Here is a 120,244-nt window from a genome sequence, read left to right on the forward strand (position 1 = left end):
CGGTGACGCGCTGGCGGCCACCGCGGGGCCCGGCGCCCCCAGGAGCCGCGGGGCCGCGGCCGGGCTGGCGGGGACCCCAGCGAGGGTCGGGGTGGCCGCGGTGGCGGTGGCGGTGCCAGGACGGCGCCGTGGCGGTGGCGGTGCCATTGCGTGTGTCATGGCGGTGGCGGTGCCAGGACGGCGCCGTGGCGGTGGCGGTGCCATTGCGGTGTCATGGCGGTGGACGGTGCCAGGACGGCGCCGTGGCAGGTGGCGGTTGCCGTTGCCGGTGTCATGGCGGTGGTGCGGCGGTGCCGTAGGCCTGGCCGGGGGGAGCCGGGCTGTGCCCCCCTGGGGCCGATTCACGGCACAAACAGCCCCCACCGTCCCCGTCACCGGCCCCCCGACCCCCCGCTCCGGCCGCGGTGCCCACGCCGACCCCGAGCTGCCGGCTCTGCAGCCGCCCCGGCTCCCCCGCCGTGGGTCGCACCCCGTGCCGTGGGTCGCGCCCTGCGCCGTGGGTCGCGCCCCGCGCCGTGGGGCCAGCGCTGCGGGCTGGGGGGCGGGGGCCGGCCTGGCTCCCGCCGTGGGTGCGGGGTGGCGCGGTGCCCGGCCGGACGCGGGCCAGCTCTGCCGTGGCGCCGGTGGCTGCGGCGCTGCTGACTCGGCGTTTCCCGGCGGGCGCGGCCGTGACCCGGCTGTGGGGCCCGGGCGCCGTGGGGCGCGGTGTCCGGGGGCTGCGCTGGCCGGGCTGCGTGGGTGGCCGAGGGGCGCGATGTCCCCCGTGGGGCGGCGTGGGGCGGGCGCGGGGCAGCTGCGTCCCCTCGGGTGCCGGCCGGGGTGGGACGCGCGTCCCCGGCCCCTCGCTGCCCTCGGGCCCCGGCTGTGGGGCAGGGAGGGAGACGGGCGTCTGGGGTGACTCGGGGCGTCACCGGCCCCGCCACCGCCACCGTCCCGCTGACATCAATGTCACAGTCACCACCGCTGCGCCTGTCACCGTCCCATCGCTGCCGCCAGCCCTGTCGCCGTCACCATCCCATCGCCATCGCTGTCCCTGTCCCATTCGCTGTCCCCATCGTTGCCACTGTCACTGTCCCCGTCACCACCCTCGTCCCCATCGCCATCCGCATCGCCATCGCCGCCACTGTCCCCATCGCTGTCACCGACACTGTTACTGTCCCCATCGCCATCGCCATCGCCGTCACTGTCCCCATCGCTGTCACCATCACTTACTGTCCCCATCGCCATCGCCATCGCCGTCACTGTCCCCATCACCGTCACCATCACTTACTGTCCCCATCGCCATTGCCATCACCGTCACTGTCACCGTCACTTACTGTCCCCATCACCATCACCATCGCCGTCACTGTCACTGTCACTTATTGTCCCCATCGCCATCACCATCGCCGTCACTGTCCCCATCACCGTCACCATCACTTACTGTCCCCATCTCCATCGCCATCCGCCGTCACTGTCCCCATCGCTGTTACCGTCACTTACTGTCCCCATCGCCATCGCCATCACCGTCACTGTCCCCATCACCGTCACCATCACTTACTGTCCCCATTGCCATCACCATCGCCGTCACTGTCCCCATCACCGTCACCATCACTTACTGTCCCATCGCCATTGCCATCGCCGTCACTGTCCCCATTGCTGTCACTGTTACTGTCCCCATCTCCATCGCCATCGCCGTCACTGTCCGCATCGCTGTCACCGTCACTTACTGTCCCCATCGCCATCACCATTGCCGTCACTGTCCCCATCGCTGTCACCTGTCACTTACTGTCCCCATTGCCATCACCATCGCCGTCACTGTCCCCATTGCTGTCACTGTTGCTGTCCCCATCGCCATCGCCATTGCCGTCACTGTCCCCATCACCGTCACCGTCCCCATCACTGTTGCTGTCCCCATCGCCATCGCTGTCACCGTCCCCATTCCCATCGCCGTCCCCGTCACTGTCACTGTCGATGTCACCATCCCCACCACTGTCCTCATCATGATCCCCATCCCTCATCGTCGTCGCCTGTGGCCATCGCCATCCCCTTCCCATCGCTGTCCCTGGCCCCCCATCACCGTCACCGTCACCGTCACCGTCGCTGTCCCCATCGCCATCCTCCTCCCCGTCACTGCCCCCCATCGCCGTCTCCATCGTTGTCACCGTCCCCGCCGCCATCCTATCGCTGCCACCATCGCCGTGCCCATCGCCGGTGCTGTCCCTGTCCCTGTCCCTGTCCCTGTCCCGTCCCCGTCCCGCCGCCGCCCGTGGGTCCCTCGGGTGCCGGGGGGTTGTGCAGGCCGAGGGGTGGGCGGGGCGAAGCTGCGAGCCCCCCTCGCGTGACACCACCCCCCGCATGATTCCCCGGGACTTGGGGATGTGGGACCCCCTCCTGTGACATGGGGGTGTGGGACAGCCCCTCCCGGCACGTGGGGGATGCGTGACCCCGCGGGATTTGGGGACACGTGACCACCCCCCGCGGGACGTGGGTACGGGTGACCCCCCCCTCGGGACGTGGGGATGCGTGACCCCCGCGGGATTTGGGGACGGATGACTCCCCCGCGGGACGTGGGTACGGTGACCCCTCCCCCGGGACGTGGGGTCGGGTGACCCCCCCCCCCCGGATTTGGGGACGTGGGACCCCCCCGGGACATAGGGATGCGTGACCCCCCCGCGACGTGGGGATGTGGGACGCCCCCCCCAGGATTTGGGAACGCGTGTCCCCCCCGGGCCGCGGGGGGAGGCGGGGCGGGGCCCGCGGGGTTCCCACGCGAGAACCGGCCGGGTGGGTCGGGGCGGGCGGGCGCGGCCCCGCCCCGGAGCTGGAGGAAGGGGGGGGGGAGGGGCCGTGAGTCAGGGCTGGGCCCCCCCGCGCCCCCCCCCGGCCCCCCCGCCCCGGCCCGGGGGTGGAGCTGCCGCCCGTCTGCAGCCAGCGCCGTGCCCGGACGTGCCGGGCTGTACTGGACGGTACTGGGCCATACTGGGCTGTGCCGGACCCTGCCGAGGCGTGCTGGGCTGTATTGGACCGCACCGGACTGTACTGGGCCATACTGGGCCATACTGGTCTGTGCCAGGCTATATCGGACCGTACTGGACCGGGCTGGACCATACTGGACCGGGTCATACCGGGCTGCGCCGGGCCATACTGGGCTGTGCTGGACCATCCTGGGCCATACCGTGCTGTGTGGACTGTGCCGCGCCGTGCCGAGCCGTGCTGCACTGTACTGCGCCGTGGTGAGCTGTGGTGAGCTGTGCCGTTCCGAGCTGTGCCAGACCATCCTGAGCCGTGCCGAGCTGTGGTGAGCCGTGCCAGACTGTATTGAGCTGTACCGGGCCGTGCCGGACCGTACTGGGCCATACTGAGCTGTGCCAGACGCACCAGGCTGTGCCAGACTGTACCGAGCCGTGCCAGACTGCACTGGGCCATACCAGGCCATATCGAGCTGTGCCAGACCACGCTGAGCCGTGCCGAACCGCACCGGGCCGTAGCGGGCCGTAGCGGGCCGTAGCGGGCCACGCCGGGCAGTGCCGAGGCGCGAGGGCGTGGGGCGCGTCGAGCGGCGCCATGGTGGCGGGGATGCTGATGCCGCTGGAGCGGCTGCTGCGCGCCATCCTGGAGCTGCTGTTCCGCGAGGGCGTGCTGGTGGCCGAGAAGGACCGGCGCCCGCGGCGCGCCCACCCGCAGCTGCCCGGCGTGCCCAACCTGGAGGTGCTGCGCGCCATGGCCTCGCTGCGCTCCCGCCACCTGGTGCGCGAGACCTTCGCCTGGCGCCACTTCTACTGGTACCTGACGGACGCCTGGCGTCGCCCACCTGCGCCGCTACCTGCGCCTGCCGCCCGACGTCGTCCCGCGCTCCCTGCAGCTGCGCCCGACGCCCCGCCGACGCCCGCGCCGACGCCCGCGCGCCCGCCCTGACGCCGACGCCGGCACCGGTTCCGGCGCCGGCAGGGCCACGCGGCGGCGGCGGCGAGCGGCTCTACCGCCGGAAGGAGGAGGGCGAGCGGCACGTGGAGAGCGTCGCCAGCGTCACCGCCGCGGGGGGAGCGGCACGGCCGCCCCCCCAGCCCCGCCCGGCCACAGGTACCCGCCAGCACCCTCGGGACAGGGCATGCGGGACGCGCCGGGGTGTGGGGGGGGCGTGGGGGCGCCTTGACCCCCACCACGGCCCCCCCGGGGCAGCACCCCCCACTCTGTGCCCCACGGCCGAGGGCGGGGGGCTCCTGCACCCCCGGGGGGCCGTGCTGTGGGGGGCTGTGCCGTGCGGGGTTCTCTCCGTGGGTCGGAGGGACGGCGGCAGCTGGTGGGGGAGGGGGCTGCCCTGCGCACGCCCCCCTCCCTCCCCCGCGACACGCGATCCCCGCGGTCGGCGGCAGCTGGGACCGGGGGGGGGGCTGCGAGGTGTCCGGTGTCCCCGCCCCACCCCCCCCCCACCCGTGACTCCGAGTTTCCAGCACGAAGGCGCCGGGCCCTGAGTCACCGCCCCGGGGAGGGGAGGGGAGGGGGGGTCCAGGCCCCGCAGCCCCGCCCCACGCCCCCCGCCCCGCGTGGGCTCCCCTCCCCCCCGAGCTCTGCCCCGGGAGCGCGGGGCTGCGTGGGTGCTGCGGCGCGGGGAGAGCGGCCCGGGGCTGGAGAATGAAGGGGGCGGGGGGGGGCTTCCCGGCCCCGCGTGGGGGGCAGTCCCCGTGGGGCGCGGCCGCGGAGCGCCCCCCCCACGCCGGCAGCCAGCCGTTCCGCCGGCGCGGGCCGCTCCAGGTCCGGGTTTTCCGTGCGCTGCGGGGCGCCGGTGCGGCAAAACCCGGCCCGGAGCCCCGGCGGGCGCGGACGGGGGCGCGCGGGGGGTCCCGGCGGGGGCCAACCGGTCCCACCGCTCCCCCCAACCTCCCACCTGCCCCCAGGGCCCCTTCCCACCGCTGTCAGCGCCGCTGTAGCGGCCCCCCCCTCACCCCCCCCCGACGTGGCGGCCGGTTTCACCCCGCACCGGCGCCGTTAAGGGGGGGCGGGGGGTCGCGGGGGGTGGGGGTTCCCGCCCCCACGCGTGTCATGTTCTAAGTCGGGCTGGGTGACGGGCGCCGGTTATTTATAACGGCGCCTGCTCCCTCCCCGCCCCTCCCCCCCGCCGCCCCCCCCCGTGCCCCCGATACCGGTGGAGCCGCCGCACCCGCACCCGTCCCGCACCCTCCCCGCACCCATGAAGGGTCGTGCCGGGTAGGTGAGACCCCCCTCCGCCCAAAACGGGGCTGGGGGGGGGTCCGGAGTGGGGAGGGGGCTGGGGGCCGCCCGGACGGGGCGTCCCGGGGTGTAAAAAACCCGCGACGTGCGTGATTTTTTTGGGTTTTTTTTTTTGCGGGGGGGGGGCCCGATCCTGCCGGCCCACGGGAGGCGTCTCCCGTCTCCCCCCCCACCCCCCCCGGCGGCGCGGAACGGGAGGGGTTAAGGGGGTGGGGTGGTGTTGTGGGGGGGGGTGTGGAGGAGGGGGGGGCGGGGGCTGGAGGAGCCGCGCGCCGTGTCCCCATGGAGGACACCGGTTCCCTTTTCCCGTCGCTCGTGGCCGTGGGACACGCCGCCTCCCTCGCCTTCGTCTGGTACTGGCGGCGGCGAGCCCACGCGGGGGGTGCAGGTGGGTCCGGGATCGGGCCCCCCCCCCCCCCTCGCACCCCCCACCCCACCCCCCCCCTCCCCCGTCCTCCTTCGCCCCGCCCCGCGGGGAGGGACCCGAACTTGGATTGGGGGGGGGGGGGGCGGGCAGGGATGCAGCGCATCCTGGTACCCACGCTGACTCATCGCCGCGACCCCCTCCCCATTCGGACACTTTCACGAGTGGGGTCCCCACAGCAGCCCCCCCGCCCGCGTGGGTGCGGCCCAAATCCCCCCCGCCCCCCATCATTTTCGGGCACCCCACGGGCTGACGCCGCGCCGCCAAATATTTTCTTGGGTGGGCGCGGGGTGAGGCGTCGTGGCCGAACGTGGCGTTCCCCCCACCCCCCCCCACGCCCCCGCCCCACTCTCCGGCACTTTCCAGGGCGGCGGCCGCGGTTTTTCGACGCCCTTGGCGGCGCGGGGCCGCTCTCCGCCATGGCGCCGAAACGCAAGGGCGGCCCCAAGGTCGCACCTGGCGGGACCGGAGTGGGGGTGGCGGGGGGGGGATTATTTTTATTTTTGAGTGGCGCGCTGGAAAAAAAAAAAAAAAAAATTGCGGCCCGCGGCGGCTGCGCGCTCCCGGCCGCGGCGGCGAGGAGCCGGCGTTTCACCGCGCGATGCTCGCGTCCGTTTCTCCCGCTGGAGATCCCGGGTGTGGGGGGGGGGGGGGTGGCGGGGGGGTCGCGGCGCGGCCCACCCGGTTTGCGCGACGGCAGGGCCGGCGGCTGCGTGGGCGGCGGCAGAGCCGGCCGGTTTCGGCAGCGGGACGCCGGTTGTTTGTTTGGCTCCGCTCCGGTTTCCAAGGCTGCCGAGGGACGTGGCAGCGGGCGCGGGGGGGCCCCAAGGGATTTAGGAACCCCCCCGTATCCGCTCCACTCAGTTTTTCCACCGCGCTGGCGCTGCCGGCCGTGCCAGGCCGGGGGGGGGTCGGAAGCCGCTTGCCAGCTGCGCCGGGCCCGTGACTCACCGGCTGGCGGAAACGGCGCGGGCCCGGCTTGGCAGCGCCCGCCCGCCTTTGGCGGCGCACCCCGGCCCCCGGCACGGCCCCCGCCGGCGTGGGGGGGTCTTCCCGGTGCTGCCCCACGGCCGCCGCCATCCTGCCCGCGGGGCGAGGGGCTCCGCTGCGGCGCGGCAGCTGGCGTGGGAAACGTGCCGTGGCCGTGGCAAACGTGGCACAGTCATGGCAAACACGAGCGAGGGTCCTGGGAAACGTGGGGGGGGCGTGGGAAACGTGGGGGGGTCCTGGGAAAACGTGGGGGGGGGGCGTGGGAAACGTGGTGTGGCCACGGCAAACACGGCAGGGCCGTGGCGAGCGTGGCGTGGCCGTGGCGAGTGGCGCACGCGTCCGGCGGGCATCGCGTCCCGGTGCCGCGCGGTGTTTCTATCGCCCCGGCCGGGCCCCCCCGTCCCCCCCAGCCCCTTATCTCTGCGGCGCAGCCGGGACGCGCCGTGGGGCAGAGCCGAGGGGTGGCACCGTGCCCAGCCCCCACGCCCCGGGCGCTGCCGGCCGCTCTGGTTGCGCCGCAGCCGGGTTTTGGCACGGGACCCCCACCCCTGCCCCCCGGGACCGGGCCGTGCCCAGCTCCGGTGCCCCGCAGGGGGGGCTGCGGCAGAGCCCGAACCGCTGCGGGGGTCCCCTGCCACACCCGTGCCGTTACCGTGCCGTTACCGTGCCGTACCCGTGCCATAACCACGTCATACCCGTGCCGTACCCCTGCCCGTGCATGGTGGTCCGTGCCGTACCCGTGCCGTACCCGTGCCGTACCCACGCCGCACCCCTGCCATGCCTGTGCCCGGTGGTCCGAGCCCCCTCCCCGGCGCGGCTGGGCTGGGTGCCGCGCTCTGCCTGCGGCCGCTCCGGCACGGAGGGGGTCCAAGCGCCCCGGGACGGGGGCAGGAAGAGCCGGGCCTGGCAGCGGCTGCGGCCCGGCTGAGTCACCGGCCACCGCACGGCTCCTGGCCAGACGCGGCCCAACGCCGAGCGGGACGGCGGGGGCCGAAGCCGGGGTCTCGCCGCGGCACTGGGAGCCGAAACGGGGGCTGCGCCGGGGCGGCGGGAGCCGAAATCAAAGCCGGGGCCGTGGGAGCCGAAGCCAAGGCTGCAGCGGGGCGGCGGGGGCCGAAGCCGGAGCCGAGGCCGGAGCCGCAGCCGCAGCGGGGCGGTGGGATCCGAAGCCGGAGCCGAGGCCGGAGCCGCAGCCGCAGCGGGGCGGCGGGATCCGAAGCCAGAGCCGAAGCCGGAGCCGAGGCTGGAGCCGCAGCCGCAGCGGGGCGGCGGGATCCGAAGCCGGAGCCGAGGCCGGAGCCGCAGCCGCAGCGGGGCGGCGGGATCCGAAGCCGGAGCCGAGGCCGGAGCCGAGGCCTCGCCGGGCGGCGCGATGCCGTGGGGGCTGTGCCGCTGCTGCTGCGGGGCGCGCAGGCAGGTGTCCCGTGTCCCGCGCGTGCCGGGGGGACGGCGTGGGGTGACCCCCGCCGTGGCACCCACCCGGGACCCCCGTCCCGCAGGCGGCCCCCTCCCCGGTGTGGCCTCGCTCGCTCCGCGCCTGCCGGGACCCCCGAGCGACGCCGGGGTGCGGGGTGCTGGCGGCTCCCGGGGGTTGGGGGGACCCGTGGGTGCCCCCCGCCGGGGCTGCGGCACCCGTGGGCGGGGGGCAGGAGGTGTGGGGTGCCCCGTGGCTGCAGTAACTTGGGGGGGAGCTCCTGGGGGCGGGGGGGCAGGGGGAATTGGGGTGCACTGGGAGAAGGGGGGAGCTGGGGCTGTTTGGGGGGTGTGGAGGGAAGGGGACGGGGTGCTCAGAGTTGGGGTGCGGGGGGTGCAGGACTGGGGGCAGGGGTGCAGGATGGGGCGTGCACAGAACTAGGAGTGCACAGGATGGGGGGTGCGGGGGATTTGGGGGGTCTGGGTGCGGGATTAGGGATGCAGGTTTGGGGTGCACAGAACTGGGGGTGCACAGGGTCAGGGATGCAGGATTGGGGTGCGGGGGTGCTGAGGGTCGGGGTGCAGGATTGGGATCCACAGGACAGGGGGTGCAGGATTGGGGTGCAGGATTGGGGTGCGGGGGTGCTGAGGGTCGGGGTGCAGGGCTGCAGGACTGGGGTGCAAGGGAGGGGGCGCGCAGGATTGGGGGTGCCTGGGTGCAGGGCGAGAGGTGCTGAGGGTCGGGGTGCTCACGAGTGGGGTGCAGGGGTGCGGGGGTGCAGGTTTGGAGTGCTGAGGGCCGGGGTGCTCACGAGTGGGGTGCAGGGGTGCAGGTTTGGAGTGCTGAGGGTCGGGGTGCTCACGAGTGGGGTGCGGGGGTGCAGGTTTGGAGTGCTGAGGGCCGGGGTGCTCACGAGTGGGGTGCGGGGGTGCAGGGTTCGGGGTGCGGAGGTTTGCGGTTCCGGTACCGCTTCCCAGCGCGGGGCCGCGGCCCGGGGGGGGCGGGGCCGGGCCCGGGGGGGCGGGGCGGCGGCGGGGCGGGTCCCCCCGTGTCCGTGTCCCGTGTCCGTGTCCGTGTCTGCGTCCCGTGTCCGCGTCCCGTGTCTGTGTGCGTGTCCGTGCCCGCCGTGTCCGTGCCCCCCGTGTCCGTGCCCCCCGTGTCCGTGCCCGTGTCCCCGCGCGGTGCGGGATGGCCGGCGGCCCCGGGCCCGAGCAGAACCGGATCCTCAGCGCGCGGCTGTGCTGCACCGGTGCGTGGGGGGGGGGAGGGGCGTGGGGGGGACCGGGACGCGCGCGGGGGGGGGGGGAGCGGGGCCGGGCGGGGCCGCGCAGGAGGCACCGGGAGCCCCGCCCACGGCAGCCGGGCTGGGGGTGCACGGGTGCGCGTGCCCCACGCGTGTGCCGGTGGGTGTCCGTGTGCCCCACGCGTGTCCCCATCCCCGTGTGCGCGCACATGCGTGTGCGTGCGTGCGCGCCCCCCGTGTGCCCCCACGTGCCTGCGCGTGCCCTGCGCGTGTGCCTGCCCTGCTGCTGTCCGCGTGCGCACGCGTCTGCGTGCGTGTGTGCAACAACCCGTGTGCCCGTGCCTGCGCGTGTGTGCGTGTGCCTCACGTGTGCGTCCGTCCCTGTACACGCTGGGGGTGCATGTCCACACGTGCACACGCGTGTGTGTGTACATGTACAGGCGTGCCGCTGCCTGCTTGTGTGCGTGTGCCCCATGCATGTGCCTGCCCGTGTGCGTGCCAGTGTCTGTGTGTGTGCACATGCATGCGCGTGCACGTGCACCTACCTGTGTGCCCCGTCTGCATGTGTGCCCCATGTGCATGCACGCTGCTCTATGTGTGTGCACATGTGTAGGCGTGGGCGTGTGTGCCCACCTGTGTGCTCCCACCTGCACGTGTGTGCGCGTGCCCCATGCGTGTGCATGTCCGTGTGCGTGCCAGTGCCTGCGTGTGCGCACGCCTGCGTGTGCTGGTCCGCACACACATGTGCAGGGCCGCACGCGTGCCGTGGCGCCTGTGAGCGACTACATGTGTGCGTGTGTGGCCGCCCGGGCCCCGTCCACGCGCTGAGGGGCTCCTGTGCCGCCGACTCTGCCCCCCGTGCCCCACCGTGACCCCCGTCGCCTCGCGGTACTGTCCTGCCACCACACGCGTGTCGCCGCAGGGCGACCCACCCGGTGCCGCACCCGGACCCCCCTGGCGCTGCGTGGCGCCGGCGCCGGCACCGCGGGGCCCAGGGCTGAGGCAGCTCCGGTTCGTCCGGCCCGGCCGCCACCTGTGCCGGGAGCGCTGCCTGGCCCGGCGCCCGCGCCGCTCCGCGCCCTCGAGCGTTCCCGGCGCGGCCCTGCCCGCGCCGCCCGGCCCCGTGCCGCCAGCGGTGCCCGGCCCCGGCTCTGCCGGCTCTGCCGGTGTGGCGCTGGAGGGGACGCTGCCGCGAGCAGCGCTGGCGACCGCCGTGGCCCCCGGCGTCTGCCGCTGCCGCGGGGAGAGCGCTCGGCCACGCTCTCGGCCGCGCCGCGCGGATCCTTCCAGAACCGGCACCGGTACCGGCGCGGCTGGCGGCGCGTGAGCGCGGAGAGGAGGGTGAGGGAGCGCGAGGCGCCGTCGCCCGTTGTCGCGGTGAGCCGCGCTCCGCAGCGTCCCCGCCCCTCTGACGCACGCCGGGCTGCGGCCGCGGCTCCGTGTGCCAGATGTGCTGTGCGCTGCGCCAGCTGTGCCGCGGCCTGAGCCTCTGCGCGCGCAGCCGGGCGCCGCCCGCATTCCGCGGTGCCGCCCGCGCCGCCTCCTCCCCGGCCGCGCCCCGACACCGTCCCCGCGCAGCCGACGCCGTCGCGGCAGGCCGGGGCGGGGCGGTGAGTCACGCCGCGCCCATGTGCCGCGGCCCTTGGACCCCGGGCGAGGGTCGTGCCGCGCCCGCGCCGTCGGCGCTGCCGTGTGCGGGGCGCGGGCGCCGCTCTCTGTGCCGTCGCCGCGCCGGCCCCGCGGCCCCCTTTTCCCCCGCGCCCCTGCGGCCCCGGCGTGGGTGCGGCGGGCGCCGCGGCCCGGAGTCGCCGGGTGCGGGGTGCGGGGTGGCGGCGTGGGGCTGGCGCGCGGCGCAGAAGCGCCCGGAATGCGGCGCCGGAGGGGCCTGGCCCCGCGCCCCGAGCCCGCGTGGGTGTGGGGCCGGCGCCGCCCCCCCGGGGGGCCCCCGGGTCTGGGCCTGGGGGTCCTGCGGCCCCCGGGGAGGGGCACTGGGGCGCAGAGCCCCCCAAGTGTGGGGCCGGGGGCCAGGGTGTGCAGAGCTGGGGGTCCTGAGCCCCCCGGGGTGTGGGGGCCGTGGGTCCTGCTGCTGTGGGGCTGGGGGTCCCAGACCCCCTGGGGTGGCCGACCTGGGGGTCTGCAGGCGCTGGGGTGTGCGGCGGGGGGTCCCAAATGCCCCAAGCTTGCAGAGCTGGGGGTCCTGAGCCCCCCGGGGTGTGGGGGCCATGGGTCCTGCTGCTGGGGGCTGTGGGGCTGGGGGTCCTGAGGAGCCCGGGCATCAGAACCGGGGGTCCCAGACCTCCGGCCTTGCAGACCTGGGGGTCTCCGGGCCCTGGGGTGTGCGCCTGAGGGTCCCAAACCCCCTGGGGCTGCAGAGCTGGGGGTCCTGAGCCCCCCCGGGTGTGGGGGCCGCGGGTGTGGCAGCTCCGGGCTGTGGGGCTGGGGGTCCCGGACCCCTGGGAGTGCCGAGCTGGGGGGTCCCCAGCCCGCGGGCTGCGGGGCCGGGGTGCGGCTGTCCCGGGTGCCCCGCGGCCCCCCCCGGGCGGGCAGGGAGGGGTTAATCCGCCCGCGGGCCGGGGCGGTTTCCTGTGGGCAGGGTCGGCGCGGGGGGAGGAGGGGAGCCCCGCTCTCCTCCCCGGGGCCGCCCCACAGCGCGGCTGGCAGCGGGCGGCGGCGGAGCTGCGTCAGCGCCGGGCGCGGGCGGCGGCCATTCCCGGCGTGAGCTGCGTCCGGTCTCAGCGCGGGGTCCGGCATGGCGCGGGCCCCCCCCGCGGCGCGGCAGCGGCGGCGCAGCCAGGAGGAGCCCCCGGCCGCGGGGCCGCGCTCGGGCTCGGAGGACAACCTGTACCTGGCCGTGCTGCGCGCCTCCGAGGGCAGGAAAGGTACCGGGGGCTGCGCCCGCGCCGGGCTGGGACCCCCGGGCGGACCCCGCGCTGGGGCGGTGCCCCTAGGCAGGCTGTGGGGCAGAGCCCCGCGCTGGGGCAGTGGGCTGGGGACAGGCTGTGGGGCAGAGCCCCGCGCTGGGGCAGTGGGCTGGGGACAGGCTGTGGGGCAGAGCCCCGCGCTGGGGCGGTGGGCTGTGGGCTGGGGACAGGCTGTGGGGCAGAGCCCCGCGCTGGGGCGGTGGGCTGTGGGCTGGGGACAGGCTGTGGGGCAGAGCCCCGCGCTGGGGCAGTGGGCTGTGGGCTGGGGACAGGCTGTGGGGCAGAGCCCCGCGCTGGGGCAGTGGGCTGTGGGCTGGGGACAGGCTGTGGGGCAGAGCCCCGCGCTGGGGCAGTGGGCTGGGGACAGGCTGTGGGGCAGAGCCCCGCGCTGGGGCAGTGGGCTGGGGACAGGCTGTGGGGCAGAGCCCCGCGCTGGGGCTGTGGGCTGGGGACAGGCTGTGGGGCAGTGCCCCGCGCTGGGGCAGTGGGCTGGGGACAGGCTGTGGGGCAGAGCCCCGCGCTGGGGCTGTGGGCTGTGGGCTGGGGACGGGCAGTGGGCTGTGGGCTGGGGACAGGCTGTGGGGCAGAGCCCCCCGCTGGGGCAGTGGGCTGGGGACAGGCTGTGGGGCAGACCCCTGCACTGGGGCAGTGTCATGGGGACAGGCTGTGGGGCAGAGCCCCGCGCTGGGGCAGTGGGCTGGGGACAGGTTATGGGGCAGTGCCCCCAGGCAGGTCATGGGGCAGACCCACACGCTGGGGACAGGCTGTGGGGCAGACCCCCATGCTGGGGCGGTGCCCCTAGGCAGGCTGTGGGGCAGACCCCCGTGCTGGGGCGGTGCCCCAGGTGAGTTATGGGGCAGACCCCCGCGCTGGGACGGTGTCCTGGGGACAGGCTGTGGGGCAGACCCCGATGCTGGGGCGGTGTCCGGGGCAGGTTGTGGGGCAGCGCTGTGGGGCAGCGCCGTGGGGCGGGAGCTGGTCCCTGGGACACTTCCTACCCCGGCCTCAGCCCGACCCCTGCTCTCGCCGTGGGGTGGGCGCCGCCGTCCGGGCCGCGCCTGGGGGTCGCGGGTGTTTTGGGTCCCGCCGGGGTGTGGGGCGTGGCAGCCACCCCTCGCTGCCCGCACGCCCCACGTTTCCTTCCTCCCGCTCCCCGGCCGTGGGGCCCGTGGGTGCCGTGGGGCCGCGCCCGGGACAGGCGGGTGCCGGCCGTGGGGCGCTGGCCGCTGCGTGGGCAGATCCCGGCACGCGCCGGCCTGGCCCCGCCGAACGCGCCGCGGCGTGGGGTGGGGCGCGAGCCTTGCAGTGGGGCGGCTGTGGGGCCAGCGGTGTCGCCCCGTGTGCCCGGGGCATCCCCGGCTGCCCCCAAACCCCGGGTCCGGGCGTGTCACCCGTCCCCGTCCCGCTTGCGGCGAGCGTGCAGCGTCTGGCGCTGCGTGGGCGCGGACGCCCCGCGGGCTCCGTGGGGCTCCGTGGGGCAGCCTCCCGGGCTCCTCCCCGCCCCAAGCGCGGGGCGAACGTGGGGCGCCGGGGGCTGCGGTGTGCCAGACGCCCCGCGGCCTCGTCCCGGTCCCCGTCCCGCCCGTGGCGCTCGCCGGGCGCGGTGCGGGCGTGGAAGGGCCGCGGCGGGGCGGGGGTGCGGGGTGCCCGCTCCGTGTTCGCCGTTTCCTTCCCCTCGCGCCCGTGACTCAGCGCCGCTCCCCACGGCGGTTGGCGCACGGCTTCCGCCGCCGGCCACGGCACCGCGCGGCCCGCGCCGCGCCGGGACCCCCGCGCTCACCCTGCCCCCCGCTCTCTTGCAGACGAGCGCGACCGCGTCCAGAAGAAAACCTTCACCAAATGGGTCAACAAGCACCTCATCAAGGTACGGCGCGCGCCCGCCGCGAGCCCCGCCCGCCCCGGCGGGACGTCCCGGTGCCGGCGGCAGCACCCAGCCCCACGGCGTCCCCGGCCGCGTCCCCGCGCGCCAGCGCGCCAGGGCGTCGTGTGACCCCGTGCCGGCGCGGCCTCTCCCGGCTGCCCGCGTGCCGGCGCTCCCGCTGTGCCGACGGCGCTCGGTGCCGCTCGGCGCTGGGGACGCCGCACCGGTACCCTGCCCCCAGTTCCCGTGCCGGGGGGCTGTGCCGTCCCGTGGCCGCGCCGGGCGTAGAGCCCCGTCCCGCGAGCGCCGGGCCGGCGCAGGAGACCTTGCGCGGGCTTCGGCGCCGCGGAGCCTCCCGCCCCGTCACCCTCTCCCCGGCCGGCCGAGCCCCGCCGGCGTGCCGCCGCCTGTCCGTACCGCGCGGCGGGCAGGGCCCCGCGCCAGCGCCTGGCACGCGCCGAGGCCTGTCCCCGGCCCCCGCGCGCCGACGTGTCCCCGCACGCCGGGCAGCCGGCCCCGCGGCGTCGCTGCCGTGGCACGCGGTGCCCGTGCGCGGTGCCGCGCCGCGCCGCCTCTCCTAACCTCTCTCTTCTCTCTGCCTCTCCCGCGCAGCACTGGCGAGCGGAGGTAGGTCTGCCCGCCCGCCTGCGCTTTCTCTTCTCACGCTCTCGCCGCGCCTGCCGGCACGACGCCGCACGGGGGGCAGCTGCCCGCGCGCGTCGCGGGGGGGGGACGCGGGGACGGGGCGCCAGGCCGCGCTGGGGGCCGCGGGGCGGGCGGGGGGCCGGGGGCTCGGCCGCCCCCCGCGCCCCGGTGACGCCGTCCCGGTCCCCGCAGGCGCAGCGCCACGTCAACGACCTCTACGAGGACCTGCGGGACGGGCACAACCTCATCTCGCTGCTGGAGGTGCTCTCGGGGGACACGCTGGTAGGTGCCGCGCCACGCCGCGCCGCCGCCCCGGCCTCCGCTTCCCACCTCCGCCTCTCTCCGCTCCTCTCCCGCTCCTGTCCCGCTCGGCCTCTCCTCCGCCCGCCGCCCCCGTCCCGTCCCGGAGAGCTGCCCGGCGCCGCGCCGCACGCCCCGAGCCCCGCCGGCGCGGCCGCCCCCTCTCCGTCCCGCAGCCCCCTCCGGCCCCGCCGCGGCCTCTAACGCCGGACGTCTCTTCGCTTTGGTGACCTCTCTGCTTCTCCGCGCTGGGCTCCCGCCGGCGGCTCTGCCCTCGCCGTCCCCCTCCGGCCTTTGCCGCCTTCCTCTCTCTTTGCGCCGCCGCGCCGGGGCAGCCGAGGGAGCGCGACGTGATCAGGAGCTTGCGCCTGGTGAGTGGCTCTGCCCGTCGCTCCGCGCGCGGCCCCGCACGGCGAGCGCCGGCCGCGGGCGCGGAGGGCAGGCGGCACCGCCGCGGCGCTGGGGCGGGAGCGGGGGAAGGCGTGACGGCACCTCGGGGCGCCGAGGCCGAGCGCCGCCCGGGATGGGTTTCCGTCAGCCGGGCCTCGCCTGCGCCGGTGCGATGGGAGCGCGGCGTCACCGCGAGCCATGCCGCGGGGCTGCGGTTCCCGGCGCCTGGCAAGGGATACGGCGCCGCGGCCGCCCACCCCCCCCGGCTCTGCTGCCGGGGCCGCACGCTGCCCTGACCCGCGGCCGTAGGGCTGGAGAGACCCGGGCCTGGCGCTGCGTGACGTGTGGGGGGCGGGGGCTGCGGCGGCCGGCGTTGGGCGCGGGTGCCACCAGCGGAGCGATGCTGTCGCCGCGGGCCGGTGGGCGCGGGGGCTCTGTCCGGGCAGGAGCCGCCGGGGGGACCCTGGCCCAGGGGGGTGCTGGGGGCTCACAGCATGCGGCTGGGGGCTCATGTCCCTGCGGCGGCGCAAGACTGGAGCGCGCTGGGGGGCCGCGTGCCGCCACCAGCGCAGCCCCGACGCCGGGCTGTGCCCGCGCCGTGGGTGTGGCGTTGCCGTGGCTGAGGAAGCGCGGGGTCCGGCGGCCGCGCTGGCCGCGCTCGCCATCGTTCGGCCCGGCGGCGCTTCCCGCCCGCAGCCGCGCCGGACGGGCGGAGGATTTCCTGGCGGGTCCGTGCTGCGGTCCTGGCACCGGCTCGCCACAGCCGTGGGACGCCCGGTGCCTGCATGCGCCGCTGCCCGGCACTCGGCCTCCCTGGGCACGGCGGCCCCGGCGCTGCGGCCGTGCCGGTTGGGGCCGCGCCGGCGCCGGCTCGCGGCTTGGCGAGGCCGGAGCGTCCCTTCCGCGGTGGCGTCGAAGCGCGGAGGGCGTCGGCGCGGCGCGGGGTGGCGGGAGGGCTGGCATGCAGCACGGTGATGGCGGCTCACGGCCCCCCGCTCCCCGCAGCCCCGCGAGAAGGGCCGGATGCGCTTCCACAAGCTGCAGAACGTGCAGATCGCGCTGGACTACCTGAGGCACCGGCAGGTGAGCGGCGGCCGCGCGGCGGGCAGGACCCCGGGAGCCTGCCGCCCCCGGCGCGGGGTGCGCTCCCCGCCGCCCTGCGACCGCCCCGTGCCTCGCCCGCAGGTGAAGCTGGTGAACATCCGCAACGATGACATCGCCGACGGCAACCCCAAGCTGACGCTGGGGCTCATCTGGACCATCATCCTCCACTTCCAGGTGAGCGCGTCGCGGCGGGGTCGCGGCGGCGATGGTGGTGCGGTGTGGGGCCGGGGGTCTGCGGTGCCGGTTTGGTCCCCGCGTGGGGCCGGATCGGGGGTGGCGGCGGGGCCGGGGCGGCGGCGGGGGCGGCGGCAGGCGACGCGGAGCGCCCCGGCGTAACGCGCCGTGCGGCGGCAGATCTCGGACATCCAGGTGACGGGGCAGTCGGAGGACATGACGGCCAAGGAGAAGCTGCTGCTGTGGTCGCAGCGGATGGTGGAGGACTACCAGGGCCTGCGCTGCGACAACTTCACCACCAGCTGGCGGGACGGGCGCCTCTTCAACGCCATCATCCACCGGCACAAGTAGGCCGCCCCCGGCCCCGCGCCCTGCAGCCCCCCACAGCGGCCGGCGGCGATGCCGCGCGCTCGCCGGCACCGGCCGGCCACACTTTGCGGGGATGCCGGCACGCGCTCCCGACGAGCGCTGACACGGCGAGCCGCGCCGTCCGGCGCCTTCCCTCGCTCCCGCACGCCTGTGCCTGCGTGGGCAGGCGGGCGCCGAACCCCCCGGGCGGCGGGCACTGTGCCCTCCGCGGCGTGCCGGGGCGCGGGCGGGCCGTGCCGGGGCCGCCGCGTGCCTTCGGGGAGCGCAAGTACGTGCAGGTGTGCCACGCCTGCGCCGCACTCCGCACCGAGCCGCCGCCGCGGCAGGAGCTCGCCCGGCGCCGCGCCGAGCTCGGCACCGCCATGGAGCGGAGCGGGTGGCAGAGGGCCGGGAAGCGGCCGCGGCGCCGGGGCGCGGGGAGCTCGGCGCGGGCCGCGCCGGCGGTGGGCGACGGGGCGGTGATGGTCTGCGAGGATTTCCCCGAGCGCCCGGCCGCCGTCGCCGGCGCCTTCTACGTGGTGCAGCGCAGCCTGCGCCTCCGGGAGCTGTAGGCACCGGGCGGGGACCCCCGGGGCTGGGGCGGGGGCGGCCCGCGCCTGCCGAGAGCTGCGCCGTGCCGGGGGCGAGGCGGGTGCGCGCGCAGCGCCCCGGCGCCGCCCTCACGCCGTCGCCGCTGCCCGCAGGCCCATGCTGATCGACATGAACCGCGTCTACCGGCAGAGCAACCTGGAGAACCTGGACCAGGCCTTCACCGTGGCCGAGCGCGACCTGGGCGTCACGCGGCTGCTGGACCCCGAAGGTACGGCCCGGGGACGCCGCGCCCCCCCCTCGCCCCCAGCCCGCGGCGCCGCGGCCCCCGCCCCACCGCGCTGCCTCCCCCCCGCAGACGTGGACGTGCCGCAGCCGGACGAGAAGTCCATCATCACCTACGTCTCCTCGCTCTACGACGCCATGCCCCGTGTGCCTGAGGTGCAGGACGGCGTCAAGGCCAACGTGAGTCCGGGGGCCGCGGCTGGGGGGGCGTCGGCGCCGTGCCGAACGCCGGGCCCACGCCTGCCCCCCTGCGCAGGAGCTGCAGCTGCGCTGGCAGGAGTACTACGAGCTGGTGACGCTGCTGCTGCAGTGGATGCGGCAGCACGCCGCGCTCTTCGAGGAGCGCCGCTTCCCCGCCAGCTACGAGGAGGTGGAGGTGAGCGAGCCGCGGCGGTGTGCCGCGCCGGGACGCCGCGGGGTGGGGGCGTGCGGGGCTGGGGCGCGGTTGGCGGCGGGGCCGGCATCGGTTGCACCGGCGCGGGCGACCCCGTGCTGCGCGCTCGTGCCGGCGTCGAGGCCGCGTGGCTGGCTGGGAGCGGCGGCGGCGGGGGGGCCGGGGGGGCCCCGCTGAGTCAGCCTTTCCCGGCCGCGGTGAGTCACCGCGGCAAACCCCCCCTCCGCGCCCGGCCCCTTCCTTCCCGCGGCTCCGCACGCACGGAAAATACCGGGGGGGGCCGGGGGGGTTGCCCGGGGCGGGGTCCCGCTGGCCGGGGGTCGCGGTGCCGGGGGTCCGCAGCCGCCGCCTCAGCGCCCCCGCCCCGCAGATCCTGTGGCGCCAGTTCCTGAAGTTCAAGGAGACGGAGCTGCCGGCCAAGGAGGCCGACAAGAACCGCTCCAAGGCCATCTTCCAGGCCCTGGAGGTGCGAGGGCCGGGGGTCCGGGGGTCCGGGGGGTCCCGGGGTCTGGGGGGGGCTGGGGGCCCTGAAGAGCTGGGGCTCTGGGGGTCCTGGGCGGTGGGGATCCCAAAGAGGTGGGGGTTCTGGGGTCCCGGGGGGCTGGGGGTCCCGGGGGACTGGGAGTCTGGGGGTTCGAGGGGTCCTGAGGGGCTTGGGGGTCCTGGGGGTGGAGGGTCCCAAGGTGCCGGGGGGTCCTGGGGCTCTGGGAGTGGGACTGGGGTCCCGTGGTGGGGCTGTGACGTGCAGGGCGGGGGGTCCCGTGGCCGGGGTCCCGGTGGGGCTGTGATGGGGGGGGTCCCATGGGGGGGGTCCCATGGCGGGGCTGTGGCTGGGGGTGCCGTGGCCGGAGGCTGTGATGCAGGCGGGGGTCGCGCTGAGGGGGTCCCGTGGCCGGGGCCGTGACGCGGGGGGGTCCGCAGGGCGCGGTGCAGTCGGGGCAGCTGAAGGTGCCCCCCGGGTACGCGCCGCTGGAGGTGGAGAAGGAATGGGGGCGGCTGCACGCGGCCGTGCTGGAGCGGGAGCGGCTGCTGCGCGCCGAGTGCGAGAGGCGAGTGCCGGACCGCGCCGGGCCGGGCTGGGCTGGGTGGGGTGGGGTGGGGTGTCCCGGCCCCCCCGGCCCGGCCCTGGAACCGCGCCACGTGAGTCATCGCCTGCCGCGGGGAAGCCAGCGCGGCCGCTCGCCTTGAGCGCAGAACACCACGGCACGGCGGGACACGGCACGGCACGGCGGGACACGGCACGGCACGGCTCAGCACGGCTCGGCGGGACGCGGCACGGCACAACGTGGCAGCTGGGCTCTGCCGTGCCCCCCGCTCTGCGCCCCGTCCCACCGCGGGGGCTGCCAGCGCAGCCGGGACACCGGGCCACGGCGGGGGCCGGCAGCGCGGGCGGGAGCGGGGCCAGCTGCACGCGGGACGAGATGGGATCAGATGGGATGGGGATGGGAATGGGACGGGATGGGGACGGGATGGGACGGGTGCCACGCAGGGCGGGATGGGTGCCGTGCGGGGCCGGTTTGGTGCCCGCGCGCCGACCCCGGCCCCCCGCGTGCCGCGCAGGCTGGAGCGGCTGCAGCGCGTGGTGACCAAGCTGCAGATGGAGTCGGGGCTCTGCGAGGAGCAGCTCAACCAGGCTGACGCGCTGCTGCAGGCGGTGAGTTGGCGGCGCCGGGGAGCGGGGCCGTGGCCGTGGCCGTGGCCGCGGCGCTGAGCGAGCCCCCCCGCAGGACGTGCGGCTGCTGGGCGCGGGGAAGGCCCCGCAGAAGGCGGCGGAGGTGGAGCGGGAGCTGGACAAGGCGGACGCCATGATCCGGCTGCTCTTCGCCGACGTGCAGGCGCTGAAGGACGGCCGGCACCCGCAGGGCGAGCAGATGTACCGCAGGTGCCTGCCCCGCGGCGTGCCCCATGCAGCGCGTGCCCCACGGCGCGTGCCCCGCCGCATGCCCCACGCCGGCCGCCTGGCGCTCGCCTGGCTGCAGGGGCAGCCCACGACCGTGCCCCCCGCGGCCCCCGTGCCCCCCGTGTCCCTCGTGTCGCCCCCGTGCCCCTCATCCTCCCCGTGCCCCCTATGTCCCCCATCCCCTCCATGCCCCCCGTGTCTCCCACGGCCCCCCTGAGCCCCCCATATCCCCCCCATGCCCCCCGTGTCTTTCTTGTCTTCCATGTGCCCTTTGCCTTCCACACCCCCCGAGCCCCTCATGCCCCCCGTGTGCCCCACTGCCCCCATTTCCCCCCACGCCCCCCATGGTTCCTCGTGCCCCCCGTGTGCTCCATACCCCCCTGTGACCCCCGTGCCCCATGTCCCCCCTGCTTCTATTTCCCCCCATGTCTCCCATGCCCCCTGCATCCCTGTGTCCCCATGCCCCCCATGACCCCCATAGCCCCCCATACCCTCCATGTCCCCCCGCCCCCATTTCCCCCCATGGCCCCCACGCTCCCCCGTGCCCCCATATCCCCCCGTGCCCCCCAGCCCCTCTGTAGCCCCCCGCGCCCCCTCGCCGACGCGCGGGCTGCCCGCAGGGTGTACCGGCTGCACGAGCGGCTGGTGGCCATCCGCACCGAGTACAACCTGCGGCTGAAGGCGGGCGCGGCAGCGGCGGCGGCGCTGGGGGCGCGGGTGCGGGCCGAGCCGGAGGAGGCCGCGCTGCGGTACCTGCAGGAGCTGCTGGCCTGGCTGGAGGAGAACCGCCGGCGGCTGGCGGCGGCCGAGTGGGGCGCGGACCTGCCCGCGCTGGAGGCGCAGCTGGGCGCCCACCGCGGCCTGCACCGCTCCGTCGAGGAGTTCCGCGCCAAGATCGAGCGGGCGCGGGCCGACGAGGTGAGCCCCCGCCGCAGGGTCCGCTCGACCCCCGGCTTTGGGGGTCCCTGGGCATCTGGGGCTGCCCCGTCCCTGCTCCTGGGGATCCCAAAGCCCCCGGGTGCTCCCTCACCCCGCTCCCAGGGGTCCCCAAAACCCCCAGCACTGCCTCTGCCCCTGCTCCAGGGGACCCCAAGGTGTCTGGGGCTGCCCCCGTCCCTGCTCCTGGGGGTCCCAAAACTCCTGGGTGCCACCGCACCCAACTCCTGGGGGCCCAGAGCTTCTGGGGCTGCCCCCGACCCCTCTCCCAGGGGTCCCAAAGCCCCCAGGTGCCCCCACTCCTGCTTCTGGGGTCCCAAAATCCCTGGAGTTGCCGTGTCCCTGCTCCAGGGGTCCTAAAGTCCTGGTGCCCCCCCCTCCACTCCCAGGGGTCCCCAAAGCCCGCAGCGCTGTCCTTGTCCCTGCTCGTGGGGATCCCAAAGCCCCGGGTGCCCCCGCTCCTGCCCCTGGGGGTCCCTGAGATGCCATGGGGCTGCCCCCTGCCCCCGAGGGTCCCCAAAGCCCCCGGGTTCCCCCCCGGCTCTGAGGGTCCCGAGGGCGCAGCCGTGCTCAGGCGGGCAGGGGGCTGTGGGGAGGGCAGCCCGTGCCGGCCCCGTCGTGCTGCCCACCTTGGACCCCCCCGCGCCCCGGGACCCCCCGCTTCCCCCCGCCCCGCGCCCCGCTGCCCTCCCACCCCACCCTCAGCCCTGGCACCGCAGGTGGGGGGTCGCCGTGCGCCCCGTGTCCCCCATACCCCCCCCGCCTCGTGGTCCCCCCGCTGACGGCAGCGATCCGGCAGGCGCAGCTGCCCCCCGGCCCCCGCAGCGCCTACCGGGAGTGCCTGGGCAAACTGGACCTGCAGTACGGCCAGCTGCTGGTGAGGGCGGGGCTGGGGGGTGTGGGGGTGTGGGGGGGGAGATGTGTGGGGAGAGTGCAGTAGGGCAGCGTGTGGGGCGGAGGATGCTGTGGGGGGATGTGTGGGGCAGAGGATGCTGTGGGGGGATGTGGGGGGATGTGTGGGGCGGAGGATGCTGTGGGGGGATGTGGGGGGACGTGTGGGGCAGAGGATGCTTTGGGGGGACATGTGGGGCGGAGGATGCTTTGGGGGGACGTGTGGGGCAGAGGATGCTGTGGGGGGATGTGGGGGGACGTGTGGGGCGGAGGATGCTGTGGGGGGATGTGGGGGGACGTGTGGGGCAGAGGATGCTGTGGGGGGACGTGTGGGGCGGAGGATGCTTTGGGGGGACATGTGGGGCGGAGGATGCTTTGGGGGGACGTGTGGGGCAGAGGATGCTGTGGGGGGATGTGGGGGGACGTGTGGGGCGGAGGATGCTGTGGGGGGACGTGTGGGGCGGAGGATGCTGTGGGGGGATGTGGGGGGACGTGTGGGGCAGAGGATGCTGTGGGGGGACGTGTGGGGCGGAGGATGCTTTGGGGGGACATGTGGGGCGGAGGATGCTTTGGGGGGACGTGTGGGGCAGAGGATGCTGTGGGGGGATGTGGGGGGACGTGTGGGGCGGAGGATGCTGTGGGGGGATGTGGGGGGACGTGTGGGGCAGAGGATGCTGTGGGGGGACGTGTGGGGCGGAGGATGCTTTGGGGGGACGTGTGGGGTGGAGGATGCTTTGGGGGGACGTGTGGGGCGGAGGATGCTGTGGGGGGACGTGCGGGGCAGAGGATGCTGTGGGGGATGTGCGGGGCAGAGGATGCTGTGGGGGGATGTGCGGGGCAGAGGATGCTGTGGGGGGACATGGGGGGCAGAGGATGCTGTGGGGGGACATGGGGGGCAGAGGATGCTGTGGGGGGACATGTGGGGCGGAGGATGCTGTGGGGGGACGTGTGGGGCGGAGGAGGTGCCGCAGCCCACCCACCCCACCCCCCGTGCCCCCCCAGAGCGCGTCGGAGGCGCGGCTGCGGCACCTGGAGAGCCTGCACGGCTTCGTCAGCGCGGCGGCGGCCGAGCTGCGGTGGCTGGGCCAGCGCGAGGAGGAGGAGGTGGCCTTCGACTGGAGCCACCGCAACCCCGCCGTGGCGGCCAAGGAGCGCAGCTACTCGGTACGGCGCCCGCGCTCCGGGCCGGGGTCCCCGCCGCTCGCCCCCCCTCGCTGTCACCAAAACCCCGGCGGGGTCCCGGGGTGGGGGGCTGCGCCCCGCGCCCCCCGCCCTGAGCACCCCCCCCGGCCTGCGGCGCGCGCCCACGTGCGGGAACGGGCCCGGCCGTGGCGGGGGTCCGGCGCTCACCCCCTGCCCCGCCCCGCGCCAGGCGCTGATGCGGGAGCTGGAGCTGCGGGAGCGGCGCATCAAGGAGCTGCAGAGCGCGGGGGAGCGGCTGCTGCGCGAGGAGCACCCGGGCAGGCAGACCCTGGAGGTGGGGGCCGGGGCGTGGGGCCGGGGTCTGGGGCGTGGGGCGCGCTGTGGGGCGCTGTGGGTCGCTGGCGTGGGGCGCGGTGTGGGGCAGTGCGCGGGGGGGCCGTGGCGGCGCAGACAGCTGCCTGGGCTGGGTGGTGCTGGCACGGCCGGTGCCGGTGCTGGTCGTGGTGGTGATGCTGGCTGCGATGGTGCCGGTGCCGGTGCTGGTCGTGGTGGTGCTGGTCGCAGTGCCGACACCAGTTGCGGTACCAGTTGCGGTGCCAGTGTTGGTGCTGGCACTGGTGCCGGTTGTACCGGTTGTGTTGGTGTCAGTGCTGGTTGTGCTGGTGCCGGTTGCAATGCTGGTGCCAGCTGTGCCAGTGGTGCCGGTGTCGGCTGTGCCGGTGCTGGTTGTGCTGGTGTCACTGACGGCTGCGCCGGCGTTGGTGTCGGCTGTGCCGGTGCTGGTTGTGCCGGCGTTGGTGTCGGCTGTGCCGGTGCTGGTTGTGCCGGTGTTGGTTGTGCCGGTGTCGGTGCTGGGTGTGCCGGCGTTGGTGTCGGCTGTGCCGGTGCTGGTTGTGCCGGCGTTGGTGTCGGCTGTGCCGGTGCTGGTTGTGCCGGCGTTGGTGTCGGCTGTGCCGGTGCTGGGTGTGCCGGTGTCGGTGACGGCTGTGCCGGTGCTGGTTGTGCCGGCGTTGGTGTCGGCTGTGCCGGTGCTGGGTGTGCTGGTGTCGCTGACGGCTGTGCCGGTGCTGGGTGTGCCGGTGTCGGTGACGGCTGTGCCGGTGCAGGCCTTCCTGGCGGCGCTGCAGACGCAGTGGAGCTGGATGCTGCAGCTGTGCTGCTGCGTGGAGACGCACCTGAAGGAGAACGGCGCCTACTTCCAGGTACAGGGGGACGCGGGGGGAACGCGGGGGGACACGGGGAGGGGTCGGGGTCCCGCTGAGCCCCCTCGGCCCCCAGTTCTTCGCCGAGGTGGCCGAGGCGGAGGAGCTGCTGCGGAAGACGGAGGATAGCATGCAGAGGAAATTCCGCTGCGACCGCGGCACCACCGCCACGCGCCTGGAGGACCTGCTGCAGGACTGCGCGGTGAGCGCCGCCCCCCCCGGGGGGGACCCCAGCCCCACTGCACCCCGAGGGGGGACCTCGGCCCCAGTGCGGCTCCTGGAGTGACCCCCAGCCCCGCTGCGGCCCCAGGGTCACCCCCAGCCCCGCGGGAGTGACCCCCCCCCCCCCCACAGTGACCCCCCCCATTCCGCACCCCAGGGCCCGTGTGGGAGCGGGCGAGCCCCCACCCAGCCCCCCGACCCCCCGACTCCCTTGGCGCCCCGACCCCCTCACACCCCTCTCACCCCCTGCCCCCCACCGCAGGAGCAGAAGGAGCAGCTGGCGGAGCTGGGGGCGCAGCTGGGGGGGCTGGCTCGCCGCGCCCAGGCCATCGTCCAGCTGAAGCCGCGCAGCCCCGGCGCCGCGCTGCAGGGCCGCACGCCCGTCCGCGCCGTCTGCGACTACAAGCAAATGGAGGTGCGAGGGGCGGGCGGCGGGGCGCGGGGGAGACCCCCGGCTGACACCACCCCGGCTGACGCCGCCGCGGCCCCCCCCGCAGATCACGGTGCACAAGAACGACGAGTGCGTCCTGCTCAGCAACGCGCAGCCCCACAAGTGGAGGGTGCAGAGCGCCGCCGGCAGCGAGGCCGTCGTCCCCTCCGTCTGCTTCCTCCTGCCGCCCCCCAACCCCGAGGCGCTGGACGCCGTGCGCAGGTGAGCGCCGGACCCCTGCCACCCACCGCCCGCGGCCTCGGCTCCCCGAGTCGGCCGCTCTCCGCGCTGGCCCCCGACGCACGCCGCTCCCCACGCTCATGCTGGACGTGCCGCTCCCCATGCTCACGCTGGACGTGCTGCTCTCTGCGCTGGCCCCCCGACGTGTGCCGCTCCCCGCGCTCATGCCGCCGTGCCGCTCTCCGCGCTGGCCCCCGACGCGCACCGCTCCCTGCGCTCACACTGGACGTGCCGCTCCCCATGCTCACGCTGGACGTGCCGCTCTCTGCGCTGGCCCCCCGACGCGTGCCGCTCCCCATGCTCACGCTGGACGTGCCGCTCTCCGCGCTGGCCCCCCGACGCGTGCTGCTCCCCACGCTCACGCTGGACGTGCTGCTCTCCGCGCTGGCCCCCCGACGCGTGCCGCTCCCCACGCTCACGCTGGACGTGCCGCTCCCCACGCTCATGCTGGAAGCGCTGCTCTCCGCGCTGGCCCCCCGATGCGCGCCGCTCCCTGTGCTCACGCCGGAGTGCCGCTCTCCTCTCCGCAGGCTGGAGGCCGCGCACCAGGAGCTGCTGGCGCTGTGGCAGCGGCTGCAGCTGGAGCTGCGCAGCCTCCTCTCCTGGCAGTACCTGACCCGCGACATCCAGCACATCCAGGCCTGGACCCACCTGACGGTGAGCGTCCCCCCGCGAGGGCGAGGGGGAGGGCGAGGGCCGCCCCGCTGCGGCGGCGCTGGCGGCGGGGGGCTGACGGCGCCGTTGTTTCCCCCGGCCCAGTTCCGCACGGTGCCGCCGGAGGAGTGCCGGCAGGCGCTGCGCAGCCTGGAGACGCACTACCAGGCCTTCCTGCGGGACAGCCAGGACGCGCAGAGCTTCCAGCCCGATGACCGGCTGCAGCTGGAGCGCGACTACAACGCCTGCGCGCAGAAGTACGAGCTGCTGCTGCGCAGCCAGGAGCAAGGTGAGCCCCGCGCCGGCCCCGCCACCCCCGGCCCCCGGCGACGCGGTGCGGGACGGCGCTGACGCGTGGCCGGCCGCCCTGCAGGAGAGCGGGACGAGTCGCTGTGCAGGAGCTACATCTCGCAGCTGAAGGACATCCGCCTGCAGCTGGAGGCCTGCGAGACGCGCACCGTGCACCGCATCCGCCTGCCCCTCGACAAGGAGCCGGCCAAGGAGTGTGCCCAGCGCCTCGCCGAGCAGCAGGCACGCTGGCAGGGTGGCTCGAACGCCGCAGAGCCCTTCCCCGCTCTGCTCTGGGGCGGGGCGCGGCGTTTTGGGTGGCGGGGTCAGCAGCGGGCGGGGGAGTGACGGACCCCGCCGTCCCTGCAGCAAACGCATCTGGAGCTGGAGAGCATCAGGAAGAACCTGGGCGAGGTCAGCGAGAAGACGGCGACGGTGCTGGCGCAGCCGGAAGAGGCCAGCTCGGCCCCCGTCCTGCGCTCGGAGCTGGAGGTCACGCTGCAGAAGATGGAGCGGGTGTACAGCCTCTCCAGCATCTACCTGGAGAAGTGAGCGCGTGCGCCGCCCCGCGCCGGGGAACGCTGCCGCCGCGGCCGGGCACAGCCAGCTCTGCCCGGGGCTGTGCCGACGTGGCCGCCCGGCCGCGGCTGAGCGCGTCCCCGCTCTCTCTCTCTGCGCAGGCTGAAGACCATCAACCTGGTGATCCGCAGCACGCAGGGCGCGGAGGAGCTGGTGAAGAAGTACGAGGACCAGCTGAAGGACGTGCAGACCGTGCCGGCTGACCTGCGTGAGCTGGAGGCCAGCAAGGCCGAGCTGAAGGTGAGGAGGCGCCGAGCCGGGGGGCCGGGGCGGGCTGGCGCCGGGGTCTGACCCGCGCCCCGTCTGCCGCAGCGGCTGCGGGCGCAGGCGGAGGGGCACCAGCCCTTCTTCGGCACGCTGGAGAGTGACCTGAGCAAGGCCAAGGAGGTCAACGAGCGGATGGTCAGGGGCCACAACGAGCGCGACGTGGACCTGGAGCGCTACCGCGAGAGGGTGCAGCAGCTGCTGGAGCGCTGGCAGGCCGTGCTCAGCCAGGCCGACCTGCGCCAGCGCGAGCTGGAGCAGCTGGGCCGGCAGCTCCGCTACTACCGCGAGAGCTGCGACGCGCTGCGCCGCTGGATCCAGGACGCCCGGGAGCGGCAGGAGAGGATCCAGGCTGTGCCCGTCGCTGACAGCAGGGCCGTGCGGGAGCAGCTGCAGCAGGAGAAGGTAGCGCCGGCGGCGGGGGCGGGCGGGCTGCGGCTCTGGGCCCAGCGCGGCGGCGGCGGGGCGGCCCAAGCTCACCCCGGCGTGTCCCCGCAGAAACTGCTGGAGGAGTGCGACCGCAACAAGGAGAAGGTGGAGGAGTGCCAGCGCTACGCCAAGCAGTACATCGACGCCATCAAGGTGCGCCCGCCGGACGCTCCCGCCCGTGACGGGGCCGGTGCCGGGGCTGGCGCGGGGCTGCGGGCGCAGGTGGGGGTCGGGGGGCCCGCTGGGGCTGGCCTGCTGAGCGCCGCTCCGCCCGGCAGGATTACGAGCTGCAGCTGGTGAGCTTCAAGGCGCAGGTGGAGCCGATGGCGTCGCCGGCCAAGAAGCCCAAGGTGCAGTCGGCGTCCGACAGCATCATCCAGGAGGTGAGGGGGGCACGGCGACGCCCCGCCGCGCGGCTCAGCCCGGGGGGCGGGCGCGGGGCGGGGGGGGGGGGCTGGCGCGCGGGCTCGCCTCTCCGCCCCTGACCCCCGCCGTCCGCCGCAGTACGTGGACCTGCGGACGCAGTACAGCGAGCTGACCACGCTGACGAGCCAGTACATCAAGTTCATCACGGAGACGCTGCGGCGGCTGGAGGAGGAGGAGGTAGGGGCACCGCGTGCGGGCGCGGGGGAGGCGTGAGGCGGCTGCATCCTCCTCTTCTGCCTACGAGCGGGAGCGTGGCTGGCGCGGCCCCCCCACTCACTAACGCTGCCCGTGGGCTCTAACCCCCTCGCACCCGGGCTCCCGGGGCCGAAGCCGCCGGCGCGGGCGCAGCCGGTCTCCGAGCCGGGCTCTGGTGTGACTGGCGGTAGGAGGCACTTCCCAGATACACGGCGCGGGCGCGGCGCTGGGCGCCGGGGCGCTGTCTGCGCGCGCTCTCTAACTCTTGGTTTCCGCCCTCGGACGCCGGGCCGCTTTGCCGGTGCTTTGTCTTGGGGGCTGTGTGTGGTGGGGAGCTAATGGAGGGTAAAACCCAGGACTGGCACCCCGCACCAGGTACTCACTGCGCATGTCCCCCTCCCCGTGACGCCGCAGCCCGCGCGCCCTCCTGCCCGCCGCATGCTCGCCCGCCTCTGCTTCTGCCACCGCCGTCCTCGGGCCCTCGCTGCGCCTCCTGGGGTGGGCGAGGGGACTCGGCCCCGTGGCGCGGGGGTCCGGCTCGCCCGCCTGACGCTGGAGCGCAGCGCCTGCCTTGCTCGCCCTGCATGCAGCACAGCCTCTGCCACACACGAGCCGCCTCGGCCCTTGGCTGGCCCGGTTGCCCAGCGCGGGCTAGCCAGGGGGGATGCGGACGCGCTGGGGCAGCACGGGGCTCGGCTCGCTTTCCACGTCGTCGAGGCTTTCCCGGCGGGGAAAGCTCCACTGGCACCTCCCCTTGCACCCGCTCCCCGCTCTCCTGCTCGCGCCGGGGGCTGGCTGGGCCCGGCGTTTCCCTGCGTGATCGCTGTCTGCGCCGGCCCCTCTCGTGCGGAATGCGGTGTTGGGGTCCCCTCTGCCAGGAGCCGAATCAGGGCGGGCACGGTGGTGGCGCGCAGGCTGCTCGCATCCGTCTCCATCGCCCGCGGCTTTGCTCGCGCTCTGTTACTTCTCCGCGGTGTGTGGGCCATCCCGCTTGCTGCGCCGCTGTCTTGGTCCCGCCGCCCGCGCCGCGCTCAGCCAGAGGCGGTAGCCGGCCATCTGCCGTACGTCTTCCGGAAGCCGGCGTCACCGCCTCCAGCTGGCGGGGAGGCCCGGGGAGCCGAAGCCGTTCCACGCGCAGCCTGCGCCCCGGCACCGTCCCGTCTCTCGGTGGCGCGTGGCCGTGGCCGGCGCCGCGCAGCTGGGTCGCATCCCCTGTGATTTCTCTCTCCCCCTCTCTGTTTTCTCTGCATCCCTCTTTCCCCTCCAGAAAGCTGCCGAGAAGCTGAAGGAGGAGGAGAGGAAGCGGCTGGCGGAGGTGGAGGCGCAGCTGGAGGCGCAGCGGCAGCTGGCCGAGGCCCATGCCGAGGCCAAGGCGCAGGCGGAGGCGGAGGCGCGGGAGCTGCAGCTCCGCATGCAGGAGGAGGTGACGCGGCGGGAGGTGGTGGCGGTGGACGCCGAGCAGCAGAAGCAGAACATCCAGCAGGAGCTGCTGCAGCTGCGGCAGAACTCCGACCAGCAGATCAAGTCCAAGGTGAAGCTGATCGAGGAGGCCGAGTACAACCGCAAGAAGGTGGAGGAGGAGATCCGCCTGATCCGCCTGCAGCTGGAGAGCACCGAGAGGCAGCGGGCGGGCGCCGAGAGCGAGCTGCAGGAGCTGCGGGCCCGCGCCGAGGACGCCGAGCGGCAGAAGAGGCAGGCGCAGGAGGAGGCCGAGCGCCTGCGCCGGCAGGTGAAGGAGGAGAGCCAGAAGAAGCGGGAGGCGGAGGAGGAGCTGAAGCGCAAGGTGCAGGCGGAGCGGGACGCGGCGCGGGAGAAGCAGAAGGCGCTGGCCGACCTGGAGGCGCTGCGGCTGCAGGCGGAGGAGGCCGAGCGGCGCATGCGGCAGGCGGAGGCCGAGAAGGAGCGGCAGATCCAGGTGGCCCAGGAGGTGGCCCAGCGCAGCGCCGAGGCCGAGCTGCAGAGCAAGCGGCTGTCCTTCGCCGAGAAGACGGCGCAGCTGGAGCTGTCGCTGCAGCAGGAGCACATCACCGTGGCCCATCTGCAGGAGGAGGCCGAGCGGCTGAAGAAGCAGCAGCTGGAGGCCGAGCGGTCGCGGGAGGAGGCCGAGAAGGAGCTGGAGCGCTGGCGGCAGAAGGCCAACGAGGCGCTGCGGCTGCGGCTGCAGGCGGAGGAGGTGGCCCACAAGAAGGCCCTGGCGCAGGAGGAGGCGGAGAAGCAGAAGGAGGACGCGGAGCGGGAGGCCCGCAAGCGCGCCAAGGCGGAGGAGTCGGCCCTGCGGCAGAAGGCGCTGGCGGAGGAGGAGCTGGAGAAGCAGCGGGAGCTGGCGGAGGGCACGGCCCAGCAGAAGCTGGCGGCCGAGCAGGAGCTGATCCGGCTGAAGGCAGAGATGGAGAACGGGGAGCAGCAGCGCCTGCTCCTGGAGGAGGAGCTCTTCCGGCTGAAGGCGGAGGTGAGCGAGGCCATCCAGAAGAGGACGGAGCTGGAGGAGGAGCTGGCCAAGCTGCGGGCCGAGATGGAGATCCTGCTGGAGAGCAAGGCCAGGACGGAGGAGGAGTCGCGCTCCACCAGCGAGAAGTCCAAGCAGCGGCTGGAGGCCGAGGCCAGCAAGCTGCGGGCGCTGGCCGAGGAGGCCGCCCGGCTGCGGGCCCTGTCTGAGGAGGCCAAGCGGCAGCGGCAGCTGGCGGAGGAGGAGGCCGGCCGGCAGCGGGCCGAGGCCGAGCGCATCCTGAAGGAGAAGCTGGCGGCCATCAACGAGGCCTCGCGGCTGAAGGCGGAGGCGGAGATCGCCCTGAAGGAGAAGGAGGCGGAGAACGAGCGGCTGCGGCGGCTGGCGGAGGACGAGGCCTACCAGCGCAAGCTGCTGGAGGAGCAGGCGGCGCAGCACAAGCAGGACATCGAGGAGAAGATCGCCCTGCTGAAGCGCTCCTCGGAGAGCGAGCTGGAGCGGCAGAAGGGGCTGGTGGAGGACACGCTGCGGCAGCGACGGCAGGTGGAGGAGGAGATCCGCGCCCTGAAGGCCAGCTTCGAGAAGGCCTCGGCCGGCAAGGCCGACCTGGAGCGCGAGCTGAGCCGCATCCGCGGGGAGGCGGAGGGCGTGCAGCGCAGCCGGGAGCAGGCGGAGCGCGAGGCGGAGCGGCAGCGGGCGCTGGCGCTGGAGGAGGAGGGCCGCCGGCGGGAGGCGGAGGAGAAGGTGCAGGCCATCCTGGCGGCTGAGGAGGAGGCCGGGCGGCAGCGGCGGCTGGCGCTGGAGGAGGTGGAGCGGCTGAGGGCCATGGTGGAGGAGGCCAGGCGGCAGAAGGAGCTGGCGGAGAAGGAGTCGGAGCGGCAGATCCAGCTGGCGCGGGAGGCGGCGCAGAAGCGCATCGCGGCGGAGGAGAAGGCCCACCTGGCCGCCGTGCAGCAGAAGGAGCAGGAGCTGCTGCAGACACGGCAGCAGGAGCAGAGCCTCCTGGAGCGGCTGCGGGAGGAGGCCGAGCGGGCCAGGCGGGCGGCCGAGGAGGCCGAGTTCGCCCGCAGCAGGGCCGAGCAGGAGGCCACCCTCTCCCGGCAGCGGGTGGAGGAGGCCGAGCGGCTGAAGCAGCGGGCGGAGGAGGAGGCGCAGGCCAAGGCGCAGGCGCAGGCGGACGCCGAGAAGCTGCGGAAGGAGGCCGAGCTGGAGGCAGCCAAGCGGGCGCAGGCGGAGCAGGCGGCCCTGCGTCAGAAGCAGCTGGCGGACGCCGAGATGGAGAAGCACAAGAAGTTCGCTGAGCAGACGCTGCGGCAGAAGGCGCAGGTGGAGCAGGAGCTGACCAAGGTGAAGCTGCAGCTGGAGGAGACGGACCACCAGAAGGGCATTCTGGACGAGGAGCTGCAGCGGCTGAAGGAGGAGGTGGGCGACGCCGTCCGGCAGAAGGCCCAGGTGGAGGAGGAGCTCTTCCGCGTGCGGGTGCAGATGGAGGAGCTGGCGAAGCTGAAGAGCCGGATCGAGGAGGAGAACAAGGCGCTGATCCTCAGGGACAAGGACAACACGCAGAAGTTCCTGGCGGAGGAGGCCGAGAAGATGAAGCAGGTGGCGGAGGAGGTCGCCCGGCTCAGCGTGGAGGCCCAGGAGGCCGCCCGCATGCGGCAGCTGGCCGAGGACGACCTGGCACAGCAGCGGGCGCTGGCGGAGAAGATGCTGAAGGAGAAGATGCAGGCGGTGCAGGAGGCCACGCGGCTGAAGGCCGAGGCGGAGGTGCTGCAGCGGCAGAAGGACCTGGCGCAGGAGCACGCCAAGCGGCTGCAGGAGGACAAGGAGCAGATGCAGCAGCGCCTGGCCGAGGAGACCGAGGGCTTCCAGAAGACGCTGGAAGCCGAGCGCCGGCGGCAGCTGGAGATCACGGCCGAGGCCGAGCGCCTCAAGCTGCACGTGGCCGAGATGAGCGTGGCCCAGGCCAAGGCTGAGGAGGAAGCCAAGCGCTTCAAGAAGCAGGCGGAGGAGATCAGCGAAAGGCTGCACGAGACCGAGCTGGCCACGCGTGAGAAGATGACGCTGGTGCAGACGCTGGAGATCCAGCGGCACCAGAGTGACCAGGACGCCGAGAAGCTGCGGCAGGCCATCGCCGACCTGGAGCAGGAGAAGGAGAGGCTGAAGCAGGAGGCGGCGTTGCTGCAGCAGAAGGCGGAGGAGGTACTGGGCTGCGGGTCCCCCTTGGTGGTGGTGATGGTGGTGGTGGTACGCAGGGAGGCCTGCCCTCTCCCCGGCCGCCCCGCGCCGTGTCCCAGGACAGCGGGCAGCTGGCTGGGCACCGGGAGCCGCGCCGGCCGGGCCCCCAGGACCCTCGCTGCGGGTCTCTGTCTTGTTCCGTCCCGTCTTGGTCCTCTCCGTAGACCGGAGCCGTCCCCTGCTCCCCGCTCCCCGAGCCCCACGGAAGAGCCCCCGTCCTCTCCCCGCTCCTTGCCCCCGCGCGCGCTGCGGCTCCCTAACCCCGGCTCTGCTCCCTTAGCTCTTAACCGACCCCGCAGAGTGGCTGGGTGACTCTGCGCCCCTCCCTGGCCCGCTGCCGCCCGTCCTGCCCCAGCCCGCCCCCGCCGGCGCTGCCGGCGCCGTCTGACCGCGCTCTCCTCTCTCCCGCCCCAGATGCAGGTGGCCCAGCAGGCGCAGCTCCGCCAGGAGACGCAGCTGCTCCAGCAGACCTTCCTGACGGAGAAGGACGCTCTGCTGCAGAAGGAGAAGTTCATCGAGGAGGAGAAGATGAAGCTGGAGAAGCTCTTCAAAGAGGAGGTGGACAAAGCCCAGAACCTGAAGGCAGAGCAGGAGCGGCAGCAGAAGGAGATGGAGCAGGAGAAGCAGCAGCTGAAAGCCATGCTGGACGAGGCCAAGAAGCATCAGCAGGAGGCGGAGGAGAACGTCCGGCACAAGCAGGAGGAGCTGCAGCAGCTGGAGAGGCAGCGGCAGCAGCAGGAGAAGCTGCTGGAGGAGGAGAACAAGAAGCTCAGGGAGAGGCTCGAGCAGATGCAGGAAGAGTACAAGGCCGCCCTGGCCCAGACGCGAGAGATCATGATCCAGACGGACGAGCTGCCCCAGGAGGCCGCGGTTAGCACGGCGCAGCTGCCCGACGTCAAAGCCTTGCCCAACGGCAGAGACGCGGTGGATGGCTTAGCGCAGAACGGGGAGCCTGAGTTTGCGTTTGACGGCATCCGCCAGAAGGTCTCCGCAGAGAAGCTGGCCGACGCCGGCATCTTGAGCAAGGAGAGCTTGGACAAGTTGGCGACGGGCGCCGTGAGCGTCGGCGAGCTCTCGCAGCGGGAAGACGTCAAGAGGTACCTGCAGGGCAAGAGCAGCATCGCCGGCTTGCTGATCAAACCCACCAATCAGAAGATGAGCATCTACGAGGCCATGAAGCAGAAGCTGCTCAGCCCGGGCACCGCCCTGGTCCTCCTGGAAGCGCAGGCTGCCTCCGGCTTCATCATCGACCCCGTGCGCAACGCCAGGCTCTCGGTGAACGAGGCGGTGCGAGAGGGCGTGATCGGGCCAGAGCTGCACAATAAGATGCTGTCCGCTGAGCGGGCGGTGACCGGCTACAAGGACCCCTACACCGGCGAGCAGATCTCCCTCTTCCAGGCCATGAAGAAGGAGCTCATCGTCAAGGAGCACGGCATCCGCCTGCTCGAGGCCCAGATCGCCACCGGCGGCATCATCGACCCCATCAACAGCCACCGCCTGCCCGTAGAAGCTGCCTACAAGCGCGGCTACTTTGACCAGGAGATGAACCAGACCCTCTCCGACCCCACCGACGACACCAAGGGCTTCTTCAACCCCAACACGCAAGAGAACCTCACCTACCTGCAGCTGATGGAGTGCTGCGTGACTGACCCGGAGACGGGGCTCTGCCTCCTGCCGCTCACTGACCAGGCAGCCAAGGCGAGAGACCTGGTCTACACCGACAAAGAGGCCAAGGACGTCTTTAAGAAGGCCACGGTGACGGCGCCGTTCGGCAAGTTCCAGGGGAAGACGGTGACCATCTGGGAGATCATCAACTCCGAGTACTTCACTGAGGACCAAAGGCGGGACCTGATCCAGCAGTACAGGACCGGCAAGATCACGGTGGAGAAGATCATCAAGATCATCATCACGGTCGTGGAGGAAAGCGAGAAGAAGCGGCAGATGTGCTTCGAGGGCCTCCGGGCCCCCGTCCCCGCCGCTGAGCTGCTGGAGAGCAAAATCATCAACAAGGACCTCTACAACCAGCTGCACCAGGGCAAGGTGTCCGTGCAGGACGTGGCGGAGATGCCATCCGTGCGGCAGTACCTGAAGGGCACGGACGCCATTGCCGGCGTCCTAGTGGAGTCCACTGGCCAGAAGCTCACCTTCTACGACGCCCTGAAGAGAAACCTGCTGAAGCCGGAGATCGCCCTGTCCCTGCTGGAGGCGCAGGCCGCCGCCGGCTACATCATCGACCCCGTGAGGAACAAGCTGTTCTCCGTCGACGAGGCGGTGAAGGCCGAGGTGGTGGGGCCGGAGTTCCACGAGAAGCTGCTCTCCGCAGAGAGGGCGGTGACTGGCTACAAGGACCCCTACACGGGCCAGACGGTTTCCCTCTTCCAAGCGCTCAAGAAGGGCCTCATCCCCAGCGACACCGGGGTCCGACTGCTGGACGTCCAGCTGGCCACCGGCGGCATCATCGATCCTGTGAACAGCCACCGCCTCCCGCTCGAGGTGGCCTACAAGCGGGGCTACTTGAGCCCCGAGACGCACGAGGCTTTGTCTGAACTCCGAGGGGACGCCCCGGCTTTCTACTGTCCCAACACCCAAGAGCACCTCCCCTACGCCCAGCTGCAGAAGAGCTGCCACCGTGACAAGCAGACCGGCTTCTGCCTGCTGCCCCTGTCGGACAAAGCCATCCAGTCGCAGCAGGAGGAGGTCTACACGGACAGCCAGGCGAAGGAGAGCTTTGACAAGGCCACCGTGGAGGTGCCGGTGGGCAGCATGAAGGGCCAGACGGTGACCGTCTGGGAGCTGATCCACTCCGAGTACTTCACGGAGGAGCACCGGCGGGAGCTGCTCCGACAGTTCAAGACCGGCAAGGTGACCATCGAGAAGATCATCAAGATCGTCATCACCATCATCGAGGAGGCGGAGACCAAGAAGCAGGAGAAGCTGACGTTCAGCGGCCTGCGGGCGCCCGTCCCCGCCAGCGAGCTGGTGGAGTCCCGCATCATCAGCAAAGAGCAGTACGAGCAGCTGAAGGAGGGCAAGAAATCGGTGAAGGACCTCTCCGAGACGGAGGCGGTGAGGAGATTCCTGCGGGGCAGCGACTGCATCGCCGGCGTCTACGTGGAGGAGACCAAGGAGAAGCTGAACATCTACGAGGCCATGAAGAGGAACCTGCTGAGGCCCAGCACCGCCGTGGTCCTCCTGGAGGCCCAGGCAGCGACCGGGTTCTTGATTGACCCTGTGAAGAACCGGAAACTGTACGTCAACGAGGCCGTGAAGGCTGGCGTTGTCGGGCCTGAACTGCACGAGAAGCTGCTGTCCGCGGAGAAGGCTGTCACCGGCTACAAGGACCCCTACACCGGCGAGCAGATCTCCCTCTTCCAGGCCATGAAGAAGGGGCTCATCGTCAAGGAGCACGGCATCCGCCTGCTCGAGGCCCAGATCGCCACCGGCGGCATCATCGACCCCGTGCACAGCCACCGCCTCCCCGTCGAGGTGGCCTACCGGCGCGGCTACTTTGACGAGGAGATGAACCGGACCCTCTCTGACCCCACCGACGACACCAAGGGCTTCTTCGACCCCAACACCCACGAGAACCTCACCTACCTGCAGCTGAAGGAGCGGTGCATCGAGGATCCCGAGACCGGCCTTTATCTGCTGCCCCTGCGGGAGCCCGAGAAGCTGACGGTGGTGGAGACCACCCAGGTGTACACCGAGGCGGAGACCCGGAAGGTGTTTGAGGAGACGCAGGTGGACATCCCCGTGGGCAGCAGGGCGGGCTCCTCCATGTCGCTGTGGGAGATCATGCACTCGGACCTGCTGCCTGAGGAGCAGCGGAAGCATCTGATGGAGGAGTTCCAGTCGGGCCGCGTGTCCAAGGAGCGCATGATCATCATCATCATCGAGATCATCGAGAAGACTGAGATCATCAGGCAGCAGAATCTCACGTCCTACGACTATGTCCGGCGCCGCATCACGGCCGAGGACCTCTACGAGGCCAAGATCATCTCTCTGGACATCTACAACCTGCTGAAGCAGGGCTCCAAAACCTTCCGGGAGCTCCTGGACGTGGAGACTGTCTGGAAGTACCTCTACGGGTCGGGCTGCGTGGCTGGCATCTACATCCCCTCTTCCAAGCAGAAGCTCAGTATCTACCAGGCCCTGAAGAAGGGGCTGATCAACTCCGAAGTGGCCCGCTCCCTCCTGGAGGCCCAGGCTGCCACCGGTTTCATGATCGACCCCACGAAGAACGAGATGCTGACCGTCGACGAAGCTGTCAGGAAAGGCCTGGTGGGGCCCGAGATCCACGACCGGCTCCTGTCCGCAGAGAGGGCCGTGACCGGTTACAGGGACCCCTACAGCGAGCAGAAGATCTCCATCTTCCAGGCCATGAAGAAAGACCTCATTCCCAGCGAAGAGGCCCTCAAGCTCCTGGACGCCCAGATCGCCACCGGCGGTGTCATCGACCCGCGCCTGGGCTTCCACCTGCCCCTGGAGGTGGCCTGCCAGCGGGGCTTCATCAACAAGGAGACCTACGACATGCTCTCCGAGCCCAGCGAGGTGCGAAGCTACGTGGACCCATCCACGGACGAGAAGCTCAGCTACACGCAGCTGCTGAAGCGGTGCCGGAAGGACGAGAACAGCGGGCTCCTCCTGCTCCCGCTCTGCGACACGAGGAAGCTCACCTTCCGGGGGCTGCGCAAGCAGATCACCGTGGAGGAGCTGGTCCGCTCGCAGGTGATGGATGAAGCCACCGCCCAGCGCCTCCAGGAGGGCCTCACCTCCGTCGAGGAGGTCTCGAAGAACCTGAAGAAGTTCCTGGAGGGCACCAGCTGCATCGCCGGCGTCTTCGTGGACTCCACGAAGGAGCGGCTCTCCGTCTACCAGGCCATGAAGAAGGGCATCATCCGGCCAGGCACGGCATTCGAGCTGCTGGAGGCACAGGCCGCCACGGGCTACGTGATCGACCCCATCAAGGGCCTCAAGCTGACGGTGGAGGAAGCTGTGCGGATGGGCATCGTGGGCCCCGAGTTCAAGGACAAGCTGCTTTCCGCCGAGCGGGCGGTCACCGGCTACCGGGACCCCTACTCCGGGAAGCTCATCTCCCTCTTCCAGGCCATGAAGAAGGGGCTGATCCTGAAGGACCACGGCATCCGCCTGCTCGAGGCCCAGATCGCCACCGGCGGCATCATCGACCCCGAGGAGAGCCACCGCCTCCCCGTGGAGATGGCCTACAAGAGGGGCCTCTTCGACGAGGAGATGAACGCCATCCTGCTGGATCCCAGCGACGACACCAAGGGCTTCTTCGACCCCAACACAGAGGAGAACCTCACCTACCTGCAGCTGATGGAGCGCTGCGTCACTGACCCGGAGACCGGCCTCTGCCTCCTGCCGCTCAAGGAGAAGAAGCGGGAGAGGAAGACTTCCTCCAAGTCCTCCGTCCGCAAGCGCAGGGTGGTGATCGTCGACCCGGAGACGGGCAAGGAGATGTCCGTGTATGAAGCCTACCGCAAGGGCCTCATCGACCACCAGACCTACCTGGAGCTGTCGGAGCAGGAGTGTGAGTGGGAGGAGATCACCACCTCCTCCTCCGACGGCGTGGTGAAGTCCATGATCATTGACAGGCGCTCGGGGCGCCAGTACGACATCGACGATGCCATCGGTAAGGGCCTGATCGACCAGTCGGCCCTGGACCAGTACCGCTCGGGCACCCTCTCCATCACCGAGTTCGCGGACATGCTCTCCGGCAACATGAGCGGCTTCCGGTCGCGGTCGTCCTCCGTGGGATCCTCCTCCTCCTACACCGTCAGCCCGGCCCCCGTGCGAGCGCAGATATCCACCTGGAGCGACCCGACGGAGGAGACGGGGCCGGTGGCGGGCATCCTGGACACGGACACGCTGGAGAAGGTGTCCATCACCGAGGCGATGCGCCGCAACCTCGTGGACAACATCACGGGGCAGAGGCTGCTGGAAGCCCAGGCCTGCACCGGGGGCATCATCGACCCCAACACCGGGGACAAGTGCTCCGTCGCCGACGCGGTGAACAAGGGCCTGGTGGACAAGATCATGGTGGACCGCATCAACCTGGCGCAGAAGGCCTTCTACGGCTTCGAGGACCCGCGGACCAAGACGAAGATGTCGGCGGCGCAGGCGCTGAAGAAGGGCTGGCTGTACTACGAGGCCGGGCAGCGCTTCCTGGAGGTGCAGTACCTGACGGGGGGCCTGATCGAGCCCGAGGCGGAGGGCCGCGTCTCCCTGGACGAGGCGCTGCAGAAGGGCACCATCGACACGCGCACGGCGCAGAAGCTGCGGGACGTGAACACCTACTCCAAGTACCTCACCTGCCCCAAAACCAAGCTGAAGATCTCCTACAAGGATGCCATGGACCGCAGCATGATCGAGGATGGCACAGGCCTGCGGCTGCTGGAGGCCTCCTCCCAGTCCAGCAAGGGCTACTACAGCCCCTACAACGTCAGCAGCGCCGGCTCCGCCTCCGGCTCGCGCTCCGGCTCCCGCACCGGCTCCCGCTCGGGCTCCCGCCGGGGCAGCTTCGACGCCACCGGCTCCGGCTTCTCCATGACCTTCTCCTCCTCCTCCTACTCCTCCTCGAGCTTCGGGCGCAGATACGCCGTGGGTCCCCTCGGCGCCGCGGCCGCACCCGCCCTCGCCCTCGCCCCGGCCGTCCCGAGCGGGAGCTGCGGGCGGGAGGCGAGCGGGGAGCGCCCGGTGCCTTGCGGACCCCCGCTCCGCGTGGCCTGAGACCGGCCGGGCCCTGCCCGCCGCCCCGCCTGCTCCGCATGTGCCGATGCTGCTGGCTAATCACTAGTATATATATATTTTTTTTTAATTTTTAAACGCATTCTTCCAAAGCAGTGCCTAAAGTTTAACCAAAAAGACGAGACTAATATATTAACGTACGCGATCCTTCGGGCAGTATTTGTATATTGAGAGACGCGAGAGCAAACACACTACCCTCCCCGGCCGGCCGCCACGCCGCGCGGAGCCGGAGAACACGGCGAAAACAGTTCTGTCCTTTTGATCTAACCACTGAGTGACTCTTTTGTAATTAACCCGGCGGCTTCGCCCCGCGCCCCCACGGAGGAGAGGACCCTGGCCCCGCGGTGCACCGCGGCCCGCGTGCCGGCGGGACGCAGGAGGACGCCGCGGGCTCCCCGCCGCTCGGCGCCGGACGGCCAGACGCTCCGCACCGGCCCCAGAGCCACCGCCTGCACCCCTTCCGCCCGCTGCCCCGGCTGCCCTGGCTCGGCCTCCTGGCCCATCCCCACCGCCGCGTCGCCGAACCGGTGCCTCGACCGTAAGTGCGCTCTGATGCTGCCCGCTGCTTCCGCGCCGTGCGGAGGGGAACCCGCCTCCGCTCCGCCGCTTCGCCCGCCAAGGGGCTTCGCTGCATCCCCGCCGCCGCCTCCGCCAGCCCGCCGCTCGCTGGGACGCACCGGCCGCGCTTGGCTCTCCTGCCCCGCGCGGTGCACGCTGCCGTAGCCGGCGGCCGCGCCTGCCGCCCGTCTGTGTGTCCGTCTGTCTCTGCGTGTATCTGGGAAGTGCTGCGCACGCGGTCGGCCCTTCACGCTGACCCGGCCTCCTGAGTTGCCAGGCCCGCGCCCAAGCTCGGCAGAGCCGGCGCAGCCGAACCCAGCCCGGCTCGGCGCGCAGTCGCTGCGCCCGGACCCCAGCCCCGACGCGCTTGCAGGGCGCGGGGGCGGCAGGAGCCTCCGTGCGCGGGGCAGGCCGTGGGACGCCGCAGCCGCCCCGCGTGCTCTGGTTAGCAAAGGCGCTTCTCCGTGAAACCGGGCGCCTCCCTTCCTCGTGGCTGCTCCGTCCCGCTTTCCCTGCCTTCGCCGCCGTAACGCGCTCTCTCTCCGGCAGACATCTTTTTCCAGCCCCGCCGAAGGAGTCCCCGTGCCGCTGGGCGAGTTCCTCAGCTGGGTCTCGGACGTCGGCGACTCATGGGTGGGCTCGCGGGGAGCCCGGGACGCGGCAGCCCCTCGGCCGCGCTCGCCGGCACAGGTAAGGGCTGACCTTCCAGGGCTCTCCGTCCTGTGGCGTGCTGGGGACGCCGAGGGGGCTGGGGCCAGTGTCATTTTCCTTTTGGGGTGCAGTCGCCGGCCGTGGTTGTGCCGCGCCCCGCCGCTCCGGCAGCGCGGGGCGGGCTGGCCGGCCTCGTCCCGTGGCGCAGTGTCCCCGTCTCATCCCATCTTTCTGTTCGCTTTGTTGTAGTGTGGCTGGATCTCCATCCCAGCTCCCCTCACCGCTGCCACGGAGCCCGCGCCCCTGTCTCGGGGCAGGTGGGGCCGCACTTGAGGATGGCCCCGTCCCCCTCACCACACTCCACTCGCGCCCCGGGCAGGGGCTGAAGCAATAAAGTGACGCGGCGGCGAGGCCGCACCGGCTGGGGCTGTCGGGGCCGTCGCCCCCACGCTGGGCCCGGCGCACCCCGGCCCCCTGAGAGGCACCCCCGCGGTGGCCTGGCCCTCCCCAAGTGCGCCCCTCCCCGTCCCGGCACAGCGCTCCGGCCGGCCCGCGGATCCGGCAGCACCTCTCCTCCACGCGCCCGCGCTCATCCGCCTGGTGTAGATCATCCCGCTCCGCAGCATCCGTCAGCTCCGCAGCATCCATCGTCACCGTCCTCGTGTCGTTACCCTCATTACCCAGATTTTGCTTTCGCATGCCATGCCGATGCGGGTGAGGCCGCGCCGTAGCCCGGCCTGAGCCGGGGCGCCCGCTGCCCCGGGCCCCGCGCTGCCCTGCGCTGCCGATCGCCCCTCACCGGGGCAGCCGGGGCCCGGCCAAAATCCACAAGCATCTCTTTTTTTGGGGACAAAACACTAAACCTGAGCTGTACATACGGCGTGTTGTAACCCGGCAGCGCGGGCCCCGGGCTCTCCCCGAGGTCAGTAAAAGATCCTGCGAAACCAGCCGCCAGCTCCGCGTGGTCTGTTCGCCCTCGCCGCGCCCCGGCAGCGCCGCTGCGGCTGCAGCTTGGGGGCTCGCAGCGGCCTCCCACGCCCTCCCACCGCGCCTCGGCCAGGGTTGCGGCGGAGCGTGCCCGCGTGGCAGAGATCTGACCGGCTCGTGGCGCCAGCGCTGCGGCGGCGTGCCAGGCTCGCCCACGGCTGCGGCTGCAGCGCCACCAGGCCCCCGGTTTGGGGGACGGGTAGCAGCAGCATGCGGGTGCAGCTGGTGGTGCGGAGCCTTCCGGGGCTGCGTCCTTTGGCCGCGTCCGTCCCTGCGGCGACAGGGCTGCGGGCAGGGCGGTGACTGCTGTCGCCCCGCGCGCGCTGCGCCGGTGCCCTGGGGTCCGCCCCTGGCTGTGCCGTGGCTGCTCCCTGAGCCGGGCAGTGCAGGAGCCGTGGTGGCCGCGACGGCAGCAGTCGGGGACCCCCGCGCGGCGAGGTGGGCGCAGGGGGCAGCCGGGGCGACGCTGGCGTGACACCCGCTGCGGCGGTTCCCTGGTGCCGGCCGGGACGGCACAAGGAGGCTCTGTGGCCCGGTGAACCAGGTGCCACCGCCCCGTCCGGGCCGGGCGTCCCCGAGCCGGCAGCGTCGTCCCGCGGCGATGGCTCCCACCGGGCACCGTGCCGGCAGCGCCAGCCCCGCTCCACGGGCTACAAACCCCTCGCCTCCCTGCGGCGTCCGTGGGGCCGCGCTCCCCTTCCCCGGCTCCCGAGCGAAGCCCCCCCCGGGCCCATTTGCCAGCGGGGACCCCTCCCCACGCACCCCTCGGCGCTGGGCCTTCTGCGGCGTGGTGCTGAGCTGGGCAGGAGCCGCGGTGGCGGGCGAGCAGCGGGCCCGGCCTGGCGCTCCGACCCAGTCCTGCGAGCCAGGGCACGGCCGGCAGAGCCCTGAGCAGCGCCGGCTGCCGCGGAGCCGCGCCGCGCCGCGCCGGGAGCGGCCGGGCGAGCGTGTGACGGGCCGGGCCGGTTACGGGGGTCACTCCATTACGTCCCCGGTTTAACGCCCCGCGGCGCAGTCTGCAAACAGCCTGCGGCCGGCTGGCTCGCCCGCGGCGCCGCCGGGACCGTCGGGATGCGCCCCGCGTGCCGGGGCCCTGCGCGGGGCTGGTTTCCCACGCCCCGAGCGTGCGGGTGCCAGCACCAAGCCCGGCACCATCGGCCGGAGCCCCTGTCCTGCCACGGCAGCCGCCCCCGGCGCACAGGACCCGTGGCTCCTGTCCCAAACGGGGCCCTGGCCGCCAGCTCGGCGCTCAGCGGCTGCCAGCTCCGCGCGCCCGACGCCCCGGGCACTGCTGGCTCCAGGCCGCGGCGCCGCTCGGGGAACTCTCCGTACCCAGCAGCCGCAGAGCCCCACGCCAGGGCGCCAACTCTTTTTTTTGGGGAGACTCCACTCTCGCGGCGCCTGCAGGGACCCCCCCCGCGGCCACGCCATCGCAGGAGCGTCCCCGCCTCGCCCCCCCCCAAAATGCCAGCTCACACCAGCCCCGGGCAGCACGGCCCCGTGGTGACGTGCCTGCGTCGAGCGGCGCGGCACGGTCCGTGTGCGGGGCGCTGGCGTCGGCCGGGCTGGTGAATCCGCCCGTGCCGTCGTCCGGCTCCCCGGCGGCGCGGCTTCCCTGCGCTCGGGCTGCAGCAGCGGGGCTGGCTCGCCCCCGGGGCCAGGGTTCGGCGGCGCGGGGCAGGCGGGACGGCGGAGCCCCTGGCCGGCCGGGAAGCGTGGTTGGGGCGCAGCCGGGCCTTGTGGGGGGCCGAGGCGGGGCCCAGCCCGCGGGACGGGCCGAGGGGCTGGCAGCGGGCGAGATCCGGGGGCCGTCGCGGGCAGAAGGGGCCAGGAACTGGGGGAGCGCTGCGGGAATCGCCGCGGGAATCACCACGTCGAGCGGGGCGCCCCGGGCCGGGGACGCGGGTGACGAGCGGAGCCAAACCCGCGGGAACCGGCGGCGGCTGGTGGGCGAGGGCGCGGGACGGAGGTTGGGGTCCCGGCCAGGGGTGCTCGGGCGGAGGCTCTGCCGCGCCCCGGCCCCACCCGTCCCTCCGCTCTCCTTGCAGGCGCGCTGTGCTGCGGACGACGCCGGTCTCTCCGGAAGCAGCGCGGAGGGGTCGTCGCTGGACGGGGAGGAGACGGAGAGGTACGGGGCGTGGCGGGACACGCCGAGGCGCATGGGGACGGCGCCGGGCTGGCCGCGCTGCGGGACGGGGTGCGAGGGCGGCCGTGTGACGCCGCAGCTCGACGCGTCCCCCAGCCCGGCGCGTCCCCGCTCTCTCCCCAGCGCGCGGCAGCGGGGCGAGCCGCCGGAGCGGGGACTGGAAGCGCAGGGAGCGGCTGCTGGCCCTGCGGCGCTGGCTGGACGCCGTGGAGAAGACGTTGCCCACGCCGCCAGAGCCCGGCCCGGCGCCGCAGGTAACGGGCTCGCCCCGGGCGCGCGGTCGAACCGCGGAACCGCGCAGAGCTGGCGGGACCTGGCCCGCGTCTCGGCGAGGCTGGTGAGGTCCCAGCCCCCACGGGGGGGACGGCGCCTGGGACACTTCGGCTCCGGTCCCGTGTCCCCGGCTCTGGCTGCCCAGCATGGCTGTGCTCGCCCGGGTCTGGTGCCGTGAGCCGCCGACGCCGCTGTCGCTGCCGCGGGCTCAGAGCCTGCGGCGCCCGTGGCGCTGCCGTAGCCGTGGCTGTGCCGAACCGGCGGCATCGCTGCCTCGCAGCCCCGCTGGCGGCAGGGCTGCCTTCCGCTCCGGGCTCTGTCGCATCCCGTGCCACCGCTGCCCAGGCGGCGTGCGCAGCCGTGCGAGGGGCGTGCAGCCCGGCACAGGGTGTGCGCAGCCATGCAAAGGACGTGCAGCCGTGCGTGGGGCGCGTGCAGCCGTGCAAGAGGGTCCGCAGCCATGGACGGGGCGTGCAGTTGTGCACAAGGGGCGTGCAGCCGTGCGCGGGGCGTGCAGCCGTGCGAGCGGTGTCCCCGTGCCCGGGCCTGTGCAGTGGCGTCCCCAGCCCCCGCGTGCCCCCCGCCCCGGCCGAGGCCGCCAGCCCCCGCCACCTCGCCGTGCACGCGGAGCGGGGGGCACGCGGCTCCAAACCGCGCACGAGGCCCCGCGGGGCGGCCATGGCGGCCCCTCCTCGCCGCCCCGCCGGCCGTCCCCCGTCCCTCGCCGGCTCCTTTTGTCGCGGCCCGGCCGGCGCGGGCAGGCGGCGCATGCACGGCGGCACAAACTGAAAGGCCGCTCACGCCGCGCGGCCGCGGACAAAGCGGGGGCCGCAGGGAGCCCGCCCGGCCGCCGCATCCAGGGCCGCGGGTTCCGGCCGCCCGCGCCCGCTTCCCCCGCTTCCCCGCGGCGCCCGGGCCGCCGCGCCCGCGCCGGGGCTGCCACGCGTGTGCCGGGCCGGGGCCCCGCCGGTGTGCGGGATGGGGGCGGCGAGCGGCTCTGCCGAAGGAGTCAGCTCCTCGGCCCCTGCCCGGCCCCGGCTGTGTGGGGTGCCGTGGGGTGCTGTGAGGTGCCGTGGGGTGCTGTGGGGTGCCATGGGGTGCTGCAGGACATCATGGGGTGCTGTGGGGCATCGTGGGGTGCTGTGGGGTGCCGTGAGGTGCTGTGGGGTGCCGTGGGGTGCTGTGAGGTGCCGTGGGGTGCTGTGGGGTGCCATGGGGTGCTGTGGGACATCATGGGGTGCTGTGGGGCATCGTGGGGTGCTGTGGGGTGCCGTGAGGTGCTGTGGGGTGCCGTGGGGTGCTGCAGGACATCATGGGGTGCTGTGAAGTGCCGTGGGGTGCTGTGGGGTGCCATGGGGTGCTGCAGGACATCATGGGGTGCTGTGAGGTGCCGTGGGGTGCTGTGGGGTGCCATGGGGTGCTGCAGGACATCATGGGGTGCTGTGGGGTGCTGTGGGGTGCCATGGGGTGCTGTGGGACATCATGGGGTGCTGTGGGGCATCGTGGGGTGCTGTGGGGTGCTGTGAGGTGCTGTGGGGTGCCATGGGGTGCTGTGGGGCATCGTGGGGTGCTGTGGGGTGCCGTGGGGTGCTGTGGGGTGCCATGGGGTGCTGTAGGACATCATGGGGTGCCGTGGGGTGCCGTGGGGTGCTGTGGGGCATTGTGGGGCACTGCGGGACACCATGGGGTGCCGTGGGGCGCCTGGGGGTCCCCAGGCCGGTGCACGCTGCCCGTGGGGAGCGGCCCGGGTCCGGCCGGGGGGCCCGGCCGGGGCAGCGGGAAGGCGTCGCGGGTGGGGTGCGGCCACAGGGCCGGGGGGGCCGTGGGGCTGTGCGGCCGTGGGTCGGTGCCGCCCTGGGTCGGTGTCGCGGGGTCCGTGTCACGGGGGTCGGTGTCGCGGGGGTCGGTGTCGCGGGGTCCGTGTCACGGGGGTCAGTGTCGCGGGGGTCGGTGTCGCGGGGGTCGGTGCCGCCGTGGGTCGGCGTTGCGGGGGTCGGTGTCACGGGGGTCGGTGCCGCCGTGGGTCGGTGCCGCCGTGGGTCGGCGTCGCGGGGGTCGGTGTCGCGGGGGTCGGTGTCGCGGGGTCGGTGTCGCGGGGGTCGGCGTCGCGGGGGTCGGTGTCGCGGGGGTCGGTGTCGCGGGGGTCCGTGTCGCGGGGGTCGGTGTCGCGGGGTCGGTGTCGCGGGGTCGGCGTCGCGGGGGTCGGCGTCGCGGGGTCGGTGTCGCGGGGGTCGGTGTCGCGGGGGTCGGTGCCGCCGTGGGTCGGCGTCGCGGGGGTCGGCGTCGCGGGGGTCGGTGTCGCGGGGGTCCGTTGTCGCGGGGTCGGGGCCGCAGGTGCCGGGGCGGGAGCGGGCTGGGGGCGGGGCCGGGGCCGCGCGGGGGGTGGGGCGGTGGGCGCGGCGCTCCCCTCCCCCCGGGCCGGCTGCGGGCCCCGCGCGTTTCCCGGGTGACGGCGCCGTCCGGCGCGGCGGGGGGTTAACGGGGCCCGGCCCCGCGGCACCGCCACCGGCACCGGCAGCGGAGCAGCGCCCGGCCCGGCCCGGCCCGGCCCGGCCCCACCGTACCGGCACCGGTACCGGCAGCGGCAGCGGCAGCGGCAGCGCCCGGCCCGCCGGGTCCCGCCCGGCCCCGCCGTGGCCCCGCGGCGCGGGGGGTGAGGGGCGCGGCCCCGCCTGGGTGAGTGGGGGGCGCGGGGCCGGGGTCGGGGGCCGGGTCGGGCTGCGGTTGCGGGTTCGGGTCCGTGTCCGTGCCTGCGTTCGTGTACGGGGCCGGCGCCGTGCCCGTGCCCACGCGTGGGCCCGTGCCCGTGCCCGTGTCGATATTCACGTCCATGTGGTTGCTCGTGTCCGTGGTGGGTTCCACGTTCCCGTCCACGTCCGTGCCCGTGTCCGTGTCCACATCAGTGTCCGTGCTCGTGCCCGTGTCCGTGTCTGTGTCCATGCCCGTGTCCACATCCGTGTCCACATCCGTGTCCGTGCCCGTGTCGGGGTCCGGTCCACGTCCACGTCAGTGTCTGTATCCGCGCCCACAGCCGCGTCTGTGTCCACGTTCGTGTCCGTGCCCACGTCCCTGTCCGTGCCCAGGTCCATGTCCGTGTCTGTGTCCGTGTCTGTGTCCGTGTCTGTGCCCGTGTCTGTGCCCGGGTCAGGATCCATGTCCGTGTCCGTGTCTGTGGTCCATGTGGAACCTCGTCCGCGTGGGGAGAGGGTGTCGAGGCCGCGCGTGGGGCCACGCACGGGGCCGCGAGGCGTGACCTGGTGTGCGCGGCGTGCGTGTGCGCGTGGGGGCTCGGTGCGTGCTGCGGCCTGGGGTCCCCGCCTGTTGCTCGGCGTGCGGCAGAGCGGGGCGGGGGCGTGAAGCGCGGCGTCCGCGTGTGTGCGGCCCCGCCGCAGAGTGTGCACGCACGTGTGAGGCGTGTGCAGGTAGCGTGCGTGCACGTGGCATGGCCGCTTTGGCGGGCGCCCACGGCACCCAGCCCCGCGCCGGGGGTCTGGGTGTGGGCAGCCGTGGGGCTGGGCAGGGGGTCGGGGCGTGGGCAGCGCTGCGGGGGGCTGGGCGGGAGCCGGGCGGGGGTCCGGGCGGGCGGCGCGGGGATTTATGGCTGCGGCACGGCTGTCAGCGCAGGGGGGCTGCGGGCCTGCGCGCCGGGTGGGCGCTCCCACGCAGCGGGGAGAGACCCCCACCCATTGCCCCGCCCGCTGCCCCAGCCCCAGCCCCGCTCCCGCTCCCCAGCCCCGCTCCTGCTGCCCCATCCCCAGTCCTGCTCCCCATCCCCGCTCCCCAGCCCCACTCCTGCTCCCCATCCCCGCTCCCGCTCCCCGGCCCCGCTCCCCATCCCCGCTCCCGCTCCCCATCCCCGCTCCCCAGCCCCACTCCTGCTCCCCGGCCCCGCTCCCGCTCCCCATCCCCGCTCCCCAGCCCCACTCCTGCTCCCCATCCCCACTCCCGCTCCCCAGCCCCACTCCCGCTCCCCATCCCCGCTCCCCAGCCCCACTTCCTGCTCCCCATCCCCGCTCCCGCTCCCCATCCCCGCTCCCCAGCCCCACTCCTGCTCCCCATCCCCACTCCCGCTCCCCAGCCCCACTCCCGCTCCCCATCCCCGCTCCCCAGCCCCACTCCTGCTCCCCATCCCCGCTCCCGCTCCCCATCCCCGCTCCCCAGCCCCACTCCTGCTCCCCGGCCCCGCTCCCGCTCCCCATCCCCGCTCCCCAGCCCCACTCCTGCTCCCCATCCCCACTCCCGCTCCCCAGCCCCACTCCCGCTCCCCATCCCCGCTCCCCAGCCCCACTCCTGCTCCCCATCCCCACTCCCGCTCCCCATCCCCGCTCCCCAGCCCCGCTCCTGCTCCCCATCCCCACTCCCGCTCCCCATCCCCGCTCCCGCTCCCCATCCCCGCTCCCCAGCCCCGCTCCTGCTCCCCGGCCCCGCTCCCCGGCCCCCTTTGTCAGGCCCCGCGGACAGATGGCTGCTTTTTCTCCCGGCGCCCCGGTTAATCTACCGGCACAAAGCGATGCCGCTGGGAGCATCTGCCCCTCTGCGCCGCGTCCCGCGCCTGCCCGGGCGTTGACGCGCGCCCCCGCACGCCGCCGACGCCGCGGACCCCGGGGTCCCCTCCCTCCGCGCGGCGGCCGGCGCCCGTCCCCCTCAGCGGCCCCTTGCCCCCCAAAGCCCCTGCGGGAATTCGGGCGGGCACTGGCAGCCTCCGGGCGTGGGACGGGGGTCCGGGTGCGGGACGGGGGTCCACGCGACCCCACGGCAGCTGCGATAACGCGCGACTCCTGGCTCGTTGCAGGCCAGGATGTGAGGCGGGGGCCCGGCGCCCGCGCCATGGGGAATTCGGTGAGCCGGCCCAGCTGCCTGGGCGAGAGGAGCCGGCGCTCGGAGGAGCTGCTCCGGGAGCCCGAGCTCCTCCGGGAGCCGCAGCCCTGCCACCCGGGCCTGGACACGGGGCGGCCGCCCGGCAGCGGCGTGGCACGGGCCTGGCCGCTGGAGAAGGCGCCGGAGTGGGCGGAGAACGGCTGGAGCCCGGTGCCCGGTGCCGCCCGCGGCGGTTCGGGCAGCCCCACGCTGAGGCGTAGCCAGTCGGAGGCGGCGGTGCCGAACGGGAGCGTGGCCTGCGCCCCGCCGAAGGGGCAGGCGGGGGGCGCAGCCTGGACGCCCCCGCGCAGCGCCTGGCCCTGGAAAGCCGTCACCGCGCGGGAGGTGACGGAGGTGACGGAGGTGACGGAGACCATCGTGACGGAGATCGTGGAGGTGACCGAGTACCCCGGCCGGCGAGAAGGGCGCGGAGCCCCCGGTCACCCGGACGGTCGCCGTGCTGACGGAGCGCGCGGGGGAGCCTGCGGCCGGCGGACCCGCCGGACAGACGGACGCCGCAGAGGTGACTGCCGGGCAGGGACCCTTGCTCCGGGAGCCGCTGTGCCGGCCCCGTGCCGCGGCTCGACTCCAGCTCCCTCGGCCGGGGCCGCGTGCTCCCACTGCCTGCGGCACCCCCGGCCCCAGCGCTTCGGGGCGGCGCCGGGTGCCGGAGGGGGTCTGCGGGGTGCGCGGCCCCTGCTTCGGGGAGCCCCGCAGACGACGCCTGGCCCTTCGGCCCCGGGAGCAGCGCGGGCCTGCGCAGAGCCTGTCCCGGCACAGCCTGGCCGGTGGGGCGTGTGGGGGACGCGGGGTGTCCCTCCGTCCCCGGCATCGCCCCCCGCCCCGGGCAGGGTGGGGAGGGGGCGCACCCCGGTCCCACGGCTGCCGCCTGGGCGGCTCAGCCAGCTCTCTCCGCAGGCGTCCCCGCGGGTCGGCCCCGTCGCGGAGGAGGCGGCGGGCGCGGAGCGTGGCCGGGACGCGCTGGAGGGCCTGCTGGCCTGGGTGGCCGACATGGAGGAGCTGGTGGGGCAACCAGAAGCCGCCCTCGGCGGAGGCGAAGGTGGCGAAGGCGCAGCTGGAGGAGCAGAAGGTCAGCGGGCGCGGGCCGGGGGCGCGGGGCCGGAGCGGCCGTCCCGCCGTGCCGGGCTGCGTCGAGGCGGCGCGGGAGGCGGGGGGTCCCGGCGCAGCGCTGTGCCCGCTGCTTGCAGCTGCTGAAGCGGCTGCTGGAGGAGCGGAGGCCGCGGGTGGAGCTGGTCCTGCAGGACAGACCTGCGCCGGCGGCGCACGACCGCTGCACCGCGGCGCCCGAGGGGAGCGACGGCCTGGCCGGCCTCGGGGAGAAGTGGGGCAAGCTGGTGCAGGAGGCTGAGCCAGGTGGGTCGGGGCGGGGACCTCGGCCGGCGGCCCCGAATGCGCTGACCGTCCCGGGCCGTGGTGCCGCGAGCCCCTGCCATCCCCGTGCGCGTGGGGGGTCCTGGGTCGCGGAGCCGGGCTGGCGCGGGCCCCGTCCAGCGGGAGAGGAGGCTTTTCCCGCTGGGAGCTCGGTCCGGCTCGCCCTGCGCGGCTCACCCGGCCTTCCCGGCGCAGGTACGGCCACCTGGAGCGGATCCTGCCAGCGGCGCAGGCCTTCCAGGAAGCCGTGGACTCCTTCACGGAATGGCTGGCGGCCACGGAGCGGCAGCTGGCCCAGCTCTGGCACGCCAACGGCTGCGTCGCCCGCATGCAGAACGCCCACCGGCAGAGCCAGGTCAGGGCCGGGGGAGCCGCGAGCGGGGCCGCGGGGTGGGCCGGGGGCGGCGGCGGCTGCGGGGGGGACGCGGGGAGCGGCGGCGGGCTGCCACGGGAGGCTGTCGCACAGGCGCTGTGCGAGGAGATCCGCGGCCGGCTGGGAAAGCTGGACGGCGCCCTGGAGAGCGGGCAGCGTGTCCTGGAGATGGTGACAGGTGAGTGGGGCCGTGCCGCGGGGAGCGAGCGCAGGTGCGGAGCGCTGGGCTGTGCCGGCGCCGAGGGGACCCCCCGGGCACTGGCGGCTGCGGCGTCGCGCGATGGGGCACACGGTGTCCCGTCGGGCCGAGGGGCCGGGAGAGAGCACGGCGTGCGGGGGTCAGGGCCGTGTAGGACGGGGCGCGGCGGCGGCCGGGACGAGGGGCGGGGAGAGGCAGGGAGGAAGACTGGGCTGGAGCGACCGCCACCGGGAGGGAAGGCGTCGGTGCGGGGGTCCGTGTCCCTGCGCTGACGCCGGCGGCGGCGCGGTGCGGCGCAGGGGAGGAGGCGCAGCTGGCGCAGGAGAAGATGGAGTCGCTGCAGATGCGGTACCTGATCGCGGGGCAGAGCAGCGCTGACACCGTGCAGCGGCTGGGGCAGACCCTGGAGGCCTCGTCCCGCCTGGGCGCCGCGCAGGAGGACCTGGCGCTGTGGCTGGGCCGCATGGAGCAGGAGCTGGGCTGCGGGGACGGCGGCCGGGAGCCCCCGGTCAGCTCCGGCGACATGGAGAAGGTGCGGGGACATGGGGCAGTTGAGTCCGGAGGGCCGCGGCCGGGTAACGGCACGAGGTCCCATGCTCGCTGGCAGCAGATGCGGGCGAGGCCGGCCTCGCGCGTGCCTCTTCCCCCCGACGCGGCTGACGCCGCCGCTCCCCACCGCAGTTCCAGCAGATCCTGGAGGGCCAGCTCGCGCGCGCGGCCGGGCTGGGCGAGCGGCTGGAGGAGATCGAGCGGGTGCGGCTGGACGCCCCGGCCCTCCGCTCGCAGCTCGCCGATCAGAAGGTGGGTCTGCGGCGCCGCGTGGTGCCCAGCATCCCCGGGGACACCGGCTCCGCGTCCCCACGCTCCTGCGCTGCGCGCCTGCCCGGGGCTCCGCGGGACACGACACCCGCGCGGCTCTCTCCCCCAGCTGCTCTCGGCCGAGATCCTGCAGCACCGGGGCCTGGCGGAGCGTCTGCTGGGGATCGCGCCGCCGCTGCTGCACGCCTGCGCCGAGCCTCTGCAGCAGCGCCTACAGGTGAGCGCCCGCGCCGGAGCCGCGCCAGGGTGGGACGCTGCGTCGCGCTGACCCCCTTCCGTCTGCGCAGGCCTCGGTGCAGGCGCTGCGGGAGCGCGCGGAGCAGCTCTTCGTGCGCGGTGCAGCCTGCGCCGTGCAGCTGGAGCACGCCCAGTCCCTGCTGGCGCAGTTCGCCGAGGCCCAGGAGGAGCTGGCGCCGTGGCTGGAGGAGACGCGCGCCATTGGGGTGCAGCTGTCCCCCAGCGCCATCAGCTACGAGGCCTTCAGGGAGCAGCAGGCGCTGCTGCAGGTGAGCGCGGGGCGCGGCGCAGGCGGCGGCAGAGGCAGGGGCGCGCTTCGCCGTCCCGCGGGGTCGGGCACGGTGCCGTGTGCGGGCTGCGATGGGACGGAGCCGGGCTGGGGCACCCAAGGCACACGAGCTCCGCGTGCCGGGGCATCGGCGCGAGGTCAGCCGGGCTGCACTGGGGCACGTCCCCATCCCGGCTCTGCGCCTCCCGCGGCCCCTCCTGCCTCGCAGTGCCTGCGCGAGGCCATCGCCGAGCACCGGCCGCTGATGGGGAAGCTGGAGCGCGTCTCGGCGCAGCTGGAGGAGCTGAGCCCCGAGCAGGGCGCCCCGTTCCGGCAGCGCTGGCAGGAGGCGGAGGAGCAGTACGGCCGCATCCGCGAGCGCGTGTGCCAGGCGGCCGCCGTGCTGGACGACGCGCTGCCGCGCTACAGCCAGGTACGGGGCCGGCACCGCGGCGCCGGCGTCCCCCGCGGTTCCCCCCGAGTGACCGGGCTGGTGCCCCCACGCCTTCCGCAGCTGACGGAGCGCATGGACCTGCTGCTGGAGTGCCTGGAGCGGCTGCAGGGCCGCCTGCGCGGCCAGCCCTCCCTCCGCGGCGACGCGGCCCATCTGCGCGAGCAGATCCGCGAGAACGCGCTGGCCCTGGGCGAGCTGGAGAAGCTGGGGGCGGCGCTGGAGACCGTGCAGGCACAGGGCAGCGAGCTGCTGGCCGCCATGCAGGCCGCGAACTCCGACGCCGCTGCCAGAGGTACGGCGCACAGGGGCGGACGCGGGCCAGTGTGCGTGCATGGCGGCGCGTCCCTGCGCCCGGGGCGTCCCGTGGGGGGCTGCGTCCCGTCGGGGTGCCGCGTCCCTTGCGCCCCGGCCCAGCCCCGTCGCTCTCGCGCCCCGCAGGGATCCAGGAGCGGACGGCGCAGCTGCTGTCGCAGTGGGACGGCCTGCGCGGCCGCTGCCAGGAGCGGGAGCGCCGGCTGCGGGAGCTGCTGGCCCTGGCCGACCGCTTCTGGCAGGGGCTGTCGGAGCTGGGCCTGGCGCTGGGCGACACCCAGCAGCTGGTGCTGGCGCTGGAGGAGGCCGGCGGCGACCCCGAGGCCGTGCGCGCGCGGCTCTGCAGCATGCAGGTACGGGGCGGGGGCTCGGGGGGCTGCCCCCCGGCGCGGGCGGCCCCACGCAGCCCGGTCGCGGCCCGCAGGCGCTGCGGGAGGAGATCGACTCGCTGCAGGGCGAGCTGGACGCGCTGGGCAGCCTGGGCGTGGAGCTGATGGCCTCCTGCGGCGACCCCCGACAAGCCCGACGTCACCAAGAGCCTGGACGATGTGAGCGCCAGCGGGGGCTGCGGGCGGGGGCTGCGGGCGGGGGGTGCGGGCAGGGGTGCTGTGGGCGGGGGCTGCGGGCGGGGGGCTGCGGGCGGGGGGTGCGGGCGGGGGGTGCGGGCAGGGGTGCTGTGGGTGGGGGTGCGGGCGGGGACGGGGTGTCGCGCGCCCTGGGAAGGGGCGGCCGTGCTGCCGGGTCCAGCGTCCCCGGATGTCACGGGCTGGGCCGGCCGGAGGGTGACGTCCCGCACGTGGGACCGCACGTCTGCCATGCCCCACGCCCTGCACCACTGCCGCCGGCCCTTGCACCCTGCGGCCGCACTGGCCCTTGCACCCAGACCCCCACGCGCTGCCCCTGACCCTCGCACCTGACCCCCTGCGCAATGCCGCTGACCCCCGCGCCCTGGCCCCCCGTGCGACGCCGCTGACCCCCGCACCCATTCCCCTGCGCAATGCCGCTGACCCCCGCGCCACGGCCCCCCGCGCGACGCTGCTGACCCCCGTGCCCTGGCACCCCGTGCGACGCTGCTGACCCCCGCACCCATTCCCCTCCGTGACGCCACTGATCCCCGCACCCATTCCCCCGCGCGACGCTGCTGACCCCCGTGCCCTGGCCCCCCGCGCGACACCGCTGACCCCCGTGCCCATTCCCCTGCGCGACACCGCTGACCCCCGCGCCCTGGCCCCCCGTGCGACACCGCTGACCCCCGCGCCCTGCCGCAGCTCTACTCCTCCTGGCACAGCCTGAACAAGGTGTGGACGGAGCGCTACGCCCGCCTCGAGGAGCGGCTCCAGGCCTCCGTCAGCTACCAGGAGACCATGCAGGTGGGGTGCGGGGGCCGCGGGGCCGCCGCGGTGGTGGCTGGGCGCGGCTGAGGGCAGGAGCCGGCCGCGGGGCCGGCCGTGGGGCTGTAGGGGTGCCTGGGATGGGGGTCCGTGCCCCCCGGCCCCACGGTCGCTCCCCGCCCGCAGCGGCTGTCCGAGTGGCTGGACGCGGCTGAGCTGCGCGTGGCGGAGGAGTTCCTGGTCGGCGGGGACCCGGACGCGGTGCAGCAGCAGCTGGCGGAGCTGAAGGTGGGCCATGCCGCGCCGTGGGCTGTGCCACGCCATGGGCCGTGCCATGTGCCGTGGGCCGTGCCGTGCCGTGGGCCGTGCCGCGCCGTGGGCCGTGCCGTGCCGTGGGCCGTGCCGTGCCGTGGGCCGTGCCATGGGCCGTGCCGTGCCGTGGGCCGTGCTGTGCCGTGGGCCGTGCCATGCCATGGGCCGTGCTGTGCTGTGAGCCATGCCGCGCCGTGGGCCGTGCCGTGCTGTGGGCTGTGCTGTGCCGTGGGCCGTGCCGTGCCGTGGGCCGTGCCGTGCCATGTGCCATGGGCCGTGCCGTGGGCCGTGCCATGTGCCATGGGCCGTGCCGTGCTGTGGGCTGTGCTGTGCCGTGGGCCGTGCCGTGGGCCGTGCCATGTGCCATGGGCCGTGCCGCGCCGTGGGCCGTGCCGTGCCGTGGGCTGTGCCATGCCGTGGGCCGTGCCGTGGGCCGTGCCATGTGCCATGGGCCGTGCCGTGCCGTGGGCCGTGCTGTGCCATGGGCCGTGCCGTGCTGTGGGCCGTGCTGTGCCGTGGGCTGTGCCGCGCCGTGGGCCGTGCCGTGCTGTGGGCCGTGCTGTGCCGTGGGCCGTGCCGTGCCGTGGGCCGTGCCGCGCCGTGGGCCGTGCCGTGCTGTGGGCTGTGCTGTGCCGTGGGCCGTGCCGTGCCATGGGGCAGGTGGGGGGCAGCAGGGCACTCAGGGCAGTGGTGGGACCGTGCGTTGGACGGTGCTGGCACCCCCACGGCACCTGCTCATGAGGGGCACTGGGTGGCCCCGTGTGGGGCTCCCTGCTCCACGGGGACGAGCTCAGGGGCCAGGTGCCCGTGCCGAGCTGTGCCAGGCTGTGCCGTGCCACGCGGTGCCATGCGGTGCCATGCCTGGCGTCCCGGCAGAGCCCGCTCCCCGTGTGCGGGGCTGGGGGCGTCCCGCTCACCGCTGTCCCGCAGGAGTTCAAGCGGGAGCTGTACCAGTGCAAGGTGGACGTGGAGAGCCTGCGGCACCAGGCCGGCGCGGGGGGCGCGGGGCACGGGGAGCCCCCGGCCGCGCTCAGCGGCTTCCGCCAGCGCTGGGACCGGCTGGAAGAGGAGATCGTGGGCCGCCAGGTGGGGAGGGGGCCGGGCGCCGTGGGGCAGGGCTGTGGGGCGCGGGGAGGTGGCGGTGGCACTGAGCTGCCAACCGGACCTGTCACCGGCAGGGTGGTGCGTGGGGGCTGTGGGGGGCTGTGGGGGGCCGTGTGGGTCCGTGGGGTGCCGTGTGGGGCTGTGTGGGTCCGTGGGGCTGTGTGGGTCCGTGGGGTGCCGTGTGGGTCCGTGGGGTGCCATGTGGGGCTGTGGGGTGCCATGTGGGGCTGTGGGGTGCTGTGTGGGGCTGTGGGATGCTGTGTGGGGCTGTGTGGGTCCGTGGGGTGACATGTGGGGCTGTGGGGTGCTGTGTGTGGCTGTGGGGTGACCTGTGGGGCTGTGGGGTGCTGTGTGGGGCTGTGTGGGTCCGTGGGGTGACATGTGGGGCTGTGGGGTGCTGTGTGTGGCTGTGGGGTGCCGTGGGGTGCCGTGTGGGGCTGTGTGGGTCCGTGGGGTGCCATGTGGGGCTGTGGGGTGCTGTGTGTGGCTGTGGGGTGCCGTGGGGTGCCGTGTGGGGCTGTGTGGGTCCGTGGGGTGCCATGTGGGGCTGTGGGGTGCTGTGTGTGGCTGTGGGGTGCCGTGGGGTGCCGTGTGGGCCTGTGTGGGTCCGTGGGGTGCCATGTGGGTCCGTGGGGTGCCATGTGGGGCTGTGGGGTGCCGTGTGGGGCTGTGTGGGTCCGTGGGGTGCCATGTGGGGCTGTGGGGTGCCGTGTGGGGCTGTGGGGTGCCGTGTGGGTCCGTGGGGTGCCGTGTGGGGCTGTGTGGGTCCGTGGGGTGCCGTGTGGGGCTGTGGGGTGCCGTGTGGGTCCGTGGGGTGCCGTGTGGGGCTGTGTGGGTCCGTGGGCGCCATTGTGGGCGCTGGGCGCACGGGGCGCTGCGGGCGCTGCGGGCCGCCGTTGCTCCCACCGACCGCGGTGCCCGGTGCCGCCCTCGCCGGCGCAGCACCAGCTGGAGGCGGCGCTGCTGGGGCTGGGGCAGTTCCATCACCAGCTGGAGGAGCTGCTGCAGTGGCTGCACCGCGCCGCCGAGCAGCTGCAGGGCCCCGCGCCGCTGCGCCCCGACCTGCAGAGCTGCGAGATCGAGCTGGCCAAGCACAAGGTGAGCGCGGCGGCCGGACGGGGCCGCGCGTGCTGCGGCCGTCCCTGCGCGTCTCCGGGCGTCGCGGTCGCGGTCCTCCCGCTGCGGGGCCGCATCCCGGTGACGATGGCTGCGCTGGGCGGGCTGCGGCTTGTGGCGGGCGGCGTGAGAACGCGTCCCCTCCCGCGGTGACGGCATGGAAGGAATGAGCTGGCTCCGCGCCTGCCGCGAGGCCGCCGGGGCCGCCGCCGGCCCAGAGCCGCTTCCCCTTGCCCGGGCATGCTCGCGCCGTGCCTGACGCTGGCGAGGTGCCGCGAGGTGCGGGCCGGCCCCGCGGTTCGGGTGGGCTGTGCGCGGCGAGCGGCCACGGCCGCCCGTGTGCCCCGTCCCGGCAACCTCCCTGCCACAAAGCGGCCGATTTGGTGCCGCGCGCCTGCCCCGCGCCGCGCTGAGGCCAGGAGCCCGGGTGCCGGCTCTGGGGGATCCCCGGGTGCCGTCCTCCCCGGCGCGGCGCTCCCGGACCCCAGCCCCGCGGGGCGGCCGGCGCCGCGATGGCAGCGTTGCCGTGGCCCAGGGCGAGGGGCTGCGCGCGGTGCGGTGGTCCCGGCGTGCCGGGGTGACGGCGGCGCCGCGTCCCCAGGTGCTGCGGAACGACGTGATGTCGCACGCCCTCACGGTGCAGTCGGTCAACGAGGCCGGGCAGGGGCTGCTGCTGGGCGGCCCGGGCGAGAGCGCGGAGGGGCTGCGCCGCAGCCTGCGGCAGCTCAACCAGCGCTGGGACCTGGTGCGCAGCGAGACCGAGAGCCGGCAGCTGGAGCTGGAGAACAACCTCAGCCAGGTGCGGGCGCAGGGCGGCGTGCCGGCGTGCCAGGGTGGCAGGGCGCGGCGCTGGCGGGCCGTGCTCAGCCCCCCGCGCCCGCAGGTGCAGGACATCACGCTGGAGATGACGGAGCTGCTGCAGTGGCTGGAGCAGCTGGAGCTGCGGCTCTGCTTCTCCAGGCCGGCGTGGGGCCACCCCGACACCGCGCGAGAGAACCTGGCCGCGCACCTGGTGAGCGCCGCGCCCGCGCCAGCCCCCTCCCCGTCCCCGTCCCTGCCCCGTCCCCCCGCGGCGCAGCGACCCCGGGCTCCCCGCGCGCTCTCGGCAGGAGCTGTGCAAGGAGATGGAGGCCAAGCAGGAGGCCTACAGCGGCGTGCGCGAGCGGCTGCGGCGGCTGCTGGCCTCCTGCCGCGCCGGCCGGCCCTGCGGCACCGAGCACAGCCTCCGCATCCTGGAGCAGAAGTGGGAGAGCGTCCACGCCGAGGCCCAGGAGCGGAAGGTGCGCGGGAAGGGGGGATGCGCCCCCCCGCCCGGGGGGTGCCGACGTGCCCTGGCTGCGCGGGCTGCGGGCGCCTGTCCCCGTCAGCGCCGCCGCCCTGCCCGCAGGAGCGCCTGGCCGAGGGGCTGACGGTCACCACCGAGTTCCACGGCAGCGTGCAGGAGCTGCTGCGCTGGGTGGCTCGGGCGGAGGAGCTGCTGGCCTCCCCCGCGCCGCCCAGCTTCCTCCTGGACGCCGTCACCACGCAGATCCAGGAGCACAAGGCAAGCACGGCCTCGGCCGCCGCGACGCCCTCCCGCCCCGGTGCGCCCCAAAGCTGCGGCTGGGGCCCGCCCGGAGGGGTCCCGCAGGCCGACTCTGCGCCCCGTCGCGCTCCGGGACCCCGCTGGCGCCGGGGGGCTGTCGGCGCGCCCCCAGCCGCCCCCGCTCTCCCGCAGGCCCTGCTGAAGGAGGCGAACGCCCACGAGGAGCGGCTCGGCGGGCTGGAGGCCGTGGCCGTGCGCCTGCAGGACTTCAGCCGCAAGCAGGACGGCGCCGTCGTCCAGAACCTGGTGCTGTCAGCCAGGGAGCGGCTGGGCAAGGTGCTGCAGCGGGCGGCGGAGCGCGGCGCGGCGCTGGAGGAGGCCCGCAAGTGCGCCAAGCAGGTACCGGGCCGCCGCGCCGCGGAACGCGGGCACTGTGCCAGTGCGGGGGCTGCGCATGCAGTGCGCGTTGCACTGGCCCGTGGTTTGCGCTGCGGCGTTTCGTGGGCCGTGCTGCGCTGGCCCGTGGTTTGTGCTGCGGCGTTGCGTGGGCCGTGCTGCGCTGGCCCGTGGTTTGTGCTGCGGCGGTGTGCGGGCCGTGCTGCGCTGGCCCGTGGTTTGTGCTGCGGCGGTGCGCGGGCCATGCCGCTCTGGCCCGTGGTTTGTGCTGCGGCGTTGCGTGGGCCATGCTGCGCTGGCCCGTGGTTTGTGCTGCAGCGTTGCGCGGGCCGTGCCGCGCTGGCCCGTGGTTTGTGCTGCGGCGGTGCGCGGGCCGTGCCGCTCTGTTGCGCGGCTGCTGTGGGGGTGCCGTCCGCGCCGCCCCGGCCCCCGCTTTGCGTGGCAGGCCCCCCAGCCCACCCTCCGCTGCAGTTCAGCGAGTCGCGGCGGCTGCTCCTGGAGTGGATGGACGAGGCGGAGCGGGGCCTGGAGGCGCCGCGGGACGCGGCCACCGGCCAGGAGGAGATCAAGCGCCAGCTGGGCGAGCACAAGGTGGGGTCCCGGCGGACGGGGGGTCCCGGTGGAGGGGGGGTCCCGGCGGGGCGCAGAGCCGGGCGGTGGCAGGGGCTCCCCAGCTCCCGGCGGGGCGGCAGGTGACTTCGTGGGGCCGCCTCCACAGAGCGTCAGCACCCCCGCGGCACTGGGGCGGGCAGGGGTCCCCCGCGGGGCCAGCCCGGTCCGGGTGGGCTCACCCCACCCCCCCACCCCCCCCAGGCTTTCCAGAAGGTGCTGCGCTCAAAGCGGCCGGTGTACGAGGCCACGCTGCGCAGCGGGCGGGCGCTGCGGGAGAGAGCGCGGCTCCCCGAGGACCTGCAGCCGCTGGAGGAGCTGCTGGGGGAGCTGAGGGAGCGCTGGGACGCGCTGTGCGGCCGGGCGGCGGAGAGGTGGGGTGGGACGGGAATGGGGTGGGATGGGATGGGGATGGGATGGGATGGGGATGGCATGGGATGGGATGGGATGGAGATGGGATGGGATGGGATGGGATGGGATGGGGATGGGATGGAGATGGGATGGGATGGGGATGGCATGGGATGGGATGGGATGGAGATGGGATGGGATGGGATGGGATGGGATGGAGATGGGATGGGATGGGATGGGATGGGATGGGATGGGATGGGGATGGGATGGGATGGGATGGAGATGGGATGGGATGGGATGGGATGGGATGGGATGGGGATGGGATGGGATGGGGATGGGATGGGATGGGGATGGGATGGGATGGGATGGGATGGGATGGGATGGGATGGGATGGGGATGGGATGGGATGGGATGGGGATGGGGATGGCATGGGATGGGGATGGGATGGGATGGGATGGGGATGGGATGGGATGGGGATGGGGATGGGATGGGGATGGGATGGGGATGGGATGGGATGGGATGGGATGGGATGGGATGGGATGGGATGGATGGGGATGGGATGGGGATGGGATGGGGATGGGATGGGATGGGGATGGGATGGGATGGGATGGGGATGGGATGGGATGGGATGGGGATGGGATGGGATGGGGATGGGGATGGGATGGGGATGGGATGGGATGGGATGGGATGGGATGGGATGGGGATGGGGATGGGATGGGATGGGGATGGGATGGGATGGGATGGGATGGGATGGGATGGGATGGGGATGGGATGGGATGGGGATGGGATGGGATGGGATGGGATGGGGATGGGATGGGATGGGATGGGGATGGGATGGGATGGGGATGGGGATGGGATGGGGATGGGATGGGATGGGATGGGATGGGATGGGATGGGATGGGATGGGATGGGGATGGGATGGGATGGGATGGGATGGGATGGGATGGGATGGGATGGGATGGGATGGGATGGGATGGGATGGGGATGGGATGGGATGGGATGGGATGGGATGGGATGGGATGGGGATGGGATGGGATGGGATGGGATGGGATGGGATGGGATGGGGATGGGATGGGATGGGATGGGATGGGGATGGGATGGGATGGGATGGGGATGGGATGGGATGGGATGGGATGGGATGGGATGGGATGGGGATGGGATGGGATGGGATGGGATGGGGATGGGATGGGATGGGGATGGGGATGGGATGGGGATGGGATGGGATGGGATGGGATGGGATGGGATGGGGATGGGATGGGATGGGATGGGATGGGATGGGATGGGATGGGATGGGATGGGATGGGATGGGATGGGATGGGATGGGATGGGATGGGATGGGATGGGATGGGATGGGGATGGGATGGGATGGGATGGGATGGGATGGGATGGGATGGGGATGGGATGGGATGGGATGGGATGGGGATGGGATGGGATGGGATGGGGATGGGATGGGATGGGATGGGATGGGATGGGATGGGATGGGATGGGGATGGGATGGGATGGGATGGGATGGGGATGGGATGGGATGGGGATGGGGATGGGATGGGGATGGGATGGGATGGGATGGGATGGGATGGGATGGGGATGGGATGGGGATGGGGATGGGATGGGATGGGGATGGGATGGGATGGGATGGGATGGGATGGGGATGGGATGGGGATGGGATGGGATGGGGATGGGATGGGGTGGGGTGGGATGGGATGGGATGGGATGGGATGGGGTGGGATGGGGATGGGGATGGGATGGGATGGGATGGGATGGGATGGGATGGGATGGGATGGGATGGCATGGCATCGCCTGCGCCCCGTCCCTGGCAGGCAGCACAAGCTGGAGGAGAGCCTGCTGTTCTCGGGGAAGTTCACGGACGCGCTGCAGGCCCTCATGGACTGGCTGTACCGCGCCGAGCCGCAGCTCAGCGAGGATGCGCCCGTTGGGGGGGACCGGGACCTGGTGGGTGACCTCATGGACAAGCACAAGGTGGGTGCCCCCGGCCGCGCGGCGAGGCCTCGGCCCGGGCGAGCCCCCCGCTCCGCGCCAGCGCTGCGCACCCTCCGTCCCCGGGCGGGACGGCAGCTGGGCGTGGGAGGGGGGCTTTCACCGGGGTGGCCCCTGCTTTACACACCCTGTGCTGCCGGTCTGTGGGGCAGCGACGTGCACCCCACCACTGCGAGCGGCCCGGGGCAGGCTGGGGACCACGCGCCAGGCGGGGGGCTGCTCCCCGCCCCCGTCGCTCAGCCCCTCCTGCGCCCTCCTGCCCAGGTCTTCCAGAAGGAGCTGGGCAAGCGAGCCAGCTGCGTCAGGATGCTGAGGCGCTCGGTGCGGGACCTGGCGCGCGGCGACGGCGGCGTGGACTCGCGGTGGCTGCAGCAGCGCGTGGAGGAGCTGAGCGCGCGCTGGGACCTGGTCTGCCAGCTCTCCGTCTCCAGGCAGGCGCGGCTGGAGGCTGCGCTCCGGCAGGTGGGAGCCGGCCCGGGGGGAAGGCGGGGGTCTGCAGCCGGTGCGTCCTCCGGGAAGGCTCCGCAGGCGCCGTGGGGTGCCCGGGCGGTGGGTGGCCACGCTGTGGGGTACCACGTGGGGTGGCTGTGCTGTGGGGTGCTCCATGGGGTGCCCGGGCGGTGGCTGGGTGGCCGCGCGCTGCAGGGCGCTGCGTGGGGCCCGCGTGGCCGTGTCGCAAGGTGCGGTGGCCGAGTGCCAGGCTGAGCGCTGCGCGAGCACCTGTGCGGGTGTGCCGGGACAGGGCCGGCGGCTGTGGGGCTGGGGGTCTGGCAGGGGGCCGGGGCGCGGGGACGCGGGGCGCGGGGCGGGTGCTGAGCGGGTCCCCGCTGTCGCTGGCAGGCAGAGGAGTTTCACAGCCTGGTGCGCTCCTTCCTGGGGCGCCTCGCCGAGTCGGAGAAAACCCTCAAGTACGGGCTGTTCCCCGAGGAGGAGCCGGCTGTGCAGGAGTGCCAGAGCCAGCTGCAGGTGGGTGCCGGCCCCCCGGCCCCCCCGGACCCCGAGCCCCGCTCCTTCCCGGCCCCAGGACGCCCCACGGCTGGTGTCTGCTGGCCCCTGCCAGGGCGTGGGGCGCGCCGCGCTGGGACACAGGACGCAGGGTCCCGTCCCACCGGGACGCGGTGTCTGGGGCCCCGAGCACCCCGAGGGGTGGGGGTTGGGGTCCCAAGCGCCCCGTGTTCGGTGGCCCTGGTCACCCCACCCCGCGTCTCGCCCCGGCGGCGGGGGGGGTGCAGGAGGGGCAGGGGGTGCAGCGGCCGCTCCACGCTCCCCGCGCTCCCCAGGAGCTGCTGCAGTCGCTGCAGTGCCAGCAGCTGGAGCTGGAGTGCATCGCCTCGCTGGGGGAAGAGATCCTGGCCACCTGCCACCCTGACGCCGTCGTCACCGTCAAGTCCTGGGTCACCGTCGTCAAGAGCCGCTTCCAGGAGGTGAGCTGGGCGCCGCTGCTCCATCCCTCCCCGTATCCCTCCCTCCCTGCATCCCTCCCGGCCACGGAGCGGATCTGCGCTGCGCCAAGGAGGAGCGGCACGTTGCGGGGAGCTGGGGGTGCTCGGCCCTGTCCCCAGCTCACGTGGACGGTCTCGGTGGTCTCGGCGGTCTCGGCCTCGCCAGTGACCGGGTGGCCCTGGCTCAGCTCCTGCGTGGGCCCAGCCCCCATGAGCCGCCGGGATGCAGCGCCCCGGTCATCCCCTCGCTCCCACCCCTGCTCCCCCATCCCGGGGCCACGCCGGGGGTCACCGGGGCCTCGCCGACCTGTTCAGTCCTGCCCCGTGGCAACGGGTGGGCCACAGACCTCCACGTCGCTGCCCCACAGCCGCTATGGCTGCTGACGGGGGTCCACGTGCCTGCCCCACGGTGGGGGTGGGCCGCGGATCCTTACCCCCACGGCGAGGGCCCTGCGGCACCCGGTGGGGGCTGCGGGCGCGGGTGTCGGCCCCTTGCAGCCCCCGGCGCAGCGCCCCTGGCCACGCCGCAGGTGCTGAGCTGGGCGCAGCAGCAGGGCGAGCGGCTGCAGGCGCAGGCGGCCGGTCTGGCGGCCGAGCGGGAGGAGGCAACGCGGCTCATCGACTGGATCGCGGCCGCCGAGGAGGCGCTGAGCCTGCGCGAGCAGGAGCCGCTGCCAGAGGAGGCCGAGCTGCTGGAGGAGCTCAACGCCCAGCATGCGGTACGGGCCCCTGCGCCCAGCTCCCCGCCGCGACCCCGGCCTCGGCCCCCTGTGCCGGCAGCGTGGCGCGACGCGCCCGGGGAGGCTGCCGGGGCGGCTGCGGGCGCTCAGCGCCGGCGCTCTGCCGCAGGTGTTCATGGAGGAGCTGAACCGCAAGCAGCCCGACGTGGAGAAGGTCACCAAGAGCGGCAAGCGGAAGCTGGCCACGGAGCTGGGCCCACCGGCCGCCCGCCGGCTGGCCACACGTAAGGGCCGCCCTTGCCCCCTGCGCCGCACCGCGCCCCGCCACCCCCGTCCGCGCCCTCACGCCTGTCTCTGCGGGCCGCAGGGCGCCGCAGCACGGGGAAGGCGCAGGGCACGGCAGCGGCGCCGCTTGGGGGGCCGGAGCCCCTGACGGCGCAGCTTCTGCAGCGCTGGCAGCAGCTCTGGCTGCTGGCCCTGGAGCGGCAGTACCGCCTGGAGACGGCCCTGCGGCGCCTGCGAGAGGTACGCAGCCCCGGCCCGCCATGGGACCCCGGCCCTGGGTGGGACACAGGTGGGGACGGGCACCAGGGAGCAGGCGGGGCCCGGGAACCCCGCAGGCACTGGCCCTGTGCCCGGGAGTCCCCCCGCATCCCTTTGCCCCGGCCGCCGAGGGCCTGGAGGCATCCCTCTTCTGGGATCCGGAGCCAGGGGTCCTGGGCGGGGACCCCTTTGCCAGGCGTCGCGGGGCCGGGGCTGGGCGTGAGCCGGCTGCACGGCGGCAGGGCTGAGCCCCACGGCGGGGCAAAGGGCAGTGACCCGCGCTGGCGGGACGGGGGCTCGGGGGCCGCCCCGCCGGCGTGTCGATGCCCGTCTGCCTCTCCCAGCTGGAGGAGTTCGCCCACTTCGACTTCGGGGTCTGGAGGAAGCGCTACGTGCAGTGGATCGGGCAGATGAAGTCCCGCGTCCTGGACGTTTTCCGCAGCATCGACAGGGACCAGGACGGGCGCATCAGCCAGCGGGAGTTCATCGAGAGCGTCCTCGCCTCCAGTGAGTGCCGGGGCCGCGCCGGGCGGCCGGGGGAGAGGGGGCGGAGGATTGGGGAGATTGGGGAGGACAGGGTCTGCGGCCGGGATCCCCCTGGGTGCGGGGCCGGGGTGACTGAGGGTCCCCTCCCTTCCCGCCAGAGTTCCCCACCAACGTCCTGGAGATGAACGCGGTGGCCAGCATCTTCGACATGAACGGCGACGGCTTCATCGACTACTACGAGTTTGTCAGCGCCCTGCACCCCAACCGCGACCCGCTGCGCCGGACCGCCGACGCCGACCAGATCCAGGACGAGGTGGGGCGAGGGGCGGCTGGGGCCGGGCGGGGCGGGGGGTCCCGCCGGGGGTCTGAGCCCGTGTGCCGTCCCCAGGTGAACCGGCAAGTGGCCCAGTGCAACTGTGCCAAGCGCTTCCAGGTGGAGCAGATCAGCGCCAACCGGTACCGGGTAAGGGCTGGCTGCTGCCGCGCATGGCGCGGGGCAGATGTGGGTGCTGGGACCTGCCCTGGCACCCCGTCCCCGGCTCCTGGCGCTGAGCTCCCTGCGCCCCGCAGTTCGGGGAGTCCCAGCAGCTGCGGATGGTGCGGATCCTGCGCAGCACCCTGATGGTGCGGGTCGGCGGGGGCTGGATCGCGCTGGACGAGTTTCTGGTGAAGAACGACCCCTGCAGAGGTGTGTGCGGGGGTCGTGCGTGCGGGGGTCCCGTGCCAGGCACGGGGCACGGGGCGCCTGCGGCTCTGCGGCCAAGGGGACCTGCAGCGGGCCGAGGCTGGGTGTGGTGGGCATCCCTGTGCCGCGCCCACGTGGGACGCAGCCCCCTGGGTCCCCGGGGTCTTGCACTGCCCAGCGCGGGGCCACGGGACCCCCGGCGCCGCCCCGCTCACCGCCCCCGTCGTCCGCAGTGAAGGGCAGGACCAACCTGAAGATCAACGAGAAGTACCTGTCCCCCGACGCCTTCGCGGCCGCCGCGGGCAAGTGCGCGGGCAACCAGTCAGCCCTGTCCTCCAAAGTGCTGTCCCCCAGCCGCTCCAACTCCAGCCTCAGCCTCTACAGCAGTGCCTCGGCCCCCAGCAGCCCCCTGGCCCGCAAGGTAAGGCCGGGGGACCCCCCAGGAGTCCCGACCCCCCCGCAGCGCGACGCAGCGGGTGCTGACGTCTCCCTGCCCAGTCGGTGCTGCGGCGGACGCGCTCTGGAGACCGGTGCCCCCGTGCACGGGGGTCCCTGCTGCCCGACGGAGCCGAGCTGCAGTTCATGGCAGCCGAGGAGAGCCCGGCTGTGGCACCCCCAGGTGAGGGGCCGGGGGGCCGGGGGGGCGGCGTGGGGCAGGGCGGTGGGGCTGCCCCCCGGCCTCGGGGTGCCGGTGCAGGGGCGCTGCCGCTGCAGCCCCTGTGCACCCTTGCAGAGCCGCCCGAGGGGTCCCCCCCGGAGCGCTGCAGCCCCTGCCGCTGAGCCCCCCGCCGCCCGCCCTGCACCCAGCACCCTCGGCCGGCCCCACTCAGGACTCCCTCCCCGGCGGCCGCGTGCCCCGAGGCCGGAGGATGGCAAAGCTGCGGCTGCGCGCCCCACGGCCCCCCGGCCCCACGCTGCGGCCCCCCCCGAGCAGGTGCCCGGCTGCGGGGTCGGAGCTGCCCGTCCGTCGCCGATCCCGCTGGGCTTGGCCCCGGCGCATCTGCAAGCGCTCCCCCCCACCCACCCCGCCCCCTGGCTCTGGCTGGCGCAGCCCCCTGCCCCGCTCCACTTGTGGGGGGCCGAGCCCCGGCGCCCGGAGCATCCCGGGCTCCCGCGCCCCCCAGGCAGCCGCCGGTGCCCCCGGCACTGGGCGCTGCTGGCGGGGGTCCCGCAGAGCCCCCTTTCTGGTGCTAACCCCCACCCCTCGGGCCTTCGGTGTGCGCGGGACCCCGGCTGCAGCCGCCCCCTGCCCCTGCTGGGGGTCCCTCACGCCCGCACCCCCTGCAGCGCCCGCGGGCGCGGGACCCCTGCCCTGCTGCCGCATGCCGACGTCGCCCCGCTAACCGGACAGCAGTAGAGCTGAATGTAACCCTGGCCGGCGCGGCCCGCCAGCCGCAATAAAGAGTAGGTTTCTTTTTCTACGAGCAGCCGGAGCGGCTGCGTGCTCTCCGTCCGTCTGTCTGCTCGCCCTGCCGCCGCGGCTGGCAGTGCCGGGGGCGATGAGGCATCGCCAAAGCCGGTGCACACGTGGCCTGGCAGGCCCAGGGCGTCGCACTGGGTGACAGCGAGCGCCGCACCATGTTGCCGGGAGGGCAACGCGTTGCGGGGATTCCCGCCGTGCCCCGGCGCCTCTGCCAGGGCCAGGAGCCCGCGCCCACGGTGGGCAGCGCTGGGAGACGCCGTGTCCCCGTCCCCGGGCACTGGCTGCCCTTGTGCCGCCCCGCAGTCGCGATGGCACCGGCAGTGTCCGCGCGGTCCCTGGCCACCGCGGGCAGCAGCTGCTGCGCTTCCCCTCTGGTTGTCCCTGTCTGTTGGCATGCTGGCCCTGCCGGTGTGGGTTCCAGTCCCGTTGCCGCACCGTTGTCCCCTAAATCTGTCTCCACGGTTGTTTTTTCCGGAGCAAACCCTTCTGCCTCAGGCAGCGGCCAAAGGGGGCCAGGTCTGGAAACGGGACGTGTCCCCTGCCCACGCGCCCAGCAGCCCTGCAAACGCCCCGCGGGCAGGTCGCTGCCCCTCCCCGCTGGCACTGCTGCAGCCCCTCCGCTCACCACGGAGCAGAGCGTCCACCAACACGTCCCGGAACGGTGTGCGCAGTGCTGCCAGCGCGGGCTGGGCCCGCCGACACGCGTTGCGTTGCACATTCCTTTGCCTCTGGAAACCCCATCCGCCGCTCCCATCTGGGGGAATGCGCCCGGCACCGCCGGCACCACCGGCCTGTGGCGGCTGCGTCCAGAGCCGTGGGCAAGCAGAGACAATGGGCACGGGACGGCCAGGGTGGGCACACAAACTGTGCGCAGCCACGCAAACGCTGGCCCTGTGGCTTCACCAGGGCCAGACCGGGGACCGGGGGGGTGACACGATGGACGGGGGGGGTGACACGATGGACAGAGACACGGCGCTGGTGCACGCGGGTGGGGGCATAGCATCTGAGCGGGGCCACGGTGGCCCAGGGAGCCCTGGTGCAGGGGGTGCAGGGGGTGCAGGGGGCCAGGGCCGCGAGCGCGGGGCTTTGCTGCACGAGGGTCCCGGGGCAGCGAGCGGGCAGGCGGCTGTGGGGGACCGCGGCTTGGCCCCGCGCCCCTGTGCCCGTGCCGCCCGGCACAGCCGCGTTGCGTGGGGCCGTGCCACCCGGCACAGCCGCGTTGCGTGGGGCCGTGCTCGGGCGGCAAGCGGCCCCCGTGCCCGCAGGGAGCAGGAGGCGGATGCCGCCCTGTTGCCCAATCGCCCTGGCGCTTGCCCCAGCTGTGGGAACCCCGGGCATGGGGCCTGCCCTGCCTGACAGGCCCACCCTGCGCGCCCCACACAGCCGCCCCAGCCCCGCGCCGGAGCTGCGTCCCACCCAGGGAGCCCGGCTGCGCCCCGCGGGGCGAATGGCCACGCCGTGGGCCGGGGGCTCATGGTGGGGGGTGCTCTCGGTCATGTCTCCCCACAGCTCCCGCGGGCATCTCCCGTGCTGACCTCAGCGCCCGGCCCCAGCCCCGGCCCGGTTTGTCCCAGCCGGCCACAGGCCCTGCTCCTGCACTGCCTCGCCCCTTCTTCCCCGCTGCGGGACCACTCCTGCCGCACTGCACAGCCGCGTCCCCGTGCCTGCGCCTCTGGGCTCCCCTTCCCCGCAGCACACGGCTCCGCGGCCCTGCCGGCTGCTGGGGTGTCACCGTGGAGCTGCCAGCTCCCTGCAGCCCGAACCGCGGCCGCCCACAGGCAGGGGAGTGGTGTCCAGGCCGGCCACGCCGGAGCCGAGATGCTTTGGCGAAGCCGCGTGCGGCTGGTGCGAAGGAACGCGTACCAGGGGAGCGCAGACGCACAGGGCGGCCAATTTCCATCACCAGGCCCCTTCCTCCGCCACCGGGCGCTCTGCCCACGAAAGCAAAAGCAAAATAGCGTTGGCAGGCGTCACAGAGCAGCACGGCACAGCCCAGCATGGCCCAGCGTGGCCTAGCACGGCCCAGTATAGCACAGCATGGCCCAGTATGGCCCAGCACGGCCCAGCACAGCCCAGTATGGGCCAGCACGGCCCAGCATGGCCCAGTATGGCCCAGCGTAGCCCAGCATGGCCCAGCATAGCACTCTGTGGCGGCAGCGAGCGATCATCCCTGTTCACCTCTGGACTGAGGCTCCCCAGCATCCCGGGAGCGACACCTCCATGGCAGCAGCTGGTGACGCTGGTGCAGGCGTCGGAAACGCTCACTGGTTTCTGGGCCACAGCCTCTCCACGAGCCCCAGTACCGGGGCGCTGGTACGGGGGGGCTGCCAGCCCTGCCGGGGGACGCGGCCCCTGCCCCTCGCGCCGGCCCTGCTGACGCTGCCCCCATTCGGCCGTCGCCCCACGGGTCTGGGGCACCACCCAGGCCGGCCCCACAGCTCTGGGGTGTCGCCCTCCCGAGGGCCCCGCTGCCCTCCCGGGACCACCGGCGCTGTGCCGCCCCAGCCGTGGGCACCGAGCGGGAGCCTGCCCGGACGTTCGGCCGCAGCGCAGGGAGCACACGGCCACGGCTGGGGTTTGCCCACCGGACCAGGCTGTGCGACGCCGCGGGCTCGCCCGGCTGGCCCGGTGCTTGGATACCGGCAGCTCTCCAGACAACACACTCCCACGCGCCGTCAACACCTTGCCCAAGCGCCGCGCATCCCTTCCGCAGCGCGTCACCCCGCGGGCATGGCACCGGGAGGGGGCTGCAGCGCGACCCTGTGCGCCCCGCGTCCCCAAGGGGTCCCTTCGCCGTATCCGGTGCCCGCTACCCTTTCGGGACCCACGGGGCGCCCGCGGCACCAGGGAGCAGAGACGGGGGTGCGCGGGGTGGAGCGGGGATCCGGGCATGGGGCTGGGCGCAGGGGCTGGGGTGAGGGCGTGGGGCTGGCGCCGGAGGCAGGGCAGGGGTGTTTGGGTGGCTTACGTGGGGTGAGGGTGTTTTGGGCAATTTGGGCTCCACCTGCACACCCAGGGACGTGGGCAAGGGTGGGGGAGGGGGTAGGGGAAGGGTCCCCCCCTCTCCAGCCCAGCTGTTGGTGCCAGGGTCAGGCCTGCAGCCAGGGGTCTGGGGTCCGTCCGGCTGCGCGGCTGATTCAGGGTGGGGGACAGATATGCAGCAGGCCAGGGTTTGGGGAGAGGACTGCGTGGGAGGGGAGCTGCCACTGGGACGGGGTGCGGGGGCGTTCCAGGGCCACTGGGTGGGGCGGTGGGGGGAAGGACGAGAGGCTGCTGGGTCCTGCGGCGGTCGCTCCTCCATTCTCTCCCCTCCTTTGGGGACACCACCTGCGAGGACGAGGCCACCTGCCCACGCTGTGCCCATTTTAGGACCCATGAACCCTTCGCCCCTGCTCACAGCCCTGCCTGGGTCCCGCACCCTCATGGAGGGCGGCGATGGGGCGCAGCAGCCAAGTGCGAAGGCTGTGGGGAAAGTGGGGGGACCGGCCCTCGGGGGAGCCGTGGGGAGGGCCCGCTGCGTGTTTCTGGCAGGGCTGGGCCGGTGTGTCATCCCAGGGGCGGGGAAGGGCCAGGTTTTAAATGGGCTCCTGTCCTGGGCAGGAAGCAGCGGCGAAGCAGCGGGACTGCGGGCACCTGCCGGGCGAGCCCGTCCTGCGACCACCACGGGCAGGTAGGGGACGCTGGGCGGAGCGGGGCCCGGCTGGGTGTCACCGGCTGCGCCGGGGGCCACGGCGGGACGAGGCGCTTGCGCAGGCCCCAGGTATGCGAGGAATGCGACGTCGCCCGCGCCCACCGGTCTGGCTGGGCTGCGGCCCAAGGAACAGGGTGGGACAGCGGGCATCGGGCAACCGCTGCACGGTGCTGCGGCACGTGGGGCACCGCCAGCCCTGGCGCAGCGGGAGGATGCTGGTCCCTGACCCCGGCACGCCCGGGGAACGGGACAGGAGGTGATGACCGCCCGGGCAGGACGGGTCCCAGGGAAAAGCCTGTGCTGCCTCGGGGCTCCGACGGGCATCGTGGGGCTCGGCATCCCCCAGGAGCACGGGGGCGATGACCACCCGGGCGGGACAGCTCCAGGGAAAAGCCCGAGCTGCCCCAGGGCTCCGATGGGCGCTGCAGGGCTCGGCGGGGTTCGGCTCCGAGGAAGGGCAGGCGGTGGGGCGTGGGACGTGGGGCCTGGCAGTACCGGCCCACAGCGCCCGGTGAGGGAGGCAGACGGTGCTGTGGGGTTGCCCCCCGTGGGCAGAGCGCAGCGCTGGCGGAGGAGCAGCCCCGCGCCCCGCACCCAGCAGGGCAGGCAGCCCGCAGGAGCTCGTTCGCCACCAGCCATCAGTGGGACCGGGCACGGCGTCCCCAGCTCCGCGGAAGGAGTGCTGGGCCACCCCCGCCTCGCTCAGAGCAGGGACCCCCAAAGCCCCCCAGCTGCCCCGCCTGCCCCCGTTGCCCTTCCACCACTGCCTCAGCCAACCTCTCTGCTGCCCTCCCCCCGAAACACACCCAGCTCCAGCCTGTCCCACCAGACACCACCCCACAGACCTCCCCCACCGGCCACGCCAGGCTCCCACCCACAGCCCCAGTCCCTCCCCAGCGCTCTGCTGCCCTTCCCCGGCACATCCCTCCTCCGCCACCCTGTCCCCGAAACCATCATCCCCCACTGCACCAGTAAAACCTGTCCCGCTCCCAATCCCTCCCCACAGCCCCCAGCAGCCTCTTGCTCCGCAGCTGGCGCTGGCCCGTTGGAGCACCCTGCGGGTGCGGAGGCGCAGGGTCGTCCCGTGGGACGCGGGGCTGGCGCAGCTGCGGCGCTTGCCACGCACTGCGTGTGCGAGGAAGAGCCTCGCGTGGGAATTCACGCAGGCAGTGGCACTGCGGGTGCCAAGGGGCTGCGTGTGTGTGCGAGTCGCGCTTGCGGGACCCGCGGCTCGCGCCAGCAGCGGCACATTCCCTGACACAGCCGGCGCGGAGCAGCGACTGCTGCTGCCAGGGAGAGCTGCCCGTGTCGGGAGCCACCGTGGCCCCGGGGAGCGCGGCGGGTGCCAAGGCCTGAGCCTCCGCCAGGAATCGCCCTGGCTTCGCAGCAGTTGCTTACTAAAAGTTTCCATGGGGCTGACGCCTTCTGACGAAAGGGAGACGCATCCCTCCTCCGCCCGCGCGCCCGCTGCCTCCCCCTCACCCCCGCAGGGTCCTGCCCCCGGCCCCCCGGCCCTGCCGGGATCCAGGGTCTCAAGCAGCCGCAGCGTTATGGGCAGCAGCGCCCAAATCCCCTCCGCGCCCCAGTGCTGGTGGCCGGCTGGGGTCCGGGGCTCTGCCTGGGAGTCTCTGGGTAGCGCAGCATGGCCCGCTCCTGTCCCCACAGTGCGACCAGGCTGAGCCCAGCTCCCCCCAAAGCCACCATGCCCTGCCAGGAGTGGGCTGGGGGCTGGGAGCTGCTTTCCCAGCCCTGCGAGGCGGCCCGGCCCCAGGACCCGGGAGGGCAGAGCCGGGGCGAGGTGCTGCCAGCCCCCGCCTGTTTCACACGCACGTGTGCCCGCCGTGAGCCTGGGGATGGAGGAGCCAGCCCTGCATGGCTGGGGACTCCGTGCTCCCAGCGCGGGGCAGAGTGACTCCCCTCCGTCTCCGGCAGCAGGACAGGCCCCTCACTGTCCCCCGCAGCCCCCAGTCCCCACGCCGCTCCCCTCCAGCCCTCGCCCAGCGCGCTCAGGGTGCGGGGCCCCACGGCCGTCCCGTCCCGCCCGCGTCCCCACCTCTTGGCGCCTGAGCCAGGTGCAGCCCTGGGCCTGCATGCACCAACAGCGCTGCCTGGGCAGATCCCGGCCCGCGCTCGTGCTGACATCACGGGGCCGGCGGAGCCAGCGCCCGCCGAGACCTTTCACCCAGGACAGGCAGCGAACCCCGGCGGGATCCGTGCCGCGGCGCAGGTGCGGGCAGTGAGGTACGGACAGTCACGCCATCCCCACCTTGCACGGCCGCCGCAAGAGGGTCAGCGTGCTGCCGGCTCTCCGGGGGCCTGCCGTGCCAGCGCCCTTCCCCCCCGCCTCCGCACACAGCGGTGTGTACAGCGGTGTGTACGGCGGTGCGTATGGTGGTGTGTACAGCGGTGCGTACGGCGGTGCGTACGGCGGTGTGTACAGTGGTGCGTACAGCGGTATGTACGGCGGTGCGTACGGCAGCGTAGCCCTGCTCTGGCTGCATCGCTGCAGCCAGGTCCAGAGAGGCTGGGGCTGCTTGGTCTGGAGAGGAGGAGGCTCCGGGAGACCTCAGAGCGGCTCCCGGTGCCCAGCGGGGCTGCGGGAAAGGTGGGGAGGGGCTCTCCAGCAGGGCCTGGTGGGACAGGACGAGGGGTGGTGGTTTTACCATAGAGGGAGGCAGATTCAGAAAAACATTTTTTACAACGAGGGCTGCAGAGCACTGTCCCAGGGTGCCCAGAGAGGTGGTGGGTGCCCCATCCCTGGAAACATCCCAGGCCAGCTTGGCCGGGGCTCTGAGCAACTTGATCTGGTTGGAGATGTCCCTGCTCCTGGCAGGGGGTTGAGGCTAGGTGGGCTGTACAGCTCCCTTCCAGCCCTGCAGCGGTGCCAGGCACTCTGCATGAAGGGCTGGCCTTCACAGGAGCCACCTCTGCCGCCCCGCCCAGGGGGTCAGCCCTTGCTCCCCTCAAACCTGCTTCAGCCCCCAGCCTCCTGCTGCGGGACCGGCTGCCGGCCCCGGGGCTGAGGGGTGCCAGGCGCCGCGGCCCCCCCGTGCAAGGCTGTGGGCAGCCGGGCACCACAGCCGCACCCGGAGGCCATGGCTGCCCGAGGCTCCCGGACCTCCACGCAGCCCGTACCCAGCCGCGAGCCCGGCACTCGGTGGCCTCATCCTCCCTCCGGCACTGCGCCTGGGCTGTGGCGTGGTTGATCCCAGCGAGCCCTTCAAACACGCGTGCAGGCACGCAGGTCCCTGTCAGGCTGTCACTTCCTCCTGCCTGTGAGGGTTTTTTTTATTTTTGTCTTTTCCCCCCATATTTAGCACGCAAAACATAGAAAAGTTGGTTTCTCACTGAGCTTTCCCGTTCTCTCCCCTCTCTGCAGTCGTGACAGCTGCGAAAGGAAGGCGGCGGGAGGATGGAGCGCGAGCCAGCGGTGAACGGCCATGCTGCCCCTGTCTCTCATGGGGAAGACCTGCCAGGGGCAGAGCGCGAGTGGCAGGACATCTTGCCCCACAAACAGAAAAGAGCGGCTGACGGGGACGCGGCAGCAACGGGTGCGTCCAGCGAGGCCTGGCAGGCAGCCGGCAGCATCGCGGGGGTGTACGTGGAGGCTTCGAAGAAGATCATGGGCTTTTACGAGGCCACCAGAGAGCACCTGCTGAGTCTGGATTCGGCAACCTGCCTTCTCGAGGCCCAGGCAGCCACGGGCCTCATCACCGACCCGGTGAAGAACAGGCGGGTGTCTGTGGAGGAAGCCGTGCAGCTGGGGCTGGTGGGGCCGGAGCTGAAGGAGAGGCTGCTCACGGCAGAAAAAGCTGCCGTTGGCTTTGTGGACCCCTACACGGAGGAGAAAATCTCCCTCTACCAGGCGATTCAGAAGGAGCTGATCGGGAGGGAGCAGGGCTCCCGGCTGCTGCAGGCCCAGATCGCGACCGGAGGCGTCATTGACCCAGCCACCGGCTGCCGGCTCCCTGCGGCCGTCGCCTGCGAGAGGGGATATTTAGATGAAGAGACGAGACAGCTCCTCTCCGACCTCGGCAATGAGGACAACAAAGGGTTCCTCGACCCCAGCACTATGGAGAAGGTCGCTTACACGGAGCTTTTGAAGAGGTGTGCGGTTGATCCAGCCTCAGGCCTCCTCCTCTTGCCCCTGCGGGTCACGTTCCCAGCGCTGGGAGGGAGGGTGAGCAGCAGGGATCTGCTGGACGCTGGCATCATCGGCCCCGACGTGTTCAGAGGCCTTGAGGAGGGAAGAGTTTCTGCCCAGGAGGTAGCGGAGGACGACTCCGTTCAGCAGTTCCTGCGCGGGACGAGGACCGTGGCTGGCGTTGTCCTGCCTTCCGGTGAGCGGAAGAGCCTTTACCAGGCCTTCAGGGAGCATCTCCTCCTGCCTGGCGCTGCGCTGATGCTCCTGCAAGTCCAGGCCTCCACCGGCAGCCTGACAGACCCTGTAAAGAACAAAAGCTACTCAGTCGACGAGGCTGTCCGGGCTGGCCTCATCGGCCCAGAGCTTCACGAGAAACTGTCTTCAGCTGAGAGGACCATCACGGGGTACAGGGACCCCTGCACCAGAGAGATGCTCTCTCTGTTCCAAGCCGTCAGGAAGGGCTTTATCCCCAGGGACCACGGCATTTGCCTCCTGGAGGCTCAGATGGCCACGGGGGGTATAATCGCTCCAGGCAGGCACCTCCGCGTCCCCACGGAGACAGCTTGCAAGTGGGGGTACCTGGACGAGGCCACCAGACGGCTCCTCTCCAGCCCTACCGATGATGTGAAAGGGTTCTTTGACCCCAGCTCCGAGGAGAAGCTGGCCTACGCAGACCTGCTCACGCGCTGTGTCACTGACCCCACCACGGGGCTCCTGCTGCTGCCACTTCGCGGAGACAGTACAGGAGGATCCGCGGGGAGCCACCTCTTCCTTGACTGCAGGACCCAAACAGTTCTGGAAAACACCCAGGTACCTGTTGCTTTGGGTAAATTCAAGGGAAAGCCGGTGTCTCTCTGGAAACTCCTCTTCTCAGACCACGTCCAGAGTGAGCGAAGAGCCGCTCTCACCCAGCAGTACCTTGCAGGAACGCTTTCTATGCAAGAATTGGGTAAGGCAGTCCGTGCCAGCGTTGAGGAAATGGCTTCCACCGCTAACGTCACCTTTGAAGGCCTGAGGGACCGGGTGACAGCCGACCAGCTCCTGAGCTCTGAAATCATCAACAAGGATTTGTTCAAGAAACTGAAGGAGGGAGAAACATCAGCCAAAGAAGTTGTCAGCATGGACACTGTCAAGAAGTACCTGCAAGGGACGGGCAGTATCGGTGGGCTCCTGCTTCCCGACTCCCAGGAGAAAATCAGCATCTACCAGGCAAAGCGGAAAGGATTTTTGAGGCCAGGAACATCACTGATCCTCCTGGAGGCACAGGCTGCTACTGGATTTATCATTGACCCAGTTGCAAACAAGAGATACTCGGTGGATGAGGCGCTAAGAGCCAACGTCATTGGCCCCGACGTTTACGACAAGCTGCTGACCGCAGAGAAGTCAGTCACTGGCTACAGAGATCCTTACTCGGGGAACACCATCTCGCTCTTCCAGGCCATGAAGAGGGAGCTCATCATCAAGGAGCACGGCATCCGCCTGCTCGAGGCCCAGATCGCCACCGGTGGCATCATCGACCCCGTGCACAGCCACCGCATCCCCGTCGAGGTGGCCTACCGGCGCGGCTACTTTGACAAGAAGATGAACTTAATCCTTTCTGATCCCACCGACGACACCAAGGGCTTCTTCGACCCCAACACCCACGAGAACCTCACCTACCTGCAGCTGAAGGAGAAGTGCATCACGGAGCCATCCACTGGGCTCTGCCTCCTTCCCCTGAACAGCCGGAAGCGCCAGTTCATCGACGACGCCACCAGACAGGTGTTCAGGGGCTCCTGGCTGCCGGTCAGGTTTGGGCGGTTACGGGGGGAGAGGGTCTCCATGTGGGACCTGCTGAACTCGGAGTACTTCAGCGAGGGGAGGCGCCGAGAGATATTCAACCACTACCAGCTGAGGAAGCTCACCCTGGAGCAAATTCGCCTCATGTTGGAGGAGGAGATTAAAAAATGGGCCCCCATCAAGTTCCCAGCCATAAGAGGCAGCGTCAGCGCTTACCACCTGATGGAGACAGGCATCATTGAGAAGGCCCTGTTTGAGAAGATGCTGGAGGGCTCCGTCACACCGGAGGAAGTCCTGCACATGGACTCCATTAGAAAGTACCTCTACGGCTCTGGCAGCATTGGTGGGATTGTACTCCTGCCGTCAAACAAGAGGATGAGCATTTACGAGGCCATGAAGAAAAACATGATGGTACCAGCAGTGGCCCTCCCACTGCTAGAGGCCCAGGCTGCCACGGGCTTCATCATTGACCCAGTGAAGAACCAGAAACTCTGCGTGGATGACGCCATCAAGGAGGGAGTCATCGGGCCAGAAGTCCACGAGAAGCTGCAGCACGCGGAAGGGGCTGTAACAGGCTACAAAGATCCTTTCACAGGCAAGAACATCCCCCTCTTCCAGGCCATGAAGAAGGGCCTGGTTGCTGACAAGCAGGCCATGCAGCTGATGGAGGTGCAGATGGCTACAGGAGGCATCATTGACCCAACGTGTGGCCACTATATCCCCATAGAATCCGCGCAGAAGCGGGGCTGCCTGGATGAGGACACCAGCAAGGCCCTTTCTAAGCCCAGTGATGACAACCGGGCCTTCTGCGTCCCAGACAGCAAAGAGTCCGTGACCTACGCCGAGCTAATGAAGCGCTGCCAGAAGGATGAGATCTCCGGCTTCCACCTGCTGCCTCTGGCACAGACGGCTGCCCCTGCCTACACCGACAAACAAATCCAGGGGATTTTTAAGGAAACGGTGGTGAAGGAAAAAGGGGTCTCCCTCTGGGAGCTAATCCAGTCTGGGTATTTCACTGTGGAGCAGAGGAGTGACTTCATGGAGAGGTTCCGGTCTGAGGAAGTGTCGCTGCAGCAGCTGGTTGCTCTTGTGCTCAGACTGGTTGGGGAGATGGAAATGAAAGCCCGCACCCACATCACCCTGCAAGGCCTGCGTGGCAGCGTCCCTGCGGTCTGGCTGCTGGATGCTGGCATCATCACCGAGAAGACGTTTGAAGAGCTGGCTCAGGGCGTAAGGACTCCCGAGGAGGTGGCCTCGATGGAGAGCGTGAAGAGGTACTTGCAGGGCACGGGCAACATCGCCGGGGTGTTCGTAGAGGCGTCCAAAAAGAAGATGAGCTTTTACGATGCCATGAAAAACAATCTCCTCCTCCCAGGGGCTGCGCTGAGACTGCTGGAAGCTCAGGCAGCCACGGGATACCTAACCAACCCGGCAACAAACCAGAGGCTCGGCGTGAGGGATGCCGTGAAAGCAGGTGTTGTTGGTGAAGAGCTGACTGAGAAGCTTCTCCTAGCTGAGCGGGCGGTGACCGGCTACGCAGACCCCTACACGGGGAGCTCCATCTCGCTCTGCCAAGCGCTCAGGAAAGAGCTGGTTCCCCTGGGAGATGCTGTTCCCTTGCTAGAGGCCCAGCTGGCCACTGGAGGGGTCATCGATCCCATTCACCACCATCACCTTCCACTCCAGGCTGCACGCAGGTACGGCTTCTACGACGAGGACCTGCACCAAACTCTCTCCCAGCTGAACGACAGCACCGAAGTCTTTTTTGATCCAAACACAAGGGAGAAGGTGACCTATGGGCAGCTGAAGGACAGGTGTGTTCACGAGGCTGAGTCGGGTCTCTGGCTCCTTCCTCTCTCAGAAGACGCGATGTTCTGTGTGGATGAACAAACCATGGAGGTGCTGAAATCTGTGACTGTTTGCGTCAACATCGGGCGGTTCAAAGGACAGACGGTGTCGGTCTGGGACCTTCTCAACTCTGAATACCTCTCAGACAGCAAGAGAAGGGAGCTAGTGCAAAAATACAAAGAGGAGAACATGGAAGTGCTACAAGAAATGGTAACGATTGTCACCACAATCATCAAAGAGACAGAGGCACAAGGCAAGAGGTTTGCATTCAAGGGCCTGCGGAAAAGAGTATCTGCCAGTGACCTCTTTCAGTCCCAACTGATAGACAAAAAAACCCTTGATGAGCTCAACCAGGGGAAGAAAACGGTCAAAGAAGTCACTGAGATGGACTCCGTCCGCAGGTACCTGGAGGGCAGCAATTTCATAGCAGGGGTCCTCATACAGCCAAGCAATGAGAAGATGAGCATCTACCAGGCCATGAGGAAGGGCATACTGCGGCCAGGGACAGCACTGGTGCTGCTGGAGGCGCAGGCTGCCACCGGCTACATCATCGACCCACAGAAAAACAAGAAGTTTTCAGTGCAGGAAGCGTTAACCGCAGGTCTGATTGGAGGGGAGATTTTCGAAAAGCTGCTCTGTGCAGAAAGAGCTGTGACGGGCTACACTGACCCCTACACAAAAGCCCCAATGTCTCTGTTTGAAGCTATGAACCAAGGACTGATTGTGAAGAGCCACGGCATCCGCCTGCTCGAGGCCCAGATCGCCACCGGTGGCATCATAGACCCCGTGCACAGCCACCGCCTCCCCGTCGAGGTGGCCTACCAGCGCGGTTACTTCAATCAGGAGATGAACCAGATCCTCTCCGACCCCACCGACGACACCAAGGGCTTCTTCGACCCCAACACCCACGAGAACCTCACCTACATGCAGCTCCTGGAGAGATGTGTCCAAGATCCAGAGACCGGGTTGTACATGCTACAAGTTGTACAGGAAGGAGGAAAGTACTTCTACATTGACGAGGTTACAAAACAGGTTCTGCGCTCAAAGCCCCTTGAAGTGAAAGTTGGAAAGTTTAAGGACCAAACAGTTTCCATCTGGGAAATCCTCTGCTCTCATTACATCTCCGAGCAGAAAAGGAAAGAACTGGTGATGCAGTACAAATGCAAAACGCTCTCACTGGAAGAACTTGCAGCCCTCATCCTCAAGATAATCGAGGACACGGAGCGAAGAGGAGAAGCCCTCAAAGTGAAAGGGCTCCGAGGGGACGTGTCCATATCAGAACTGTTCAACTCTGAGATAATTGACAAGAAAACGCTAGATCAGCTGCAAGAAGGGAGTCTCACGCTTGCCAGCCTCGGAAAGAGGGACAGCGTCAAAAGGTACCTAGAGGGCACTGGGTGCATTGCCGGGGTTCTGCTCCCAGCAAGGAGAGAGAAGATGAGCATCTACCAGGCCCTGAGGAAGGGGCTCCTCACAGAGCAGTGTGCACTGGGGCTGCTGGAGGCACAGGCTGCCACTGGTTTTCTCGTTGACCCACTGAAAAATGAGAAGCTCTTGGTGGACGAGGCTGTATTGTCCGGGCTGGTGGGGAGCAACATGCACCAGCAGCTCCTGTCAGCAGAGAAAGCTGTGACAGGATACACAGATCCTCAGACAGGAAAGAAAATATCCCTCTTCCAGGCCATAAGGCAAAAGATAATCGTCAAGGAGGACGGCATCCGCCTGCTCGAGGCCCAGCTCGCCACCGGCGGCGTCATCGACCCCGTGCACAGCCACCGCCTCCCCGTTGAGGTGGCCTACCGGCGCGGCTGCTTGGATGAGGAGATGTTTCTCCAACTTTCTGATCCGGATCATGGTATCAAAGGTTTCACAGATCCAAACACTCACGAGAAAATCAGTTACAGTCAGCTCCTAGAGAGATGCTCCAGAGAAAGAGATACCAAACTGTACCTGCTGCAGGTCATGGAAAAGGAAGATGACTATTTCTACATTGATGAGCAAACAAAAAACGCCCTCGTATCAACAAAGGTACAAGTGCCTGTTGGAAAATACAAAGGGCATGTGTTATCTCTGTGGGAACTCCTCTGTTCCGAGTACATCACGGAAGAGAAAAGAAAAGAACTGGTGAAAAAATACAAAGAGGAATCCCATCACATCATACAAGGAATCATTGACACGATACTCAATATTATTAAAGAAAAAGAAGACGACAGAAGCGATGTCTGGTTCCAAGGAATCAGACAGCAAATAACAGCATCAGAACTTCTCAGTGCCCAGATAATTACGGAAGAAACAATGGAAAAACTCAATGAAGGAAAAGAGACAGCAGAAGACATAGCACAAACGGACAGTGTGAGAAGATACCTTCAGGGAACTGGAAGCATCGCCGGCGTGCTGGTGCCCTCCAAGGCCGACCCCGCCAAGTTGGAGAAGATGAGCATCTACCAGGCCATGTGGAAGGGCATCCTCAGACCAGGGACAGCACTGGTGCTGCTGGAGGCGCAGGCTGCCACCGGCTTCATCATCGACCCGCTCGCCAACAAGAAGCTCTCCGTAGACGAGGCCGTCTCGGCCGGGCTGGTGGGCAGCGAGCTCCAAAAAAAACTTATTTGTGCAGAGAGGGCCGTGACAGGGTACATTGACCCCAGCACAGGACAAAAGATGTCGCTTTTTGAGGCCATGAAGAAGGAGCTCATCGTCAAGGAGCACGGCATCCGCCTGCTCGAGGCCCAGATCGCCACCGGCGGCATCATCGACCCCGTGCACAGCCACCGCCTCCCCGTCGAGGTGGCCTACCGGCGCGGCTACTTCGACCAGGAGATGAACCAGTGCCTCTCCGATCCCACCGATGACACCAAGGGCTTCTTCGACCCCAACACCCACGAGAACCTCACCTACATGCAGCTCCTCCGCCGCTGCGTGCCCGACCCGGACACGGGGCTGCTCATGCTCCAGCTGATGGACAAGGGCTCCGTGCTCTACCAGCTGACCGAGGACGCCCGCAAAGCCCTGCAGGCCGCCCGCACCACCGTCAGCGTGGGGCTCTTCCAGGGCCAGAGCGTCACTGTCTGGGAGCTCCTCTTCTCCCGCTACGTCCCCGACCACCGGCGCCAGGACCTCCTGCGCAAGTACAAGGCGGGGACGGTCACCGTCTCGGAGATGATCTCCCTCCTCACCGCCATCATCACCGGGGCTGAGGGCCAGGGCCACGGCGCTGGCCTGGCCCGCAAGCCAACGCAGCAGGAGGCCCTGCCGCCGGCCGAGAACGGCAGGGCCGCGGGCTCCCGGCAGGAGCAGGAGCGCGAGCGGGAGCGGGAGCTGGAGCGCGAGCGCGAGCGGCAGCGGGAGCTGGAGCTGGAGCTGGAGCTGGAGCTGGAGCGGTCCCTCAAGTCCCGCACCGTGGAGGTCTCGGCGGGCGCCTTCCACGGCAGGAAGGTCTCCCTGTGGGAGCTCCTCTTCTCCAAGTACGTCTCCGAGGCCAAGAGGCAGGAGCTGCTGGCCAAGGCGCGGGCCGGGAGCCTGGCGCTGGACGAGCTGGCAAGGCTCCTCACCGTCCTCGTCCAGGAGGCGGCGGAGCGGAGCGGCAACGTGAAATTCACGGGCCTCCGGAGGCAGGTGACCGCCTCGGACCTGGTGGACTCGGGCATCATCGACAAGGACACGCTGGCCGACCTGGTCCAGGGCTCCAAGACGGTGGAGGAGGTGACGGAGATGGCCTCCGTCAAGCGCTACCTGGACGGCACGGGCTGCATCGCCGGCGTGCTGGTGCCCTCCAAGGCCGACCCCGCCAAGATGGAGAAGATGAGCATCTACCAGGCCATGTGGAAGGGCATCCTGAGGCAGGGCACGGCCCTGGTGCTGCTGGAGGCGCAGGCTGCCACCGGCTTCGTCGTCGACCCGCTCGCCAACAAGAAGCTCTCCGTGGACGAGGCCGTCTCGGCCGGGCTGGTGGGCAGCGAGCTGCACGAGAAGCTCCTGTCGGCCGAGAGGGCCGTGACGGGCTACACCGACCCCTACACCGGCGAGCAGATCTCCCTCTTCCAGGCCATGAAGAAGGAGCTCATCGTCAAGGAGCACGGCATCCGCCTGCTCGAGGCCCAGATCGCCACCGGCGGCATCATCGACCCCGTGCACAGCCACCGCCTCCCCGTCGAGGTGGCCTACCGGCGCGGCTACTTCGACCAGGAGATGAACCAGTGCCTCTCCGATCCCACCGACGACACCAAGGGCTTCTTCGACCCCAACACCCACGAGAACCTCACCTACATGCAGCTCCTCCGCCGCTGCGTGCCCGACCAGGACACGGGGCTGCTCATGCTCCAGCTGATGGACAAGGGCTCCGTGCTCTACCAGCTGACCGAGGACGCCCGCAAAGCCCTGCAGGCCGCCCGCACCACCGTCAGCGTGGGGCTCTTCCAGGGCCAGAGCGTCACCGTCTGGGAGCTCCTCTTCTCCCGCTACGTCCCCGACCACCGGCGCCAGGACCTCCTGCGCAAGTACAAGGCGGGGACGGTCACCGTCTCGGAGATGATCTCCCTCCTCACCGCCATCATCACCGGGGCTGAGGGCCAGGGCCACGGCGCTGGCCTGGCCCGCAAGCCAACGCAGCAGGAGGCCCTGCCGCCGGCCGAGAACGGCAGGGCCGCGGGCTCCCGGCAGGAGCAGGAGCGCGAGCGGGAGCGGGAGCTGGAGCGCGAGCGCGAGCGGCAGCGGGAGCTGGAGCTGGAGCTGGAGCTGGAGCTGGAGCTGGAGCGGTCCCTCAAGTCCCGCACCGTGGAGGTCTCGGCGGGCGCCTTCCACGGCAGGAAGGTCTCCCTGTGGGAGCTCCTCTTCTCCAAGTACATCTCCGAGGCCAAGAGGCAGGAGCTGCTGGCCAAGGCGCGGGCCGGGAGCCTGGCGCTGGACGAGCTGGCAAGGCTCCTCACCGTCCTCGTCCAGGAGGCAGCGGAGCGGAGCGGCAACGTGAAATTCACGGGCCTCCGGAGGCAGGTGACCGCCTCGGACCTGGTGGACTCGGGCATCATCGACAAGGACACGCTGGCCGACCTGGTCCAGGGCTCCAAGACGGTGGAGGAGGTGACGGAGATGGCCTCCGTCAAGCGCTACCTGGACGGCACGGGCTGCATCGCCGGCGTGCTGGTGCCCTCCAAGGCCGACCCCGCCAAGATGGAGAAGATGAGCATCTACCAGGCCATGTGGAAGGGCATCCTGAGGCAGGGCACGGCCCTGGTGCTGCTGGAGGCGCAGGCTGCCACCGGCTTCGTCGTCGACCCGCTCGCCAACAAGAAGCTCTCCGTGGACGAGGCCGTCTCGGCCGGGCTGGTGGGCAGCGAGCTGCACGAGAAGCTCCTGTCGGCCGAGAGGGCCGTGACGGGCTACACCGACCCCTACACCGGCGAGCAGATCTCCCTCTTCCAGGCCATGAAGAAGGAGCTCATCGTCAAGGAGCACGGCATCCGCCTGCTCGAGGCCCAGATCGCCACCGGCGGCATCATCGACCCCGTGCACAGCCACCGCCTCCCCGTCGAGGTGGCCTACCGGCGCGGCTACTTCGACCAGGAGATGAACCAGTGCCTCTCCGACCCCACCGACGACACCAAGGGCTTCTTCGACCCCAACACCCACGAGAACCTCACCTACATGCAGCTCCTCCGCCGCTGCGTGCCCGACCCGGACACGGGGCTGCTCATGCTCCAGCTGATGGACAAGGGCTCCGTGCTCTACCAGCTGACCGAGGACGCCCGCAAAGCCCTGCAGGCCGCCCGCACCACCGTCAGCGTGGGGCTCTTCCAGGGCCAGAGCGTCACCGTCTGGGAGCTCCTCTTCTCCCGCTACGTCCCCGACCACCGGCGCCAGGACCTCCTGCGCAAGTACAAGGCGGGGACGGTCACCGTCTCGGAGATGATCTCCCTCCTCACCGCCATCATCACCGGGGCTGAGGGCCAGGGCCACGGCGCTGGCCTGGCCCGCAAGCCAACGCAGCAGGAGGCCCTGCCGCCGGCCGAGAACGGCAGGGTCGCGGGCTCCCGGCAGGAGCAGGAGCTCGAGCGGGAGCGGGAGCTGGAGCGCGAGCGCGAGCGGCAGCGGGAGCTGGAGCTGGAGCTGGAGCTGGAGCGGTCCCTCAAGTCCCGCACCGTGGAGGTCTCGGCGGGCGCCTTCCACGGCAGGAAGGTCTCCCTGTGGGAGCTCCTCTTCTCCAAGTACGTCTCCGAGGCCAAGAGGCAGGAGCTGCTGGCCAAGGCGCGGGCCGGGAGCCTGGCGCTGGACGAGCTGGCAAGGCTCCTCACCGTCCTCGTCCAGGAGGCGGCGGAGCGGAGCGGCAACGTGAAATTCACGGGCCTCCGGAGGCAGGTGACCGCCTCGGACCTGGTGGACTCGGGCATCATCGACAAGGACACGCTGGCCGACCTGGTCCAGGGCTCCAAGACGGTGGAGGAGGTGACGGAGATGGCCTCCGTCAAGCGCTACCTGGACGGCACGGGCTGCATCGCCGGCGTGCTGGTGCCCTCCAAGGCCGACCCCGCCAAGATGGAGAAGATGAGCATCTACCAGGCCATGTGGAAGGGCATCCTGAGGCAGGGCACGGCCCTGGTGCTGCTGGAGGCGCAGGCTGCCACCGGCTTCGTCGTCGACCCGCTCGCCAACAAGAAGCTCTCCGTGGACGAGGCCGTCTCGGCCGGGCTGGTGGGCAGCGAGCTGCACGAGAAGCTCCTGTCGGCCGAGAGGGCCGTGACGGGCTACACCGACCCCTACACCGGCAAGCAGATCTCCCTCTTCCAGGCCATGAAGAAGGAGCTCATCGTCAAGGAGCACGGCATCCGCCTGCTCGAGGCCCAGATCGCCACCGGCGGCATCATCGACCCCGTGCACAGCCACCGCCTCCCTGTCGAGGTGGCCTACCGGCGCGGCTACTTCGACCAGGAGATGAACCAGTGCCTCTCCGATCCCACCGACGACACCAAGGGCTTCTTCGACCCCAACACCCACGAGAACCTCACCTACATGCAGCTCCTCCGCCGCTGCGTGCCCGACCCGGACACGGGGCTGCTCATGCTCCAGCTGATGGACAAGGGCTCCGTGCTCTACCAGCTGACCGAGGACGCCCGCAAAGCCCTGCAGGCCGCCCGCACCACCGTCAGCGTGGGGCTCTTCCAGGGCCAGAGCGTCACCGTCTGGGAGCTCCTCTTCTCCCGCTACGTCCCCGACCACCGGCGCCAGGACCTCCTGCGCAAGTACAAGGCGGGGACGGTCACCGTCTCGGAGATGATCTCCCTCCTCACCGCCATCATCACCGGGGCTGAGGGCCAGGGCCACGGCGCTGGCCTGGCCCGCAAGCCAACGCAGCAGGAGGCCCTGCCGCCGGCCGAGAACGGCAGGGCCGCGGGCTCCCGGCAGGAGCAGGAGCGCGAGCGGGAGCGGGAGCTGGAGCGCGAGCGCGAGCGGCAGCGGGAGCTGGAGCTGGAGCTGGAGCTGGAGCTGGAGCTGGAGCGGTCCCTCAAGTCCCGCACCGTGGAGGTCTCGGCGGGTGCCTTCCACGGCAGGAAGGTCTCCCTGTGGGAGCTCCTCTTCTCCAAGTACGTCTCCGAGGCCAAGAGGCAGGAGCTGCTGGCCAAGGCGCGGGCCGGGAGCCTGGCGCTGGACGAGCTGGCAAGGCTCCTCACCGTCCTCGTCCAGGAGGCGGCGGAGCGGAGCAGCAACGTGAAATTCACGGGCCTCCGGAGGCAGGTGACCGCCTCGGACCTGGTGGACTCGGGCATCATCGACAAGGACACGCTGGCCGACCTGGTCCAGGGCTCCAAGACGGTGGAGGAGGTGACGGAGATGGCCTCCGTCAAGCGCTACCTGGACGGCACGGGCTGCATCGCCGGTGTGCTGGTACCCTCCAAGGCCGACCCCGCCAAGATGGAGAAGATGAGCATCTACCAGGCCATGTGGAAGGGCATCCTGAGGCAGGGCACGGCCCTGGTGCTGCTGGAGGCGCAGGCTGCCACCGGCTTCGTCGTCGACCCGCTCGCCAACAAGAAGCTCTCCGTGGACGAGGCCGTCTCGGCCGGGCTGGTGGGCAGCGAGCTGCACGAGAAGCTCCTGTCGGCCGAGAGGGCCGTGACGGGCTACACCGACCCCTACACCGGCGAGCAGATCTCCCTCTTCCAGGCCATGAAGAAGGAGCTCATCGTCAAGGAGCACGGCATCCGCCTGCTCGAGGCCCAGATCGCCACCGGCGGCATCATCGACCCCGTGCACAGCCACCGCCTCCCCGTCGAGGTGGCCTACCGGCGCGGCTACTTCGACCAGGAGATGAACCAGTGCCTCTCCGATCCCACCGACGACACCAAGGGCTTCTTCGACCCCAACACCCACGAGAACCTCACCTACATGCAGCTCCTCCGCCGCTGCGTGCCCGACCCGGACACGGGGCTGCTCATGCTCCAGCTGATGGACAAGGGCTCCGTGCTCTACCAGCTGACCGAGGACGCCCGCAAAGCCCTGCAGGCCGCCCGCACCACCGTCAGCGTGGGGCTCTTCCAGGGCCAGAGCGTCACCGTCTGGGAGCTCCTCTTCTCCCGCTACGTCCCCGACCACCGGCGCCAGGACCTCCTGCGCAAGTACAAGGCGGGGACGGTCACCATCTCGGAGATGATCTCCCTCCTCACCGCCATCATCACCGGGGCTGAGGGCCAGGGCCACGGCGCTGGCCTGGCCCGCAAGCCAACGCAGCAGGAGGCCCTGCCGCCGGCCGAGAACGGCAGGGCCGCGGGCTCCCGGCAGGAGCAGGAGCGCGAGCGGGAGCGGGAGCTGGAGCGCGAGCGCGAGCGGCAGCGGGAGCTGGAGCTGGAGCTGGAGCTGGAGCGGTCCCTCAAGTCCCGCACCGTGGAGGTCTCGGCGGGCGCCTTCCACGGCAGGAAGGTCTCCCTGTGGGAGCTCCTCTTCTCCAAGTACGTCTCCGAGGCCAAGAGGCAGGAGCTGCTGGCCAAGGCGCGGGCCGGGAGCCTGGCGCTGGACGAGCTGGCAAGGCTCCTCACCGTCCTCGTCCAGGAGGCGGCGGAGCGGAGCGGCAACGTGAAATTCACGGGCCTCCGGAGGCAGGTGACCGCCTCGGACCTGGTGGACTCGGGCATCATCGACAAGGACACGCTGGCCGACCTGGTCCAGGGCTCCAAGACGGTGGAGGAGGTGACGGAGATGGCCTCCGTCAAGCGCTACCTGGACGGCACGGGCTGCATCGCCGGTGTGCTGGTGCCCTCCAAGGCCGACCCCGCCAAGATGGAGAAGATGAGCATCTACCAGGCCATGTGGAAGGGCATCCTGAGGCAGGGCACGGCCCTGGTGCTGCTGGAGGCGCAGGCTGCCACCGGCTTCGTCGTCGACCCGCTCGCCAACAAGAAGCTCTCCGTGGACGAGGCCGTCTCGGCCGGGCTGGTGGGCAGCGAGCTGCACGAGAAGCTCCTGTCGGCCGAGAGGGCCGTGACGGGCTACACCGACCCCTACACCGGCGAGCAGATCTCCCTCTTCCAGGCCATGAAGAAGGAGCTCATCGTCAAGGAGCACGGCATCCGCCTGCTCGAGGCCCAGATCGCCACCGGCGGCATCATCGACCCCGTGCACAGCCACCGCCTCCCTGTCGAGGTGGCCTACCGGCGCGGCTACTTCGACCAGGAGATGAACCAGTGCCTCTCCGATCCCACCGACGACACCAAGGGCTTCTTCGACCCCAACACCCACGAGAACCTCACCTACATGCAGCTCCTCCGCCGCTGCGTGCCCGACCCGGACACGGGGCTGCTCATGCTCCAGCTGATGGACAAGGGCTCCGTGCTCTACCAGCTGACCGAGGACGCCCGCAAAGCCCTGCAGGCCGCCCGCACCACCGTCAGCGTGGGGCTCTTCCAGGGCCAGAGCGTCACCGTCTGGGAGCTCCTCTTCTCCCGCTACGTCCCCGACCACCGGCGCCAGGACCTCCTGCGCAAGTACAAGGCGGGGACGGTCACCGTCTCGGAGATGATCTCCCTCCTCACCGCCATCATCACCGGGGCTGAGGGCCAGGGCCACGGCGCTGGCCTGGCCCACAAGCCAACGCAGCAGGAGGCCCTGCCGCCGGCCGAGAACGGCAGGGCCGCGGGCTCCCGGCAGGAGCAGGAGCGCGAGCGGGAGCAGGAGCTGGAGCGCGAGCGCGAGCGGCAGCGGGAGCTGGAGCTGGAGCTGGAGCTGGAGCTGGAGCTGGAGCGGTCCCTCAAGTCCCGCACCGTGGAGGTCTCGGCGGGCGCCTTCCACGGCAGGAAGGTCTCCCTGTGGGAGCTCCTCTTCTCCAAGTACGTCTCCGAGGCCAAGAGGCAGGAGCTGCTGGCCAAGGCGCGGGCCGGGAGCCTGGCGCTGGACGAGCTGGCAAGGCTCCTCACCGTCCTCGTCCAGGAGGCGGCGGAGCGGAGCGGCAACGTGAAATTCACGGGCCTCCGGAGGCAGGTGACCGCCTCGGACCTGGTGGACTCGGGCATCATCGACAAGGACACGCTGGCCGACCTGGTCCAGGGCTCCAAGACGGTGGAGGAGGTGACGGAGATGGCCTCCGTCAAGCGCTACCTGGACGGCACGGGCTGCATCGCCGGTGTGCTGGTGCCCTCCAAGGCCGACCCCGCCAAGATGGAGAAGATGAGCATCTACCAGGCCATGTGGAAGGGCATCCTGAGGCAGGGCACGGCCCTGGTGCTGCTGGAGGCGCAGGCTGCCACCGGCTTCGTCGTCGACCCGCTCGCCAACAAGAAGCTCTCCGTGGACGAGGCCGTCTCGGCCGGGCTGGTGGGCAGCGAGCTGCACGAGAAGCTCCTGTCGGCCGAGAGGGCCGTGACGGGCTACACCGACCCCTACACCGGCAAGCAGATCTCCCTCTTCCAGGCCATGAAGAAGGAGCTCATCGTCAAGGAGCACGGCATCCGCCTGCTCGAGGCCCAGATCGCCACCGGCGGCATCATCGACCCCGTGCACAGCCACCGCCTCCCCGTCGAGGTGGCCTACCGGCGCGGCTACTTCGACCAGGAGATGAACCAGTGCCTCTCCGATCCCACCGACGATACCAAGGGCTTCTTCGACCCCAACACCCACGAGAACCTCACCTACATGCAGCTCCTCCGCCGCTGCGTGCCCGACCCGGACACTGGTCTTTATTTCCTTACTGTTTTGAGAAAATAATTGCAAGTCCTTGTGCATTTTTTGTTTTTGTTATAGAATTGTTTAACAAGTTAGCTGTTACAAATCTTTATTTCGTGCATGCCTTTTATTTTTTTTAATTCTGTTTTTTAAAATTTTAATTATCTTCAGAAAATTTAGTTTTCTCTTTTCTTTTCCATAACCCACCCGCATCAGGCATAGTTTTTCTGTGATTCAGCCCAGAGTTGTTTTAATTTGTGTCAAGCCTTTGTCTTCTGTAGACTTTCAGGAATACAGGAATCGTCCTGGATTATCTCAGGTCATTTTGGTGAAATATGTTCTTCTCATTTTGGTTTAAATTAAAGTGCATATTTTATGGTGTATGAGTTGTTGGGACAATGGCATTTTTATTCTCCTTCTAGTCTGGTTTCTTATGTTGGTGAACGTTATTTTCTTATCAGATTTGCAGGGCATTATCAGAGCTGCAGGTTCTCCAAGATGAATTTTGCATGAGGAGGAGATTTCCGCGCAGGCACTCGGTGTGGGTGGTGTCAGGTTTTCCTGGCGTGGGATACGCTTCCTGTGTTTGCTCTTAACGCCTCAGCCTCTCTAGTGTTTCTGGGCGTGCCTGGACTACTTGCACGCTCTGCCGAGCATGGTTTGGTCTCTCACCGATACGCACACTCCGTTCTCTCATGCCATGCTTTCCATCCCTCGGGCCCTCCAGCTCTCCATGGAGCCTCTGCGGAGCTGTGCCATGGGGCCACGCCAGAGCTGCCAGCCCGAAGCGTACGTCGTGGTGCCGCATTTCTCGCCTGTCCATGCACGGCCGGGGAGCCGCAGTGGCGCGCCCGTTCCCCCTGCCCGAGACCTCTGTGCATTTCTCGGCCCCTTTTGCCATCCCGTGTCCTGAGCCGACTCAGCCCGCGTGTCACGCTCCTGGGGAGCAGGCAGCCCCAGAGCCGCTCTGCCGTGGCGTTCAGGGCTGAGTAATTCTACTACTGCTTACCTGAGGCCATTTGCCTTAATTAACCCAGTAATTTCCTGGAAAATGGGTTTTTTGCTACAGCCTATGGAGCTAACAGCTGGAAACGAGTGTCGATTGGCTGTGGAACTCCCTGCGTAACCTGCTGTAGAGCCCGGAGACGTGTGTGGGCTCAAGAAGTGATGGGGCAAATTAGCGGGAGAGAATGCCGCTGGGCTGTTAAACGTCAAGGTTGCCTCTGTCCCAGGAGGCCCCATGGCCGCAGGTTACTCAGAGACGGAAGACAGGATCAGGGAGGCGTCGGTACGGCTCACGCTGCTCTCCCAGAGTTAAACGTAGAGGCTGGCACTGGGCAGAGCCGGCTGCAGCAGAGCAGAGAGGGGACGCTCGCTCTGCGCTGGTGTAACTGCGACTGTCCCACCACCCGCACTACGAACACGGAGAAGCACCAGAAACGCCCCAATTTACCCAAAGCACCAGGGCGTAAGGGGGATGTTTTACAGCTCTCGGCCCTCCCCACGCTCTGCTCTGGGGTTGGTCCAGCTTCTTCCCACACCAACCCGCGGGCGCCGTAACACCTCCATGACCTGGGCTCCGTGTCAGCCAAGAGGCTTCCTATTCTTCTTGACTTCTGCTCTTTCCTGGAAACAGGTGAGAAAATGCTGTAGCCAAATCCAGGGGAATGGCCACGCTGTCTTTCACTCGCTCTAGCCTTGGGCCGCCTCCAGCTCTCGGAGCCCTGCACCCTGCTGTGGGGTAGGAGGGCTCGCTACCGGCTGCTGCGCGAGACGAAGCACCCAGCTGGACGGGCCCTTGTCCTGCTCCACCTCAGCCGTTCCTGAACCCCCGCCCACGCCCCTTGCCCTCGGACTGTCTGCTCTTAGTCCCGAGTGCCACATCTTTCACCCTCCTCCTTGCTTTTCCGCTGGTCTCCGGGTGTCCCGTTCCTCAGCCCTCTGGTCACTAGCTGGTGCCTTGCCAGCGAAGCCACGCAGACCCAGCGGTCCCCGTGGAGCAGGATGGACCTCGGCAACCCTCCGGCTGCGGTCAGCCCTTCCCCTCGCCAGGGTCTCTTTCTGGTGGTAAACTCCTCCTGTCAGCCGTCCCACGTTTGTGCTAACCCTAACAAGGCCATTTCTTGATAGGATCTTCCATCTTAGACACCTGCCAAACGCCTTTTAACTAAACCCAGCTGAAAGCTAGTAGATTATTTTTTATGTATCCACTAGGATAGAGAAGAGAAGAGGAATCAAGAGGAAACCTCATCGTATTCTGAAGTTGTCAGTCTCCCAGCCCAGGGCCAGAGCATCATCTGCCAACTGACAGCTCGTCAAAGCTTGGCTGTTATCACCTCACGGCGCTAGAGACCTAGAAAAGAAGACCAAGAACCAGGTTCTGCAGGAAGAGAAGGGTTTCCGCACACAGCTAAACTGTGGTGGTTGCTGCTGGGGTGTCACGGAGGCAAAAGCTGCAAATGCTCAAAGGAAAGAAAAAGCAAGAAAAAGCGATCTCTCCTCTTAGCGAGGGAGTCACCAGCGGGGCAGAGGAACCCTGCTGAGAGCGTTTGGCACGCGCAGACATGGTCTGGGAAACACTGCGAACAGCGAAGGAGCGGGTGGTATTAAATTATTCAGCTTTGCAAAGAAAAGTGCCAGCTGCAAGAACTGTGGTAAGACCAAGCAACTGGAATAGAAACGGCAGGCGATGCTCAGGGCGGGGAAAGAGGCACAGAGAGGGAGAAGCGGTTGCAGCGTCCACGCACCCGAGCTGTTCAGCAGCAAGAACTGCAACAGGGGGTTCGGTGTGCCCTCAGCAGCAGAGCAAATCAAACGTTAAGATTGGGGAGGGCAGTTGGCCGTGCCGGGATATCACACACGAGCTGCATCCATCCAAAGGCCGTAACATCCCCAGAGGAGACCGGGCTCCTCGGTGGGGCTGCACCCAGGAGCTCAGCAGCAGCCCAGGCTCGGTGGCCAGCGGGGCTTTGGCGGTGGGAGGCTGTGCGGACGGAGAGCACCCGCTACTTGGAGGGCATCCGGTCAAAGGAGCCATCAACAGGGACATGCAGGGACAAACCTGATCCACAGATGGCAGGGGAGCGCGATGGGAACAAACCTGGCCAGTCGCGCCAGTCCGTCAGGACATGGGGAGCAAGGGGATGCTTCTGTTGAGAAGATGAGGGAGGCAAACAGAGAGACATAAAACCTGATCAGTTAGTGTTAACGAAGCCAATAACCAGAAAAAACCTGCCTGTGGCACTAATTGACGGGCTATCAAGAGATGGCAGGCACAGCAGGGCCCCGCAGCTGGTGCCGATATAACCCTGAGGGGCTGCAGCTGCAGGGGCCCCAGCTCGCTGGATCTGGGGAGGGTTCCACCGACCGTGTCCCAAAAACCAGCTACTGAGGGGGGCTGGTGTGAGTGCGGGGCTCCACGCCAGCGGGAGCGGGGCCGTGGGTCACAGCCCATGTGCCTGGCGTTGGCTGGTGGGGCGTGGTGAGCGTCCTCCCCGGTCCTGGGTGAGCATCCTCAGCCCAGAGCTCCCGAGGGTGGATGCTGCTCTCAAAGCCTGGGGCCGCTGAGAGTGCCTGCAGCACCCGAGCAGGGAAAACAAGGAGGAGGTTTACAGGGTCTTCACAGGGACCTGGGGCCAAATCTGGGATGGCGGAGAGACTGACAAGATCTGGCCAGCCCTCAGGCTACGAGCTCTTGCTAGTACCTGGAGGATACCCAGAGCAGCTGCGGAACTCTGGGAGCGAGGACTTTGCATTTCCCCTCGCTGAGCTTCAGAAAGGAACCTCACCTGGTAGAACAAGGGCAAACCCCAAGTCCTGCCCCTGGGGAGGATCAGCCCTGGGCAGTGGCGCAAGGGAGGTGGCCTGCTGGAGGGCGGTTCTGCAGGAAAGGACCTGGCCGTCCCCGCTAAACGTGAGCCAGCAAGGTGCTCCTGCAGCGGAGGAGGCCACTGGCCCTCCTGGTCCACATTAGGCAACACACCGCCAGCAGCTCGAGGGAGGGGACCCTTCCCTCCGCCCCGTACTGGTGAGGCCACGCCTGTAGTACTGGGTCCAGTTCTGGGCTCCCCAGTAAATGGACACAGACGTACTGGAGAGAGTCCAGCAAACAGTCAGGGAGGTGACAAAGAGACTGGAGCACGTCTCCGATGAGGACAGGCTGAGGGAGCTGGGGCTGTTCATCCTGGAGAAGAAAAGGCTCCAGGGATCTCACCAACGCGTACAAACACCCGAAGGGAGGGAGCACAGGTGGGGCCAGGCTCTTGTCAGTGGCACCCAGTGACAGGACAAGAGGCAAGACAGGACAGGAGGTTCCCTCTGAACATCAGGAAACACTTTTTTGCTGTGAAGGTGGTCAAAATTTTGGCAGGGTTTGCCCAAAGAGCTTGCAGAGTCTCTATCCTTGGAAATACCCAAACCCAACTGCACGTGGCCCTGAGCAACCTCAGGCTAGTTGCGGCCGACCCGGCTTTAAGCAGAGGGGGTGGATCTCCAGAGGTCCCTTCCCTCCCATTGGAGGTGACTGAGCAACCTGGGCTGACTGGACCTGCTCTGAGTTGGACCAGATGGGCCTCTGAAGGTCCCTTCCAACCTGAGTTATTCCATGCTCCTGATTTAGATTAGATGTAAGGAAGAAATTCTTCACGGTGAGGGTGGTGAGGCAGTGGCCCAGGTTGCCCAGAGAAGCTGTGGATGCCCCATCCTTGGCAGTGCCCAAGGCCAGGTTGGACAGGGCTGTGAGATACCTGGTCTGGTGGAAGGTGTCCCTGCACAGGGCGAGGGGGTTGGAGCTGAATGATCTTTAAGGTCCCTTCCAACCCAAACCACTCTATGATTCTATGATTTTCCGTTGAGTTTTTTCAGAGGGTAGAATGGACCGTGCGGCCCCAGCAGCTCCAGCCTCTGCACCTCACCTGCCCATTGCCAAGGCCCATCCCTTCCAGCCCAAGCATGGCAGCACTCCTGTTGCTCCAGGACGTGCCACAGCCTCGTCCGGCCATCTTCTCCTCCACCTGAGACCAGTATGGCCCCACTCACCATGCCAAAAGGTGCTCCATCCAGAAACACGCCCAGGCAGTAGTTAACGCTTACGGTGGATAATTAAACATCAAAGCTGTGAAGATGAGTATCACACTCACCTTCCTGCCACCTCCCACTCCAGGCTGGAGGGCCCCAAAACGTTTTATTTGGGACCATGACGGAAGTTGGGTGGCCTTTCCTGGGAGGCCAGCTCCCACTGGCCTTTGTTCGGCTGCCTGCTCAAAGCCTCTCCCTCCAGTTTTATCCATTTTACTGTTCCTGGGAACTCGACTTCCTCTCTCCCGATGCCAAACAGGAACAGCCGGTGCCGGGTTGCCAGGCAGGCGGCCGCGTTTCTGGGCGTAACATCCGACCGCGCCGCGCTGGCAGCAGCTCCGTGCCCCTGCGGCTGCCGCCTGCCCCGGGCTGGGAGAGCCGCGCTGTGCCGTTGTCCGGTGCACCATGGGCCTGGGGCATGGCCGTGGGCACGCAGGAATGGTGTGCCGGCCGCGCCGGGCTCCGGCAGCACCCGGAGCTGGCCCCCGGGCCGAAGGTGCCGAGGTGTGGCTGCTGGGAGATGAAAGCACCAGCCAGCAGTGCGGTGTGCCCGCGCCCTGCCTGCCTGCGTGCACCTTGCTCTCCGTGCCGCGCTGCCTCCCTCCCGACCATCCTCCCCACCCTCCTTCCTGGCCCACGCGCCCGCGTCCCAGCACCCACCGTCCTCCCCACCCTCCTTCCTGCCCCACGCTCCTGCATGCCAGCACCTCTCCATCATCAGGGCACAGTGGCTGCTGCGTGGGTCCAGCCTTCCCCGCCCAGCTCAGCCGCACGCTCGGCGGTGCCGGACCACCCTGGCTCGGCCGGTCCTGGCAGCAGCACCCGCTGACAGCTCCCTGTCCCCAGCACGGAGGGCTCGTCACCCCAGCCACCAACACGGAAGGTGCCGTACTGACCCCACAGAGTTTGTGGGGGGTGCCTCGCCCCCCCACCACCTCCCTGAGCTCTTGCACCTTCACTGGCCGAAGCCAACAAACTGTCAAGCCGCGCTGGGGCCGGGGGTCTGTAACCACAATAAACCCAACCAAGAGCCCCGCGGCGCGCTCGCAGATCCGCTGCTGGCAAAGCTGGAAGGGGTGAAAACGAGAACCGAAGGCTCTGACAATGGCGTAGATGGGCAGGGAGCCACCACCCTCCCCGCCGCGGCCAGAAGCGCTGGGACCTGCTGGGGAAGCGCTGGGCGCCCCAACGGAGGGGTGCAGCCGGACTGCCCCGTGCCCCGGCTCCCCACGGTGCAGCAGCCCCGCGTCCCAGGGCACCTCCAGGATCTCCAGGCTCCTGGCAGAGGGACCCTGCCTCTGTTCTTGCCCAGCCCCAGTGGGCTCGGCTGAGCACGGGGAATGGCAGCACCCAGCGCAGCAGCGCGAATCCCCAGAGGCCTGTGGCTGTGGCCGTGCCTGTGGTGCCAACTCCCTGAAGGCGCCGGTGGCCGGGCATCCCGCTGTGCGGCACGGGCGGTGGCAGGGAGCGTGTGGGCTCGGCCAGCCCAGAGCCAGAGCAATCGCGCACGAGGGGCCCGCTCACCAAGTGACGATCTCTGGACCCAGACTTTTCCCTCGCTGCTCGCAGCACGCTCTCCTGCCAGCCACCACCACCCGCCATCTGCGCCCGAGGAGCGGGGGGACAGACACTGGACTCTCAGAGAAGGGCAGCAGAGCTGCGTCGTCTGCCAGCTGGGAGACGGACGGAACGGCAGACCCCAGCCGCCGTGCTCAGCCCCGCAGCGCCCCGAGGTCAGCGCTGCGCCCGTCCCGACAGCCAAGGTCAGCGCTGCGCCTGTCCCGACAGCCGAGGCCCTGCTTTGCACGGGCAGCCGCGCGTCGAGGGGCTCCGTGGCCCCTGCCGGACCAGGAGCTGCGGGAGCAGAGCGCTGTACCTGCGCCATCTCCCGACGTGCCCTTGGGGAAGACGGGAGTGTGGGTGGGGGGACACGGGCCAGGTCACAGGTACGCGCCCTTCCCCTCGCTGTGCCCAGGAGCTGCGGGGGGAAACCCTTCGGCCAGGAGGCTGGGAAGCCAAACGATAAGCAGGTTCCCTGGGAAGGGCGGCAGGACACAGCTGCTGCCATGGGACACCCCCGGCACCACCCCAGCGCCCCGGCCGGTCTCCGTCCCTGCCCCGGCCGCGTGCCGGGTGGCCTGAAGCACCAGCGAAGGCCTCGCCAATCCGTGTTTCCCAGGAGTCACGTGTCGGGGCAGACGATGCTCGAGAGCTGCTTTCCCACAGTGATCAGAGTTGTGCAACCACGTATCGCCAAGCCAGAATAAAAAGGATTTTTGTCTTTTCTCTTTGTCCATGGCTACCTGCCTGTGCCCATCCCTTGGGTGCCAGGCTTGGCTGGCTCATTGTGGGCTTTGAAAGAGGACGTTTTTGTTATTCTTTCCTTCAAAAGCACATTGCATGGCTCAGCCGAGCGAGAACAGGCGGAGCAGGCGCGGCAGCGCAAGGTACCTGCAGTCAAGGTGACGTTCCCCCTCGGGTCCCACGCCGCCGGCTCACACCGCTCTGCAGGTCCCATGCCAGCTCCGCACCCTGCCAGGAGCACCCACCCGGCTCATGGGCGGCTCCACGCCTCCGGACGCCTCTGCTGCCGGGAATCCCAGCACGCGAGCTCCACACCGTGGGCTGGATCAGGCAGAGGGGCTCTGGCTGCTGCAGGTTTCTCTGGTTGATATTGTCCCCTCGGATGTCCCAGGAGGGCTCCCCAGCACAGGGGCTGCCCTCTCCACGCTGGGCGTGAGGCTGTGGCCTGCCACACGTGTCCCGCTCCGCAGCGATTCCCGAACCGGTCGGCGCCGGCAGCCACACGTCCAGGGGCTCGGCTGCGCAGCCGCAGGGACCGGCGCTCCCGGGGGCAGCTGGAAGGGTGCGGTGTCAGCACCCAAGCTCCGGCAGAGGAGGTTTCCCAAATCAGACACCGCTCTCCGAACGCCCCAGTGCTGAACACCCTGGGAAAGCCGTCTCCCAGCTCTCTGATGTGGTTGGCAGCCGCTTCATCCAGGGACACCCACACCTTCCGGCAGGCGAGGCCAAGCTGCCAGGCCATGGATTCCAGAGCCCGGGAGTCTCCACGCCAGGCTTCCCGGGATGCTGCAGGACCAGCCGGTGAGTCACCGAGCAGGGACATCCCGTGGGTCCTGGATTCCCTCTCCATAGAGCTGTGGAGAGGGGCAGCTACAGAGGGGGAGGCAGCGCGTACTCGCGTTTCAGACGCTCCCCGAGACCTGCACGCTCACCTGACTTTTCTTTACTTCGTTTTAGCGTTGAGCCAAGCCTGTCCCCGCCAGCTCTGAGGCCAGACAGCCACGGCCGGCTGCAGCTGGGTGGCAGCCCTGGCAGTGCCATGCCACGTGTGCAGATCCTGATGTGACACGAACTCTCCGCAGGCAGTGATGCTGTCCCCTCCCTGCCTTCTGCCGAGTGCAGGGCGTGCAGTCGCTCAGAGACCCGCACGCCCACCGCACACGGCAGCACAGAGCGCTAGCGGGTGCCGCAGCGGCCGACCCGGGGCTTTGCGGCTCAGGGGAGAGGCGGCTGAAACAGCGGCAGCGCTTCTCCCGTGGCGGCTGGCGTACCTGCCAGCCGCATCCCCTGCGCCCGGCCGAAGGGGACGGGCACAGCCAGCTGTTGAGTCACTGAACGAGGCAGGGACGTCTCCGAAGAGCCCTGCCAGAGCCCACAGTGCGGCACAGCCAGGAACGCTGGTGGGGTGATGGGTCCGCGGGGTGCAAGCGACAGCGCTGTGATGCCGCGGATGTCTGTGCCGCCGCTCGAGCTGCCTGCGACGGGAGGAAGCTGGGGTGACCGCAGGCAGTGGACTCCCCAGCCTGAAGCCAAGTGACGAGTTCTCCTCCAGACAACCTGAGCGTAGCCCCGTTGGCGCTCTCACAAATACGCAGCTGCCGGCACTTCAAGGAAAGCAAAATGTGAAGTCGTCGTATTTTGGCTCATAAACCACAATGGGAACTTCTGCCCAATTCAAAAACCTCTGATGGTATTCAAATCACAAGCGGCACCGTGTCAGCTTACAAATCAGCTGTGTTCCGGAGAAGGAAGATACAACAGATAAAGCAATGGCCATTTCCAAACCGCTCGCAGATATTCCACCTGCGCTCTCGCAGGCTGCGCGGGTAAAGCAAGCACACAGCACACGCAGCGCTGCGACGGACCGTGCCTTAGGGACACGGTGTAGTGCTGGTGGTAGGTTAGCGGTCAGGCTCAATGATTTTAAGGGTCTTTTTCACATAAACAATTCTACGATTCCCTGCCATCTGTCCGGCAATGGACCCGGAGCGGCCAGGCTGGGGGTCTCCGCTCCGTCTCCGCTCCGTCTCCTGGGAGCAGGCCGACGGAACAGCTTCCCCAGGGGTTGGACAGCTGACAGACCATCTTCCTTACGCTGCTCTGCTGTTTCCAGGTTTGCAGGCCAGTTCCCAGTTTGCAGTCAGGACTCCATCATCAGGAACGTTGTTTGCGAGGCCTTGTGGTCAGCAGTACCTGGCTGCAGCTGCCAACACCAACTGTTGGAGCCTGGCTGGTGCCGTCCAGTGCCAAGAGAACGCAGAACGGGCCCTGGGACACCGGTGCCACCGGGTGAGGTGCTGGTGATGCTCCCAGGTGGCAGACAGAGTGGCAGGAGCCCTCCCTTCAGTCCCAGCTGTGCGCCCCGGGAGCAGGGAGGGAGGGATGGCGGCAGGTCCGGAGGCAGCACAGCCCCACGCACCTGCGCACCGGCCTGGCTGCGCAGGGCTCGCGTCCCCGTGCCTTTGGCACACCAGTGCTCAGTGCTTTGGGAACGGGGCTGGGAGGATGTCAGCCCAAGCCCCAGAAAGGAGACACCTGCCCGCGCGTCTGACAGCAGGTGGCCAGCGCTGTGGATAAGCTGGAGGACACCAAGGTCTGGCACGCAGCGCACACGCAGCCCCATCCGGGAGGAGCAGGGCCTCCACTCTGCAGCACCGGGATCGGCACCTACGATCCTGAGAGGCTCGGTGCCGGCTCTGCCGTGCACCTTTCCCCGGGGAAGGCGTGCAGGCGCTGGAGTCACCCACGGGACACAGGAATGGCCGCCTGCCTGGAGCTGCGTGTGGGGGCACCCGTCCTCTTCACCGGCCCTTCTCGGGGGGTGGCAGAGGAGCCGGCGAGCGCCGGGACGGTTCATCCTGTGCCAGTGGGTACAGCCCCCTTGGTGGCTCCAGGAGCTGGTGGGCACCGGGAACAGGGCTGACCCGCAGCATCGTCCTGTTCCCCTGGGGAAATCCTCTGGGATACAGTGCTGGACGCAGCAGAGCTCAGCTTCATCCATCTCCAAACAGCCTTTGACCGCCTTAGAGAGGGTCCTAAGAGAACTAAAGCTGCTTCAGGGTTGGAAAGAAAAAGTTTTGTTGTGTCCCAGAGGCGGGCTAGGAGGTGGGGAGGGAATAGCAGGGTTAAATTCCAGTCCTTGCCGGGGAAGAGGCAGCCCTGTTCTCCGCTAAAAAGGGGCAATCTGGGAGCGAGGTGGAGCTGGGACACCAGCATTTCCACCACACAACTCTGTTTACGGCAGCAGTACCTGCGCGGGAGCTGGGGCTCGGAGGCCTGCACGTGCAGGAGGAGGCGATGCTCGGGGCCGAGTCACCGCGGGTGATGTTCGTGCGCAGCACGGGTCACCCGGGTAGGCCGGGGAGAGCAGGTCCATGTGGCAGTGGTGGTTGTGGGGACGCATCCTTCGGCAGACGCGTGCAAGTGGTCAGAGGAGTCGTGCTCCGGGCTCCGGCGAGCGTCCTGACGTGCTCTTCACAGCTCTAACGGGCTGCGGCCTCCAGCTTAGTGGGAGGCGTCCGCTGCGGGGAGATAAACACAGCCTCCGCTTCCACAAATGCAAAGCAATGCGCCTTCAAGGGAAGCCGCCGACCAGCGCTTCAGAGGCACCTGAACGAGCTGGGCTGGCTCCGGGCTGTGGTCCAGAGCCACCGGCGGAGCTCGGGGGAGAGGCCTGTTCGGCCGAGGTGCCGGCCGTGCCCGAGGAGCGTGGGGAACCAGTGCGGAGCAGCCCAACGCTGCCTCGCGGGTGCTCGTCTGGCCAGGCCCCCGCGCGGGGTCTGCGCCGCACGGAGCAGGCTGCTGCGAGACGAGAGAGAGACGGGATCCCCCCGCCCTGCCCGGCCCGGGCCAGGTCCCCTTTGTGCCCCGCTGCACTCCGGTCCAGTCCAGGACAACTTTTGCTGCAGCCCAGCCGGAGCAGCTGACCCTACAGTGAAGCGCAATTAGCAGTAAATCTTGTGGGATCAGTGACGAGCCAACATCTCGCAGGCTAAAGACAGGCGTCAGGCAAGGAAGGGCTCCTGAGGACGGAGAGAAGAGAACAGAAACGGGCCCTGCGTCCACCTTCACCCTGCCAAGAGCGGGACCTCCTGCCCAGGTGTGCTCCCCAGAGCCAAACCGACCGCAGTGAGTCAGAGGGAAAATGCCTCCGTGTGCCGATCAGCCAGTCCGGCAAGCACCCACGCGGGCAGGAATGTGCACCCCAAGCAGGACGCCCAGGAATGGAAGAGCAGGGGCAGGCAGCACCTCCGCCGCACAGGGGCATCGAGTCAGCGACACCCACGCAGGGCCAGAGCCACGCCAGCACACACCCGCACACGCAGGCTCACGCAGGCTCACACACACAGTCATACGTGCACACAGTCACACGGAGTCACGCGCATGCAGAGGCACAGGAGAGCACACGCAGCCACACGCACGCGTAGAGGCACAGACGTACGTGTAGGTTGACGGGAGCGCACGCGCAGTCACAAGCGCACTCGGCCACTGGCACCGTCACACCCAAGCCCAAGCACAGCTGCACAAGCGATCGCACACCAGCGCAACCCAACCAAAACCACCCTCGTCCCGCGAGCGGGCGCCAGGCGGGCCTGTGCACCAGAGCCGTGGCTGCGCTGCGGTGGGATGTGGCTCATCCTACACCGACACGGAAATGGATCCAAACACGGGACTGAGCTTCAGCCTCACCCAGCCCAAAGCCGGCCGGAGCCGTGCGCCTGCCTCTGCCAGCTGGCCAGCCAGCGCGAGCCCTCTGCAAGCAAGCAGCTGCCAGGGCGCCCCGAGCTTCGGGGCAGACGCTGGCCATGGCACGGAGCTGGCCCTCCCTGCTCTCCCGCAGCATGAGAGGTTTCCATCCCGGGGCTGCCTCAGGACCACCCACTCACTGTGCTGTGAGCGACACCAGCAGCCTCCACAGCTCCGGTGCCCGCGTGGTCCCAGGCATGGCTGTGGCGAGGGACGGGCTCGGTCTCTGTCCCAGCTGGGGCGCAGGGGCAGCTGCAGGAGGGTGGCTGCAGCTCCCTGGCCCAGCCAAGGGAGTCCGCTGGAGCAGTCTCAACAAGCCCAGATCCACGGAGACCCCCATGGCAGCCGGGACCATGGGCAGGGCAGCTGGGCACCTGTCAGAAGACGGTGGTGGCAGAGAGCCCCAAAGCCTCATCGTGCCTCTGCGCCCTCCGCAGCCATCACCCGCCCAAGCTCCAGCGAGGGTCATGCCCCACTCGTCGCACCGGGTCTCGCACCAGGCACCCCAGCCGGGCTCCCGGGGCCGGGCTGGCGCTACGCTTTGGTGGTGGGATGTCTGCATTTCAGCTGTGTGCCTGTATTCCAGCACAGGGCAGGGCCACCCGGTCGTCCCCAGGGGCGGGGAAGGGAAGGATTTAAATTGGGCGCTTGCCTGGGCTGCTCATCCTGGCTGAGAGGCGGTGGGAGGAGGAGGAGGAGGAGGACCAGAGCCTGCCGGGGAGCCAGCCGCTCTGCATTCGTGTCCAGCAGGTAGGACAGAGCCCGTCCGGAGGGGCACGGCGGCCACCACGCAGCCCCGCTTCGGCACAGTGCCCTCCGTGCAGGTACCAGGGTCCTGCAAGGGATGTGGGGACCTTGCCACCATCCCAAAACCTGGAGTTGGGAGGGCAGCGGCCGAGGTCCGGGGCTGGTGAGCAGGAGGTCTCCAGGCAGGAGCTGGTCCCTGGCAAGAAGGGACAAAGGAACAGGGTGGCAGCAGGGCTGGATGGAGCTGCTGCTCCATGCGCTGCACTTTGTCTCCCCAACAGTTCAGCTGAGATCGGGACGTTGGGGTACGAGAGGGAAGCAAGCCGAGCCGCGGGACCCGCCTGAGCCCACAGGCACCTGAGGACAGGAGGCTGCCGACTGCGGTGGGTCTTGGCCGGGAGCCCGGCTGCGAGTGAGCAGCAGGCTGCGGGGGCTGACGCGATTTCAGTCCCCGGGGTATGGGCAGGGCTCAGGACCACGGCACTGCCGGGCCACCCCTGCTCGCTCCGGCTGGAAAACTGCTTCCACTGCGGCCTCTTGGGCTGGGCTGCTGCGACAGCTTGAGAGGACGGCCATCTCCTGCGCCGGGAGCTGTGTGTGCAGCCAAGCCCCAGCATCAGGAGGGCTGATTAGAGACCGGCTAATGATAGCTTTGCAGTTGGGCAACGTCTTTCCCAGCGCAGGGTGTTGACACGACATCCATGTCCTACATAGGTGTCGCCTGCTCCGGGGCGTGACACAGCTCCCCGCTCGGTCCTGGACCGAGGGCCACCGAGCAGGCAGCACAACCAGCCCGTCGCCTCCCGGGGAGTTTCAGCTGCACCGGGCAGGGGCGTGCAGAGGGCCGCTCTCCAGGGCTGGAGCCACAGGGCAGACCAGAGCCGCTGGCTGCGAGAGCCCGAAGCCACAGGCAGGGTCCTGAGGAGGCAGGGGCTGGTCTGTAACTGCCGGGCGACACCTCTCCCCTGCCCTGATCCATCTAGCCCAGCATCAATCCGATATTTAAATGGATCAAAAGCAATGACTCAGAGACTTTCAGACCAGTTAGGTAAACAGCCAGAGACTAAGCTGTGACTGCGATAATGAGCCCAACGTATCATTAGCGTCAGTCACTGCAGTTTACGGGAGATGGGTGTTCCCTCAGGACTGTTTGGGGTTTCGTTTTTACTGTTTTTACAAGAGCGTGGCCTCATCACCACATGATGTCGTGGATGCTGAAAGTTTACAGGGCTCCCAGAAGAGACCAGGTGACCGCATGGGAGACACCCCTCGAGAATTACTACACAGACCCAAAACGCGTCCAGCTCGTGAAATCCACTGAGCCGAGGACAGCCAGAGGCTGACGCAGGAATCGAGGCAGTGTTACACACGCTGCCCCCTTCTCCATCCGTCCCCTGCTGCCCACTTACGGCTCCAGGCGGAAAGAAGGCTCTGGGCGACACGGACCCCGTGGCTGGGCGATGGCTGCTCGAGGGCACGGCTGCCTTCCTCTGAAACACTTCAGACGGCACAACCGCCGTCTCGGCTGAGGGTGCCGCGTTTCCACGGGCGAGGGGTGAGGGCATCCGCTGGGCTGGTGGTGGCTGTCACTGGAATCGTGGTGTCCGTCACTGGAATCACAGTGTCCGTGCCCGAATGGCAGAGACCTCTGCAAGCAGCCACTTACGGCAGGCTCCCCGAGGCGCCTCTCCCAGTCCCTCACTGCTGTCTAATTATTATTTATATATATGTATACATCATGTTATCTGCCATTTTAGCTACACAACAATTAGCTAATAACAAAGGCTGACCACTCATGACCTCCTGTGGCACAGGAGAGAGAAGCTCCCAGGGAAAATGCTTTCCCTGCAGTGTGATCAGATCACAGACCGCATTGCCGCAGGATGTCGTAGAGGCTGCCACCAGCCTCGCAGGCATGACGGCAGGGGTCCGTGGAGGTCTGCAGACCATGGCAGCTGTAGACAGCAGCTCAGGGCAAGCCTGCGTGCTGCAGGAGGCATCCCTCCACCGTCCTGTTCCTTGAGCAGCTTCCCTAGGCATCTGGGGCGAGCACGTCAGCCCTGCCGCACTCAGGCAGCCGCCCTGAGCAGGAGCAGGAGCTCTTTGGGAGAGGAACCAGGCTTTCTGGTGACGACACTGCTGCATGGCTGCGCCAGAACTGCCAGCGGTGCAGAGACGCAGAGAGCCCGGCACTGCAGCCGGGAGGTGCACAGCGCGCGACACAGGCAAACACGCCGGCTGGGCTGTCACCGCTGCGTCCGGAGAGCTCTCCTCCACTGCTTGGCGGGGAGCTGGACCAGGGCACTCTTGGCCCTGAGACTGGGCTGAGAGAGGGAGACAGCAGCAGAGCGCAGACCCTGCTACCTGCTACCACGTCCAGGGAGGTGGCTTTCTTCTCACACACCAGGAAAACTGCACAAGAACCTGTGTCTTACCAAGTCTTCTCTTTCTCTCTCCTCAGAAAAACACAGTGCCCCGCAGCAGCAGGACCGTTCCCCACAGACAGCGCAGAACATGAGTGGATCCCCTCAAAACAACAAGTCAAGTGGCCAAGGAGGCAACCTAATTGCAGGTGGACACAAAGAGATGGGCGGGGGTGGGAGTAACTTCATAGCTGGAGTCTTCATCCAGGCCATGAGTAAGAAGTTGAGTATCTATGATGCTATGGTGAGGGGGCTCCTGACACCAGGCACGGCCCTGGTGCTGCTGGAGGCACAGGCTGCCTCAGGGTTCCTCATCGACCTGGTCAGGAACGAGAAACTGTCGGTGAAAGAGGCGCTGGCTGCCGGACTCATCGGCAGAGATTTTTATGAGAAGCTGCTGTCGGCAGAGGGAGCCGTGACAGGGTACACAGAGCCATACACAGGACACGAGATCTCCCTCTTCCAGGCCATGAAGAAAGAGTTCATTGTCAAGGAGCATGCCATCCGCCTGCTCGAGGCCCAGATCGCCACCGGCGGCATCATCGACCCTGTCAACAGCCACCGCATTCCCGTGGAGGTGGCCTACCAGCGCGGCTACTTCGACCAGGAGATGTGCCAGTTTCTTTCTAACCCCAAGAACCAAACAAGAAGTTGCTTTGACCCCAACACCCACGAGAACCTCACTTACACACAGCTCCTCCGCCGTTGTGTCCCCGACCCGGTCACGGGGCTGCTCATGCTCCACGTGATGGACAAGGGCTCCGTGCTCTACCAGCTGAACAAGGATGCCCGGAAAGCGCTGCAGGCCGCCCGCACCACCGTCAGCGTGGGGCTCTTCCAGGGCCAGAGCGTCACCGTCTGGGAGCTCCTCTTCTCCCGCTACGTCCCCGACCACCAGAGAGAGGAGCTGCTGAGGAAATACAAGGTGGGGGCAGTGACCATCCCTGAGATGATCACCATCCTCACCGCCATCATCACCAGGGCAGAAATGGAAAGCGGGGATCTGAGCTCATCCACAGTTACACCCAACAATGAGGTGGGAGCATCACAACCAGCTCAGGATACACACTGCCAGGAGCAACAGTTGAGAAAGTCCTTAAAGTCTGCAACCATCTATGTCACTGCTGGTGAGTTCCAGGGGCAAAACATTTCCCTGTTGGATCTGCTCTTTTCCAAATACATCCCTCAAGGGAGGCGTCAGGAGCTGCTGGAGCTCTACAGAGCAGGGATACTGACCACAGAACAGGTGGCTACGGTGGTCGCCACCATCATAAACAGAACAGAAGCTGCAAATGCCGCGCTCATGGCAAGTGCCAGAAGTCCACAGAAGGGGGTGACAAGGACAGAGGAAAATGGAGATGATTTTTCAACACAAGATGCAGAACTGGATAACATCTTGAAGTCTACCACCATTGATGTGCCAGCTGGCGAACTGCAGGGGAGGCAGGTCTCTGTGTGGGACCTGCTCTTCTCCGACTACATCCCCGAGGAGAAAAGGCAGGAGCTGCTGGAGCTGTACCGTGAAAGGGTATTAACTCTGGAGCAGATGATAACCGTTGTCACCACTCTCATTAAGAAAAAAGGATCTACAGGCAGGAAATTCCTAATTTCAGTCAAGACTTCCAACAAGGACACCGTGTCAGCAGCAGGAGAGAAGGATGACGACTCCCCCAAAGAAGAACCATGGCAGACAGCCTTGAAAACCACAGTCATCGATGTAGAGGTGGGGGAGTTTCAAGGCCACAAGGTCTCTGTGTGGGACCTGCTCCACTCCAAGTATATCCCCGAGGAGAACAGAAAGGAGCTCCTGGAGCTGTACCAGGCAGGAGAGTTGACCCTGGACCAGGTGAAAACTGTCGTCAGCACTATCGTAACCAAGGCAGAAGCAGCAAGGGCAGAGCAGCTGGCAAATGCCAGTAGCCCCAGAGCAGAGTCAGCGGTCGCAGAAGCCGAGCACGCCCATGTGCAGGAGGACAGCGCCTGGGAAGAGACCCTGAAGTCCACCACAGTTGAGATGTCAATGGATGAGTTCCAGGGGAGACAGGTCTCTGTGTGGGACCTGCTCTTCTCCAACTACATCCCTGAGGAGAAAAGGCAGGAGCTGCTGGCGCTGTACTGTGCGGGGACATTGGCCTTGGAGCGGTTAATAACTGTTGTCACCACTCTCGTTAAGAATAAAGAATCCACAGGCAGGAAATTCCTAATTTCAGTCAAGACTTCCAACAAGGACACCGTGTCAGCAGCAGGAGAGAAGGATGACGACTCCCCCAAAGAAGAACCATGGCAGACAGCCTTGAAAACCACAGTCATCGATGTAGAGGTGGGGGAGTTTCAAGGCCACAAGGTCTCTGTGTGGGACCTGCTCCACTCCAAGTATATCCCCGAGGAGAACAGAAAGGAGCTCCTGGAGCTGTACCAGGCAGGAGAGTTGACCCTGGACCAGGTGAAAACTGTCGTCAGCACTATTGTAACCAAGGCAGAAGCAGCAAGGGCAGAGCAGCTGGCAAATGCCAGTAGCTCCAGAGCAGAGTCGGCGGTCGCAGAAGCCGAGCACGCCCATGTGCAGGAGGACAGCGCCTGGGAAGAGACCCTGAAGTCCACCACAGTTGAGATGTCAATGGATGAGTTCCAGGGGAGACAGGTCTCTGTGTGGGACCTGCTTTTCTCCAGGTATGTTCCTGAGGAGAAAAGGCAGGAGCTGCTGGAGCTGTACCGCACAGGGATGCTCACCATTCAGGAACTGGCCCGCACCACCAGCAGCATTGCGACAGACAGCAAAGACAGGCATCTTCCAGCCCTTCCCCAGCAGACAGTGGATCTCCTCCAGTCTGAGGGCTCCTACATCACTTTTGGCCCATTCCAGGAGCAGAGGGTGTCAGTGTGGGAGCTCCTCTCCACCAAGCAAGTCTCCGAGTACAGACGAGAGGCTCATCTCGACACTTACGGCACAGGCGGGTTGACCGTGAACAAGATCACCATCACCACCACCGTCATCACAGGCCCTCAGCGCAAGAAGAGTCACCACCGGGACCACTAGCACCAGCCACGAGAAGAGGAGCGAGCGCTGCCTCCCGGGGCGGGCACGGCCTGGGCACGCGTGGAAGGTTGCTCTCCACGTAACCCAGCTACGGGCAGGGAAAAGCAGTGACAATCCTGTGCGTGGAGCGGGGTGTCGCCTGGTTAAACCCCTTGCTGTCTCAACTACTGCTTTGCTGAGATTTCTTTTGCCCAACAGAGCTTTCCTGGGGGTTCTGGGGGGGGGGGGCCCAGGAGGCTGTGACTGCAGCTTTCTGCCGCGCACACGCAGGCACAGGTAAAGAGCAGGGAACCGCATGGCCAGCGCGCACGTCACGGGGGCTGGAGACTGCCGGGAGCGGGAGCAGGCAGAAACCCGGTGCAGGAGCCGCGGGCAGCACAGCCCGCAGCCCCAGAAGAGCCGCGGAGGGACAGACACCCCTGCTCAGGACAGCTGGCCCTGCTGAAGGGCGCGCAGCGGGGCAGCACACGCGGCTGCGGTCGCCCGTGGGACACTTAGCCCTGACCTGTCCTCCAGCTCCGCTGCTGCAGGCTGGGGCCGTGGAGCTGCCGGGCTGCGGAGCCCACTGCATGCGCTTGGCGGGGGGAGAGGGGTTCTGGTGCCGGGCTCTGACGCTGCGACGGCGAGCGGCTGCTGGGTGCGCTCACAGGAGCAGCCGTGCTCTGCGGAGCATGGGGACACAGCGTGCAGGGCGGGGCTGCTCCCATGTGCGCCAGGGGAACCCCAGGTCTCCGTGCCTGCGAAGGTCACTGCCCGTCACGGAGGAAGAAGCACCCCCATGCTGCTCGGTGTGGGGTGGGGGTGGCAAGCATGGCTCCCTGCCCCGTAGCCCTGTGCGCACAGAGCCCTGGGCACAGAGGTGTGTGCCGCAGAGCTGTGCATGCATGCGCTGCAGAACTGTGTGCCCCAAGCTGTGCGCGCAGATACCACAGAGCCCTGTGCTGCAGTCATGCACACGCGTGTGCGCAGAGCTGTGAGCGGGGCTGACGATGCCCCGTGCTGTGTGGGGGTGCCGGGAGGAACACAGGGCACAGCCCACGGTGTGTGTGTCTGTGTGTCCGTGTCCCTGTTACTGGGCTGTGTGCGTCTGTCTGTGAGCATGTCACACACGGCTCGCTCTGGCTGTGACACCGCATGCGACACAGCTGCTGCCCCTCTCCGGTGCGATGAGCTTCTGCCGGGCACTCAGCCGGGCCAGGCCCTCAGCCACGGCCTCTCCTGGGCCCGCAGTCGGGGGTTCAGCCCATCCCTCAGCCGCCCGAGCCCCCACGCCAGCCCTCAGCCGGACCCTCAGCCGGGGCCACAGCCCAGCCCCTGACAGCGCATCCCCCCAGCCCGGACCCCAGCCGCCCTCCTGCCCCAGCCCAGCCACCCCAGCCTGGCCCCCTCCCAGGCCAAGGCCCACCAGGGTCCCACAGACAGACCCCCCCACAGCGCGGGGCCTTCAGCCCACCTCAAACCCCCTGCCACCCACAGAGGGCCATGGCCCTGGGGCCAAGCGGCTCCGCGGGGCTTTGGCAGGCACGGGGACGCGTGCCCCAGCCCTAACCGGAGGTGGGGAGCAGCACCCCGCTGCGCTGCAGGGCCCGCTCTGCTCCAGAGCGCACGTACCGCACCATGCCCGCTGCCCCCCAGCCCTCGACGGCAAAGGGACAGGGAGGACGCAAGGCAGTCCTTTAGCCAGGGGTAAGCCCCTCCGCCAGATCGCACTGCCCCCGGGGACGGCGGCACGTTTTTGGGGCCTGCTCAGATCCTGAGAGCCGCGAGGGCTGCGGCGTGGCGCAGAGCTGCAGGCGGGCTCAGCCATCCCCGGGCACGCTGCCCACGGTGCGGCTGGCACACGGCCACAGCCACAGCGAGGGTCGCCGCAGGGAGAGGGTAAGCGGCAGCCCTGCATGTGCCCACCACAGCGCGGGTGCCGCTGGGAAGCGTTCCCCGTGCTCCAGAGCTGGGCGAGAGCACTGGGAGAGCCCGGCACACGGGCTGTCCCTGGAGCTGGCGAACGGTCCCATCCCAGGCACCCTCCCCTCACACACGTGGACAGGCGTAGGGGCCCTGCGTGCCACACAGCGCCCGCGGCCCCGCGGCACGGCGCGCGGCAGGAGCACCCGTCCCCGCTGGGGAGGTGTAAGAAGGTGCTGGTGGAGGTTCCCACGAGACACAATGCTTCAGTCCCAGGGGCAACAGAGCCACCCCGTCACTGGAAGCTTACTAACGAAAAGACTGACATGGGCTGCGCAGGCACGCAGCCGCACAGGGACTTCCCAGATCCATCCACGCCACTCCACAGGCAGAATGGAGCTGCTGGAAACTACTAGGAAGGGAGCAGAGAACACAACACCATCTCCTGAGGTGTTCGTTGTCCCATCTCATTGTCTCCTCTTGTGAGGACTCAGGGAAGCACAGGAATGATGGAACACAGGGAAGGGAAGAGGAAAGGCTGAGTAGATTCCGCAGGTGGAAAAACGACCAAGGTGGATGGCACAGCAGCGGGTGGTGGGGAGATGTCTTCGCTGTCTTTCCAACTCCAGGAGTGAGGGTTACCGCAGAATCCACACGAGGCCGGTTCAGGGCAAAGGAAGGGATTGTACGTACCGTGGGTAGCTGAGCTGAGGAGCTCCCTGCCACAGGAGGTTCTGCGTGCTGAAAGTTTCTATGGATTCAAACAGCATTTGGAGTAAGCCATGGAGGAAAATCCATCAAGGGCTGCTAAATAACGAGAGAGCACCTCTGCTGTGAGGCCAGGCTGAGAGCTGGGGCTGTTCAGCCTGGAGAAGAGGAGGCTCCGGGGAGACCTGAGAGCGGCTCCCAGTGCCTAAAGGGGGCTGCAGGGAAGGTGGGGAGAGAGTCTTCAGCAGGGCCTGCTGTGACAGGATGAGCGGTAACGGTTTCAAAATAGAGGGAGGGAGATTCAGATCAGATATCAGGAAATTTTTTTCCACTGAGGGTGGTGGAGCACTGTCCCAGGTTGCCCAGAGAGGTGGTGGAGGCCCCATCCCTGGAAACATTCCAGGCCAGGTTGGCCGGGGCTGTGAGCAACCTGATGTGGTTGGAGATGTCCCTGCTCCTGGCAGGGGGGTTGGACTGCGTGGGCTATAATGCTCCCTTCCCACCCAAACCCTTCTGGGATTCTGTGATTCTATGACTGTTATTTAGAGGGACCGTCGTAGGTCCCTTCCAACTCGTCGTAGGTCCCTTCCAACTGAAATGGTCTGTTCTCCTGGGCATACGGTTCAGCTTTAGGTAGTCCCGCGCGGAGCAGGGAGCTGGGACTCAATGGTCCTCACGGTTCCCTTCCAATGTGAGACATTCTATGATCCTGTGAGTCTATGACAGTTGTTTCAGGAGCTACCAGAGCTGCAAACCCCCGGGGCCTGCGAGGACGCAGCAGAGAAGGGCTGGTATACGCTTGCCTTGTTCTCACGCTGCCTCCTGCTCAGATGCTGCTGGCCGGTGCCAGGCCATGGAGCGGGACACGCCATGCAGACGCAGCCCCTGCTCCGCGTTCCTGCTTCTTGCAGGGGACGGGCACCAGTGCGTGGCACTGGCGCCGGGGTGCACCGCGGGGCCCGGACTGTGTCGGCAGGCAGAGGACGGCGGGCAGGAGGGCTCGAGCAGCCAGGGCGGCCAGGCTTTTGTAAGGGAGCCGGTGCCAGCTCCAGCCTGCCTGGGGATGTGTGGCTGGGAGGGATCCAGATGGCTCCCCAGGACTCGGATCGCACTCCCACAGGAAGTGCCGAATTTCAAAAAAAGAAGCTGAAAGAAAACAGGACATTGTGTAAGGGAAAAGCAGCATATATTTGCATAGTTATGAGCTAGTTGCATAACCGAAGGCATCTGAATGCCATCTGAATGCTCTTTGGAGGCACGGGGGAACAGAAAGGGTCAGGCGGTCCCAGCGTCTGCCGCCCAGTCCCTGCGGGAACATCGCACCACAGCGGACACGCTGGGGAACAGCGCAGCTCCACCGGAGAAGACTCGGGTTGAGGGCAAAAGCCCCGGCACCTGACCTGCTGGAAAAGGAACGGGAAAGCAGCAAACCACCAGTGTGCCCGCAGCCAGGCGAGGCCACAGCCGTGAGTGGGAAGCAGGTAGAGCACCCACAGCACAGCGGCTTTCCCCGCTGAGGGGTGCTGTTCCCCACCTGTGGGGGCCACAGGGCTCCACCACGGTGCCCTGAGGCACGGGACACGGAGCCAGCCGGGCCCATCTCCCCAGCACCGGGACACGGAGCCAGCCTGGCCCATCTCCCCAGCACCGGGACACGGAGCCAGCCAGGCCCATCTCCCCAGCACCGGGACACGGAGCCAGCCCGGCCCATCTCCCCAGCACCGGGACACGGAGCCAGCCCGGCCCATCTCCCCAGCACCGGGACACGGAGCCAGCCCGGCCCATCTCCCCAGCACCGGGACACGGAGCCAGCCCGGCCCATCTCCCCAGCACGTCAGCCCACCCACCCAAAGCAAACACGGCTGGCAGGGCTCTCCTGGGCCAGTGTGCAGCTCTGGCCGGGTAGCAGCACCCCACAGAAACCCTGGCACAATGGATACCTCTGCTTGGGATCTGCCCCAGGCTGCCTCCTCCAGCAGCTCCAAACATCCCAGTTTTCAGCCAGCTCAGACCAGCGTCCTCCCATGCGAAGCCTCCTGCTCCAGTGTTTGTCACTGATAAAGCGCCTTACCCCGAGCAATCTTATCTCCCCTCAGCGTCTGTTTGACGAGCTGTCAGGCGGGGCTGCTCTGCCTCCTCTCTGCATTCCCCCACTCATCTCAGTCACTGTCTGCACCTTTTCTCAGTGAATTCCCGTGTTTCAGCACGGCCGGCCAGCACGGTCTGTCCACAATGCTCTGTGCCTCTTCTGCAATACGTCCCAGCGGAGCTAACACCCGCGTCTGTGTGGCGGCGTTACCTGGCAGCCCACGTACATCCCCAGGCTGCCGAACCATGCAGCCTTTTCCGCTTTAATACCTTCCAAATGGGGGCCTAATTTATGGCACGGATGTTTGTTCAGTGGCTCCAGGGCACGACTCTGCATTTTGTACCGTTCCGTTTCCGCCCATGACTGCTCCTCCAGCCTTCAATGTCACCCCTTGTGCCCGGACACCGCTCCAGCCCTCTGCTGATAGCTAAGCTCGCCGACCCGCACCTGAGGTTTTGTCACAAAGTCACTGATGAAAATATCACATTAATTTGGCTCCTGGAGCCCACATTCTCACACGTCCCCTTTCAACACAACGCAGTCTCCCAGCAGCAGGCAGGACGTGGGATGGCTCCACATCCACGCAGGCAGCAAGGCTGTGGCAGAAGAGAGAAGTTTTTTGTCTCCGCTGCTGTTGTGATCTGCTGTCGTGTGCAATTGTCCGGGTTTTGTCCCAGCAGCGCACAGAGGGGATTCTAGCCACGGGGCTCCAGGGTGTCTCTGGTAGCCTTTTTCCCCAGGCCCCGAGGATGACAGCTGACCTCATCTTTACGCTCAGCTGAAGTCTGATAGTTTCTCCCAATGAAAGTTTTTTACTCTAAAAGGAACAAAAGATATTGTTACAATGAAAGCCTTGCTTAATTCTCCACTTAACTGGTTCTACTTCTTTTTCTTAATAAAAGGTCAAAAAAGCGTTAAGGCTGTTGGAACAGGGAGCTCCCCAGCTATAATGTGACAGCCCAAGCGATACTGAACTCCTCACTGCTCCAACGGCAGACGGGGCTACTCACTGCCGGGTGCTCCGGGCTGGACGGCAGCAGGCACCCTTCCTCCTCACCGCGCCTTGCCGTGCCACGCCGCACCGCGCCACACTGGCTGCATGTGCGCAGGGTGGGGAGAGGGTCACACCGGCTGCAGGGCCCCAGCAGCCGCAGCGTTTCATTGCACCGACCCCACACACTGCACCGCCGTGCAGCCACAGAAACCGCCCGCCCCCGCTTGCCCGTGTCCGCCAGCATCCTCCCAGGCCGGCATCTGAGCACTGGGCAGGGAAGAGCCTGGAGCGGCCGGCTCTGCCTCAGGACAAGGGGGTCGTCAGGAGGTTCTGGGGAGGCTGCGCGTCCTGGGAGCAGCAGGGCTGCAGAGGGAGGGGACCTGGAGGAACCCTCTGAGGTTTACGGAAGGAAAGCACGGCCTGAAAAGCAGGAAACACCCTGGCAGCCGCACACGGGAGGCCAGGACATGGGAGCACTGGGGCCGGGGCCCACCTCAGCCGTGCACAGCATGTGGCATGCTGCTGCGCTGAACACGCTGTCCTCTGCCGCGAGCGCGGCCCGCAGCCACGCTTCCCTCTTGCGAAAGAGGCCCGGAGTGGGGAAACTCCGACCAAGTCCCCTGCCAGGGCCGCGGAGCAGCGCCGAGCCCCTCCAGCTGTCTGCGGGAGCCTGCCAAGAACGGGAGGGCACGCAACAAGGTCTGACAAAAACCAGGCGCCCTTTGTGCATGACCAGCCACAGGCAACGAAATTGCCCTTCTCCGGCGGGAGCACCAGTCAGAGCAGCAGGCTCCCCGCTCCGACGGCTGGCTCTTGCGGGGCAATCGCTGGCAGTGCTCCCAGGGCTTAGACCCCCACCTTCCTCCGCCATCCCTGCCCTTGACCCTGGTCCCTTCGCCCCGGCTGCCCCTCGGTGCCACAGCTCCGGGTGCCCTCCCTCCACCGCTCTGATCAGACAGGGATGCCTTCCTCCCTCCCAGCGATGCCCCTCTGCCTCCGACTGCGGGGTCCAGCTCCTCCGTCACCCGGAGCCTGACCCGCAGCCCACGCCATGCGCTCACCGCTGTGGACGGTCACACAGCCGCTGCCCCCATCCCCGCACATCAGCCTGGCTGCTGCTGTCCCCTGCTCCCGCGCAGACGGATACGCCCTCCCCAGCAGATTCAAACCATCCCAGTTTTAGCCCTGAGCCGTGACCAGTTACCGCAAACGCCCTGGTCCCAGCACACGCCCACGCTGCGCCCTGTCCTGTGGCCAGCTTCACCTCTGTTTACGCAGGGCACTGTTACAGACGCTGGCTGGCTTCCCACCTACGGAAGAGCTGGATACACGTTTCCTGCGCCGCATGGCAGCTGCGGGCGGGAGCACAGGCAGAGCTGGAATGAGCAGGGCTTGGGCACACGAGTCTGCAGCCCCTCACCGAGCACTCCGGCCTGACGCTTGCCCCGAAGCGCTCGCAGTGTGCGCCATCCCAGGGGTGACAGCAGAGATGCCTTCAGCAGCAATAGCCGTAAGAAGTATTTTCGGGAACTGCTCTGTGTTATTCCCAGGAGAGCTCAGATCCTGCAGCGTTGCACGCCTGCCGGCCTGCCCTCCTGTGAATTCACACATGTAAGCCCCACGCTGACAGCAGCGGGGGACACGCGTGTGAGGGTCCTGTGCTTGCGAAGGGCCTATGAGGGGAGGTGCAGAGAGGAGAGGCTGGAGCCTGGTGTATCCACTCAGGAAACAAGCAGATTCCTGAGAGGCCATGCACTGGCCACGTCTTCACCCGCAGAAACCACTAACAAATGTGCTGAAAGAAAACAAAGCAGCAGGGAAGATGTTTGTCGGCTTCGTAGAGTCAGTCTGGCACCTAGACTGAACCTTAAACCGTAACAAAGTGCACGTTGTGCAAAAACACGTGACGTCGCTATATCCCAGCCCTATCCATCAAATGCAGATAAAAATAGACGGCACGCCAAGAGGGGCCGCCTCGCAGGGAGGGGAGGAAGGCAGGCCGGGAGCTTCAACCCAGGCCTCAGCACCACGAACACCGGCGCCCTGCGGAGCGGGCGCTGCCCGGCCCTGGAGCGCACACGTCGTGCCCCGCTCCCGCAGCGAGGGGTGGTCCCGGCTGTGTGGCATCGCCTGGGCTTTCCCGCAAAACCCAGATCCCACAGAGCAATCTGGAGAGGAGTAAGAGCAAACTAACCCCGAAAGGGGTTCAAAAATCCCCTCGGACTCCGGCAGTGTAGAGTCAGAGCCCACTCAAAATGGTACACACCTGGATTCCCATGAAATAAAGCATGGAGCGCCTGGCCAGCTGTCCGTCGCTGCGGGACGAGCCCCTCAGGACCGCCACGTTGTAAAGCAGCTTCCCTCCGCAGAGGAGCTGAGAGAGATCTCTTGGAAAGAGACCTTTCAGGCTCTCCCAGTCACACGGTGGCCGAAAGCACGGTGCCGCAGTTCAAACCACAGCAGCAGTGCCGGATCGCCCGGGGAAGCTGGATGAGACCGGAGCGAGCCCCAGTTCCACGTCTCCCAGTGCCCCCTTGCCCAGGGGCTGCGGAGCAGAACGGGTCCCTTCGCCCTTCCGGACGGCAAAAAAGGAGAACTCACCCCGAGCAGCACATCACTCCTGCCTCAGCGCCCACGTGCAGCAATCCAGAGTGGACGCCAAAGCCTGTACCTGCAGACCAGGGGAATCCAGAGTGGACGCCAAAGCCTGTGCCTTCAGATCCGGGGAATCCGGAGTGGACGCCAAAGCCTGTGCCTTCAGATCCAGGGAATCCGGAGTGGATGCCAAAGCCTGTGCCTTCAGATCCGGGAAATCCGGAGTGGACGCCAAAGCCTGTGCCTTCAGATCCAGGGAATCCGGAGTGGATGCCAAAGCCTGTGCCTTCAGATCCGGGGAATCCGGAGTGGACGCCAAAGCCTGTACCTGCAGACCAGGGGAATCCAGAGTGGACGCCAAAGCCTGTGCCTTCAGATCCGGGGAATCCGGAGTGGACGCCAAAGCCTGTGCCTTCAGACCCGTTATCTCACTGCCTGAGGTCCCCAGCCGCCTTAGCCAAGATCCCTAGCGCAAAGGGAGGCATCCCAGCGGTGTTCCCGTGCTCAGGACAACCAAAGAGGAGCTCAGGGAAAGAGGGCGTGGAGGCAGCAGCACACCACACGAGCCGTCCCGCCGGCAGCACCCCCTCCGCGGCCCTGCACTGCAGGACGCATGCAGACCCTGCCCAGGGTCCGTGACTGCACCGGAGGTGGGATGTGGGGGGACAAGGCAGAGGACCAACGCGGGAGAGGCCCGGCAGGTGGACAGGGCAAAGTCTGTGCTGAAGGGTCTCTGCAGCATGGCCTGCACCGGGGATCCCCAACGGAAGCGGCTCTTGGGGCTGCTGATGGAAATGCCAGCCCGCTCTTGGGGCAGAGTTACGCCGCGGAGCACCTGGCTCGGGGCAGGCAGGGCCCTGGCTCCGAATGCTCGCTCAGAGCGGAGCCCAGCCGGTCTGCGGAGCCGAGGGCCTCGGCGTTCCCTCCAACAGCCTCCCGCGGGCAGCGTCGGGCGGCAGAACCCCAGGTCTGGGCCCCGGCCCTAACGCAGCCTGCTCGTCTGGCCTGAGCGGGACAGCGGGGCTCTGCTCTTGCTGCAGGAAAGACGAATTGTGGGCGCACGCCTGCAGTGTCCTGGGCACAGGCAGCGGGAGGTGCAGCCGGCCGCCCTGTTGACTCTCACCGGACTTCACAGCTGGACAGCTGGCAGCTGGATGCTGGAGCACGGCCGAGGCAGGCAGCTGTTTCAGGAGGGCATGTTCGGTACACAAGTGTGGAGGCCACCAGGACGGACCAGGTTTGTCCTGCTTCTGGCTATGTGACAGTCAGGACAGGCAGCAAATGACAGACCGTATGGCTTCTGCCTGAAAGTGAACAAGGAGGACAAATAGGCTCTGCTACGTGTGATCTTGTAAAGAAAAAAGAAGTCATAGAAGGAAGAAAAAGACATTTACTCTGGTAGGACAAGAGAAAACGGCCTCGTTGTCCCAGGGGAGGTTTGCATTGGATATGAGGACAAATTTCTTCACCGAAAGGGTTGTCAAGCGCTGGAACAGGCTGCGCAGGGAAGTGGTGGAGTCACCACCCCTGGACGGATTTAGAAGATGTGCGGCCGTGGCGCTTAGGGACACGGTTGAGCGGTGGGCTTGGCGGTGCTGGGTTTACGGTTGGACTCGGTGATCTCAGAGGTCTCTTCCAGCCTCAGGGATGCTATGATTCTGCGTGGATGAGGCACTGCGGATGAGGGGGTGAGGAAAGAGCGGTGGGATAGGGGCATTGTCTGGGTGGGGATGAGGGGGTAGCGATGACCCAGAGGACGATCACTGCTGCGGGAACATCACTGATCCTGCCTCTGCCTCCTGCCACTCCCGTAAGGTGTCCACAGGAGTCAAGGGTACCGCACGCTGAGAAGGCTGCATTCAAAGCGACGGAGTTTGAACAGAGCGATCTAGGACCTGGCCAGTTCACGCTGCTGGGTGCAATTTATTCACCTCAAAGGACCTCAAACATTTGGGTAAGAGCTGCCTACACACAGAGTGGCCAGTGCAGGGACACGCAATGTCCAGCAAAGGACACGTCCAGCACGTGTGCAATGAAAAGAGCAGAGGTCCACAGAGGACATGTGCACACTGAAGTGTTTCCTCCCCAGAAAGGATGGAGCAGCAGACAGCGTGAGAGCAACTCCTCTGGGTCGGGTCTAAGCCCTGCGTGTCCCCGCACCCCATTTTTGCAAGCTGCTAATAGCGGATAGCGAGAGGACGAGCACTGGGACAGAGCAGGGACTGAGCAGTATTTCATCAGCTGCAGACTCACAGCTTCTGACGATCCGCAGCTCACAGCCCTCTCGGGCCAGAGGCTACATCTGCGTCTGTGTTTAACAGTCCTCAATCAATTTTTCTCCCACAAATTTACCTAATGGCTTTGAAAATCCTTTTCTGCTGTGGCCGCTGTGAACACCCTGTGGCAACGAATTCCACAGTGTGTCACCCACGAACATTTCACCCCACGAAACACTCAGTGAAAAATCCCTGCCATTCCTGTCTTTTCCAGCTCTTGCCTAGCCCTTTCACCGGGCTCCCAGCTGCGTCTGGTGTGAAACGGCGAATAACCGTTCCCACGTGCTCTCTCCGTGCCGTTCACCGTGCCCTTGCTCTCGTGTTAGCCGTCGCTCTCCAAGCTGAGAAGCTGCTTTCATGTGAGAGCTTGCCCACGCTTTTGATCCCCCTTCCTGTGTCACAAGAGCCTCTGCAACTCTTCACAGCTGTCTTTGGAGCCGACTGTCCCGAACAGCTCGGTGCCGTCAGCAAACTCTGCCAACTCATCGTTCGGCCCTTTTCTGGATGGTTTGAGGACATGTTGAAAAGCAGTGCCGGGCAGGCAGCCTGCCTCAGGTACCACAGACCACGCGCTGGCCGTTTGGCGATTGCGTTCCCCCAGACCCTTTGGGCAAACATCTCACCCCTGCACTTTGTCACCATTCATAGCGTTGATTAGTCATACAATCCGCTCTTCTGTCACCTCAGCAGAGGACAAACTTTGCTTTTGCACTCTAGTCCTGTCCCATTTAGACCCCCCTCATCCTTGGGCTCTCCGTAGCTTCTGCTCAGGTTTTTCCCTTCAGTGTTTTTGAGCTTTTACTCACAGAAGATGTCTGTTAAAAAGCGACAGACCACCCGCAGTACAGGCTGCCTCCCCGTCGTCCCCCCCCGAACTGGCAGACAACTGGCAGAGCTGCGCCGGGGAACTGGAGTCCGCAGCAGACGGGAGGCTGTGACGGGGCTGCCACGGGGGCTCGCGGAGACACGGGCAGGGAGGAAAGGCGCCCGGGGCGTGCTGTGTATTTTATGTTTGGTTCCAACCTTTTTAGTCCTTGTCCTTGTCCTTATTCCCAGCTGAACTTTCGCCTTCCGCTGTGATAACAACCAGTGGTTTATTTTCCTACGAGCCCAGCCTGGTAGGCACAGGACAAGGTCACAACGGCAGTGCCACGAGGCTCTCACTGGCGGCACCAGTTACCCCAGTGCTGCTGACAGAGCGGCCCAGTCAGCCGCCAGGCAGGACCCGGTGGTTTCCCACACAAGGAAACGCCTCCTGCTCGTTTACACCGTGCTTCAGGGAGCGGGATTTTGTGTGTGATACCTGGTGTGCACCATCAGGGCCGCCTCGTCCAGCGGCCACCCTCACCGCGGTGCCTCTTGGATAGCCACGCCGGCTGGAAGGAGTAACGGTCTGGAGGGAGAGATGGCTCCCAACGCAGCAAGCAGGCATCGCGCTCAGGCAGAAGCAGGGCGGAACAAAAAATGAATGTGCTAAAAGAAACCGGAGACGGCCAGGAGGAGAAGAAAAACATCAAACGAGCCAGGAACTTTCCAGATGAACGACAACATCTGTAAGGCTTCGTGCTCGGAGCTGGTGAAGCGGTTCCTGGGCGCACAGTGCCTGGGTGCGCACTGGAGCCGAGCTGGCTGCTCCCGCCTGGGGTGCAGCCCCCAGCACACGGCACGGAGCAGCGGCTGCTGGGGGAAGACAGAATCCCAGAAGGGCTTGGGTGGGAAGG

The 120,244-nt window shown here is 69.3% G+C and overlaps 3 protein-coding genes and 2 long non-coding RNA genes across 8 annotated transcripts; 4 read left to right on the plus strand and 1 right to left on the minus strand.

Annotated features, from left to right (window-relative positions):
* Positions 1-3,528: 3,528 nt before the first annotated feature.
* PLEC (plectin) lies at positions 3,529-67,020 on the plus strand. The gene is given in 78 exon segments (XM_086741509.1): positions 3,529-3,774; positions 3,776-3,877; positions 3,879-4,059; positions 14,003-14,064; positions 14,899-14,988; positions 15,342-15,377; positions 16,402-16,479; positions 16,582-16,674; positions 16,855-17,021; positions 17,727-17,842; positions 17,930-18,036; positions 18,113-18,232; positions 18,621-18,716; positions 19,172-19,299; positions 19,811-19,904; positions 19,978-20,132; positions 20,771-21,068; positions 21,886-21,963; positions 22,980-23,141; positions 23,350-23,454; positions 24,227-24,322; positions 24,399-24,524; positions 24,807-24,959; positions 25,042-25,196; positions 25,745-25,871; positions 25,974-26,157; positions 26,242-26,399; positions 26,526-26,704; positions 26,837-26,975; positions 27,048-27,404; positions 27,498-27,581; positions 27,707-27,811; positions 27,933-28,031; positions 29,317-32,697; positions 33,148-39,474; positions 40,122-40,250; positions 40,609-40,749; positions 40,960-41,027; positions 42,328-42,662; positions 43,105-44,097; positions 44,262-44,852; positions 48,909-49,119; positions 50,561-50,720; positions 50,832-50,916; positions 51,237-51,469; positions 51,619-51,738; positions 51,866-51,973; positions 52,044-52,262; positions 52,491-52,694; positions 52,776-53,007; positions 53,154-53,380; positions 53,452-53,538; positions 53,540-53,575; positions 54,296-54,397; positions 54,545-54,646; positions 55,601-55,756; positions 56,717-56,872; positions 57,492-57,689; positions 57,774-57,902; positions 58,000-58,170; positions 58,278-58,433; positions 58,608-58,814; positions 59,283-59,402; positions 59,625-59,794; positions 61,586-61,745; positions 62,028-62,225; positions 62,604-62,729; positions 63,044-63,187; positions 63,736-63,924; positions 64,055-64,169; positions 64,253-64,410; positions 64,773-64,935; positions 65,073-65,227; positions 65,303-65,377; positions 65,485-65,602; positions 65,833-66,020; positions 66,098-66,218; positions 66,887-67,020. Coding segments are annotated over 78 exon segments (21,981 nt in total). The 5' UTR covers positions 3,529-3,543; the 3' UTR covers positions 66,943-67,020.
* On the plus strand, positions 49,168-50,336 carry LOC147601914 (uncharacterized). Its single transcript, XR_015257750.1, has 3 exons — positions 49,168-49,496; positions 49,892-50,063; positions 50,182-50,336. It is a non-coding gene; the product is annotated as an uncharacterized LOC147601914 (long non-coding RNA).
* A 7,105-nt stretch (positions 67,021-74,125) lies between the features above and the next one.
* EPPK1 (epiplakin 1) lies at positions 74,126-90,115 on the plus strand. Of its 2 annotated transcripts, XM_086741397.1 has the most exons (2): positions 74,126-81,786; positions 83,215-90,115. In XM_086741397.1, the coding sequence occupies exons 1-2, from the start codon at positions 74,126-74,128 to the stop codon at positions 89,666-89,668; spliced, it is 14,115 nt and encodes a 4,704-aa protein (XP_086597523.1). In that variant the 3' UTR covers positions 89,669-90,115. The 2 variants fall into 2 exon arrangements, with proteins under 2 accessions (XP_086597523.1, XP_010119658.2); XM_010121356.2 differs by having other exon boundaries at positions 74,126-90,115.
* Positions 90,116-104,856: 14,741 nt separating this feature from the next.
* LOC104485397 (epiplakin-like) lies at positions 104,857-108,637 on the plus strand. Its single transcript, XM_010127730.2, has one exon. The coding sequence runs from the start codon at positions 105,014-105,016 to the stop codon at positions 107,957-107,959; it is 2,946 nt and encodes a 981-aa protein (XP_010126032.2). The 5' UTR covers positions 104,857-105,013; the 3' UTR covers positions 107,960-108,637.
* Positions 108,638-111,733: 3,096 nt separating this feature from the next.
* Positions 111,734-115,512, minus strand: LOC147601915 (uncharacterized). 3 transcript variants are annotated; one of them, XR_015257752.1, is made up of 3 exons: positions 114,917-115,512; positions 112,510-113,475; positions 111,734-111,969 (listed from the first exon to the last, which is right to left on the minus strand). It is a non-coding gene; the product is annotated as an uncharacterized LOC147601915 (long non-coding RNA). The 3 variants fall into 3 exon arrangements; XR_015257751.1 differs by having other exon boundaries at positions 114,857-115,512; XR_015257753.1 differs by lacking the exon at positions 114,917-115,512 and adding an exon at positions 113,669-114,667.
* Between the last annotated feature and the right edge of the window lie 4,732 nt (positions 115,513-120,244).

This window comes from Chlamydotis macqueenii, chromosome 2, assembly GCF_036417535.1.
Source record: "Chlamydotis macqueenii isolate bChlMac1 chromosome 2, bChlMac1.mat, whole genome shotgun sequence".
Classification (NCBI taxonomy): Eukaryota; Metazoa; Chordata; class Aves; order Otidiformes; family Otididae; genus Chlamydotis; species Chlamydotis macqueenii.

Excerpts from the sequence above, each read along its gene's own strand:
- EPPK1 (XM_010121356.2), top strand. The coding sequence starts at position 74,126 with ATGGAGCGCGAGCCAGCGGTGAACGGCCATGCTGCCCCTGTCTCTCAT.
- LOC104485397 (XM_010127730.2), top strand. The coding sequence starts at position 105,014 with ATGAGTGGATCCCCTCAAAACAACAAGTCAAGTGGCCAAGGAGGCAAC.